The 133,155-nt window shown below is 59.5% G+C and overlaps 4 protein-coding genes and 1 long non-coding RNA gene across 7 annotated transcripts; 2 read left to right on the plus strand and 3 right to left on the minus strand.

Moving 5' to 3' along the window:
• Positions 1 to 2,519: 2,519 nt before the first annotated feature.
• On the minus strand, positions 2,520 to 19,694 carry FASN (fatty acid synthase). 2 transcript variants are annotated; one of them, XM_055314274.1, is made up of 42 exons: positions 19,542 to 19,694; positions 18,137 to 18,270; positions 17,374 to 17,526; positions 16,060 to 16,233; positions 15,720 to 15,920; positions 15,517 to 15,639; positions 15,327 to 15,442; positions 15,119 to 15,253; positions 14,226 to 14,697; positions 13,949 to 14,136; positions 13,662 to 13,851; positions 12,911 to 13,005; positions 12,654 to 12,788; positions 12,366 to 12,569; positions 12,136 to 12,251; positions 11,688 to 11,863; positions 11,399 to 11,590; positions 11,235 to 11,315; positions 10,921 to 11,118; positions 10,521 to 10,700; positions 10,240 to 10,443; positions 9,337 to 9,641; positions 8,720 to 9,136; positions 8,467 to 8,631; positions 8,242 to 8,360; positions 7,966 to 8,120; positions 7,630 to 7,833; positions 7,319 to 7,469; positions 7,054 to 7,232; positions 6,849 to 6,968; positions 6,569 to 6,691; positions 6,256 to 6,479; positions 5,977 to 6,178; positions 5,721 to 5,872; positions 5,532 to 5,623; positions 5,158 to 5,309; positions 4,817 to 5,062; positions 4,375 to 4,563; positions 3,909 to 4,139; positions 3,576 to 3,799; positions 3,392 to 3,490; positions 2,520 to 3,256 (listed from the first exon to the last, which is right to left on the minus strand). In XM_055314274.1, the coding sequence occupies exons 2-42, from the start codon at positions 18,261 to 18,263 to the stop codon at positions 2,867 to 2,869; spliced, it is 7,599 nt and encodes a 2,532-aa protein (XP_055170249.1). In that variant the 5' UTR covers positions 18,264 to 18,270; positions 19,542 to 19,694; the 3' UTR covers positions 2,520 to 2,866. The 2 variants fall into 2 exon arrangements, with proteins under 2 accessions (XP_055170249.1, XP_055170325.1); XM_055314350.1 differs by having other exon boundaries at positions 18,137 to 18,265; positions 19,542 to 19,637.
• A 2,770-nt stretch (positions 19,695 to 22,464) lies between these two features.
• CCDC57 (coiled-coil domain containing 57) lies at positions 22,465 to 118,291 on the minus strand. 2 transcript variants are annotated; one of them, XM_055314453.1, is made up of 20 exons: positions 116,519 to 118,291; positions 116,130 to 116,365; positions 115,445 to 115,859; positions 113,212 to 113,320; positions 105,642 to 105,743; positions 104,105 to 104,262; positions 103,915 to 103,989; positions 99,374 to 99,574; positions 95,740 to 95,898; positions 92,229 to 92,391; positions 91,752 to 91,886; positions 86,038 to 86,260; positions 85,256 to 85,408; positions 80,191 to 80,294; positions 74,962 to 75,132; positions 70,726 to 70,888; positions 57,247 to 57,320; positions 51,612 to 51,740; positions 50,957 to 51,152; positions 22,465 to 23,055 (listed from the first exon to the last, which is right to left on the minus strand). In XM_055314453.1, the coding sequence occupies exons 1-20, from the start codon at positions 116,668 to 116,670 to the stop codon at positions 22,856 to 22,858; spliced, it is 3,318 nt and encodes a 1,105-aa protein (XP_055170428.1). In that variant the 5' UTR covers positions 116,671 to 118,291; the 3' UTR covers positions 22,465 to 22,855. The 2 variants fall into 2 exon arrangements, with proteins under 2 accessions (XP_055170428.1, XP_055170485.1); XM_055314510.1 differs by lacking the exons at positions 22,465 to 23,055; positions 50,957 to 51,152; positions 51,612 to 51,740; positions 57,247 to 57,320 and adding an exon at positions 67,582 to 68,566.
• LOC129503133 (uncharacterized) lies at positions 39,066 to 48,969 on the plus strand. Its single transcript, XR_008663122.1, has 2 exons — positions 39,066 to 39,223; positions 46,829 to 48,969. It is a non-coding gene; the product is annotated as an uncharacterized LOC129503133 (long non-coding RNA).
• LOC129509484 (uncharacterized) lies at positions 57,553 to 66,352 on the plus strand. Its single transcript, XM_055325046.1, is given in 5 exon segments — positions 57,553 to 57,579; positions 59,003 to 59,327; positions 59,330 to 59,449; positions 59,679 to 59,766; positions 66,157 to 66,352. Coding segments are annotated over 5 exon segments (756 nt in total).
• Positions 94,164 to 94,595, minus strand: LOC129503127 (peptidyl-prolyl cis-trans isomerase NIMA-interacting 4-like). Its single transcript, XM_055315094.1, has one exon. The coding sequence runs from the start codon at positions 94,557 to 94,559 to the stop codon at positions 94,164 to 94,166; it is 396 nt and encodes a 131-aa protein (XP_055171069.1). The 5' UTR covers positions 94,560 to 94,595.
• Positions 118,292 to 133,155: the final 14,864 nt, after the last annotated feature.

A 133,155-nucleotide genomic window follows, 5' to 3' on the forward strand; every position in this document is an offset into this window, starting at 1 on the left:
TCGGGTTTTGGTATCACAGGAACGCTGGCCGCTAGGAGAGCTGTGCATCACCCCCTTGCTGGGAGTGCACGTGTCCCCCCGGCCCCCCACTCACGTGGAAGCTCTAGTCCCCAAAGTGACCGTATTTGCAGACGGAGCCCGTAGGAGGTGATAAAGTTTAAATGAGGCCAGAAGGGTGGTACCCTCATCTGGTAGGACTGGTGGCCCTACAAGAGGAGGAGACAGCACGCGAGGCCACAGCCAAGGCAGCTGGCTGGGAGCCAGGAGGGGCCTCTCCCCGGGGCCGGATCGGCAGGAGCCCCGCCGCGGGTTTCCTGGCCGCGAGAAAACAGATCGCCGTCCAGTGTGGGTGATGGCAGCACGAGCAGACGCACGCACCCCCAAGATATTTCACGCCAATCCGAACCTTTTTGGATTTGTTGAGACTGGTTTCCCTTCCAGAATTCTGGAAGAGTTTGGATAATAGAATGGGTAACCTTTTTCTCCCAGATACCCCGTGGAATTTGCCTCTCGGGTCTGGACTTCTCCTCGTGGAAAGGTCTGAACTACGGACTTGTTTTCTTCCATAGATGTGGGGTCGCTCGGGTTGCGATTTCTTGATCACTTTGTGTCTCATGTGGACTTTTGTCGTTTTATCTAGATTGTCCAATTGTTTGGCCTGAAATCGTCCATAATATTCCCTAAGCCTCTGGACACGTGTAGAATCCCCGGTGTCTCCTCTGTGGTTCCCGCTGTGGGTACTTTGTGTCTTTATTTCCCTTCCAGCTCCATCTGCTTACGGTTTATGCAGTACGGATTTTCTCAAAGAACTCACTTCTGGCTCCGTTAATTCTGTGTTTTATTTCGTCGGTTTCCACTGCGGTGTGTTATTTCCATCATCCTGCCCAGCTGGGTCTCAGTCGCTGGGGTTTGTCGTTTCTGACTGTTCATTTGAGGGGTTTCTTCCCTCCGGCCGCAGCCCCAGGTCCAGGCCTGCCAGGGCGGCCGGGAGCGGAGCCCGCGGGTGCTGCTGGGCGAGTCAGCTCGAAAGGCCGAGGCCTTTTGGTAGTTTTCTTCAGCCTGAGGATGCTTTACCCTTGTTATCTGGTGTCTACTCATTTGAGAATATTCTAGGGATCTTTTTGTTACTGATTCTAATTTTATTCAATTGTGGTCAGAGGAAACATTTATAGAAGTCGATGCATTTTCTTTGACCTACGGACATTGGTTTCATGCCCCAGACCTCGAGCCACCTGGGTGAACGTCCCGTGCAGATTTGAAAAGAACGTGCTACGCTGCTGCTGGGCGGCGTGCTGTCAACGGGGCAAACTGGCCGAGGCCGCGTCCGCCCCCGCACGCCCTGCCGAGTTCCCATCTCTGCCCCGCCACTTCCCCAGAGCGGGCTTCTGAAATCTTGAATTTTAGGCTTGTCTGTTTCTCTCTTCGGACCTATAACCTTTGCTTCCGGGGACTGTTCTGGGGCCGAACCATTCAGGACGGCTACGTCCTTTCCGCTAGTTGGCTCTTATCACTATGCTGTGACCCTGCATCCTGCGTGTACTCTGCCGAGCCCGTCGCTGTTGACACGCTTGCCTCTCTACGTGGCAGCACGGCTGGGGGATCCTCCAGGCACGAGCAGCCCACACGTGGACATCCGTTCGCATTGGAGGACGTGCGGCCTGCCCGCCCTCGGCCACCGTGAGCAGTGCTGCTACGACCGCTGCACACGGACACGCGAGCCCCGGTTTAGGGCTCTTCAGTGCGTGCATCTCGGAGGGGACTTGGCTCAGGGGAATTCTATGCTCGACTTTCTGAGGAACATGGAAGGCCCACTGGGCTGTTTCTGGGTTCAACACACCCTTTCAGAAGCCTCGAGGTGGGCCTGGCCCCTGCCGCCCCCTGGATCCATCGGTGCCCACCTCACCCCTTGGCTCTCAGGGTGCACATGTGCAGGGGACCGCCCTGCCCTCTGACCTCCTCTGGTCCAGCCTCCGCACCTTTGCCTAAACCACTGCGATGGTCAGTCTCCCGGTCAACTTGGCCAGTTATGCCAGCAGCTGTCCAGGTGCTGCTGTGAAGCTATTTTGTTGAGGAGGGTCCTGCCTCTGGCCGCCTGACTTCAGGAAAGGTCACTCTCCATAACGGGGGGCCTCCTCCCACGAGGCAGAGCCCTGGAGACTAGGACCTCCCGCAAGTAGCGCAGGGGACCCAAGACTTGCCCTGCTGACCTCTCCAAAGGCCCTGGGGTGGACTCTGCCTGCCCTCCTGGTTCCTTTCTCTGGTCAAGCCCCCTGCCCCCCAGCCCCCCCAGGGAGTCCCGGCCCCCTGGGGCTGTGGGGAGCAGATGGGCATCCACTCTGGGCCCCCACAGCAGCTGTTGGGAGGGAAGAAGGGGAACCGCAGGCCAGAGCTCAGATGGGGTTTAATTGTGGGGGGCTCTGCAGGGGCGCGGCCCTCACCAGGTTGGTGTAGAAATGGAACAGGGTCTCCGGACAGGGTTCCTGACACGGACGGTTACAGTAAATCGCGGAATTCAAGCAGCAATTTGAATCGTATTTCTTGAAAAACGAATACAGACAAACAGAGTGGGTGCCCGGCGCCCGGGGCTGCTCCTTTCCACAGGCCCCTGCATCATGGGGTCCCTGGGCCGGGCCTCCTGCGCCGCCGGCCTTCACCGGGTGGACGAGGCCCCGGCGTCTCCCCAGCGACGCAATAAATAGGAGAACTGAATGGAGAACCGAGGAACGGACCCACGCGGCACACCAGGCTCCGCCCGGCCGACTCTTCACAGACCAGAGCAGGTCTCCGAGGCGGCGGCGGTGGCGCGCAGGGCGCGGGCAGAGGTCCCACCGGCAGGACCCCCGGGCACCCCTGGGCCGCGGCGTGGCTAGCCCTCCCGCACGCTGACGCGCGGCTCGGCCAGGGAGCTGTGGATGATGCTGAGGATGGACTCCAGGCCGCTGCCCTCCAGCAGCGTGCGGTGGTCGCCCTCGATCACATGCACGGACACCTTGCCGTCGCACACCTGGGACAGGTTGTAGTCGGCGCCCAGGCCCTCGCCGTACATGCTGCCCGTCTTGGCGCGCAGCAGCGTCACGTTGCCGTGGTAGGTGGCCTGCGGCGTGTACTGCTCGGCGGCGCGCAGCTTGTGGTAGAAGGAGCGCGCGGCGAAGCTCAGCTCGCGGGTGTCCAGGCCCGCGTGACTGTGCTGGATCAGGTCCACGGAGGCCACCACGCGCTCCTCCAGGCTCCCAAGGGGCAGCAGTGCCTCCAGCACCTACGGGACCGGGCTGTGAGCGGCTCCGAGCGGCCCTGACTGTGGGCCCCTGGGGTCCCTGCCCGTGGGCTCTGGGGAGCGGCCCCCCTCCACGCTGCAGGGTGGCCCCTCCCCCCACCCGCTCCCAGGACCCACCTTGTCGTGCTCGATGTCGGTGAACTGCTGCACAAAGAAGCACATGGCCTCCGCCTCGGCCTCCGCCTCGCAGCCGGGGGTCATCTTGGCTCGGTAGCTCTGTGGAGGGAGGAGGGGCTGCTGCAGCGGCGCTGGGGCCCTGGGGGTGGGGATGGGGGCGCACCCAGGCCACCCGCGCCCTCACCTGCGTGTAGGCCAGCACGTAGCTGTGCGAGCCGTCGAACAGGAAGAGGCTGTTGTGTGTGGGGGCCGGGCTCTGCTGTGCCGCCTGCAGTTGCGAGCACATCTCGAAGGCCACACAGGCCCCGTAGGAGTAGCCCGCAATGCGGTAGGGCCCCTCGGGCTGCACCTGCCGGATGCACTCGATGTAGTAGGCGGCCAGACTCTGGATGCTGTCCAGGGGCGCAGCTGTGGGGCAGAAGGAGGCTCAGCGGCAGGCAGGAGGCGGCCCCGGGGGCACAGGCCCCCACCCTGCTTTACTAGGGGCGTGGGGACAGCCTTGCGGGACGGGTCACACCTCCAGTGCACTGCAAGCCATAGGTGGGGATGCTGAGCTTGGCGGCCAGGCTGTGGAACACGGTGATGGAGCCTTCGATGGGGTGCACCAGGAACAGAGGCCGCTCTGAGCTCTGCACGGAGTTCAGCCGCGTCAGGGTGGGGCCCTCCGGGTTCACCAGCAGGGTGCTGAGGTTCAGCTGCGCCTGCTGATAGGTGGGGCTGTCCTGCTTGGGTGTGGGCGCCCCCCGCTCTGCAGGGAGGAGCAGAAGCCGGGGGTCACACAGGCGGCCCCCCGCAGACCCCAGCACGGGCCCACTCACCCCCACCTGCCCCGCGCCGCTGGCAGCCGGGGTGTGCGGGAGGGGCACTCAGGCCGCCGGCTGGCCACTGCCAGGAGTAGCCCCGGAGAGCAGCCGCCGGGTCCAGCGGGGCTCCCCCAGACCACGTAAATTCCGTTCTCCGAGTGCTCCCTCGCAGCCACGCACCGTCAGCCGTGCCAGCCTTCGACGAAAGCTCCTGCAGCTTCTGGAGCGTAAGCTGGCGGATGTCCCGCATGGACAGCACCAGGTCGTGCTCGCGCTCCAGCATCTGGCGCACCTCCACGCCCATGAGCGAGTCCAGGCCCAGGTCCGCCAGTGTGCTGTCCAGGTTGACGGTGGCCAGGTCCCGGATGCCTGTGAACAGGTACTCAGTTGACAACTTGGGAGGGGGAGGGACCCCGGGTGAGTGTGGGCAGCTCGGTGGCTAGTCCCCACGAGTGAGGGCCGCCCACCTTCCCAGCCCACGGCACACGGTCCCCACCCAGCTGTGCCCGGACCACTGGCCTGTCCCCTCCCGGAGCCAAAAAGCACGGCCTACTTCCGAGCCAGGGCAACGGCCCCCCGGGGGGTGAGTGTCTGCCGGCGTGGGGACGGCGTACTCCCTCACCCAGGATGTGGGCCACAGCCTTCATGAGGTCGTGCTGGGTGCTGCCATCACCCTGGGTGGCGGCCTTCTTCTCAGCCAGCACGAAGCTGCTCAGGACGGGGTGGGGCTGGTTCAGGAAGAGGTCCAGCACCTCCAAGCAGGAGGTCATCCGCTGAGGCAGCGTCCCACCGACGATCGTGTCGTTGGAACCCATCGTCTCCAGGACGATGCCCACATCGCCGACGGCGCCCCACTGCACGGCGAGGCCTATGGGAGCGCAGGGCCGGGGGCGGGGGTGAGTGGGGGCACAGGCAGGGGCGGCAGCAGGCAGGGGTCGCTGGGCGAGGGGGGACCTGGCCCACCTGGGAGGCCGTCGTGCTGGCGCTTCTCACACACGCGCTCCATGGTGGAGTTGGCGAAGCCGTAGTTGGTCTGGCCAGCGTTGCCGCGCCCGCAGCTCACAGACGAGAAGGCCACAAAGTAGTCCAGCTCGGGGCATGCCGCCCGTGTCACCCTGTGGGTGTTGGGAGTCACACCCCGCTGGCTGGCCCCGCCCCACCCCCACCAACACGCCAGGGAGCCCCCAGCTCAGGCCCCAGCAGAGGCCCAGGGCCGGGTCCCTGGGTGGCAGTGGAAACTCTGTGTTGGGGTGCACAGCAGTAGGGGGAGGCATTGCTCCTAGTGCGTGCCAGGGCAGAGCCAGGCTGGGTTGGGGGCTGGGGGTCCTGCGCCTCACCTGTCCAAGTTCACGGTCCCACTGTACTTGGGCTTGTTGACGTCCTGGAAGAACTCAGGAGTCTGGTTCTCCAGCATGGCGTCTCTCAGGACCTGGGGGTGAAGGGTGCTCAGCACCTGCCCTGACCTCACATCCCAGGGGTGCTCAGCCTGGGAGGGCCTTCCCTGGACCCCGCAGAGTCGCACTCACCACGGCCAGGTTGAAGACTCCTCCCACAGGCCCCAGCTGCGCGGCCTCAGCGATGAGGCTCTGGGCCCCATCTAGCGAGCCGATGTTGCTGGTGGAGATGAGGACCTGCACGCCCTGGCGCCTCCACTCACGGATGAGCTTGGCCTGGTAGCCTGTGGGACGCAGGGCAGTGGCGTCGGGCCCACTGGGGTTCTCCCTGAGGGCACACGAGGGCTGACCCATCGGCGTCCCCGCCCCGCCCCTCAGGCCTGCTCACCTGTGCGGATCCCAGAGCGGGAGGTCAGCACGAGTTTCTGGGCTCCTCGCAACACGAGCCACTGGGCCAGCTGCAGGCCGAAACCGCCCAGGCCCCCGGTGATGACGTAGCTCTTGTGGGCCGGGCAGAAGGTCTTGGACACGGCTGTCGTCATGGTGGGCCTGGTCACCTGTAGCGCCGCCTCCTGCTCCTCCTCGAGCACCTGGAGCCCAAGCAGCACCCCGCTCAGGCACGGCCCTCCGGGGCTGAAGCGGGGCACCCCGGGGGCCCTGCCCTCACCTGCACGACCACTTTGCCGATGTGCTTCCCTTGGGCCATGAAGCGGAAGGCGTCCTCCACCCGGTTCTTGGTGAACACGGTGCGCTTGAGGGGCCGCACTACACCGTCCCGGATGCCCGCCTGCAGCAGCGCGGCCACCTCCCACCAGCTGTGGCCTGCTTCCTCAAAGAGCGCGTCCAGCAGGATCCCGTGGAAGGTCACGTTCTTCAGGAAGACGGCCATGCCTGGGCGGGCGGGGGGCCGGCTCAGCACTCGCAGCCCCCGGCTGAGCCCGCAGCCCCCGCCTGCCCGCGAGCCTTGCTGCCCGCCTCACCCAGTAAGTGGTTGTTGGAAAGGTCGAATTTGCCGATTTCCAGGAAGCGGCCGTGCTGGGCCAGGCACCGCACACTGGCCTGCAGCTTCTCTTCGGCCAGAGAGTTCAGAACCAGGTCGACACCTTGGCGGGTGGGGAAGGAGAGGTCCTCGGCGTCACGCCCCTGGCCCGGGTCCACACGGCCAGCCCTCGAACCCGCCCGGGCTGGTGAGGAAGCGGAGAGGAGGAGGGTGGGAGGACAGGTGGAGAGCGACGGCTGTGCGCGGGGGAGGCCACTCACCCTTCCCGGCCGTGTGCCGCAGCACGTGCTGTTCAAAGGACGTGTCCCGGGAGTTGGCAAAGCTGGCGTCACTGAGCTGGGGGAACCTGGCCTGGAGGTACGCCTTCTTCTCGGCCGAGCCTGGCAGGGAGAGGCACGTGCTGGGGAGCCGGGCCGTGGGGCTGGGGTGACGGCCCCGGGCTCCGGGGAGGGCCAGCGGGCTTACCCACAGTGGTGAAGATGCGGCAGCCCAGGCTCAGGGCGATGGCGATGGCGGCCTGGCCCACGCCGCCCGAGCCCGAGTGGATGAGCACTGTCTCCCCACGCTGCACGCGCCCCCGCACCACCAGCGAGTAGTAGGCGGTGGTGTACACCACGGGCACGGTCGCTGCCTCCTCCAGGGTCCTGCGGGCACAGTGCAAGGACTCAGGTTGGGCCTGCGCCTCGGCCATGGCCGTGTGGGGCACCGGGCCACGGTCCCGCCGACTCACCAGCTGGACGGCACGTCCCACAGGAAGTTCGGAGACAGCAAGACGGAGGTGGCCAGGCCTTCAGCGGGCACCAGTCCCATCACGCGCTTGCCACTGGCGTCTCGGCCGGAGAACTCCATGCCCAGCATGCAGTCCCGCGTGGCCCATTTTCCTGCGGGAGGTGGCGGTGGTGAGCCCCGTATCTCCCGTGGTGTGGAGGGGAGGCCCAGCATGCATGCTCAGGCCCGAGGAGCCTCCAGGGTCCTGAGGGTGGCAGGTCAAGGCACCTCTTCTTCCCAGCCTCTGGCCGTGCCCACGGGATGCAGCCGTACCTGGGATGGCATCGGGGGAGAGCTTGCCCGTGGCCAACATGATGTCTCGGAAGTTAAGGGAGGCGTAGTAGACGGTGCAGAGCTGGACCCCAGGCTCGGTGAGCTGGGCGTGACGCAGAGGAGAGCAGACCCAGCGGATGGAGGAGAGGTCTCCCCGGGTGAGGACATTCACGAAGGCGTGCTCAGTCTGCTCCTCTGGTAGGCCTGAGGGCGACAGGAAGTGGGGCTGCCACAGGGGCTTCCTGGCCAGGGCCCTCCAGCCCCACTGTCGTGCTCAGCCCCCCAGATACACGGCAAGGAGCCGGTGGCATCACGGAGGCATCCTGGAGGGCTCACCGTGCTCCAGTGGGAAATGGCGGAAGGCTCCCCAGGACCCGTCCCGGTAGACGTTCATCACGAGGTCCCCCTGTAACACCTTCTGCAACTCTGAGGAGCTGGGGTCCATCTTGGGGATGGGGGATGTGCTGCTCAGGTTGGACACCAGGATGCATCTGTAGGCAGGAAAACAGATGAGGAGAGGGGGAGAGAGGGGAGGGGCAGAGAGAGGGGAGGGGAGAGAGGGGAGTGAGAAAGGGCGGGGGGGGGGGGCAGGCAGCTCTCCAGGCGCCTCACCGAACCCGGTGCCCACTGGGCTCTTTGCGGAGACAGTTCACCATGCCCACGACGCCCGACGTGACGCAGTTAGTGGCCGTCAGCCACACGGGTCGGGAGGAGCTGTCGGCCAGAATGTTCTGCAGGAGGAGAGAAGGGTTGGCCTCTGGGATGGTTCCCCAGGTCCATGGTCACGGTCACGGTCACGGTCACGGTCACGGTGCTGGGGGCCCAGCCAGGCCTGACCTTCAGCGAGTCCACCCATCGGAAGCTGGTGTCCTCCACAGGCAGGAAGACGGGGCTGTCCTGGGGGTCCGGCCGGCGGCACAGGAAGAGCGCGGAACCGTAGAAGGACCTCTTCAGGGCCACCAGGTGCAGCGACGCGCCTGCAAACACTCGTTCCCACTCGTCCTGCGTGTGTGTGGGGTGTCTCAGTGCTGGCCCCGCCCCGCCCCGCCCAGGCCCGCCCCGGCCCGCCCTCGCGGCCCCGCCCCCACACCTGGCTCAGGAGGCTCTGGCTGCCCCTGTGCTGCTGCTGCTGCTGCTGCTGCTGCTGCTCAGGGCTGGTGAGGAAGGCGACGGTCTCTCCCAGGGGGTGTCCCCTGAGCAGGGCGTGCAGCAGCAAGAAGCCGCCCTCCCTGACAGCGGCCACCATGTGGCTGAGGGCCGAGGCTGGGTCGGGGAGGGTGGCCACTGCACAGTTGCACACCAGCAGGTCGGCCGTGCCCAGGTTGCTGGGGGCGGGCTGGGCGGGGTCCCACTGGCCCTGGGCCATCCCGAGCTCCTGCAGTTTGGTCTGGGTGGCCTCCAGGGCCTGAGGGTGGCGGTCGGTGGCTGTGTAGTCCAGCTGCAGCAAGGGCTGGGTGCTGAGCAGCGTGGGGATGCGGGTGTACAGGCGACCATCACCGGCCAGCACCTGGAGGGAGGACAGCCTCCTGGATCAGCCGCCCGCTGCACAGGCCTCCTGATCCCAGCTGGGAACACCGGCCAGAAAGGCCCACCCACTGGTCAGCGCCCTCCCTGCCCGAGGTCAGGGCAGCCCGGGAACGGACGTGAAGGCAGCCTGGGCACAGCTTCTAACCCCGTGACCTCACGCCGGGCGGTCCGCACACCCACCTCCACTATGTGCATCCTGAGACTGGTCATATTCTCCAGGGCGGTGTCCACGCACGCCTTCAGCGCCGAGGAGTCCAGAAGGCCGCAGAGCAGGGGGTCATCGTGCAGCAGGGACCTCTGCTGGGCCAGGAGCTGGGCCAGCTCCAGCTGCAGGTTGCCATTGAGCTGCAGCTGGCAGGCAGCTGCCAGCAACTGAGGCAGGCCTCCCTGTGGGGACTCGCGGGGGACCTGGGCCCCGTCCAGCCCGGGTACCACCATCTTCAGGCCCTGCTGGGCCACCTTGGTCTGCAGTGTTTGTGCCAGCCCTGGGGGGTGAGGGGGCAGAAAGGGGCGCTAGGGAGGGTCTCAGCTGGGCCAGCGCTCCCCCCAGCACGTCTGCCTGGAGCAGGGATCCATCCAGAACCAGGATCCATGTGACTGTCCTCCCAGGGCCCACATCCTGGCCCCGTCCCTCCATAAGCAGGTGCATGAGAGAGACGGGGTGGGCAGCCTGGTCCCCTAAGACTAAGAACTACCCTTCCAGGGTGTCACGGGTTGTGCCCCTGACTAAGCTATGAGCTCCACAGAGGAGGGCTACCTACGTAGTGCGGGCTCCGTGCCCGACATCCCACGTGGCACCCCAGTCTGTTCTACCCACCCATCTGCATGGGGACGGGACGAGCCCTTGCAGGGGACAGTCTGCAGGGCCAGGCCCCTGTGGCACCACACGCAGATGGCTGGCTGGGGACGTAGCGAGGAAGGACCAAATCCAACATTGTGCCTAGAGCCCCTCCCCAAAGATGGGGAGCCTCTCGCAGAAGCAGCAGGAGGCTGCAAAGCGCGGGGGGTGTGGTGAGAAGCTGAGAAACCCCCCCATTGCCAGAGGCGTCAGGGGCCAGAGCGCAGGTGGGGAGCTGGCCTCACCCCTACACAGCTGCAGCTCCTCCTGCAGGGCTGCGTTTCCAGCCAGGACGCCTCCCTCCATGTAGGGGGTGAAGGAGAACTTCTCTAGGATGGGTGCACGCTGCTCCTGCTGCCGTCTTGGGGCCACAGAAGCGTGCAGGCCCAAGATGAGGGCACCGCCGGCTACCGTGCTGTTCAGGCAGCTGCTCACCTTCACGTCGACCACTGAGGAAAGAGGTGGGTGAGCGTGGGCAGCACCCGGCGCAGCGACACAGGCCTGCGGGGACTGGGCGTGGGCCTACCTCGGGCATCGCCCTTCAGCGAGTACACTTTCTGCTGGTGAAGGGCGGGGTCGATGTGGATGGAGGTGATGCGGGTGGGCAGGCACAGGGTGCGCTGGGGATTGCCCAGGATGGACGTCTGCAGCATGGCGTCCAGGAAGACCACCCAGTTGTCCTTCCACAGCAGCTGGCCGGCTTTGCCTGTGGCAGAGGGGCTGTCAGCTTGGCTGGCCCGGGTCTCTCTTGCTCACGGCACCCTCTCCTCCATGCCCTGGCCTGGGTGCCCCCAGCGGCCCCTCACAGCTTGGGTGACGCCGGAGTCACATGGCACCTGGATTCTGGGCAGCAGGTCAGGCCCTGCCTGAGGGGAGGCAGCCCCGAGGCTCGTTCCCAGAGCATCAACGGACATTTGGTGTCCTACCTTCAAGGTTGGTCTCCAGGATGCCCTGGAAGTGGGGGCCGTAGTCATAGCCACGCAGCCGCAGCTCCTTGTACACGTCCCCCTGGGTGAGGCGGAACGCGGCCATGGGGTCCGCGGGGTCCGTGGGGTCCACGGGGTCCGCGTCACCATGGAGGTCGAACAGCTTGGGGTCAGGGTCCTCCCACTGGTACACTTTCCCTATGGGTCGGGGGCAGAAGGGTCTGAGGGTGGGCAGAGAGGAGCTGGCGGCCGAGGTCCACTCAGAGGCCAGCCCCTACCAGACCCTGCAGCCCGGCCAGACGCCCTCTGCTCACCGCTCACTATCAGGTTGCCATTCTCAGACACCTCGAAGCTCTGGGAAGCCTCTAGAAGCCGCACTTCTAGGGCCATGGTCCCTGTGGACAGCAAGGTAGTAGATGAGCATCAGGGCTCAGCAGTCGGCTCCCCACCCTGACCCCGGCGGCCCGCCCCATCTCACCGGTCTTGGGCAAGATGGTGGCCTGGTGCAGCGTCACGTCCTCAAACACCACGGGCATCTCCTCCATGTTTTGGTTCAAGGCACGTGCCAGCATCTTCCAGGCCAGGCACAGGTAGCCGGTGGCAGGGAAGAGGACGCGGCCATCGATGCAGTGGTCCACCAGGTAGCGGTCAGGGGACTCGGGGCTGGTGTCTGTGTGGGCCGAGCCTTAGTGCCGGCGGCCAGGAGGGAGAAGCCAAGCCCCCCGGCACCCTCGCCCGATCCCTCTACTGCCCTCGGCCCCACTCACCAATCTTGCAGATGGTGGCAGCGGACGAGCCGATGGAGCCGTTGGGGAAGTCCTCGGCGGCAGGCACGTCCCAGATCTGACTGTGGTCCCACTTGATGTGGGGGGAGATGAGAGGGGTCCCCCGGGGAACCGGGAAGTCCATGGGTGGGAACAGGCCGTTGGGGTTGGCGTCCATGCTGGGGGGGGGGGGCGGGGAGGTGTGAGGCGCACACCGGGCCCCGGTGGCCTCGCCTGGGACCATCCTGTCCTTCCCACGGCCCACCACCTCCCATGGGACCCCGGAGATCGCCGTTGCGGTGGGGGCCGTAGCACGGGGCTCGGGCGGCCCAGCACCCCCAGCCCACTTCCTGGGGATGACCCCACGGCCACGGAGCAGCCCCCATAACAGGCTTCACCATCGGGAGAAGCCGGGCTAGGCCCCCGCCCCCGGCAGCGGCAGCTGACCCACCCCAGCAGGTGCAGCTTGCCCGTGTTCCTGAGGAAGAACTCCAGGTTGTCCTTCTGCTCCTTCTTCATCAGGGGGATGATGGCGCAGCTGGGCTTGAGGCCTCTCTTCAGGACGGCCTGCGGGGGCAGACGGCTTGGCCTTCCCACGGGTTCCCACCCTCCCGAGGCCCATTCCCGAGGCCCCCCGGCCCCCGCCGCCCCTTCCCGCCCCCGGGCCCCGCGGGGACGCACCTGCAGCAGGGCGTGAGGCGCGATCTCCACCACCACGGCGTGCTCAGGCACGTGGCACAGCGCCTCCTGGAACAGCACGGGGCTCACCAGGTTGTTGACGCTGTACTCCGCCGAGCACGTGCGGGCCAGGCTGCCCTGCCACTGGGCCTCGGGGATGGACGTGCTGAGCCAGCGCGCGGAGCGGGGCTTTGGCTCCCGGATCACCTGCACACACGGCACGGTCAGCTGTGTGGGCACTCGGCCCCCACCCCCGCCTCCAGGAAGCCCCCCGTGGGGCGGCCAGCCCACCTTCTTGAGGGCCTTCAGCAGCGTGGGGGCGATGGACTCCATGAAGTAGGAGTGGAAGGCCATGCCGCCCGTGCGCACCTCCTTGGCAAACACGCCCTCCTGCCTCAGCTCCTCCAGAAACGCGGCCACCTCAGCCTAGGGACAGGGGTGCCAGGAGTGGACGAGTGGAGCCGGACCGTCTGCCTGGGTCCCCACGCAGAGCTCTCCGTGAGGGTCGGGAAGGGACTCGGGGACAACCCTGGCCTCCCGGGGGCTACCTGAGGTCCCGAGATGGTCACTGTGTCTTCAGAGTTGTGGCAGGCGGGCACAACGCCAGGGGGACAGCGCCGTTTACACTCCTCCCAGGTTAGGCCTGTGGGCAGGGATGGCCTCAGGGGGCGGGCAGCGGGCAGCGGGGAGCGGGGAGCCAGGGCCCCACCGAGAGGAAGGCGCTGCCCAGGGCAGGCCTTAATGACAGGGGTGCGGTAATGACAGCCGCCGAGCGGGGCCTTTATGGGGCACTTTCACCCCTGCCGTGTTTGATCTCGGGGGAAGGTGTCTCCCCTGTCGTCCCACAGGCGGGGAGCCGGGTCCTCCGCAGTGAGGACAGCCCGCCCCCACCAGTCCCTGGGGTGGTGGCTCCGGGAGGTGTCCCTCCTGTCCCTGGCCTAGCCTACTGCTTCTCCTGCAGCCCCTGGGGGGCAGGTGCCAATGGAAGGGGGCCAGGGCCAGTGCACCCGACACCCTACATCTTCTCGTGCGGGGGGGGGGGGCTGTTCATGCCCCACATGGCTTTAGCCCAGTTGGTAGGAAGAGCAGCAGTGTGGACTGATGCTGACCGCTGAGTGGGCAGGGGCCGGGGGGGGCCACTGGGCACCCTGCAGTGAGGACGGTGGCCGGTGGAGCTCCTTGAGACCCCCGGCCACTCTCCAGGGTGAACACGAGGAACGCCAGGGATGACACCCCCACCCCAAGGGCTCCTGGGTTGGTGGGAGGTGTGGAAAGGGAGGGCCCAGAGGGGACACCCACCCACGGCCGCCATGGCCCCTGGTGGGATGCTGGCCTCCTTGATGCACTGGCCCCTCCAGTAGGCAGTGAGGACGGCCTCCTCCTGAGAAAGGCAGCCGTCTGCGTAGCCGCAGGCCACCTCCCCCAGGGAGTGCCCGATGATGCCGTCGGGTCGCAGGCCCATGGAGGTCAGCAGGTCTATGAGGGCGATCTGCGAGGAATGGGGACGTGATGGGTCACACCTGTCCTAGGGATGCCAGGTTGGCCCCCAGCACTGTCACAACAGCCCCTAGACCCCATGGGCGCACCTGGATGGCGGTGAGGCTCACGAAGGCATGGACGATGTCGTCAAAGGTGGTCTCGTCCGTGCTCAGCAGCAGCTCAGGCAGCTGCAGGCCCAGGGGCTTCAGGGCCTCGCTGGAGCGCAGGATGGAATCGTGGAAGCTGCTCAGGCGCAAGAGGCTCGACCCCATGCAGCGCCACTGTGCGCCCATCCCTGTTCCAGAGAGAGGTGTCAGGGTGGTGGCCGGCCAGCCACAGCCACTGCTCCCCCTCCGGGGAGGGCCTGGGGAGCAGGGTTCGCACCAGAGCAGATGAACCAGAGGGGACGCCGGCCGGCAGGCAGCTGCTGCACCTCCTGCACCTCATGGCTGCTGTCCTCGCCGCCCAGCACGGTGTAGCCCCGGAAGGGCATGGCGGAGGGGGAGCTGGCCGCGATGTCATTGAGCATGGTCATGAAGGCCACGTCCCGGCTGTGCTGCTGGCCCTTTTCCAGCAGGCACCGCACGGCCTCCGGGGTCCGCCCGCTGGCCCGCAGCAGACGGGGCAAAGTGATGTGTGGGGTGGTCAGCCTGGGTGGCCGCGTGTTGGGCTGGAGGACGACGTGCACGTTGGAGCCGCCAAAGCCGAAGGAGTTGATGCCCACGTTGCCTCCGCGGACAGGCCGGGGCCGGTCCACCACCTGTAGCCGCCCATCCTGGAGTGCCAGGATCTCAGGGTTCGGGCTGTGGAAGTGCAGGTTGGGAGCCCAGAGCCCATATTCCAGAGACAGCAGCACCTGCGGGGGGCTCACAGTTGGCGGGGCAGCCGGCCCTGTGCTCCCTACCCTGCTGCCTGCCACCACGCGCTCCGTCCCCCGGCCTCACCCTGCCACAGCCCCAGGACCCAGTGGCCAAACCACACCCCCCCACCGCCCCGTCTCCCCGCAGCCCACTCCAGGTCTTGGTTCTCACAGGAACTGCAAGCAGGTTACAGCAGCCCCAGGAAGCCAGAAGCTGCCAGTGCACGGTCCCCCCAGGGCCCGGCCACGGCACGGGGGGCCTGAAGGGTGGGCCACCTGCTGCGGCTGTTGTGGCCACTGCCACCCACTCTGGCCGAGTGTGGGCCCCGCAGGGCACCAGAGGCCGGCATGCCTCAGCACAGCCCGTGGGAACCCTCCCCGCCTGCCAGGAAGGACGGCTGCACAGCAGCCCGCTGACCTTGGCCAGAGCCGCGAGCCCCGAGGCGGGCTCCGGGTGCCCCATGTTGGACTTCGTGGACCCGATCAGCAAGGGCTCCCGGCGGGTGCCGCAAAGGGCTCGGTCGATGCTGTTCAGCTCCTGGGGGTCGCCCACCTATGGAGGGCGAGGGGAGGATCAAGGCCCACCCGGGTGGCTCTTGGGCGTGGGGGCGTGGGCGGGCTCTCACCTTGGTGCCCGTGCCATGGGCTTCGATGTACTCGAGGGACTCTGGGGCCAGCCCCGCCGGCTCGTACAGGGAGCGGATGAGCTGCTCTTGCACCTCCCCGGAGGGGAAGGTCACACCTGCGGGAGGAGCCAGACCTCAGCCCCCAAGCCACGACCCCGGCGTGGCCCGGCCGGGGGAGGGGGGCACCCACCTTGTTCCTTGAAGCCATCCGTGTTGGTGCCGGCATTCAGGATGGTAGCGTACACTCGCCGGGCCAGGGACTTCTTGGTCAGCAGCATGGCCACCACGGCCTCCGCCCGGCAGTAGCCGGCTCCTGGGAGCAGACGGCACATCAGACCCAGGGGCTCTGGGGCGGCAGGGCAGGTGCCGTGGCCCCCCCGGTCCGCCACTCACCAGCCTCGTCGAAGGACTTGCAGATGCCCTCTGGACTCAGCATACCCAGCTTCATGAACTGTACAGAAGTGTTGGGCTTGAGCAAGATGTTGATGCCACCCACGATGGCGCACGGGCACTCCCCGCTGCGGATGGCCTGGTAGGCGCTGTGCAGAGCCATCAGGCTGGAGGAGCAGGCCGTGTCTAGAGTGATGCTGGGCCCTGCGAGCAGGAGTACAATGTGGGGCCCTGGCGGCTCTAGTGGGGGGGCCCTCCACTGCGAGTCCGGGACGCTGACCCCTTGGCCTTGACCAGCCTTCCTGGGGGAACCAGAGGCCCAGAGGGGCTGGGGGGTACCCACCTTTAAAATCAAAGAAGAAGGAAAGGCGGTTGGCCATCATGGCACGCTGGCAGCCCACCATGCTGTAGCCCAAGAGGGTCTCGGGGTCTCTGCTGAGGGCCTCTGAGGCCTCAGAGCCACTCACGCCCACCCAGACACCGGTGCGTGTCCCTCGGAGTGACGCCGGGTTGATGCCTGCAGGAAGCGACGGTAAGACCTCGCGGCCTCTCCAGCCTGGGTCTGGGCGACCCCTTCCCCGCTTCACTCTGGAGGGGCCCCGGCAGGGCAGCCAGCCCAGGTAGGGCTGAGGACAGATAACTGGGTCACATGGAACCCGGGGCCCAGGGGACGGTAGGGCGCCAGGCTGAGAGACCAGAGAAAGCCGGAGGTGAGGACAGAAGGCAGCATTGTCCCCAGAATACTCCCCTGGCCCCTGGTGTCACCAGTAGGGTCTGGCAAGCCCCGATAACCAATGAGCACCCAAGCACCAAGGGCAGCCTACCCTAGGACGGGCCAAGATAAGGAAACAGAGGGAGACAAAGGCTGAGTGTCCAGGCTGGGAAAGGAGGGGGGGACCCTGGCCAGGACCCGGGAAGTGGCATCCAAGGTCTCCGGGTGGGGACTGGGCAGTGGGAAGGCCTCTGCTCGCCCTTCACCCCGGGGTGCTGTGTGCCTGCAACACTGTCCCTTTCAGTGAGGGCCGGGGGCTGGCCGTGTGGAGCCACTGCTGGAGGACGAGCTGCAGGGCCAGGACTGCTAGCCGAGGTGGGAGCGGGTGGCCCCAGGGTCCCCTTCAAAGCCAGGCTCCTGCCACCTACCTGCTGAGGCACCACACCCACACGGTTGGCCTCCTCTCCCTGCCAGCTACGCCTTCCATGCCCCTGCGGCAGTAGGGACAGGTCTGTGCCCCGGGACGAGGGACAGCCGTCTCGAGGCACTTGTCCAAGGCCACACACAACCCAGACGGGGGAGAGTGGACAGCACGAGTCCCGGGGGCTGGACCCCACCTCCTGCCCTGCCTGGCACGCCACCCTCGCCCCAAGAGCAGCTGTCCAGTGGGGAGGGCGGGACCTGGGCGTCCGGGCACACCAGGGCCACCTGCATGTGTGTTGTGAAACCTCGACCTGCTCGCAGGCCCACGCCTCCCCAAGCCCCTGGGCCTGGACCAGCGCCCCAGGGAGCCGCAGCGCCTCGCGCTTCCTGTGGCTCCAGGCTCTGACTCGGGACGCGGGCTGCTTTTAGCAGTGAGAAGAGTTGGCGCTCTCCCGACTTCCAGGGAGGGGGACCCTCAGGGACGGGCCCCCCCCGCCGGCCAGCAGCTTCACAAAGACTCACCTCCGTCCAAGATGGCCTCGTACGCGACCTCTAGCAGCAGGCGCAGCTGCGGGTCCATCGTGTGGGCCTGCTTGGGGTGGACCCCGAAGAAGGAGGCGTCAAACCGGGACAGGTCCTTCAGCTTGCCGGACCTCCTGGGCAGGCCGTAGAGCCCTGCAGACACAGGCAGGGCCGGGCCGGGGGCCCCGAGTGACCCACGGCCAAGTCCCTGCGGCGGCGGGCGAGTGCTGTGGGGCCCAGGGTGCCTCTGCGACAGCAGCCCCCCTTCCCCCGCCGGGCGGCCGCGTGGGAGGCGGCCTTGGAGCACAGCGCGCTGGGGACAGTGCCTCCTCCACCGCCCACCTCTGTCCTGGCCCCGGACCCCGGGCTGACGCTGCCTGGCTGCCGAGGCCGGGCCAGGCCCCACCGGCTGACTCACACCCCGCAGATCAGGTAAGGCCGCTCTGCACGGGAGCCTACTGGGCGGGAGGGCGTCTAACCAGCTCCCTGCGGAGCCCGGCGTTGTGGCCGCCAGTGGCTGGGCCGGAGGGCTGCCTGGCCTCACCTGGATCTGCTCCCCCAGCAGCTCACCTGTGCCCAGCCCTGGCCCCCCGCCTCCCCTGGGCTCCCAGGCCCCGGCGTCGCGCCGGTGCCTGGTGGCTCTGCAGTCGGGGCAGGCTCAGGCTAGAGCGGCGGTGCCTGGGCAGCCGGGAGGCCGCCTCCACAGCCAGAACGGGCCGGGGCCTCCCTGGGTGGGGGGAGAGGCCGAGGGCCACCCGCTCACCTGCCTTCCACCTCCTGTCGTCGTCTGTCACCATGTCCACGGAGCCGATGAGATTGGCCCAGAACTCCTCCATGTTGTCCGACTCGGGCAACTTCCCGGACATGCCAGCAATCACCACCTCCTCCATGGCTGCTCTGCGCAGGGAGGGGAGTGCGGGGGGCCAGACGCTGGTCAGCGCTGGTCAGCCCTGGCTGCCGGCTGGCCGCGTGCAGCCTCCTGCGGGGCCGCCGCTCCCACCCTGTCCCCTGGCTTCCTGGCCCCACAGCACCACCTATGGGTTTGGGAGCAGTGACACCAAGATCCAGGTGGCCAGCTTCTGCATCCCGTGCTGGCCTGGACGGAAGCTCGGGTGCACGGCGCGGGGGTCCGTGCTGCTCCGCCCAGCGCTTGCTTCTCCTTGGGTGGGCTGGGCCTTCTGGTCTTTGGCACTGGCCAGGGACACGTGGGGCCCTGGCCTAGGTGACTGACTACAGCAGGGCCCTGCCGCCCTGTGTCTGCCCCCGCAACAGTCAGTGGCCTCTGCAACGTGCTGCTGGGCTGCTCCGAGAAGGGACCCCACAGAGGGCGGCAGGCAGGGCCACCCCAGAAGGGCCGGACCCTTCCCGGGATGGGGCCGCTCGGCTTCCGTCTGCGAAGAGCCGACCCAGGGAACCCAGCAGGCAGGGGAGAAGGGTGCCGAGGCTGAGCGGAGGTCCTGCGCCCCACCTCCCAGCTCGGTCTCCGCGGGGACAGGGCCCGACCACCGCCAGGGCTTGGGGGGACGTAGGGGTCGCAGGCGCCAGGTCCCTGCAGGGCTCTGGGGACAACGGCCCCGCAGGCCCGAGCCCCGCCGCCTGCCCGCCCCGGAGCGCGCGGCCTGGGGAAGCCCCCGCCCCGCCGGCCGCCGGGCCCGGCAGGGGCAGGGGCAGGGGCCGGGGCAGGGGCCGGGGCAGGGGCAGGGGCAGGGGCCCGGCTGCTCGTGGGGGCCCGGGCGTCGGGTGCGGGGCGCGGGGCGCGGGGCGCGGGGCGGCGCGGCGTCTCCCTCGTGGCCCGGCGGCCCGACCCCGGCCCGACCCAGCCCGACCCCGCCCGAGCCCGACCCGGGGCGCCGAGTGAAGGCCCTCGGGGGCGCGGGGCCGGCGGCCTCCCCAGTCGTGCGCGCGCCGGGCCGGGCCGGGCCGCCCAGGCCGAGGGGCCCGCGTGGCCCGGGCGCCACCAAGATGGCTGTTCGCCGCCGCCGCCGCCGCCCCCGCCCCCGCCCCCGCCCGCCGGCCCCTCCGCGCCCCGCCGCGCCCCGCCGGCCCCTCCGCCCGCCGCGCCGGCCCCGCCGTTGGAGCGCCCCGGGAGCGCGGTGCGGCCGGCGGCGCCCCCGGCCCCGGCCCCGGCCCCGGCCCCGGCCCCGGCCCCGGCCCGGCCCGGCTCGTACCTGCGGTGGCGCGGGCGGCGGGGCGGGCGGCGGAGCGAGGATGCAGCGCGGTGCGGAGGGCCCGGGCCGCTGCCGTCTCTCTGGCTCCCTCTAGGCCGGCGCCGACTCTATTTAACCGCGGCCGTCCCCGCGCGGACACGCCACATGGGCTGACAGCTTGGCTGCGCCGCCCAGGCCAATGAGCGTCGGGGCTGCGCCCCGGGACCCGGCGCGCCGCCGCCGGTGGGGTGATGCCGCGCGCCCCCGGGCCTCCGGGACCCCGCGCGGGGGCGCGCACGATGGGGGGCCCGGCACGCGGGGGGGCCGGGGGGCGCCGCGCCGCCCCCGCCCCCCGTGCCCCGCCCCCCGTGCCCCGCCCCCCCGTGCCCCGCCCCCGCGCGCCCGAGCCGCGGCACCGCCGGGGACGCACGCGCACGCGCCGGGGCCGCAGCCCGGGGCCGCCCCCTCCCGCCCCCTCCCGCCCCCTCCCGCCCCCTGCCCCCCCCCCCCCCCCGGGCCGCAGGGCCGCGTGCGCGCCGCGCGGTGCAGCTGGACGGGGCTGTGCTTGGGCGCCACTCGGGGACCGTGCGGGCGCGGGCCGGGGCGCGGACCCCCAGGACCCGCCGACCGGCCCGCGCTCGGGCCCCGCGGAGCCGGGCCGCGGGGGGGGCGGGGCTCGCTGGCCGCCGCGGCCAATCGGGGCCCGGGGGCGTGCGCTGCGGCCCAATGGCGGCGCGCGAGTGGGCGTTGCTAGGCGATAGGGTGATGGGCCGGGCGGCGCGGCGGTCGTTGACCCCTGCCGAGGGCGCCCCGGGCGGGGTCACTGCCGGTCAGCGCGGCGCGGCCCGGCCTCCCCGAGCTCGCGGGCCCGGCGCGCGCCCCTCGGCCCCGGAGCCCGCGCCTGGGGCGGGGCGCGGACCCCGCTCGGCGCCGCTCGAACAAAGGCGCCCCCGTGGGCAGAGGCGCTGGCGCGCGCACGTGGCCGCCCGCACCCTCCGACGCTCCCCTGCGGGCTCAGGGCTCCCGGGCGGCCGAGCTTCCAGAAAGGCCCGGGCTTCCGGCCCCGAAGGCGACAGACCCACCGTGTAGCGAGGGCTCGGCACCCAGGCCGCCGCGGGGCCCCCACGCAGGCCCTTGGCGAGGCCAGCGGAGCCGCCGGCGGCCCCCAGGGCGGCCGTGCCCCGCTTCCCCGCTTCCTCTCCACCGCCTCGTTGCCTCGAAGGCCAGCGCGGCCCCCCTGGCTGCGCTCCACGGCAGCGCCTCCGGCTCTGCTCTGCCTTGCGGACTCAGGGGCCTGTGGAGCCGGAGCCTGGCCTGGCCGCGACTGGCCGCCGCGCCGCTGGGGGACGGCACAAAACGAGGCTGGCACGGTGCAGCCCGGCCACTCGTGCCCCCGCATGCCCCGCGGTGCTCAGCGGCCCGTAGCTCCGGTGGCGACCCCATGCCCGCCGCTGGCCCTTCCCTTGGCCTCCCCTCACTGGGGGCTCTAACCCGGGTGTTGGGAGGGCGGGCCGGGAAGGGCAGGAGAGCGCCCTACGGTCCAACCGCTGAGCTAAGGTCCTGAACAACCTCCTCGCGGGTTTGTCTTTCTCTTCCAATTTAGGGGTTTTTCAGATGCCTTGCACCCTGGGTCAGGAGTCACAGGACCGTGGCGTGTAACACTCCCGACCTCAGGTGGCCTAAATGATCCCAGGCTCCGTTCTCGCCAGGCAGTGGGGGCTCTGTGCTCTGCTGGCTGCAGCCTGCAGGGGCCCCGGGGAGGGGGCCCCCCCCCCGGGCTGGGGTGCTGGGGTGCTGGGGTGCGGAATGTGGCTCTGCGCCACAGACGGAGGCTCGGGGACTGGGTCACGGGCGCTGAAGTGCCTCCTTGGAAAGTGACGGGGCATCCCCGCTCCGGTTTTCAGCTTCAGGAAGTCACTGCCAAGGGCACACGCCAGAGCAGGGACAGCAGAGCAGGGACCCCTGCCACCCGGGGCTGCTGCTCCCCAGCGCAGTGGGCGCGAGCCAGCGGTGCCTCCACAGCTCCGGGAGCACCGCGGGCCCAGGATGAGCAGGGAGCCTGTGGGGAGGATGTGCCCGAGGAGCGCAGTGAGGCGCTCACAGGGAGGCGCAGGGCGCACAGGAGCCCCTGCGCAGGGGCGGGGGGGATGTGCACGCCTGGCACCGCCACCACTGCAGCGTGTGGTCTCTGTGCTGTGCGTGTGCACACACCCCTACACCTGGGAGCCCAGCAGGGAGAGGACAGCGCTCCCATTGCACTTGAGGGCAAAGTGGAGCCACAAAGGCTGCATGGGGTGTGCAGGTCGCACAGCAGGGAGGCCCGGGTCCCTCCTCTGGGAGAAGCCGCCCGCCTGGTTCAGCGAACGCCCGCTGCCCAGAAAGGGAAAGCCTCGGCGCCCAGGCTGCCTGAGGGCACAGCCGCGCTCTGCCTGGGGTGGGGACAGGCCATCTCCCTTTCTGGGCACTGGTGCGGGCCAGGAGCCCGGCTGTGCACACGGGCGTGGACGCCAGGGGAGTGACGGGCTGCAAGCGGTACGGCCCGGCCCCCACGCCGTCCCCCTGGCCGCTTGCAGGACGCAGGACGCTGCCGTCTCCAGCGTGCCGTTGGTGGCGGGGCGAACCCACAGCGTCGTGGGCCTGTAGCTGGGACCTGTGGGACTCCGGGTGTGGCCTTGTGCGTGGGGTTCTGTGGCCCTCGGAGTGAAGGAGTCCGGTTCCCAGCCCCAGGCATGGCGGTGTCGTCGTGCCTCAGTACTGTCTTACTGTCCTGCGTCCTGCTGCCCCCCGGGGAGGGGGAGTATGTAGAGGGCACGGACTGACCCACTGGGCTGGTCTCCCAGGGCCAATGAGGACGGGAAGCGCCCTCCAGCTCCCCGACGGGAGCACCCCAGCAGGCCTGGCCGCCCGGCCCACCTGGACCCCGGGCTCCCTTCTTCCAGGTGCTCTCGCGTGGGCCGTGCTCTCTGGGGAAACGCCTACTTTGTGAGGGGCCTTGTGCTCCCCCCCAGGCCCCCCTGGCTCCTTGTCACATGGCCGCAGTGCTCAGATGCCATTTCTGAGGAGGACAGGTCAACAACGCGATGGCCAAACGAGAGCACGGGGGCATGGGCTTTAATGGCTCTGGTCGGACCTGGGGCGCCGCGGGGCGCCTCTGCAGCACTTGGGGTGCCTGCCTGCAGCCTGCATCGCGTGCGCACACGTGCACCCGCACTGTCCTCGTGTGCACATGGGGCCTGCACACAAACACACACACACACACACACACACAGCGCCGGTGCGTGAGTCCAGCACGGGCCCCAGGCGCCCACAGGGGACAGAGGGGCGGGCCCGGGAACTCAGTCCTTCAGATTGTAGTTCCGGATCTTGGGGGGCCTGGGGGGCCGCGGGCAGCCTTTCGTCCTTGCAGGGTGAGCCCTGGAGGGTCCAGTGGGCTTGGCTTTGGCCTGTGTTTCCATCTTCACCCCTGTGATGGCAAAGGCTGCCTGTGTGCCCACAGGGCTTGGGTCAGGGTGTCCGAGGCTGCTGGCGGCTGGACCTGCGCAAAGAACACAGAGAACAGCCTGTCACACCCCAGGGAGCAGGAAGGGGGGGCGCTCCCCGAGTGTAAGCGGCTGTGCGCCTTGCTGGCAGGACCTGGGGCCCCACGGCCTGGCTCTTTCCAGAGCCTATCAGCCAGAGTCCTCCCCGGGGCCCTGGCACAGGAGGTCTCTGGGCCACATGGTCTCCAGATGCGCTGCGGGGCCCGGGCCTGCCCTCCGCTGGGCACTCTGGACATTTGGCCCCGAAAACACCATCTCCTGCCGTCACCATTTCGTAACGGGGGCCCCCAGGGGCGCGGAGGTTAATGGTTGACCCATGGGATGCCTCAGGCGCCTCCCGGCTGTCCACCACCCTCTGCTTGCGGGCCACGCTGGCCGGGCACCTCCGGCCTGACATGCGTGTCCAGGCGCAGGCCAAGGACCTGGGAGCCTGACCACGCTGTTGCGCACCTGGGCCGACGCTCAGGCCCAGCCCTTCCAAGGCGCCTGGCACGGCGTCTCTGCACTAGGGCAGCAGGAGACTTTCGTTCTCTAGCTTTCCTCTATTTGCCGAGTGTTTATTTTTTTTTTTTTTAAGATGGTTTTTTTTTTTTTTAATTTTTTTTTATTTATTTATGATAGTCACACAGAGAGAGAGAGAGAGAGAGAGGCAGAGACACAGGCAGAGGGAGAAGCAGGCTCCATGCACCGGGAGCCCGACGTGGGATTCGATCCGGGGTCTCCAGGATCGCGCCCTGGGCCAAAGACAGGCGCCAAACCGCTGCGCCACCCAGGGATCCCTTGCCGAGGGATTTAGAACTAGAAATGTACTTCTGTTGAAAAAAAAAAAAAAAAAAAGCAAAAAACAGAAAAGACGTTATTAAGCAGTTATAAGATGTACGCTCAGGGTGGCCCTCCCTCGGGGCTGGCCTCACGGGTGCAGCCGGGGCCTCTGGAGCCCCGGGGGGTCCACCCGGGATGGAAATGCTGCCCCAGGGCACAGAGCACCGACGGGAAGGTGGGGCCTGGCACCAGCTTCTCCCACACGTGAGCACGCGGTCACACGCCCACCCTGCCCCGCGTCTCTGAGCCGCCCACCCTGGGCCTGGCCAGCGCAGGGCTGTGTGCAGCGCAAGTGGGGGGCACCGCAGGGCAGGGACCACCCGGGCGAGGTCTGAGGACGGGCCAAAGGGGCAGGAGGCTGTTGCGGAGCCGGGTGCCAGGAGGAGGCCTGGACTTCAGAAGCACGCCCAGGAGATGCACACACGGCCCCACCGCGGGCAGCGGGACCTCTGCCACACGGACTGCACCCTGGCCCTCGCCTCGGGCCTCCTCCGTCCTCTCGAGCACCTGCAACGGCGCCCTTCCCCGCAGCCTCCTCAGGCTCACCCTCGGCCTCCCTCCTGTCCCTTTGACCCGCTCCTGGGCTGGTCCCCGTCCCACTGCCGGGCCTCCCGGCACCCACTTCTGCCGCGGGCCAGGCTGGTCCCGGATGCGCTCGCGCTGCCCCTGCTTCGCCCTCGTGAGGGAAAGGCCGGCGCCTTGGCTTCTCAGAGCAGTTCCTCCCCCGCATGCGCCCTCCCGTCCTGGTCTCTGCAAGGACACCCTCGGGCCCTGACTTCCAGCCAGCCCCGTCCTGATGTAGGCCCAGGCCCACCCTCTGCTTGGCTGCTTTCCTTCTGGAAAGCCGCGGCTGGTGGGGACGGGCAGGGCTGGGACCCTGACCCTGGTGATGCTGGTGGGGGCCCTCCCCACAAGGGGACGGATTCAGGCCTGGCCTGAGTTCACCCTCACAAGCTGCTGCCAGGGTGACAAAGTGAGGCTCAGGAGGAAGGAAGAGCCCAGGGCCCGAGGCCCCGTGCTGGGGGGCCGTGCCCCCCGAGATGCTGGTGGTGGCAGCAGGGCCTCTGAAGTGGGGGGAGGCTGGGGAGGCAGCAGAGCCCCCGGTGCCCCCCCCCCCAGCCCTCCCTGAGGAGGGAGCTGGTAGCTCCAGGGCAGGGGCAGTCGTGGCTCAGGCATGAAGCTGGACGGGTCGGGCCTGTTTGCCCCCAGCTCGGCCCTGTGACTGTGATGCGTCCCTTCCCTGTCAACGCGAGATTTGCCGTTGCTCAGACCAGGGGCTGGTGTGTGGCAGGGTGACGGCCACCACTCTGCCCTGCCCGTGCCCCGGGTGACCCGTGCCCCAGGCCCTGATTAGGCTTCGGGAGAAGCACGTGGGCACAGGTCTTGCCCCCTGTGTGCTGCGGGTCCAGCCCCACTGCCAGGAAGGCTCGGGGAGCTGCCGGAGGCCTCGCGGCTCGAACCTGGGAGCAGGAACCTGATTCTGTCTCGGGCGCGCCTGGCTGCTCGGAGCCCCTGTTCAGCCCTCATCTGACTTGGGGAGGTGGCCGGGCTCTGGGGAGCAGGCTGGGCTGCTCCCGGCTGGCAGGGGGTCCTGAGCACACAGGGCCCCGCCTCTGAGAGCTGCAGGAAGGGCTGGGGACACGGAGCCCACGCCGGCCCTGAGCCTCGGGAGCCTCCCCTGGAGCCGGGGGGCAGCTCAGCTCTCACGTGTCTGTTGAGGCCTCGGGCACGAGGGACGAGGCCTCCCCAGGCTCCCTTCTGTCTCCCTCCTTCTGTCTTGTCTGCGCTAAGGGCCCCGTGCACCGATGGGCGCTGCTCCACTGCAGCCTCCCTCCTGCTCCCGCGGGAGCCCCTCCTGCCCTGCGTGTGGCTCTTCCTAAATGAGATGAGCCCGCACGTCCCCCCCACCTTGCCCCTCATCCCAACCCACCCTTCGCTCTCCTTAAGCAGGCTGCGCACCCAGCGTGGAGCCCGACACGGGGCTTGAGCTCACACCCTGAGATCGAGAGTCAGAGGCTTCGCCGACTGAGCCACCCAGGTCCTCCTGCCCCTCTGTGGATTAAAGGTTATGAATTAGATGATGTCATACTGCCCGGAACCTTCCAAGGCTTCCCACTGTGTTGGGACTTGGAGCAGCCTCACTCCCCAGAGCCCAGAGCCCGGCCCCGAGCTTCCAGAAGCTGCCAGCTGCTTCCCAGGGCGCCAAGCCTGCCCCCAGTGAGCCTGCCGGGATCTGCCGTGTGCCCTCGGTGCAGAGGCGCTGGGGGACATCCCGGGCCTGCCGGTCCTCAGTAGGGGGGGGGCAGGGGGCAGGGCCCCCGGGCTGCTCCCGGGGGGGGGGGTGGCCGCCTTGGTCCTCCCAGAGGTTAATACCCACCCAATCACTCCTTCCTGATGCCATTTTCAGGGGTACCCTCCCTGGACCCCAAGGCCCGGCTCTTCGGCCAGAGTTGGGGCGGAGGGGTGGCGAGGCTGGAACAGTGAGAACCGCAGGTCGGGGATCAAGGGGCGCAGGGCACGTGGGGTGTGGCAAGTGTGGACAGGCGTCCGGCCCCGGGGGCCACACGGCTCTCACGTCGCCCGGCCCCTGGGCGCTCCGCACCGTCCGGTGCAGCGTGGAGAGGAGGGGGCCGCGGGCGGGGGTCGGCCGGGCCAGGGTGGGCCCTGAGCTGCCTCCTCACCCAGGCCCCAGCCCAGAGAAATGGAAGATTCACGAAAGCCGCTGCCAGGAGCTGCTCTCTGCCCCGCTCGGCGGGGGAGCCGCTGGAGCCAGCGAGGCGACACTCCCTTTGCCACCAAAACGCGGCCCCTGGGGAGGGCGGCCCGGCCACGGCCCCACGCAGGCTGCCCGTCCTGCGCGAGGCGGGGCGCTCCGGGGCCAGCTGCCGGCCTGGGGGCCGCGGGGGCCTCTCCCTGACGACGCGCCCAGGGCTGCAGCCCTGCCAGCACCCCGATACCCTCGAAGGGAAGGTGAGGAGCGGTCCACGCCCCGGAGGCGGCCCGGGGAAGCCGACCAGAACAGACTAACCGGACCCGTGTCACGAGCTCAGCCGCAGAGGCGCCAGTGCCACGTTCCTGACTTTTCCTGGAGGAGCGGCCCTGGTCCCGGCTGTCACGGTGCCGGGGCTCGAGGGACACTGCACAGATCAGGAGACAAATGTGAAGAACCTCAGCGTCCTCCCCACAGCCGCCCCGGGGCCCCCTGCCTGAAACGCGGCCTGCGGACGAGGTCCTCCGCCCCGAGTGGGCCCCGGCTGCCCTCAGCTCCCAGCCACGCGGCCCATGGCTGGCCTGGGGAGCGGGAGAGGCCCCGTGGAGACACCAGCAGGGGGCGGGGGGCGGGGACCGGCAGGGGGGGCAGGCCCCGCCATGGGGGGGCCAGGCCAGGGTCTTGGTGGCAGGGAGGCCTCAGGCAACTCCTGCCCTCCGGGGCCTGCAGGACAGTCCACGCCCGCCCTGGCGCAGTGACCACTCTCTAGACCATAAGGCAGAGGGGCGGCTGTGGCCCAGAGATGGGACTGCCTGGGGGGGAGCAGAAGGGCCCTCCTGCCTCGGCCGCCTGCAGTGCCATTGGGTGCTCTCTGGGTGGACGCTTCTACAACAGGCTCTTCTACACGAAGTGGGGCTGGCTCTGGGGCCCGTGGTCACCACGTGGATGCCTTGGCAGGGTCGCTCTGCATGGTGGAGATGACAGTTCACATCAGAAAATGCAAGAGGAGGGGCTCCTGGGTGGTGCCATCGGGTGAGTGGGTCTGACTCTTGGCTTTGGCTCAGGGTGTGAACTCAGGGTTGTGAGATGGAGCCCCACGGCAGGCTCTGTGCCTGCTGAGCTCCAGATCCCTCTCCCTCTCCCTCAGGCCCTCCCTGGCTCATGCATGCTCTGTCTCTTACAAATAAATAAATAAATCTTAAAAAAAAAAAAAAGGAAGGACACCTGGGTGGCTCAGTGGTTGAGTGTCTGCCTTTGGCATGATCCTGGGGTCCCGGGATCGAGTCCCCCATCGGGCTCCCCACAGGGAGCCTGCTTCTCCCTCTGCCTGTGTCTCTGCTTCTCTCTCTCTCTCTCTCAGGAATAAATAAAAAATAAAATAAAATAAAATAAAATAAAATAAAATAATGAAATGAAATGAAATGAAATGAAATGAAATAAGAAAGGAGGAAAAGAAATGTTGAGAACTGAATCCCAGCGTTTGCAGGACACCCCGAGATGCTCTTCTCAGTGAACAGAGACAGGTGATGCCCCGAGGAGATGAGCTAACCCTCCAGCATAAGGAGATGGAAAGAAACAACACGACAAGCTCAGGGAAACAAGGGGTAAAGAAACGCTACAGTTCAACGAGAACCCCAAGGAACACAGTGCTATAGAACATCAACCGAGTCCAAGCTGGTGTCTACAGAGATTAATAACATAAATTCCTGCCAAGGTTGATGCAAACAAGGGAGAACAAATATGCACAACAGGGTAATAACTGGGCAAAAGTGAATGTTATAAAGAGCTATTTGCCAGTGAATTAATAGAGCCTAGAGGCAATGGAAGATTCCAAAACCAGAACAGAAAAATAGCCTTTGAAATACCCAACAAGTGTTAAAACATGGAGCTGGTATTCAACGGTTCTCTTCCCAAAGGCTCCTGGCTCGGGTGGATTTACAGGTGGTTCTGCTGGATGTTCACAGAGATCAAATTTTCATGGAAGAGTTCGTTTCTATCTCGTTCAAACGATTCAGACAAGTAACGCGGAATGAAGCGTGCCCAGCGAACTGTATTCCCAAACCACTTGAGGACGACGCAGGAAAAAGCTTACAGGCCTATTTAGCTTGCACACGGAGCTGCAAAGCCTTTAGGTGAACGTTATCGAATCAATCAGGCAAACATTAAGGATACGTCATTATCAAGTAAAGTTTATCTCAGCAATTCAAGGCGGGCCCGTTTTCGGAAAGTCTCCCACCATAGCGACCCCGTCAATAAATGAAAACATAACTGGGTTTCTCCTCCTCAACGCGGAAAAAAATCTTACAAGGTTTAACGCCTATTTGTCAAGAGAGCTCTGTGGATCAGGAACGTAAAGGGAAATTTTAATTTGATAAAGGCCATATTTTTACACACAGCAATCATATGTAACGGGAAGAACCAGCCTCGTGGCCTTCCGCCTGTGAGTGGATGAGGTGCCACGGTGCTGTGGCCGGCGGGGCCCAGGCAGGTGTGCAGGAGGGAGCAGTGGGGAGGGGAGCACTGCGGGGGGGGGGGAACTGCACCGGAGGGCAGCCTACCTGGGGGGGGGGAAGCGCCAAAGTCCAACTGGTAGTAGTGTGGAAGCTCAGCACCGGGGAGGAGGCCACCGCGAGCCAGGGACCCTCCCGGTGCAGCTGCAGCCACCTGTCGGTGTACTGAAGGCCTCAGGGCGAGGCCACCGCGCTGTGGCCTGCTGTGGCGGGCGGCTGCCAGGTCCCTTTGGCAGGGGCGGGGGGGGGGGGCTGCAGGTCTCCACGAGGCTCCTGCCCACCCCCAGAGGTGAAGGAGTGTGACGGAGATTCGCAGCCTTCTCCAGGGAGGCGATAACCCCCACGAGACAAGGGAGCAGCTGTCACACCTGCAACTAATAGGAAGCTGCACATGCCAACCGTGCTGCTTCAGCGCGCGCGCGCGCGCGAGAGAGAGAGAGAGAGAGAGAGAGAGAGAGAGAGAGAGAGAAAGAGAGAGAGAGAGAGAGCCGGAAGCGGGTGTACACGGGTTCGGGTATTTTAGGGCTGCAGGACTGCGTGTTCAAGCAGAGCCTTGTGCCCGGGCCCCAGCGGGCGGCAGTTTGGTCCGGGATGAGGCTTGGAGGCCCGACCCGAGAGGCCCCGGGGCCCGCGGGGAGGACGCCGTCTACACTAATGACCTCCCCCAGGAGCTCCAAGGTCCCACACTGCAGAATAACTCAGGGAACCCTGCAAATTGATAAGAATTACCAGTTTCCCCTGAGGATGTGCAGCGACACGCGCGGAGGGCGGCTGGCGGTGGTGTCCTGCCCACGGTGGCTCAGCTCCCCGCGCTGGGGACGGACGGGGGTGCGGCACCGTGCAGCAGGGACGCACCGGGCAGGGGGCGGGCGCCCCATGGAACCTCCACGGCCCGCAGCTTCTCCTTCTTTAAAACATCGTTTCGACTGCGTTATAACTTGCACGCAATAAAATGCACCATTTTTATTTTTGTATTTATGTTTTTAAGATTGTATTTATTTATTCATGAGAGAGAGAGAGAGGCAGAGACCCAGGCAGAGAGAGAAGCAGGCTCCCTGCAGGGAGCCCGACACAGGACTGGATCCCAGGGCCCCGGGGTCACGCGCTGGGCCAAAGGCAGGCGCTCAACTGCTGAGCCACCACATGTCCCCAAAATGCGCCTATTTTAAAAATCTACGTTTCAAAGCCTTTTAGAGCATGTATGCAACTATGCGTCTGGAACATTCCACCACGCAGGGGCCCCAGGCAAGCACTGGTCCCTCCTGGAGCCTCACTAGGCACGTTTTGAGGACTGGTTCTTCCAGAGACCCGAGAAATGTTTCTTGAGGTTCATTCGTGTCGTCATCGTGGAGACCCTAACTCCTCTGATTGCGGGCTAGTGCTTTATCCTGCGGCTGCCCAGCACTCTGGCCTCGCCTTCATCGGTGGTGGGTGCTTGTGTTGTCCCCCATTTGGGCATGAAGTCACTATAAACGTTCATGCTAACGACTCTGGGTGCACGAATGTTTCTCTCTTTCAAGATTTTATTTATTTGGAGGGAGCGCGCGCGCACAAGCAGGGGGCAGGGGGAGGAGCAGAGGGAGAGGGACAAGCAGACTCTGCCCTGAGCACGCAGCCCGGTGTGGTGCTTCATCCCACGACCCTGAGATCATGACCCGAGCTGACATCAAGAGTCGGCCCTTGAACCGACCGCGCCAGCCTAGGCGCCCTGGTCTGGATGTTTCCATTGCTCCCATGGTGACCTGAAACCGAAGGGCTGGGCTGTGCAGTAAGTATATGTTCAACTTTTTAAAGACACAGTCAGGCCCCGTTCCCCAGAGGAGCGGCCGATCGCATCGCCTCGCAGCCAGCGTGCGGGCTCCCGCCGCTCCACACTCCACGCCCACTCAGTACTGTCAGCTCTTGGCATTTTTTTGATCAGATGAATGAATACGTAGGGGTCGTGTCCCTAGACTTGCATTTCCCTGGTGACTGGTGATTGCGGAGCATCTTTCGTGGGCTTATTCGCCACGTAATCGTCTCCTTTTGTAAGGAGTCTTTTCAGGTGTTGTGGCTATTTTCTGTTGTGTGTACTTGTTTCTTATCGATTTGTGAAGCTCCTTACATGTTCTGGATGCAAGTCCTTGGTGCACATTCCCAGCCTGTGGCTTACTCCCTTACGTCCTCATGGCGTCACTGTGACATGCAGCGTCTGCATTGTCGATGGAATCCAATCTATCGGTTTTCACTTACGGTTTGGACTTTTTGTACCCTGAGGAGTCTCTGCCCATCCAAGGGCACATTTTCTCCTGTGCTTTCTTCTAGAAGTTGTATGGCGTGAGCTATGGTGTTTAGGCTTATGATAGATCTTCAATTAGTTTTTGTGTTTGGTACAAGGGTACAGCTGCAGTTCATTTTTTCCCCATATGGATATGTCGTCGTCCCAGCACAATTTGTTGGATATTCTTTCTCCTTAAATTACTGTAGAGCCTTCGCATTAACTAATTTGTTAGTGTGCGCGTGTCCACTGCGCTCTTTGTCGTACACATGCACACTTGTGCCAACAGCCCACTGTCACAATTACTGTACCTTTATGGTAAGTCTTACAATTAGGTAAAATCCTTCAACTTTGTTCTTTTTTGAGACTGTTTTGAATTTTCTATATCCTTCCCATATCCATGTAAATTTTAATTTTTTATTTCAATTTCAAAAATTTCATGGGATTTTTTTTTTAATTTTTATTTATGATAGTCACAGAGAGAGAGAGAGAGAGAGAGGCAGAGACACAGGCAGAGGGAGAAGCAGGCTCCATGCACCAGGAGCCCAACGTGGGACTCGATCCCGGGTCTCCAGGATCGCGCCCTGGGCCAAAGGCAGGCGCCAAACCACTGCGCCACCCAGGGATCCCAATTTCATGGGATTTTGATTGGGACTTTGCTTAATCTGCAGGTACATTTTGGGAGAAATGACATCTTAACGTTGAGGCTTCTAGTCCATGAGGATGGTATACCTTTCCATTATAGGTCTGACTTTTCTGTGCAGCGGTCCTTTTCAGTGCACACACATTCCTTTAGTATATCCCTAAGTATTTCACGGTTTTGGATACTATTGTAAATGATATATATATTTTTAAAATTTTTATTTATTTATGATAGTCACAGAGAGAGAGAGAGAGAGAGAGAGAAGCAGAGACATAGGCAGAGGGAGAAGCAGGCTCCATGCACCGGGAGTCCGACATGGGATTCGATCCCGGGTCTCCAGGATCGCGCCCTGGGCCAAAGGCAGGCGCCAAACCACTGCGCCACCCAGGGATCCCTGTAAATGATATTTTTTATCGCAGTTTCTGATTCTCATTGTTATGTATAGAAATATATCTGATTTGACATATTGATCTTGTATTGACCTAGTCCTGGTACTTTGCCAAAGCCACTTTTTTGTTCTAATAGTTGTATTTTTTAAAGTTCCTAAAGGTTTTTTTTTAAGATTTTATTTATTTATTCATGAGAGACACACAGAGAGAGAGGCAGAGACACAGGCAGAGGGAGAAGCAGGCTCCATGCAGGGAGCCCAACGCGGGACTCGATCCCAGGACTCCAGGATCACACCCTGGGCCAAAGGCAGGCACTAAACCGCTGAGCCACCCAGGCGTTCTGATCACTGACTTTAGAACACTGTTCTTGTCTCTTTTAAGTATCTAAAGGCTCAAGTTTGTAAGTAAGACTTTGTGATTTCTTCTTTGACCCATGAGCCTTCTATTTTTAAATTATTTTGGATATTTTCTAGATATCTCTGTGTTCTTGACTTCCAGTGTAGCAGGTTTGTGGCCAGCAAATACAGTCTGTATGACTTCAACCTTTTAAAATTTACTAAGACCAGTTTTATAGCCCGGCATGTGGCCTATCTTGTCAAACGTACCGTGTGCACCTCAAAAGTGTGTGTGTTCTGATGATGGTTGGGGCAGTGGACACGTGCCAGTGAGGCCAAGCTGGCTGACAGTGCTGCTCAAACCCTCTATTCTCTGCCTCCACTGACTTTTCTGTCTCCTTGTTCTGTTGATCGCTGAGAGAGAAGTACTAGAGTCTCTGAGTATAATTATGGACTCCTCTACATTTCCTTCCATTTCTGAGAGTTTTTTTAAAAAACATTTACGGGATCCCTGCGTGGCGCAGCGGTTTGGCGCCTGCCTTTGGCCCGGGGCGCGATCCTGGAGACCCGGGATCGAATCCCACGTCGGGCTCCCGGTGCATGGAGCCTGCTTCTCCCTCTGCCTGTGTCTCTGCCTCTCTTTCTCTCTCTCTCTGCGTGTGACTATCATAAATAAGTAAAATTAAAAAAAAAAATAAAATAAAAATGTTTAAAAAAATAAAATAAAAAAACATTTTACCTATTTATTTGAGAGAGAGAGAGCACACAAATGGGGTGAAGGGGTGGAGGGAGAAGCAGAGGGAGAATTTCAAGCAGACTCCCCACTGCACGCAGGGCCCCATGTGGGGCTCGATCTCATGACCCCAAGATCATGACCTGAGCTGACATTAAGAGCTGGGCACTTAACGGATTGAGCCACCCAGGCGCCCCTCTTCTGAGGGTTATTTTTATTTATTTATTTTTAAAGATTTTATTTATTTATTAATGAGAGACACACGGAGAGGCAGAGACACAGGCAGAGGGAGAAGCAGGCTCCATGCAGGGAGCCCAACGTGGGACTCGATCCCGGGTCTCCAGGATCGCGCCCCGGGCCAAAGGCAGGCGCCAAACCGCTGCGCCACCCAGGGATCCCTAATATGTGCATTTTAAACAATCGGTTGACATGTAAAAAAAAGAAAAGCAGACCTACCCTCTTCCCTTACATGCAGACCTGCCACGTCTGACTTCTGCACTATTCTCCGTTGACCCATGTCTCTATCTGGCATCATTTTCCTTCAGCCTGAAGAGTGTCCTCTTTTTTTTTTTTTTTTTTTTAACAATTTTTAGTTATTTATTCATGAGAGACACAGAGGGAATAGCAGAGACCCAGGCAGAGGGAGAAGCAGGCTCCCCTCAGGGAGCCTAATGTGGGACTTGATCCCGGGACTCCAGGACCACGCCCCAGGCCAAAGGCAGGCACTAAACTGCTGAGCCACCCAGGTGTCCCAAATATTATAGTTTTCATCTCTAGAAGCTTTGTTTGGTTCTTTTCATTTTCTCAATTCTTCTCATTATGTACATGTTTTTCTTCAAACGCTTGAATATAGTCATTCCAGTTCTTTTAATGTCTTTGTCTGCTTGTTCCCTCATTTCTGCTATTTCTGGGCCTCTTTCTACTGACTGATTTTCCTCTTGATTCTGGATCACATTTTTCTGCTTCTTCACATGTCTTGTAATTTTTGATTGGGTGTTAGGCATTGTAATATTTTCTCAAAAAAATTTTTTAGAGTGTTCGGTTTTATTTTGGTAGGCAGTTAGGTTCCTTGCTTGGTCATTTCTTTTTCTTTTTTTTTTTAAGGTTTTATTTATTTATTCATGAGACACATAGAGAAATAGGCAGAGGGAGAAGCAGGCTCCATGCAGGGAGCCCGACACAGGACTCGATCCTGGGTCTCCAGGATCATTCCCTGGGCTGAAGGCAGGCGCCAAACCGCTGAGCCACTGGGATGCCCTTGTTTGTTCATTTCAAAGACTGTTTTTAAACTTTTCTAGTGTAAGTCTACGTGGGCCTTCACTTCAGAGAAACCTAGCCCTACTACTGAGGTGTGACTTGTCTGGGTCTCTCCACTGAAGGAAGGTGATGATGGGGACTCCTCACTCTGAATATCTTCCTGCTTTTTGAGAGCTCTGGAAATGGCTCAGCTTACAAGTTGTTTGTCTTTCCTTTGCCTGGAACTGTGGAGCTTTAGTCCATACATCTATGGGCTAGTATGTGGTGAGGACTCAAAAAAAAAGTGCCGGTGCAGTTCTTTATATATAACCTTTTCCCCAAGTTTCTGGAGCTCTCTTCTGTGTAGTACCCTCCCTTCTGGACTCTTTCCTGCAACTGCCAGCCCCTTGTGCCTTCCCAAACTCCAATTCCCATTTCTCCAACTTAGAAGCCTGCTGAGTTTTTAAAAATTTAACTTATTCATGAGAGAGACAGAGAGAGGCAGAGACACAGGCAGAGGGAGAAAAAGGCTCCATGCAGGGAGCCCGATGTGGGACTCGATCCCAGGACCCCAGAATCATGCCCTAAGCCAAAGGTAGACACTCAACCACTGAGCCACCCAGGGGCCCCAAGGCTGCTGAATTCTGTCTGGCATCTCCTCCCTATGCCTGTGGCCCAGAAAGTGCCTTCAGGCAGAAAGCTAGGGGTTTCTTGGAGTTCATCTCATTTGTTTTCCTTTTTTCAAGGACCATGGTCCTGTGCTGACTATTATCTGATGTCTGAAAACAGTAGTTTCGTGTATTTTGTCCAACTTTCTAATTGTTTATGGAGAGACATTAAAGTCTAGTCAGTAACAGCCCAGCCAGAAGCAGAAGTGAGCACTAGCCATGCTGTGGCTCTAGAATACACACCACCGAGGAGTACACCGATTTGGCTATTTCTTAAAGTATTTACTTTGGTGTAGAAGTTTTTTCTATATAAACTTTCCCCGAAGTGGCGTAACTGTTTCATCACAGTGCCTTCAAGAGAGTTAACAAAGATCTACTTGACCCTCGCTTCTCAAAGGTTTACAGGACACTCTGCACTTCTTAAATAGTCTCATGTTGTAATCATTAGCACAAGCAGGAAGCTGGTGTTGGTCACTCAGTTCAGGACACAGCACTGCTCCTTCCTCTGACCAAAACACTGGTTCTGGGATTTCTTTAGTTATTATTGTAACAGTGCTGAGAGGCGGCACACATCGTGTACAATTTCAGCGGTGTGTTGGCACTCACATCTGATCCCTTCTGAGAGTGGGGCAGGCAGAGCCAAGAGGATCAAGGGTGCTGAGCAGTAAGAGGGCAGGGCCCCTTGCCCCCTGGGGTCCTGTACCCTAATAGTCACAGTGCTGAATAAGCTCCCTAGTTCCCATGGACAACTCCTGCTCCTGTCTGCCTCGTGCAGTCTACCTGTGACAGTGGCCAATGAGAAGATGTGTTGAGCCCTCCAGTGGGAGGCACTCCACCCTGTTCGCAGCTCGTGTTGCCAGAGCCCAGCCAATGGGCCCTGCCTGGGGATTGCATCACGACACGTTTCTGGTGCAGAGGACAGCCCTCCCGGGCTCCAGCTGGCCTCCTTCCCTGTGGCTTAGGCTGCTGGTCTCTCAGCCGGGTCTCACAAGGCTCTCCTAGGTCTGTCTGTCTCTCACTGACGCTCACATTCTGATAAGGTTCTCAGGCCTTAGGGGAGTTCCCTGGTTAGTGCACAGGTATGAGGACCACGCAGGAAGAACAGAATGTACTGTTCCAGGTGCATTTACAATGGAGTCACTAGCAGTTCTTTGAGGTCACCTATCCTGTGTGATTTTAACCTTTTCTTACTTATCATAGATCCTTATCATGAATGACTATCACTCGGAAACAGTGCTGGGTCATCAGCCTGCCTCCCATGCTCAACCCCTGGGTTTCACGAGAAACAGTAAAGCATCTGTGGGGCAGCCAGATGGCAATATTTTTGGTCTTGAGGGCGTGTGGACAAAGTAAGTCTAAGGTCCCACGTTCACAGTGTGTTTTTATGACCTCAGACCATGGCTGGGCTGGCAGAGCCAGAGCAGAGGCAATCTGAGTCCAGGGAAGGCACAGGGGGCAGTCTCCACGCAAGAGCACAAGACACCAAGAAGGGGACAGGTGAGATGGCGTCCTGGGGGCCCACTCGGCCCTCGTCACGGGCAGGTGAGGCCCTGCAGGACGGACACGAGGACAAACCCAGGAGGGCCTGGTGTGTCTGCCCTGCAGGAACATGCAGAGAAACACACGGTTGAGTCGCTGGTAAAGAGAAGCGCAGGTTTATCAGCAGTCACCTGATTCCCAGGCTGGGAAGGGGCCTTGCCAGAGGCTGGGCCTCTCTCTGGAGCCCACTGGGCTGATCCAGGTCATTGTAGCACTTTCTTTGTCCTTTTCTCAACCATGTAAAATCCTAAACATAGCTCCTGGCTGGAGCCTCGTCACTAGGCATGGCTGGGTCTGGCTCACAGAAGTGTGTAGCTAACAAACTGAGCTGTAATTTGGCCCACACTTTGTTTTGATTTTTTAATTAGCTGCCGATATTCAAAAATGAAAACATTCTATATAAAAAAACCCCAGGATTTCCAGCTTCTCTTGAAAAATGGGAAGCTCTGGCTCGTTGGACCATCTGCCATCGAGGGGCACCTGTAGGATGGCGTCATCCGCTAGACGGAGCCAGCCTGCCAGACGTCACCAACCCCACGCACAGTGCCGCCTGGCAGTTAGCACAGCCCCTGCGCGCCTTCACCCAGCCACCTGCTGCCTGGTGCCCAGGGGCACTGGCGTCTGGGGCTGATCTCAGCCAGTGAGCTCAGGGTCTGCTTGGACTCCGGTCCTGCTCCACTGTCTGGGAGCTGTGAGACCTCATGGGAGCGCTCTGGGCCCGCGTCTCTCCAGGGGAACGCAGAGCCCCGACCTCCCGGCTCTGGGAACTGCTGAGAAAGGGACCCGCTGTGGCGGGCGCACACCAGGCCTCTGTGGTGCTGGTGGGGGCTCCGCAAGCATTTGGGCTGTGAGCAAGAGGCGGCTGGTTTTGTTTTTATCTGGATCGTTGGATAAGAAAGGCCTGGCAACGTGGTTATCTGATTTAGGTGTCAGCTCTGTAGAGAGGTCTGTATGGAAATATTCTGACTACACGGGATTTAAAACTAATTTTGGGTTAGTAGCCAGTTAATAGCATTGTGCGTACCCTTTTTTCAACATTTTATGCAACCCCTTTTAAAGAGAAAAATGTTTAATTTCAAGAACATTGAATTTAATTCAATGTAATTCAATGTAATGTAATGTAATTTTCAAAAAACCCCAAAAATTTAAAGAAAAAAATTAACACCCACATCGCACCCTTTAAAAGTTGCCATCACCCCTCTGTCCCTCATCATTTTGATCCCCCGAGGGCTCCCCTTGGGGGCACCAGGGCAGGGAGGGTGAGGGTCTCCGCCAGGGGAGCACCCGGGATGCCCCTGAGCCGCCGCCACCACTCACAACAGGATGGGCCTCGGGTGGGCGAGGTCTCCGGGACAGACTGACCTCCTGTTCCAGAGGAGCGTGACCCCGCGGTTCCACGTGCCGGGAGCTCCCAGCCAATGTCTGTGTGAGCTCCAGGACCGTCGTGGCTCCCCCTGACTGTGTGCCCCGTCTGGAACCCTGTGGTACACGGAGGGCTGGGACCTGGGACGGACCTCAGGCGGGCACTCCGTGCCCCCAGCCTCAGTTTCCTTACTCGAAAATGGGACTCCAGTATCTGTGCAGATGGGTTAGTGCTCTCGGGGTACAGCAGTGATGGCAGGGCACAGGCGGCAGCGCTCACGGCAGCCCCCCGCCCCAGGGGCACAGCCCCCCAGCCCCGCTGTGTTCTGACTCCTGCAAATCACGACGTGCCCGTCCTTACTCCGCGACCTTTCCTAGTCGCCCCTATACAGGCTGTGAGGCCTGACGATGATCAGAGCACACGGAAGGTGGCCAGCCTCACTTGGAGTTTAGAAACTGCAAATTAAAACCAATCATGAAATATGTTTTTCGTCTATCAAGATTGGCATAAAGGAAAACGCTCGATAAAAATCCACCAGTACTGGGGGCACCTGGGTGGCACCGTCAGTCAGGCGGCCGACTCTTCGTTTCGGCTCAGGCTCATGCATGGGATCAAGCCCCACGTGGGGCTTCCTCCTCAGAGTCTGCTTGAGATTCTCTCTCTCTCAAATAAATGAAATCTTAAGGAAAGAAACTCCACCAGTACCGGTATGGGAGTTAGGAAAGACACTGTCACAGCCCGCGGCCACGAGCACAAGTTGGGCCAACTTCTCCAGGGCGATTTGGAAACACCGTGCAGAAGTCAAACCACTCATACCTTTGACCCAGCGATTTCACTTCTGGATTATTCTGACAACAGACTCCCACAGCCCCGCATGAACACGGGATGGCTCGCTGCAGCACAGTCTGGGAGCTAAGACCACAGGCCATTTAAACATCAATGAACACGAAGTGTTTCAGGTAAAGACCGTCGTCACGAGTCGGATCACCGACCTCCCGGGGGTACCGAGCGGGAGGCCCAGGTGGGAATGAAAAAGCAAGCGGCCTACTGGCGTGATGCACACCCTACGTATTCGCCTCTATGGCCACAGAGCGCAGGGCACGTGGAAGAGGAGCAGGGACAGGCGGTGGTGGCCTGGGGGACGGAGGCGGGACAGGGGGGTGGGGACGGCGGGGGGCGGGAGGAGTGGACTGACTTTTCACCAAAACCTTGGGCACCATTCGTGGTGCAGGGCACAGGTCACTGAGGTCTGCGCCCCCTTAGCCCCAGTGGGCATCCCGCACCCTGAGCGCGCGTGCGGGGACCCCTGGGGGGCCGACGGCTCTAACCGGCCCTGCCCGGTCACCCCGGCAAACCGCACTCCCAGAAGCGCCGGCGCCCCGGCCTCGCCTGCTGGGTCCGGCTTCCCAGGGCAGCTGCTGCTTGCCGGAGGGGCCGACGCTGTGATCTTCGGGTGCTGTCCTGGCTGAGCGCGTGTCCCCGCCAGCCTGGTGACTTATTCATGTGTCATCCTGAGAAAATCCTTCCAATTGGATTAATGTTGTAGTTAAAAAAGAATCATTGTAGATAGTTGTGACTTTTTAAAAATTTAGATTTATTTATTCCTGAGAGACACAGAGAGAGGCAGAGACGCAGGCAGAGGGAGAAGCAGGCTCCATGCCGGGAGCCTGATGTGGGACTCGATCCCGGGACCCCGGGGTCACGCCCTGAGCTGAAGGCAGACGCTCAACCACTGAGCCCCCCAGGGATCCCCTGTAGTTGTGATTTTTTATTTTATTTTATTTTTTATTTTTTTAAACATTTTTTTTTTAATTTTTATTTATTCATGATAGTCACAGAGAGAGAGAGAGGCAGAGACACAGGCAGAGGGAGAAGCAGGCTCCATGCACCGGGAGCCCGACGTGGGATTCGATCCCGGGTCTCCAGGATCGCGCCCTGGGCCAAAGGCAGGCGCCAAACCGCTGCGCCACCCAGGGATCCATGATTCTGTGTATTTTTAGGTTGGATTTTAAGCCATGTGACTGCCTGGGGGCACCTCAGCGGGCAGCTGCCCCCACTGGGGGGGTCCGTGCCGCCCCCACTCGCCCCCACCCGCGACACCCCGCACCCCTCCGAGGGTCGGGTCTCGCGGTGAACTACCTCTCCGCAGGCCTGCTGCTCGAGCCCCGAAACCCCCTCACGTAGCTTCCAGGAAACTGCCCATGTCCCCACGGCCCACGCGGCCCACGCGGGGCAACAGCTTGAGAGCACGCGACACCTCCCCGGCAGTGCCGCTCCAATCCCACCTCCTCCCGGGAATCTCGATCCCCAACCCCCACAGCTGCAGACTCAGGGCCTCCCTGGCTTCATCCTTCCAGTATCTCCCGGCTTGATGAGATTGAGCACCTATTGTATACCTGCTTGTGCTGACCAGGGGCGGGGCAGGGTCAAGGACGGTGCCCCACCCCAGCCCCCAGGAATGCGAGAGCTTAGCGGGAAGGAAGGGGCCTGAGGTGGAGGCAGGTGCTGGGAAAGGGGTGGGGCGGAGGTGTCTGCAGTGGCAGGCTGCAGGGGGCTGGGGGGCAGCAGGTCACAGCCCCAGGGCACTGCGGGGGAGAGGGGACAGAGGGCTGGGGTCAGGGGACGGGCCTGGACAGAAGGCGGCTGGGAGTGGAGGGGCCCAAGGCCTCGGACAGGATGGAGCAGGGGCCACTGGGACCCTAAAGCCCCTTCGTGCACCAGGTCACCCGGCAGCGGAGCAGGCCCGGGGGTGGGGGTGCGACCGGGCCTGCTGGGGGCAGGATGAGGTGGCTCCGGTCCCACCTCGAAACCAGGGAGCACGAGCACCGCGTGCCATCATGAGAAACACCGTCTAAGAAAAGTGGTTCTCCGTGTTTGATCACAGACGTCCACGTTCAACGATTTCCTTACCATTTTTGAGCGTCCACGATCCCTACTGACAACGCACCGAAGATGGGCAAACGCAGGAGACCCTTCATCCCAGTTTCTAGAAGGGAGCTTCCAGACTGCTTGTCTGGGGACCAATGCCCCACATTGTGCTTTGCCGTAAATGCTTAGGATCCCACACTCGCGTCTCGAGCTCCTGCTTCCTGACAGTAGCTCTGAAGATACTAGTGAGGCTTAAAAAGGTTCCTTCACAGGGCGCCGCCGGGGCTCAGCAGCGGGGCGTGTGCCTTCGGCCCAGGGCGTGACCCCAGGTCCCGGGATCGAGTCCCACTCGGGCTCCTGCAGGAGCCTGCTCCTCCCTCTGCCCGTGCCTCTGCCTGTGTGTCTCTCAGGAATAAAGAAGATCTTGAACTAAAAGATATTCGTACACAAAGTGAGTGTCATACAGGTATTCAGTCCTGAGCGCCCGGCTACGAGGGGAGCAGAGGTGTGTGGACACGAGAACGCCTGAGTCGCGTTCGCCCCCACCTCCTCCTCTCGCCCCCATGAATCACAGGGTGAACCAAAAGCCACACGGGATGTTCCGTCCTCCTGCGTCAGCACAGGGCGCCGTCCGCCCCGACCTCCCGGCCTCCCCGCGCGGCGCCTGAGCGCATGGGTGACGCCCTGCCCGCCGCTGGCAGAACCCAGACACGCACGCCCTTCCCGGGTGCGAGGCTTGGGCCGGAGGAGGCGCAGGGTTCAGGCCCCTCCGCCCGGGCCCTGACAGGGAGCTCATGGACGCCGACGTCGGGCCAGCGTGTCGCCCCGCAGCCGTGCCGGGTGCACCGGGTGGCAGGACGGTCACCAAAGGCCCCCGGCACGGGGAGGGGGTCAGGCACGCTCGGTCACTTCCCCGGGCTGGCCTGTGACCTGTGCTGCGTGGGGCCCGCCGCCATGGCCCCCCACGCAGGGCGGGCTCGGCCGCGCCCACGGTAGGCACCTGGCCGCCCACTCGCTGCGGGCCTGGCGCGGCGTGACCGTCCCATCCCACGGGCTTCCCGACCCGTCTGACGACTGTTTCCCAACTGGCTGCTGCGGGCCTCCCCGGCCTCCTCCGTGCTGCCGAGGCCCAGGTTGCACCAGGGAGCGGGCAGCAACGGAGACTGATGGCAGCCCGCTGCCCCGGCCGTCCCCCGGACACCTGGCGGCGGTCACCCACACCCCTGCCGTCGCAGCCCACTGCCCGCATGCACTCGCCCGTCCGTGCCCGGCCTCGCACCTTGCCAAGGGGGGCGGCGCTGGGGACACAGGAGCAGGTTGCCTCACCCCCCTCCTCCCACACAGGCGCCCCCCCGCCCGTGGCCCCTGGAGCACCCCCCCCCCCACAGCACGGCACCTGCGGCTGTCCGCCCCTTCTGCCCTCCAGCTGCTCCGGTGGCCACGGGCCACCTGCGCACCCGGACCACCGCGCCACGGGCACCGTCCCTCCCTCCCTGCCACACGCCCCGGGGACCACTCTTTGCTAGGACGTTCATCACAGGGGATTCCCAGGCTTCACCGACACACCTACACGCACAGTTTAAAGGATAGAAGTAAGGTGACTTACAGAATAGACACGGGGGCACCTGGCTGGCCCTCTGCTGGAGCGCGCGACGCTTCATCTGGGGCTTGTGAGTGTGGGTTACTTGAAAAATAAATAAATAAATAAGAATAAAACAAACACCTGTGCATTCAGCTTAAGCAGCAACGTTGCTGGGACGCCTGGGTGGCTCAGGGGCTGAGCGACTGCCTCCGGCTCAGGGCGTGACCCCGGGGTGCTGGGATCGAGTCCCACGTCGGGCTCCCTGCATGGAGCCTGCTTCTCCCTCTGCCCGTGTCTCTGCCTCTCTGTGTCTCTCATGAATAAATAAATGAAATCTTAAGAAAAAAAAAAAAAGAAAGAAACAGCATTGCTACCACCTGTTTTTCTAAATAAAGTTTTATTGGCAGGGGGCCCCACCCCTCGTGAACGGCTGGTCTGCGGCTGTTTCAGGCCGAGAACTGCGCAGTGGTGAGAGACGCCGTGGGGCCGCAAGGCCGAGGACACTTACTGTTTGGCCCTTTACAGAAACGTGCGCCAACCCTGACTGGATTTATGTCTTAAAAGGAGGGACAGGCGGTGGCAAAGTTGCTCAGTTCTTGGTGCCCGCAGAGACTCTGTGGGGCCCTGGGCCTCCGCCCCTGCTGTGGCTGACAGGAGGCCGCCGTCGGACCAGGCCTCAGCTCTCGGCAGGTGGCAGCGTCCGGCCAAGGGCGACCTGAGTGCTGTACACATGCCAGCGCGTCGCCGACGTCTGCACACGGGGGTGCGCGAGGCTTCCCGGGCCGAGGGGCGCCTTTGGGGGACCCTGTCCTGCCGCGGCTCTGGCCCTGCCCCCGCCCTCCACGGCCCCTGCGTCCCCGGCCACGTCTCTGCTTCTGGTGACCCTCCTGTCAGGGCCGCGTCGCTGAGGCAGCACAGAATCTGCTGTCAAGCCCAAGCTTTGACTTTGGACGATCACATCTTTCGTTCCGTAGACTCCTTTGCTCTTAAGTCTGTCTGGTCTTCCCTCGTGGCTCTTGGCGTCCCAAACGTCCTCTCTCGTTTCCCCGAACCCAGGGAGCTCAGCTACCCCATCCCGCTCTCCTGCGTCCTCCGCCCCATGCCCCGCGCCACGCTCAGCGGGAATCGGGTTTCTGGGCATCTTTATGGCCCGTCTTGGCCACCGCCTGTCCTTGGGGCCCGAGCAGGTCAGAGTCGTGGAGAACTAAGGTCCTCCGGCCACGCAGAACTCGCTCCTGGCGCTAAAGGTCCTGCGGGCTGCGTGAGGGCGAGGGCCCTGTCCCCGGGGGCAGAGGCAGGCGGAGCCCCGGCCGCTCGCCTTCCCACCAACGGACCCTCCCCGTCCCTGCTGTCTGGGCAGCATCACCTGTCACATCCCCACCCTGGGTGGGTCTTGACTTTTTGTCACTTGCTTTCTAAACACCGTGAGGCTGTGACACCCAGTGTCAAGTTCACGCAGTTTGACAGAGGCCTTCGGGCCAGAGCTGACGGTGGTGATCAGTCAGCAGCCAGGGCTCTTCCTTTGCAGGATTTTTGTAGGGCGCCCAAGTGGCTCAGTGGTGGAGCGTCTGCCTCCGGCTCAGGGCATGACCCCGGGGTCCTGGGACCGCATGGGGCTCCCTGCATGGAGCCTGCTTCTCCCTCTGCCTGCGTCTCTGCCTCTCTCTGTGTCTCTCATGAATAAATAAATACAATTTTTTAAAAGAGGAATTCTTTACCTTCTTGACATGTGCTTCCAGGATGTGCCTTCAAGCATGACGGTGGCATTTGTTTTTTTTTTTTCTTTTCAAAGATTTTGTTCGTTTATTCATGAGAGACACAGAGACAGAGACACAGGCCGAGGGGCCGGCAGGCTCTTCTCAGCGTGGGGCCCTGAGTCTTCTCGCCTGGACCGTGGGCCGCGGTGCACACTGGGTGAGGACTTCCTCCTCCTTCACGCTCCTTCCCGGGGCCCTTCAAGGGGCGCAGTCTTCCTGGGACACGTCCCTGCCGACAGCTCAGGCCGCGATCCTCTGCCCGTGGCTACGCAGTCCCCTGGGCGGGATGGTAGTAAGACCCAGGAACCCGGTGCGCTCTCTGTATCCTGTCCTTCCTCGAGGTTGTCTGTCTTGGGCACGGGACAGCCACCCGAGTCACCAGGACGGCTGCCGATCTCAGGCTTCTGCGTGAGGTTCCCTCCTCATTGGTCCACCGTGACCCCCCCACGCTGGTCCGGCCGAGGGACCTCCACTGGGAGCCGGCCAAAACCAGTACCCGATGGAATCAGATCCAACTGGGGACCGTGTCCGAGGGAAGTTGGCGGTAAGGACGCACGTGTTGGGCTGTCGCCCACACCACGGCGGATTTGTCTTCACTGGCTTCTGTCAACGTCCTCTGCTGCCTACGGTACAAAGTTGGGCACTTTGCTGTAAGACTTGTCTGGTATTCTCCAGGGGCTAAAAACGGAGGGTCCCAAGGGGCCCTGAAGGCAGGCACACTGGGGCCCATACGCCGCAGCGTCACCTAGAATGTGGTGGGCAGCGCGGGGCGGGCAGGCCGCCCTCCTACAGGGGCCGTTACGGGCCCTGATCGTGGCGGTTGCGTCCGGGGGACGCCACCGGGAGTTGGGGAGATTTTTTTGGTAACGGCCCTTGTCTCTTCAGTCCCCAAAGACTCCCTTGCGGTGCTTTTTTGACCCAAGGGAAACCATTCAGATTACAGAACGTAAGAAAGGTCCTGCCCGGGCTCAGTAGGATCTATCAGCTAGATCTCTCCTGCAGGAAACAGGGCAAACAGACGGCCCTACCAGGTCCATCCCAGGCCTTCAGGGCTCTGAATTGGGACCTGGACCTAAGGGCCTCTAGTAGAACATGTTTGGTCCTAACTAGACCAGTAAACTCCCTCGTGCTGATGATTATCTAGATAGGCCTCCTCGGAAAAACCCAGGTTACCGGGGGAACGCGGGCCTCCCTACCCAAGGGGGCTCCACAGGGTCCCTCTGGCTGTGCCGGGGGCAGCTCCCTCACTCCTGTCCCAGGTTAACAGCTGTAACTGGAACCATGGCCTTGGGTTAGGCTACCTCAGGGCAGGGACCTTAACTAATCTTCCCAAGCAGCTGCCGAAAGTCCCTTTGGGGGAAATTCTTCTCTTCTCTGGCCACGGACTGTCTACTCCCCCTTGTTGGCGGGAAAACATGGTGTGTGCTCCTCCGTCGGGTCTGCTGAGCTCTAGAACCGGGGCCCTCTCTCCTGCCTTCCCGCCCCCTCCTCCTGCCCTGCGCTGCGCCATCCTGGGGCGGCCTGCACACTGGCTTCTAGACCACCCTCGGTTCTCCCACCCTCCTCTCGAGGAGCCAAGAGCACATCCTGGACTTAACACCGCCCGCTCCAGGTTTCTCCACCAGTGCCCCAGGTAAAAGCTGACAATGGGGAACAAACGGACTTTTAAACAGATCCAGAGGCGCCTAGGGGCCTCAGTGATTGGGCGCCTGCCTCGAGCTCAGGTCCTGCTCCAGGTCCCGGGACTCCGCACCGCGTCGGGCTCCCTGCTCAGCGAGCGTCTGCTTGTCCCTCTGCCTCTCCGTGTTTTCTCTTTCTCTCGCTGTTTAAAACTTCCTAAGGTCTTAACAAATTTTCCAAGACTCTTTTGACTCATTGAGTCTTTTTATTTGGCATGTTAAGTTCCTCTGGAAGAACTGTTAAATAATAAGCCTTAGGTTCTATTGCTTGGGTAAATGCTGTAATACTGCAGAGAGGATATGCAGTTCCTAAAGTCTTCGGCCATCACTTGGTATAAGGCCATCACTTGACATTCTGATTACTGAAGTGCTGTGTGGCAGAAATAACCAGATTTCCCTGCCAGCTACGTTGTGACCTCTCAACAGATCTTTAGCCACAGCCATTTTTGAGTTTTTCATTTATAGTTACTGTTCTTATTCTCTTGAAAAATGGGTCTGGTCTTCGAGAGGATTCATACAAAGGACTGTTAGGACAAATTCAGGTATTCAGTATCTTTAGGATCACAAAACTGAAATTAGTAAGAATTTCCAGAACTAACTAAACTGAGAACGATTACAGTTTATGACTCTTGTTTGAAACATTGCCAGTTCTCTAATATTTGCTCTTTGCTCTTCCAGCCTGAGGAAACTTTGTCTTAGGACATCAGCGACATATGGGAATAATAAAGTATTCCTCTGCCAGCAAACTGAAGCCTTTAACTTTTCTACCTGAACCCTCTGAAATCCAAAAGGTCCTGGTCAGTGTCCTTTCCTCCGTGGCGACCATGGTCATTTGCATACGCTCAATAAGAACCTGTTCTTGTAAGAGGACACCACTGGAAACATCGGTTATTTTACCAAGGCTTTGGCCGAGCGTCATCTTTGAGAGACAGGCATAGACTCAGATGTGACTAAGCAGCTTGAAGGAACGAAGGCTGATTTTCTGAAACCCGGAGCCGTAAAGCCCCTTGGAGATGTTGGCCGGATACCTGGGCCGGAGCTCCCAACGGCCTCACCAGGGAGTAAAGAATGTCAGTTCCTGGCAGGTGCAGGAGCCTCAGGATACCCTGGGGACCTTGAGAAGAGGAATACGCCCAAATCTACAGGCATTACAGGCATGTCTGGCAAGTGCTCGACTTGGCTTCTGGCCTGGAGAGGCTACCTGAAGTTCAACCTAGAGATTCCTTATAAAAATTTCCAGCTAAGTGGATTCTGAAAGATCTAAATGATCAATCTCTGTTCCTCCTGAGCTTATATAAATCATTAGGCCACGTTTTGTTAAAACTCGACTCGTTTTACAAATGACTAGGTCCCGATTTGGCTACCTCTGTATACAGGTGAGGGCTACGGTAGAGAGAAAACGTTTCAGTAACACGTCTTTGTAGATACTAGATTCTAAGCATTGAGACTCAAGAAAACTGGATTATTCTTTTACCGATAAGGGGTTCTTTGGGTGAGAGTTGCCCCAACGCATTCAACAGAGTTATTGGTTATTGTCCCTTTGGAGTTACTATGTGGCAAACCTTTTCTCCTGTAGACCTATCAATCGACGGAGACTATAATGCTCTATTAAGTTATTTACTCGAGGCCAGGTTGATTCATAAATCTCTAAATGAATATGCAAACCATATCCTCCCGAAACCTGATTTGACAGACACTAGCAACCCACCCCATATAAACCCCGCAGACATGATTTAAAGGATTGGGAGTTGGGTGCCTGGTGGCTCTGTGGGTGAAGTGTCTGCCTTCGGCTCAGGTCATGATCCCGGGGTCGTCCTGGGACCGAGTCCCACATCGGGCTCCTTGCTCGGGGGGGGGGGTCCGCTTCTCCCTCTGCCCCCCGCACCCCCCCACCCCCCGCTCATGCTCTCTTTCTCACTCACTCTCTTTCTCAAATAAATAAAATCTTAAAAAAAACATAAAGGAAGGGGGGCTCCTATAGCAGGGGGTTTAACTCCAAATTGTCGTCTTTATGGTGTCTCCCTGCCCGGTGCCCAGACTCCTTCAGGTGCTACCGCACCTCTAGTTGAGAGACGACCCTTCCTACTCAGGGAGGCTCCACACGTCTCCTACCTTGGGGTAGCTGCCTCTGCCTTCAGTGACTCGATACATAAATTCCCCGACCGACGGGTGCCAACCCGCGGGCAGGGACACCTCCAGGCCCCTACTCAGCAGGAGGAGGTTACAGACCTCGAGGCCTTCCACCCTCAGCAACCTTAGAGATCGAGGGGTCCAAATCGTTCCGGGAGGGACTGACGCGGGAAACAAAGGCAGAGGGAGATGTAGGTAAAATTAAATGTCCGCGGGCAGCCCGGGGGGCTCAGTGGTTTAGCTCCGCCTTCAGCCCAGGGCCTGATCCTGGAGACCCGGGATCGAGTCCCACATCGGGCTCCCCGCGTGGAGCCTGCTTCTCCCTCTGCCTGTGTCTCTGCCTCTCTCTGTGTGTGTCTCTCACGAATGAATAAATAAAATCTTAAAAAAAATTTAAATGTCCGTATAGCCTGCAGCCTATTGAGAAACACTGGGGGAGGCAGAATGAAACGTTCCTCCAGGAGGCTCCGACTGTCCTCCCGTCACCGCCTCGCTGGAGGGACGCACAGTCTTGGTTCGGCCGCAGCCGGGCCTCCAGGGTCCCGCGAGTCTTCAGCGCACGAAGGTCCCTTTGGAACGTCCCGTATGGCCAGTCTCCCCGACCCTACTGTGTAATCAGTTGCTCCTCACACTCCAGGGCCGCAGCTCACCTGTCGTCCTGCTTTAATAAACCCACCATTTTGCCCCGAGGACGTCTCGAGAATTCCTTCCTGGCCGTCGGGTCCAACCCCGCCGGCCTCACACTTGAAGACGACGACGACGTTACAAGGTGGGGACTAGCCGCGAGAAGCCTAAGGGCAGCGGAGGAAGCGGCAGGAGATGGCAAATGCGACCTTCCCAGCGAAGGGCAGGGGGAAAGGAAAACTGTTTAGGGCACGCGGAGCAGAAAATACAAACTAAGACGGGGCGGGCGGGGGCCCGGCAGGCTCCGGGGGCGCGAGTGGGGCGCAGGGCACGGCGCCGGCCTTCCCACGGAGGCCGCCCCCCAACAGGAGCGCGCGGGAAGGCGGAAACGGCCTCAGCCGGGAAAGCAGAGGCGCCGCGGGGGGAGGGCTGCGGAGCTGCCACGGCCGCGGGAAGCCGGGACAACCGGGTGGCGCCAGGCCCACTGCCCCAGGCACCGCCCCCGGAGGAGCCCGGGGACCAGCTCTGCGGGCAGAGCAAAGCGGGGCCGCGGTCACTCAGTCGCGGCGGCTGGGACGGCTGTGTGGCCACCCGGGCCACCAGAAAAAAAAGGTTTGGCCCCTATTTTATAACATATACCGTGATGAATTCCCAGTGATCGTGGCTTTAAACACAAAAACATGAAGCCATGACGTTAGAAGAAACCGTGAAAGAAACCTGTCTCACCTTGGGGTGGAACAGGCCTACATATGGCACAAAATCCAGGGAGGATTAACAACACGCTCAGTGACTCAGGAGCATAAAGATGAAAAATACGTGTGTGACAAAGACCAGTGTAAGCAAAGTCAAAACCAGATGAGACACTGAGGGGGGCTGAGATCTGTAATTCTGTCTCAGAAAAAGCCAGATTTCCACCATAAAGATGAGCTCCCACACATCAGTGAGACAAAGGGAGCAAACCCCGCGTGCAAAGGGGTGAGAACTGGAGACAGGAAGACCGAGGCCACCACTGCCAGTGCGACGGGTCCTGCACACCCGCACCTCCAACCCATGCACCTCTCCAACCCCCCCACCTCCCCTGTGCACACCCCCACCCCCCTCCTGCACATACCCCCGCACGCACCCCCCACTCCCCTCACATCCCTGCACACCCCCCACTCCCCCCACGCACATCCCTGAACACACACCCCCAACTCCCCCCATGCACACCCCTGCGCTCCCCCCCGCATACCACCCCACACCCCCACCTCCCCTGCGCACACCCCCCACCCCCGTCCTGCGCACCCCCCCACATTCCCCCCATGCACCCTGCACCCCTGCACCCTCGTGTGCCCAGGAACTGCTGGTGTCCACACAGAGCAGCTGGACATCTCCCCGATGAGAAATGCATCTGCTTTCTGACAAAGCAACGCTCCGCCCCTCGAATTTACACACACCCTGGAGAGAGTGTGTACAAGGCCGTTCACTGTAACATGACGTGTGGGACAAAGGTTGGAAATGACCTATAATGTCCGCCGCAGGACACGGTCACGTCGGTTCACGTGCACGTGACGGAGCGCGACCGCACGGCACCGGGCCTCAGCGCGGGAGCCCACCCAGGTGGGAAGGGCGCAGCATGTGCGCCTGCATGTCAGCCTGGCCGTGGCCACCGTGGCCGCCTTGCCGTCCCCCAGCCCTGCCAGCAGAGGCCAGAGACACACTGTCTCCCCTCCATTCTGACCCCTGGCTCTAGTTTGTCACTAAGTTCTTCCTGCCGGCTTCCCTGTTGCCTCTGGCCGAGCAGGGTCGCGGACGGGAACCCAAACTCCCCTCCAGCTTGAAGGACTGCCCTGAGCCAGGACCCCCGACCTGACCTTCAGTGCCCACCCGCATGCACCTAATGACCTTTGTCCCACACGGTCGTCCCATAAACCCGGAAGTGCTTTCTGCACTTTGGAGACAATCTTCCGGACGCATGTCGGGGTCCTCCCGGGGCCGGGCCTCCCTGAAGTAAGGCAGTCGCCAGCACCGTCTCTGCCCTGTTGGGGGCCGGGAGCCCGGGCCTCAGCCTACCTGGCACAGAGTCGTCCTGGGAGGTGAGGCCGGAGGGGCTGGACCCCAGGTCCAGCAGCTTCCACGTGTCCTGGAGGGGACTGCTAGCTGGTGATGAGGAGCTTCGGGTGTGGTGGCCACTCTCCTTGTGGGGTCCGGGAGCCAGGCATGGCCTTGGGGACCGGTTTTCTTTCTGTCGAGTTGACCTGTGTTGTCGCTACGAATGTAAAGAAAGGACACAGTCAGCCCTGAGAACCGCGCTCTCCTAGCCCCCAGTAGGCGACCAGAGGGCGGGCCTGGCCAAAGGCAGGCTGTAGGGTGGGGCTCTGGGGACAGGCTGGCCAGCGCACCGCCAGCCGGCGCTCCTACGGACGCTGGAAGGACAGAGCTGCCTTGTCGGGCAAGGGCAGCGTGGTCTCCATGGGAGGTGGGACCTGGAAGGACCGACGCCTGTCCGGCTGAGCCAAGGCCCCGCCGAGCCCTCTGCGGGTGCACCTCTGTGGTCAGGAGCCGGCCCCGTGCTCAGCGCCCCAGGGGACCCACTCGCCAAAGGGACCAGCAGGTCCTGCCACCCTGAGCGGCGTCTGGTCCGTCACTCACGGTGATGGCCACCTGCCAGGACACCGGCGCACCGCTCCCCGGGGCGGGTCCCTGCGCCGAGACCGGCCTGCCGTACCTGCCCGGGCCCCGCGGCCCCCGCTGCGCAGCCTGGCGGAGGAGGGCTGCTGCCGACGGTCTGGGCCGCGCCGGGCTGGACGTCTCCAGGGCGGGCAGGGACACGTTCTTCCCTGCGGTGCTCCGGGTCCTGCGTGGGAATGCGAGCAAGAGGATTTCAGCGTCGGGGTCGCTGCTGGGGCGTGTTGCCGAGGTCTCCCTCAACATCGGGGAAACGCTGTCCCCGTGTTTCTGGGATCGGGGACTCCTGCGCGTCGGTGACAAGCCAGGGGGAGGGGTGTGGCCGCGTCCACCTGAGCGCCCGGCCTTCAGCGTCGCGGACCCCTCGTCAGCGTCAGGGGAGGAGGCCCCGGGCCTGAACCGGGCCTGGCAGCTTGCCGGCGGCCTGAACCCCCCGCGCCCGCCTGTGGGGGCACCTGCAGGACGGGGGCACAGGGAAGGGAAGGAGCCGAGCCAGGCGGGTAACCGATAACGCGCAGGTTTGTGGGCGATTTGGGAGATTTCCTTCTAATAACACGTTTAAAAGTTTGATCAATGCAGGCGGTTTCACGGTTACCAAGAGCTGGCGTGTCAGTGCATCTCCCGCCAGGGGTGAAGGGGTCCTCCAGAGGTGGGGGTGCAGGTGAGCAGGTCTCTCGCAGGGGACAGCGTCATGCAGGGGAGGGGTCCCCCGCGGCAGGGGTCCTCTGCTGGAGAACGCCCAGGTCTCCACCCCTCCCTGTGGCTGGCCCTGCCCAGTACCTCAGGCTGGTGTCCCCCCGTCGGGCAGACCATTGTGGGGGCAGTGGCGCTGTCCCCGCTGTCCAGTGACTCAGCCCCTGGCCTCGCGGAGGGCTTGTGGAGCCCGAGCACAGCCCCCCTCCCACCGGGTCGTGCGTGGCAGGAGAGCTCAGGCATTGCCAGGCCCTGGCCACCGCTCGCCTCCTCCCACTCAGCGGCCAGGCTCCGAACCTGGATTCCTTCCCTCTCACATCCCAAATCCATCCCATAGTGAGTCCCGGCTTCAGCGGCCTCCAGATCGGGTGCCTCTCCTCAAAGGCCGCCTGCCCCTCTGGACCCAGGCCCCGGGTCGGCGAGGAGCCTCGGCACGGCCGCCACTCTAGGGGCTCACGTCACCCCGGGCGGCGCAGGCGTCCACCTCCCAGCCGGCTTTCTTTTGTTTTAAATAAATCGAAAAGGCAAGCCACACATGGGAGACGATCTGCGGAACATGGGCGGATAAAGATTAGCCGTAAGCCTTTTTAAGCCCCCGTATCCTTCTAGGAAACGGAATGTCACTGAGTGAAACCCTAGACACAGGTGCACAGAGGCAGCGCTGACACGCGCCTGCTCCCTTGCACCAGCTCGGTACAGGCGAAGCGTCTAGTCTTGGGGAAAGGCTTGGGAAAAACGGGACTCTGAAGGCAGCCACACGCAGCCCGCGCGGGGCTCAGGCGCCAGGCCCCACACGCCTGCAGCTGGCACACCCGCGGGCCTGAGCTCCTGCAGACAGAATTCAGCGCCGAACCACATGGAACTGCTGATATTCAACCACGTCTGACTTACAGCAAACCATCTACCTGGACATAAATGCATAAAGCATTTAGGGCACCCGGCTGCCTCAGTCAGTGGAACGTGTGACTCTTGATCTCGGGGCTGTGAGCTTGAGCCCCACGTTGGGTGTAGACATTGCTTAAAAAAATAAAATCTTTACCAAAAAAAAATTTTTTTTCAATAAAGCATTCTATAAATCAGGATGAAGGCATGGGAGCCAGTGACCCTGCTCTCTGCGCTGCATGGGAGTCCTGGCCAGGGGAGGAGTGCCAGACAGGACTGTGCAGGGGGAGCCTGGCCCTCGCCTCAGACGCGCTCTGTCAGCCCAGAGATACAGGAAAACCGCTGCCACACGTATTAGCACCAATCAGTTCTGCGGAGTCGCTACATAGAAAACTCGGTAAGGGGATCCCCGGGTGGCTCAGCGGTTTGGCGCCTGCCTTTGGCCCAGGGTGTGATCCTGGAGTCCCGGGATCGAGTCCCGCGTCGGGCTCCCTGCATGGAGCCTGCTTCTCCCTCTGCCTGTGTCTCTGCCTCTCTCTTTCTCTATCATAAATAAATAAATAAAATCTTTTAAAAAAAAAAGAAAGAAAAGAAAACTTGATAAAAGCCAACTATGCTCCTGATCGCCTGCAACAGCGATTCTTGAGATTAACAAACCGGTACAGTCACTGAACGCAACACCGTCCAGCAATAAGAAGAGAGCCCGCAAACCATGGGAGGCCGTGGAGGAAACGTAACTGCACGTTACCAAGAGCAAGAGGCCGATCTGGAAAAGGCTGCAGAGTGTACGATTCCAGCTCCGGGACATTCGGGGGGCGGGAGGCAGACATGAGACAGTGAGACAATCAGGGATGGAGCTGGGAGGGGGCGGTACACAGGGCAGGGAGGAGTTTTAGGACAGGGAAACTATCCAGCCCAAAAGGGTGGACGTACGTCATCACACACGTGTGCAAACCCGTAGAGCGCACAGGAGCAGGGCGAGCCGTGATGTGCGCCACGGGCTCCGGGTGACCGTCGTGTGTCCGAGCAGGTCCATCTGTGCTGATTTATTTCTACAGCAGAGAACGCACACAAGTGGTGTCCAGACCTGGGCTTGGAAAGCCACACCTGCCAGGCCAAATCCTGCCGACCACCTTTTTTTTGTCCAGCCCACGAGCTAAAAATAGTTTTCACATTTTTAACTAGTTGAAGAAAATCAAAAGAAGAAAGTTGCATGGCATGAAGTTCTATGAAATGAAACTTCCAGGACTTCCCATAACTTATGGGAAAACCCATAAGTTTTCCTGGAGCACATCCAGGCCCGTCTGCTCACCCGTCACCTGTGGCGCCTCCAGGCCACTTGCGGAGCTACGTTGCCGTAGAGAACATGAAGTCCTCAGAGGTGTGGTCCTACGCAGTGACCCCCCAGCCCTCTATGGAAGAGCTGCATCCGCATCGACACAGCTCAGAAATATAACGTGGAATAAAAGTGCTGTGCAGAAAGATACATACACAACCGATGTGATTTATACAGACTTTAAAATATCTGCTAAGAGAAACACCAGAGTCAGGAGAGCCTGAAGGGAGGTATCGGGGTAGAACACGCAATGGGGTCTTGACTTTATACTATTTTGTTTATTAAGTTGGATGGTTTACTTCATATCAGTCTTTGTATCTTCCTAGAAGTCCAAAAATATTTATAATAAAAATACACAAATTAAAATATCCACCCAGTAAAGATCAAATGGGACAAATGGCTAAGAAAGCTTTGTGAGGATTTTCTAACAATAGAAACCTTGTTGTATGCATTTGTAATAAATTAAAGATATTACAAAGGTATGGGTTTTAGAAAAAAGATTTTATTTATTTGAGAGAGAGAGATAGAGCGTGTGTGTGAGCAGGGGGAGGAACAGAGAACGAGAGGGAGTCCCATGCAGACTCCCTGCTCAATCCCATGACTCGCAGATGAGTCAGCTGCCTAACTGCCTGCCACCCAGGTGCCCCGCAAAGGTATGATATTTAAAGCAGGTCGGCACCAGCTGGGGAGAGGACCCTTCACTGGAGCTGTGTAGAAAATAAATACAGGTCCGAGTCTAGCAATGCCGAGATGCCACCCCGCGGTCTCTCAAACACTGGCCTGGCTCTTCCCAAAGGTCAGCATCATGAAGGACAAACAGGGTCAGAAGACCCATCACACATGCATCTACCTCCTCGTACACGCGCACATGTGTGCACACTGCACATGTGCACAAACACACCTACACATGCAAACCCCCACGTGCATGTACATGCATGACTACACAACCAGACACACAGGCACAGGTGTGCAAGTGAAAGGCAACGTGGGTCCTAGACTTGTGACTCACAAAATCTGAGTATAGGATATGTATTAAATTCTAGGACCGTATTAATGTTGCTTCCTGATTTTCATTATGTGGGGAGGTGTCCTTGTTTTCAGACATAAAGCGGTTCACTGCCTGCAACTTATTCTCAGCTGGTCCAGGAGCAAAGCCGTCTCACTGTGTGTGTGTCTCTCTCCCTATCACTCATCAATTTATCCATCCATCTATTCATCATCCATCTGTCCATCCATCCAACCATCCATCATGAACCCATGTAACCATCCATCCATCCATCCATCTAAAATGTAGGGAAGGCCGAGGGAGGAAGAGAAAGAATGGTAAAGTAAATGTAGTGATCAGTTAACAACTGGTGAATCTAGGTGAAAGGTGTAATGCTATATTTGCAACTTTATCTAAATCTGAAAATGTTTCAAAATAAAAAAAATTCATTGGAAAAGACACAAGCAAGAATTTAGATGTTTAGCACATGATAAAAACATCAATTCGGGCAGCCCAGGTGGCTCAGCGGTTTAGCGCCGCCTTCAGCCCAGGGCCTGATCCTGGAGACCCAGGATCAAGTCCCGCGTCGGGCTCCCTGCATGGAGCCTGCTTCTCCCTCTGCCTGTCTCTGCCTCTCTCTCTCTCTGTGACTATCATAAATAAATAAAAATTTAAAAAAAAATTTAAAAAATGAAGAAAGGTTAAAGGCAAATGGCAAGTCTGAGAAGGTCATAATGGACAAACAGCAGTTCCTTCGTATATGAGGAACTCTTAAAAACTAGCAAGTACACACACACGTAGAATAATTAGCAAAGCACATGTATAAATAACCCACAAAAGAAGAAATATAAATAGCCGATTACAGACTTTAATACCAATAAGGATACGAGAAAACTTCTAAAAGATAAAATTTTTTAACCCATCATATTGGTAAAGATTCAAAAATAACACCCAGGGGAGTAAAGCTACGGTAAAACACACATGATGTAATTTGTATTTATCTATGGATGTAATTTTAAGCTTCATTTATTCATTCATTCATTCATTCATTCATCCACTGGAGACACAGAGAGAGTCAGAGACACAGGCAGAGGGAGAAGCAGGTTTCCCAGGGGGACCCTGATGTAGGACTCGATCCCAGGACCCTGAGGTCGTGACCTGAGCCAAAGGCAGATGCTCAACCACCGAGCCACCCAGGGGCCCCATGTATGTATGTAATTTAAAAAAACAGCAGGAGGGGAGCCCACGTGGCTCAGTTTGTTAAGCGTCTGACTCTTGGTTTTGGCTCAGGTTGTGATCTCAGGGTTAGGAGGCTGAGCCCTGTGTCGGGCCCCGTGCTCAGCGAGGAGTTTGCCTGAGGTTTTCTCTCCCTCAACCCCTCAAATAAATAAAAAAAATCTTTAAAAAAAGTGGTAGGGAACACATGGAGATTACTGGTAACTATGGGTGCTGGCAATAGGAGGGAGGCCTTTGTGTTTACTGGATTTTACGTTTTCGTAATGAAATGCAATATTCACGTGACTAATAAAAGTCATTAAAACTACATTTCTGGGATCCCTGGGTGGCACAGCAGTTTGGCGCCTGCCTTTGACCCAGGGCGCGATCCTGGAGACCCGGGATCGAATCCCACGTCGGGCTCCCGGTGCATGGAGCCTGCTTCTCCCTCTGCCTGTGTCTCTGCCTCTCTTCTCTCTCTCTGTGTGTGTGACTATCACAAATTAAAAAAAAAACAAAACAAACAAACAAAAAAACTACATTTCTTAGATAAAGGAGTGTTACCTGGGCTGCAAAGTGGGGCTGCAACTGTCCCAAAGGGGCCTCAAGGGTGGGCAGGGGGTGACGAGGCAGTTTCCCTAGAAACAAAAGGAAAAGGATTTGCTTGCTTTCTGTTTTCACTTTTTTTTTTTTTTAAAGTAAGCTCTCTGCCCCGTGTGGGGCTCGAACTCACAACCCCGAGATTAAGAGTCATGTGCTCCACCGACCGAGCCAGCCCAGGCGCCTCTAGGGTCTGCCCTCCGTGTGCGCCTGGCGTCTGGACCTCCCCCGTGCCAACCACAGCACTCCAGAACACACGGTCCCCGCGACATGCGTCACTCCTCTCTCGTGGTGTGCGTGCGGGCCACACCATCAACTGCGTGACGCAGCAGCGGGCTCGGGGTGCACACAGCTTTCTACAGCCACACGAGGCCTCACGCAGCTTGTGTCTTCGGGTCAGTGAATGTGTTTCACAGAAAAATAAGCAGCAGGTTGGGTGAATGAACTGAAAGATCGTGCGTGTAAGAGGCTTCAGCACGCACCGTCTTAGGGAGAAACGGTCACGCAGCCCACGAACACCTGTCCGTTAACTCCGTTTAGGTTCAATTACCTACAAACCATGGAAATTCATCTTCAAGCTGACATACTACAAGATACAATTACTGTTCTCAGAATAAGAATCTACTTGGTTAGACACAAGCTTACTGAGGACTCTAACGAGGCTCCTGTGCGTAGGAGTTGTAAATATTGAGGTGGACTGTGCTAGAAACTGAAACGGAAATTTTTAAAATGCTTATTATCTATTCATTTGAAGATGGTGCTGGTGAACACACTGCATATTAACATCTGGGTGGTTATGAAGTTACCTGTGCCACCCTGGGCCTCCTGGGCCGGGTCCTAGGTACTAGATCAGTTTTTCTTTTTTTTTTTTTTTTAAGGTTTTATTTATTTATTCATGAGAGACACACAGAGAGGCAGAGACACAGGCAGAGGGAGAAGCAGGCTCCATGCTGGGAGCCCGATGCGGGACTCGATCCCAGGACTCCAGGATCACACCCTGGGCCAAAGGCAGGCACTAAACCGCTGAGCCACCCAGGGATTCCCTAGATCAGTTTTTCCAGGAGATGAAAGGACATGGGAAAGACAAAGTTGGAAATGCATTTATTTTCCTTAGTTTCTAATACCTGAGCTTAAGAGCTGTGGACTCCGAAGCCTCACAAATGGCCAACAGGCCCATGGAAATGTGGTCAACGTCCTTAGTCATCAGGGAAACGCAAAATGAAAATCCCAGTGAGAGACCACTTTGCACTCATGAGGACGGACAGAAGAAAAAGGGAAGTGTTGCCAGGATGCGGAGACGTGAGAACCATGCACACTGGCGGGGCATTGTGCATTGTGCACGGGGGGAGGCGGAGGGGAGAGCGAGGGCCGTGTACACCGCAGGGTGGGGGGTGGGGAGAGCGAGGGTGTGCACCGCTGGGGCGACTGGGGTCGGGAGGTGGGGAACCATGCACACCGCTGGGGCAGGGCGTTTGGCGGGGGCGGGGGGGGGGACCATGCACACCGCCGCGGGGAGAGCGAGACGAGGCAGTTGCTGTGGGAAAAGTTCTACTTTGATGAAAAGAGCCAAGGGGGAGGGAAGAGACAGGAGAGCAAGCTGTGTGGCCGGTGTGCATCCAGGTCGGGGTCCAGGTCCGTGAGCCGAGGCGACGGGCTTGGGTCAGGTCAGCAGGCCTCCAGCCCCGCGACACCACCTCATGCTCACACTCAGTGTCCCTAGGTCCTCCAGGACTCGGGGACCCCTGCGGGCAGTGCTCTGTTGACAAGCAAACCGCCGGGGGGGCAGCCCGGGAATGGAAGTGGGGTGGCTGGTGGTGCGGCCCGAAGGCTGTCCCCGTGTCCCCGAGTGAGCCGAAGGCAGTGCCAGACGCTGAGCACTGGGCTAAGGGACAGTATTCCAGCGAGTGAACCTTCAGCAAGCACAGCCGCTGAAAGTCATCTTCTTCGAAAAGGCCTTCCTTGTGTGAAAAATGAACTTGTGCCCACTCATCCTCTTGAATTATCAGAACAAAAGTTCCAGCTCAACTAAGATAAAATAAATTTTTTCTGCTAAAATTACAAATGGAATTCAAGGCAGAGCAACAGGCTCAGAGTCTTCCATTTCTTCTGAGCTCAAACTTTTCTCCGAGTATCCTCAGGGGTAAGGAGACTATTGGATGTGAAGATACTCTTTTCTTCTTCTTCTTCTCTCTTTTTTTTAAAAAAAGATTTTCTTTATTTATGAGAAAGAGAGAGCATGAGAGCATAGGTGGGGGAAGGGCAGAGGGAGAAGGAGCCGCCCTTCTGAGCCGGGTGCCCGATGTGGGGCTGGATCCCAGGATCCCGGGGTCATGACCCGAGCTGAAGGCAGACACTTAACCTACTGAGCCACCAGGCGTCCCACGGATGTAAAGATGTTCTTAATGACCTGTCACAAAGTGAATCAATGGGGGAGCCACACTTGATGGCAGAATGTGACCTTGGTTTCCTATCATCTCTTATGCTGTTCACGAAAATAGGGCCTGCATCTCGTTTATAGTTACCTTTCTATTATAATTTGATGCAGGCAATGTTAAAAGTACTGACACAGGATCATTTTTGCCTAAATAGTATCTGTGATCATTTGAAATTATTTGTCTCTTTGGTTTATGACCATGTGGCAATTGAAAACAAAGAACTGTTACTAGTGAGTATTTGAAAACTGTCTACAAGTTCTAATTCAACCTATTTTCTGGATATTCCATACATTTAATTTTGGAAGACCACTAACCACAGTTGAGTCTGCAGCCTTCACAGCAGCACATTTCAGAATAAACATCTGTAACTGATTTCAGTGGCAACACTTCGAATTAAATACACAGTAAGAGGGCAGCCCGGGTGGCGCAGCGGTTTAGCGCCTGCCTTCAGCCCAGGGTGTGATCCTAGAGTCCCGGGATCGAGTCCCACGTCGGGCTCCCTGCATGGAGCCTGCTTCTCTCTCTGCCTCTTTCTCTCTCTGTGTGTCTAACATGAATAAATAAATTATTTTAAAAAGTACACAGTAAGATACTTATATTTTACCTGGTTTCAGGATGGCCCATTGACACTCATAAGAATAATATTGGCTTTATGGATGCTATTGTATTTTTTTGGGGGGGGATTTCTTTTTTTTATAAATTTAAATTCAGTTAATTAACGCATAATGTATTATTAGCTCCAGAGGTAGAAGTCAGTGATTCGTCATCAGTCTTATATAACACCCAGGGCTCAGGGCATCATGCGCCCTCCTCGTGTCCATCATCCAGTTACCCCACCCGCCTCACCTCCAGCGACCTTCACTGTCTCCTATGATTAAGAGCCTCTATGGTCTGTTTCTCTCTCTGATTTTGTCTTGTTTTATTTTTCCTGGGTTTGTTTCTTTTAGTACTTAGAGTCACGCTGTATGTATTGCTCTTTGATGTGCTTATTGGAGATGTTCTCAGCCTAGTACGCTCCTTTTATCCTTTATATCTTCCACAGAATTTGGAAGTTTGGAATTTGGGTTGCTTCATTCTGTTGTTATAATTATGCCCGTTTTTGTGCATAAAATTAAGCACAGGGGCTGGAATTTGAGGGGAAGAATGTCAGTTTGAGTCCCTGTCGATCTGAGGTGAAGGCGTGTTGACTTGGCATTGAGCAGGCTGCCGGCAGCGCACCTCGGGCAGGAGGGAGGTGGGACTGCGGATTTGGGGCCCACATCGTGTGTGAGGGGCATGTGGCTGGTTTTGCTCCTGGTCATGAACTCCTTTAATTTTTGTTTTTCTGGGAAACTCTCTCTCTCCTGTTCTAAACAAAAGCCTTGCTGGATGGAGTATTCTTGGCTACGGGTTTCTTCCTTTTAGTGCTTTGAATATATCATGCCGCTCTCTTCTGGCCTGCAAGCTTCCACTGAACAATCCACCGATAGCCTCATGGGGTTTCCCTTGTGTGTAACTGCTTTCCTTTCTCTCGCTGCTTTTAAAATTCCCCCTGGATCACTACTTTTGGCCGTCTTATTTACTTTGTGTCTTGGTGCAGACTTCTTTGGCTTGGTTTTTTGAGGTCTCTCTGTGCCTCCTGGATCTGGATTTCTCTTTCCTTTCCCAGATTCAGGAAATTTTCAGCTATTAGCTCTTCAAATAAATCTTCTGCCTCCTTTTCTCTCTCTTCTCCTTTGGGATCCCCATCATGGCATTGTTATCATGCTTGGCCGTGTTGCTGAGCCCCCTGGGTCTCTGCTCATTTTGTGTATTTTTTCCTTCTTATCTGCTCAGCTTGATTACTTTCCATTAGGAAAGTAAAGGGGATGGATCCACTGGGCCATGGCCTCTTGCCTACATCCAGCTGCAGAGTCTCTTCCGCCAGTCTTCGAGTGGCTTTCTGGCTTATTTATGCCAATGTGGCTGTTCTCTAGGTGGCCACACCGCAGGAGGTGAGCTCAGGATCCTCCTACTCTGCCATCTTCCCAGCAGCCTCTGCCAATATCATTTTAGGATTGGAGCTACTCTTTGATACTTTCAGAAAAGTATAGTAAGTTCAGAGGTTCTGATTTTAGTGTTATCTTTAAAACGAAAAATAAAGCAACCAGCATGTTGATTTAAAAAAATAGATAAATAAAAGCAAATCACAGGCCCGAAGTGGCGTCACTTAGGCCTGGTCCCAAACCGGGGCTTTATGCCTGACCTAGGTGCATTTCAACCTTCCCCAGCAGTGTAGTTTTCACTGGTTGTCAGGACTTCTCCAATCAGTACAGGGTCTGCCACTGGGTCCTCTCCACCCCCACAGGAAGAGGAGGTCCTGGGCAGGACAAGACTCCCACCCTAACCTATAAGGAAGGTGACCTTGCCTTAAACAATCCTTTTCTTTTGCTAATAACTTTTTGCCCCTACTCCCCTTCCCATAAAAACCTTCCATTTTGGACAGCTCTGAGGAGCTCCCTCCTTGTTAGATGGGATGCCGCCTGATTCACGAATTGCTTAATAAGGAGCCAATTAGATCTACACATTTACTGGGTTGAATTTTGTTTCTCAGCTCCTTCCTGGCAATATGGTCATTTATTTGCACAGATTCTCAGGGATCCTGAGATTTGACTGGACACTTGGATGGTGCAGCCATGGCCCTGCCTGCCTGGCCAGATTCAAGGACGACACTCACTTGGTTGTGAGGACAGGTCACCAGCAGGAACCGTGCTTGACCTTATGGAGCTGAGGTTCACAGCTTATGGAAAGCTGGGAGCCTCAGGATATTTCCAAACACTTGAGAAGAAAGGAATTTTCTCAGAAGCATTCAGCAGATGAAACCTGGTGAGTTCTTGGCTTCATGGCCTCAGGACAACTTTTTAAAGTCCAATCTGGATTCCTGATGAAACTTCCAGTAGAGCACATGCAGGAAGGCCCGCCTGTTTGGTTAATTCACGTTTTTGCTACACCTCTGGAAACAATCCGGCCAACGAACCAGCCTTGTTAGTGATCATGGATGGTCCTTCTTTGAGATTATGTTTTACCAACAAGCAGAAAAATGGTAAGAAGAAATGTGTGCTTCAGTGGAAACTGCACCATATGCAGCACGCTTTGCACACGCAAGGCCTGCTGCCCGGGTTCGAGCTACTCTGCACACTGACAGCCGTGCTCTTTGTGACTTGTCCCTCTAAGGTTCCACTGGCAACCCCCTCCCTCTTAGAAAAACCAGTTTGATCTCCCCATTTGTAATTCAGTTTCTTTAATCCAGATAAACTCATGTTTGACCTTTTCCTTGTAACATCTGACTGGTCCCCTCACTGTTTAACGGAGAGAAGAAAATCCTAAACCTGTGCTCATTTTCATAGCTGTTTAAGTCATATTTTACTTTTGGAAACAACCCTTTTAAACACCTGATTAAAAATAGCATTAAGGGGATCCCTGGGTGGCGCAGCGGTTTAGCGCCTGCCTTCTGCCCAGGGCGTGATCCTGGAGACCCAGATCGGGTCCCACATCGGGTTCCCAGCATGGGGCCTGCTTCTCCCTCTGCCTGTGTCTCTGCCTCTCTCTCTCTCTGTGTCTCTCATAAATGAATAAATAAATAAAATCTTTTAAAAAAATAAATAAAAATAGCATTAAACGTTATTGAACATCAGAAAGGACACTGTACAACCTGAACCAAGATGAGCTGCAGCCATTGAGGGCACTTCACGCTAACGGACACTGCAGGAAGACGGACGCGGCACGACGGTGCAGAAGGGAAGGAGAACAGGGCAGAAATATAAGAGCTGTGCATGATTTTAACACAAAAATCATGGTTCGTGGGCAGCCCAGTGGCTCAGCGGTTTAGCACCGCCTTCAGCCCAGGGTGTGATCCTGGAGACCTGGGATGGAGTCCCACGTCGGGCTCCCTGCATGGGGCCTGCTTCTCCCTCTGCCTGTGTCTCTGCCTCTCTCATGAATAAATAAATAAAATCTTTTTTTTAAAAAAATCATGGTTCCTGGCAGTTCAAGTCGACAAATACACATAAATTCTTTTTTTTTTTTACTTTTTTCTTTCTTTTTTTTTTAAGATTTTATTAATTTATTCATGAGAGACACACACAGAGAGAGAGAGAGGCAGAGGGAGGCGCAGGCTCCATGCAGGGAGCCAGACGCGGGACTCGATCCCAGGTCTCCAGGATCACACCCTGAGCTGAAGGCAGACGCTCAACCACTGAGCCACCCAGGGATGCCAATACATATAAATTCAGAAAGAATGTTCCTAAGTATGTATAATAAGACTGCTTAACAGAACAAATTCCAAAGTACAATTCAACACGTGTTTGAAAATAAATTAAACAATTCTAGAACTCTCCTGAACAACTAGAATGAAATAGAAAACCTGACTGCATAAAGGCAGGGTATCTAGAAGCTCATCACGCTGATAACACTGTCCCTCAAAACCTCTGAGACATGGCCATGCAAAACTCAGATGGAGAATTCACACCTTAAAAAAATGCAATTACAGGGGACACCCGGGGGGCCCAGGGGTTGAGCGCCTCCCTTGGCGCCGGGGTCCTGCATGGGGCTCCCTGTAGGGAGCCTGCTTCTCCCTCTGCCTGTGTCTCTCATGAATAAATAAATAAAATCTTGGAAGAAAGCAATTACTAAACAAGAAAGAATAAAGTAAATGTTAAACAAATCAGGAAAAGAACAAACAAAGAAAAGGAATGAACAAACACGAGCTGTAAACTCCATGTAAAGATACAGGAGTCCCTCCGCCCGGCTACCTTTGAGGGATCCCCAGGAGACAGGAGGGAAGCCGGGGAGACGGAGGGAGGGAGGGAGGCGGAGGGAGAGAGGGGGAGGGGGAAGGTGGCGGGGGTGGGGGTGGGGGGAGAGCAAGATGGGAGAGATTTCCAGCAGGTCTCATGAGATCTCCTGAGAGATTAGAAACAAATAGAAGAGTATTTAAAGAAACAATGGCTGAGAATTTCAAATGGGAAAAACACACAAACAACCCTGAATCTTAAGATTTCAGAAAACAAACCAATTCCTAAGCAGGTTAAAGTAAGGCAAACTGAGCTCGTCCAGGCACAGGCTGGTGACCGAGGAGAAAGGCAGCCCGAGGAAAAGGGGACCGAGGACGAGGACGAGGACGAGGACGGGAAACCGGCTTCAGAAAACCCAACTGTTCGGAAGACACTGGGGCATTTGTTTTTAAAAAGGATCCTAAGAAGATGCCAGTGTCGGGGTCTCGTTCCAGCCAGGCCACTGGAAATGGCCACCGTGAAATCATTTCAAGACACCGAGAGTGGCACTGCCTCGGGCGAGACTGGGCAAGCCCGGGGCGCAGCTCTCGCCTCGGCCGGCTGTGGCAGGGCGCCGGTGTCGGGGCCAGGCCGCACGAGTGCCAGTCAAGCAGGACACACAATGACACACGACGTGCCTGGAGATCCCGGCTTCTACCTTAGTTATAGTCTTACATCGAGATTTTAGATGCATGTGCAGTTAGGAACAATAAATGTAGTAAACGTAAATAATAATCTCACTCTTTATGGACACGTGCCTAATAAGTAGTGTCGGGTTAGCAGGCTAACTAAAGCTAGGCCCCTAACTTATTCTTTTGTTACCAAATCATTTTTTTAAAAAGATTTAATTATTTGGGAGCAGAGCGCATGAGTGGGGGCGGACCGCGGGAGCCTGACCCGGGGGGGGGCAGGGGGTGTGCGATGAAGACTGAGCAGCCAGAGCCAAGGCCACGAAGGCCCGACCGCCAGCTCCCCGTGGGGAGGGCCTGGGAGCCGCCCGCCAGAGGAGCTGGAGAAGCACCTGGAAACCACTGCCGATGGACGGAGGGCTGGCGCGCCACCTTGGCCGGATGGTCTTACATTATTAATGTTGTTAAATGACGAGATGTGTTGGTCACAGTTGGTTTATAAACCAGATCTATGTATTTACAAACCAAATTGTCTTTGTGAAAAAAATGCAGACAGACCAGCCTTGCCAAGGGCCTTTGCCAAGGGGCCCGGGTGCTTCCCGGGGCAGCAGGAGTCCACCGGCCTCGGCCTCGGGGGAAGACGCTTCCCAAAACGAAACGAATGTAGAGTGTTTGGGTAGATTTGCCAACTGCAAATAATACACAGAGAAAACCCCCCGGGTCTGGTCCCGATCTTCCTCCCCAAACCACCAACTGAAATCGATACACTTCCGTGCGGTCCTCCCTCTGCATGTGCGCAGCCCCGCTCGTGCGCACACACACCCTCTTCGTGCGCTCGCTGGGGCAAACGTACTCTCCTGCGGTTGCTTCTTTCACGGGCCGGCACGACAGGCAGCAGGTGCACGAGGGGCCAGCAGGCCCGCGGTCCCCGCCTGCTCCGGGCTCGTGACAAAATGATACAATGACCGCAAGCCCCAGGGCTTTTGGGAGTCCTGTGGGACCGCCACCTTTCGACTGTAGTCGCCCAAGTGTCATCCGCAATGCACTGGAAGGCAACGGGGAAGAACTCTCCACCCCAAGTGGTTTGAGGCCGGGCGGAGGCAGCTCCCCGCGGGGATGCTCTGGACGCCAGGGCCCCACGCCGGACGTTTACGCCAGTCCTGATCGCTGCCTCACGGCGAAACGCTGCCGAGAACATCCTCGCACGTGCATCTAGTTCACGTTGGTGAAAAATCTTTTACATAGATTTCTAAGAGAAGAATTGCTGATTCAAAGGGTATGGACGTTATAAAACCTCGCAGAAGAGCCAAATCGCCCTCCAAAAAGGCTTCACCAATGAGGATCCACACCAGGGCGCGCTGGGGCCCCGAGTGTGAGATTTCCCACCTGAGATCCAAACTCAATACTGACTTGATCTGCTCCTCAGGCTCCTGGGGAGGCCGCGTGTCACCTGCACCGTCAGCTAGGCGGATCTCCTGGGACGCGCCATCCCGGCCCTTGTGTGTGACCTGCACACGCCACCTGGGGTACTGATCCTCCTCACCTGTCGGACATGTCGTCACCCCTTGCCCCAGTCTGTCACCAGCCTTTATCTGTGTTTACGATGTTGTTTCCTGAGAGACTTTTTTTTTAGATTTAATTAATTGTTTGTTTGTTTGTTTGTTTATTTATTTATTGAGACACACAGAGAGAGAGGCAGAGACACAGGCAGAGGAGGAGCAGGCTCCATGCAGGGAGCCCGACGTGGGACTCGATCCTGGGTCTCCAGGATCACACCCGAGCTGCAGGCGGCGCCAAACCGCTGTGCCACTGGGGCTGCCCTCCTTAGAGACTTTTAAAATGTAATGCCATCATATCTGTTGCTCTCGGACTTCCTCTGCCTATGGGGCTATTTTAATTTTTAATGTCACTCAGGGAAGCCTTTCTCCATGCTTGGGTTGTTGCAAAGATGCACTGAGGTAATGTGTGCACAGCCAATGGGGAAAGGCAGTTTGGACTGACCCCCACACCACAGCTTACATGAAGGTTTTAGAAGGTGGGGAGAGACAGCCACAGGCCCAGAAGAGAGCAGAACACTATGGGCCACTATGGACTACTCTACGGTGGCACTTTACAGGCTGGGGACTATGGGTAGTTTCCTAGCAAAATGGAAATGACCAAAATTAATGCAAGAAAGGGCAAAAAACCCCACATAAACAAATCACCGTAGAAGAAAATGAAGGCAGTTAAAAGTACCATTAACAAAGTCACCAAAGGGGTCCCGGGCTGGCTCAGCGGTTTAGTGCCAGCCTTCAGCCCAGGGCGTGATCCTGGAGACCCGGGATCGAGTCCCACGTCGGGCTCCCTGCATGGAGCCTGCTCCTCCCTCTGCCTGTGTCTCTGCCTCTCTCTGTCTCTTACGAATAAATAAATAAAATCTTAAAAAAAAACAACAAAGTCACCAAATATGGAAAATTCCTTTCCTGAGGTCTCCCTAACCTTCAGAGGAGGCTACAAACTTAGTCAGTAGGGATCTGTAGCTTTCTCTGACACTATGAGGCAGAAAACAGCTAATTTAGCCAGATATGATGCCCAGTGATGCAGAAATTACAGAAGGCGGACCTATCTGGCACATGGCAGTAGCTTCTCTATTGGATGGATGGATAATAGATGAATGGATGGATGGATGGATGGGTGGGTGCATGGACGGATGGGGAGGTAGATGGAGGAGTGGATGGATGGATAAATTGATAGGTAGGTGGATGGGTGGATGTGTGGGTGTATGGATGGGTAGGTAGGTGGACGGATGGACAGGTGGATTGGATGGGTGGACAGGTGGATGGGAGAGTGGATGGGTGAATGGACAGATAGGTGGATGAGTAAATGGACGTATATACATGGATGGATGGATGGATGGATGATGAATGGGGGCATGGGTGGATGAGTGGGTGGGTGTTGAGTGACTCACTGAAGTACTTGGCCATAGGCCAGGCTGGGTATAAGTAACCACAACGAGGAAGAAAGACAAGTTCCTGGAATGTAGATCAGAGGAAGAGGGAGGCATGGCTGCAGTCAGAGGAAAGCTCTGGGGCCTTGGGGGCTGAGAGAGGGCACCTTGGTATTGGCACAGCGTGGCATGGAGGCCAAAGTCAAGAGCAGCAAAGTTCAGCTGTGGGAGGGTGTTGCTGGTTTAGAAGACAGGAGGAGAATGGAATTTAGGAGGAGAATCAGCGATAAATGCTGACGTTGCTGCAGTTGCCAACCTAAAGGACAGGTGTGAGGGAGGAGAGCCAAGGCAGGTGGGCCGGTCCTCCGAAGAAACAAGGTCGTTTTTTGTTTGTTTGTTGTTGTTGTTGTTTTTAGGGACAAGGTTTTTACTGAACTTGGCAGAAGATGGTCTGGAAGTGTGTCTGACGAACAGGCAAAGTCAGCCTTGCTCCTCACTTGCGACCTGGAGGGAGGACGGGGAAGGGCCCTCATGGAGCAGGTCCTGAGGCAGAGGCAGTCCTTGCCGGGGCTGCAGGCACACGACACCCCTGCCCTTGCTGTGCAGGCTGACAGCATCGGGAGACGCATCGGGTCGGGCCCGTCTGCTATCCCTGCTTCCAGAGGTGGACCCTCAGAAGGACGGCGCCTCTGGGACAGCCTCTCCTCCGTCACCCCACGCGGTCGGGTGGACATCCTGTGTGGTTGCAAAGAGCGATTTGGGCTAACTTTACCCATGAGGCTTTGTTTGCTCTGCCGCTCGGGCCCCGACCCATGGCAGCCACTCGGCCAGGCAGCTCTTGGGACGCACCGGCCTCGTCTTCAGAGTTCCTCAGGAGGGGATCCCTGGGTGGCGCAGCGGTTTGGCGCCTGCCTTTGGCCCAGGGCGCGATCCTGGAGACCCAGGATCGAATCCCACGTCGGGCTCCCGGTGCATGGAGCCTGCTTCTCCCTCTGCCTGTGTCTCTGCCCCTCTCTCTCTGTGTGTGTGTAACTATCATAAATAAATAAAAATTAAAAAAAAAAAAAAGAGTTCCTCAGGGGCCTGCACCGTCTCTCCCAGAGGCGCTCACTGCTGCCCCGCTGCCTGGGTTCTCCCACGTTCCACTTCCCGCTGCTCACCGGGTAATTCTCTTGGCCGTGTTCACACCAAAAACAGTAACATATTAACAACTTCTATTATCATCCACACAGTTTGGCCACGGGAAGCCGTGAGGACGAGGCACAAGGCTGGAGCTTCCCCTGTCTGAGCGCTGGGTGGTTGGAACCAGAAGGACCTGCCCAGGGAAGCCAAGTCCGTAGTTGACGGACGAAACGCTTTTTTTGCCAACGAGCCCTCTGCGGTGCTCTGGGCTTTCCTTCTGAAGCAGAGTAGTTGGCGGCCTGCAGCCCTCCACCTCCTCTCCACTTCAGACAACGGGCAGGAGAGGACGGCCTGTCCCCTTCGACCCTGGGTGAGCCCGAACCTCTCGGCTCTGGTCACAGCACCTCAAAGCTCTTGCTGGAAAAGCACAGAGAGGCAGAAGCCATGTGCGGCAAAGGGCGACAGCGTCAGGACTGGGCTGCCCCAGGGAAACAGAGGGGCCGCTCGTGGACGCGGTCTGACGGCCAGTGGCTCGTGCTGGGCGCTGACCGACTGTTCGGTCTGGGCAAGGCTAGTCCTGGCCGGCCGTGGTGACAAGCACGCAGCCGCCCTGTGAAGGACGCCACCTTGCCCGCCAACGCCGGTGCCTTTGGTCCTCCAACAAGGGACCTTGGCTGTGTGCCGGCAGCCGGGCGTCTGCTCTCAGGGATGACGCTACAGCGGCTCTCCCAAGGTCCCCTGGCAGCAAGGGTCACCTCAGCACGATCTGGACCTTATTTCCTCCACCTCCCCTGCGGGGAACAACTGCGATTATTGGCCGTCGCTCTGGAGTACGTTACTCCTTACCAGCTGAGGAAGAGAGTGGCCTGTGCGCTGTTGGTTTGGGAAATATTATTATCATGAATTATACTTCCCGCAGTGAACCTGTGTTGACTAAATTAAAAAAAATTTTTTTTAATTTATTCATGACAGACACACACACACAGAGCCAGAGACACAGGCAGAGGGAGAAGCAGGCTCCACGCAGGGAGCCCGACGTGGGACTCGATCCCGGGACCTCAGGATCAGGCCCTGGGCTGAAGGCAGGCGCCAAACCGCTGAGCCACTCGGGCTGCCCTGTGTTGACTAAATTATCGGCAAAGCCAGCGGCCTCTGAGGCCACAGGGAAACAGGGACCGCTCCCTCCGTTGCCGCTGGGCTCGGCCTGGTTTCGGTGGCGACACAGTGGCCGTTGGCGACAAGACGGCGGAGCGGGCCGAGCACGTGGCAGCCGGGGCCGGTGCCCAGCAAGCAGCACAGGGCACCGCCTGCTTTGCCAACTGCAATATTTTTCTTACCGACGCTGCTGGGGCGGGGGTCACGGAACGCCCATCGCAGGGCCAGCTCTGCTCTGTGCCCTGGACTCCTGACCCCGCTTCCCTCCGAGAGGCCAGGCCTCCCTCCACCCCGTTCGCTCTCCTCCCACCTCCCGGGTCCCTCCTGCCCCTTCGCCCCTTCCCCAGGACCTGCAGCCACAGCCCCCGCCTCACCTGGGAGCTTACCTGGGGGGCGCGCCAGCGCTGCACGGAGCCTGTTCCCCATCTCCAGGAGCTGCTCCTTCTCTTCGCAGAGGCGGAGGATTTTTCGGGTCGCCTCCTTTAGTCTCCGCTGGAGTCGGGGCACAGACAAGTCCTCTGTCCTCGGGGGTCCTTGGTCTGCAGGGACCTGTGAGGGAAGCCACAGACACAGGGTCCCTGAGCCCTGAGACAAGCCGTCTGGGTGGGAGGGGCTACGTGCGGTGGGTGCAGGTGGCCGACAGGGGGGAGGCTCAGCGTGCTTGTGCTTCCGTAGTGAGACGGGGGCCTCACATCATGGACGCCCCTCCTCCGCAGGTGGGCCGGGGGAGAACCACTGGCCAGCCGCCCCCCTCCGCCCCCTGGGCCCGCGCCTTTCTGGCGAGGACAATGAGGAGCCAGAGGGAGCCTCCAATGGGCCCAGGATCCACGGGGGCCGCGTGTGACTGGATCCCCCATGTGGCGGCGGGGCCTGGGCTGGGTGCACAGGTCACAGGTCCTGGGGTCACCTGGTGTGGAGGGGTGGGCAGAGGCCTGACGGAGGGTGTGTGGCAGGCGCCAGCCTTCCTCTACTCTTCCTGCACCGTGTGCTGTGGGGTCACCGTGCTCGGTCACCACAGGGCACAGGCACACGGCCACACTTGGAGGGTGTGCAGAACGACGGGGTCAGAGAATGAGAGAGAGGAAAAGACAAGTGTGCGTGAGGACCGTGTGCCAGACAGCGGCCCGGAGGAAACGGCGTCCAAGCCCCGAGGGAGGCAGGTGGCCTACTTAGGCACGGCGGCTCCTGACACCGTGAAAAGCCACACTGTGCCCTGTGCTGACCGCGTGGGCCAGAGCCAGGACAGAAACCGGCCTGGAGTCCCTGGGACAGACTGGCACGTTCTGTCCTGGCCCCAATTTCCCGGTGTACCCTTCCAGGGCTGGCAGGCACCTGTGCACTCCGGGGCCCCTATTCTTCAGGTGGCCTAGAGCCGTGACCACCACGCACGGCGCCTCCAGCATGTGCCGCAGGCTGGGGGGGCAGGAGGTGGGGCAGGGGGGCAGCAGGGAGGACGGGGAGGGGGCCCTGCGGCACCACAGCCCAACACCCAATCCAGACCCTTCCCCCTGATGGACGTGGGCCCACTACCAACTGCACGGGGACCGGCCTCGCCCGCGGTCTCCAAAGGCCAGGAATGACTGGGGTCCTCAGGCCTGTGGGGTGGGACAGACCTCGAGGGAGGGGGGACGGAGGCCCGGCCTCCACAGGAGCATGACGCTGGAGTCTCCTGCACCATTTTCAGTGAGCAACCCCGAAAGGAGCCTTTGCAAAGTGACGCTCAAGATACTTAAGAGGAAAGTGGCTCCAATGACACGTTCCAGGACTTACAACTGCCGCACGCTTCGGGGCCCACGCGGTCCCCCGTGCTGGCCCCGTCCGCCCGCGCCTGTTTGGGGGCTGCTCCCGTGTCCCGGCCAGGCAGGCGCAGGTCGGCGCAGCGCAGTGAGGGTCTGGCCGGCTGAGGCGCCCTCACCAGGGAGGACTCTGTTCCCAAGGGCGGCGGCGACCGCGCTCCGCAGAGGCTGACTTCGCGGAGGGGCTCCAATCCTCTGCACGCCCGGGCGCAGGCAGGACTGGTGGACACCGCCCCCCAGTGGCCCCAGGGCGTCCCTGCCGCCCAGCTCAGGGCCGCAGGGTTTTCAGGACTGGGAGGAGCGGAGGGCAGGAGGGCGGGGGACCCTGGGCGCCAGGCCAGGTGCCCCGAGTGCCGCACGGGGCGCTGTCGAGGACAGGAAGCCAAGAGCCCCCCTCACCATAGGAATTTCTTCCGGGACCGCGGGCAGAAGTTGGAGACAAGCTGCTCATTTATGCCTCGAGGCTCCCGCTTGTGCTTCTCCTAAACGGACACTCTGCTCGTAACCACAGCTATGAAAACCAGACATTTACCACGGATACGACGCTACGACCTAACACGCCGGCCACACGCAAAGCTCACAGCTGTCCAAGCGCGGCCTACAGCCTGTTTCTCTCACCCGGGGCACGGGACCCCACCGCCAGGTCCCCACAGGCTCCACAGCGCGGGCCCGCTGATGGTGGCGCGTCCCCTGTGGCCGAGCCCGCGGTGAGGCCGGGAGCCCTGGGGGCAGCTGGCCTGGAAGCCCCGGACATCCCTCTGTCCCAGTGTCCACGACAGCAGCGCATCCCCTGCTGAAGGGGCGTCTGCAGGCTGCCTCCCTGGAAACAGCCGTCACGGGGGGAGACACTCCTTGGTGCACGAGGATGGCCTCCAGCGCCCGGCCCCCGTGTCTGCAGGCCTGTTCTGGCCCAGGCCCAGCCTCCTCCCTTGTCAGCACAGACCCGAGTCCCGCTTACTCCGCGGCCAGCGCCGGGGCCGTTGGCAGCTGCGTCCTGTCCCGTCTCCAGGTGCCGTGGTGGATCTCGCCACCCCCACCCCCGGGCCTGGGCCTGCTTCCTCTCAGCAGAGTGAGAAATTCCAAAACCAGGTTCTTGGCACTGGAGGCTCCTGGGCCCCCAAGATGCTGCCGTCCTGGGGGGACCTGGCCTGGGCACAGGGAGCACCCCCTGGGTTTCCTGAGCCTCTATTTCTCCCTAAGGTCACAGTCAGTTCAGCTCCAGCCTGTCAGCCACAGCATTAAACATCCTGATTTTAAATCCTGCTGAGGCGCACGATTCTTCCCGTCTAAGCAGCGGAGTCCGTGAACCAGGCTGTGAACCTTGGGTGCTGCTCTGGTGCTGCTGACCTTGGGCCCGAGTGTGGGCAGCCCCTGGAACCAACACGGGGTTCAGGCGGACGTGCTGCTCTCCTGCCTCTGTGGCCAGGACAGTGTCCTCGAGCTGCAGGACAGCGGGAGGCCCGGCGAGGGGCCGGGGCTTGGGCTCTCCAGGCGGATTGTAATCGGGAGCCTCCCCCTGCAGCCTTGCCTCCCCCGTCCGTCCGTCCCAAGGCCTGGCTGGTCCCCCTGGTGTTCCTGAGCCAGAGAGGAGTGGACCCACCCTCTCCTCTGGTCCTTCGGCGCTGGCAGTTGTCCTGGAGCCGTCTCCCTCCTGCCCTTGGAACAACCTCTGACTTCTACACTGCTTCTGCCAAAGAGCTCAGGGCGGTGAGCTGTGACATCAGGTACAGTCGTGACTGCAGGCCTGCACAGGTTACAGGTCACCTCAGGTCAGCACAGGTAACCCAGGTCACTGTGAGTCACCAGAGGTAACCCTACGTCACTGCAGGTCACCGCGGGTAACTGCAGGTCCCGAGGTCCCCAAAGATGATCACAGGTGACCCAGGTCACCACGGGTAACTGACAGTAAAGACAGCACACTCCTGACAGCTCTTCCATCACAGTGCTGGGTAAGAAAAGTGGCCTGTGTGTCAGATCTGTGGGGACAGCAGTGCCACGCTCTCCCCCCACTCAGAGCCTTGGCCTGAACCAGCCACGGAGCCCGTGGGGCCCCGGGTGCAGAGGGCACGAGACCCCCACTGTCATGAGCACAGGGGTCCTCAGAATCCCCACAGGGTCTCTCGAAGGAAAAACCCAATTTTGCATTCAATTTCAGGGCTTCCCAGAACCCTCCTGGCCAGTCAAGGACTCACTTCTAGAGGAAACAGGATAGCCCTCTTCATACATGTGGGTTTCCTATGCTGGACTGATTTTTATTTTTAAGATTTTTAAATTTATTTTAGAGGGGGGGGAGCAGAGGGGGAGAATCTGAAGTAGACGCCCCACAGAGTGCGGAGTCCAATGTGGAGCCCGATGCTATGACTGTGTGATCACGACCTGGGCCAAAACCAAGAGGCGGACGCTCTACCGACTCAGCTGCCCAGGCGCCCCTCCTATACTGGACTTTTATTTATTTATTATTTTTTTAAAGATTTTATTTCTTCATGAGAGACACAGAGAGAGAGAGGCAGAGACACACAGGCAGAGGGAGAAGCAGGCCCCATGCAAGGAGCCCCATTCGGGACTCGATCCCGGGTCTCTAGGATCACACCCCGGGCTGAAGGCGGCGCTAAACCACTGAGCCACCAGGGCTGCCCTACGGTGGACTTTGAAATGGTGGGAGCCCAATGCCTGGAGGCCGGAGGTGGGGCGGCACCCCTCTGTTGAGGACGAGGCCCCAACATGAAAGCCAGCTGAGGCAGGGCACCAGGGGCCCGGGAGGGTGACTTGTGCAGCAGGGTCCCCCATGGCACAGGGTGGCGGGAGCAAGGGTCCACGGGCACCTACCTCCCCACCGAGGACAGCCTTGTCTGGGGCTCCCAACTGCTGTCTGCTCCCAAGATGCTCCTCAAGCTCAGCCATCTGCTTCTGCAGTTCCAAAACCTCCAGGTGCACCTGGTCCACATCACGGGGAAGCTCGTGCTGGATGATGTCTGGGTCCAGGGGTCTCTGCAGCACCTGGGGGGCCATTTCAGGGCAGGGTTAGGAAGGAGAGTGTGGGCTGGGGCAGGTAGGAGGGCGAGGAAGCGGGGAAGGACGGAGGCGCCCAGCAGAACCGCAGGACGACCGGAAAGGAGACGCGGTGGCCAGTCCCTCGGCTCTGGCTTTATGCACGTGTTCCCCACCGCTGCGCCCTGCCTGTCTCCTGCAGCACGGACGCAGGCGCCAAGGCTGGCGGGAGCCTCCAGGCCTGGAACTGCGGGACAGAAGCAGACAGCCTAAAACCCTCTTCCTGAGCCCAGCTCGGGTAGAAACAAACACGTGCAGAAAATGCAGGTAACCCGTAGGGGGCACCCCGGGGCTTGGGATGGGAAGTGGTGAGGCAGGAGGGGTGAGGCCAAGGCCTTCAGGAGCGGGGGGCGGGGAGCGCAGATGGCAGAGGTGGACGAGGGCCAGGAAGGGAGGTCCCAGGCGCAGGGTGGCCTTGAAGTTACAGGTTGGCCAGGAGATCCCCAGAATGGGACCCTGGCCGGGCTCCAGGGCCAGCCCCTCATGCTGGCAGCTTCTCTGGATGTATGTCCTCCTGCTGATAGAAGGAAAGGAGGAGGCGACAGAAAAAATGACATCTGCTCTACACTCTTTCCTGTTTTATTCTCAGGAAGAGAAAATATGTTTCTATTCCAGGAACTCCTATAACGAATCCCTGGTGAATATTTCATTCTTTGAATTTGTCACATACACACCCAAAGAGGTGACCATTTGGGAAACGCTTAATTGAAAAACAAGCAAAAAACACTTTGAGGCAAACATTTTTCCTTGTGATAATCGTATCACCTATAATTACCAAGGAAAAGTTAAAAACCTTTTTTAAATGTCTATTTCTTGTTTGTAAACGTGTGTGTGCGCACGTGTGTGTGACATTCCAACCGTGAGCAGAGCTGGAAGCAGCAAGTCTGAGCGTCCTGAGGCCCTCACCTCACGCATGTGCACAGATCTGGGACACCGTGAGCAGAAACAGGAGATTGCTGAGTCCCCTCCATCCTGAGAGTGAAAACTGCCCCCAGCAGGGTAAAGCACCAGCCTCCTGGGTGCCACCTGCATCCTGCAGTGGCTGAAGGCTCAGAATACGCTTGTGTTCAGCGGTGTGTTCTGTTCCACAGAAGATGCAAAGCATACAAAGCAGTGTGATTTATGTATTTGTGGACTTAAAAGGACATGTGAAAACTCCTCTTCCTGTCGCCTCATGAAAAAATACCTGTGCAAAAGGAAACAGGATGTATGATACCAAAAGTACAAGCAATAAAAAGATAGATTAAACAGAGGCGCGGGCAGCCCCGGTGGCCCAGCGGTTAGCACCGCCTTCAGCCCAGGGCGTGGTCCTGGGGACCAGGGATCCAGTCCCACGTCGGGCTCCCTGCATGGAGCCTGCTTCTCCCTCTCCCTGCCTGTGTCTCTGCCTCTCTCTCTCTCTCTCCCTCTGTGTCTGTCATGAATAAATAATATCTTTTAAAATAAATAAAATAAACAGAGGCGCCCAGTGCCTCAGTCTGTTGGGCATCTGACTTCAGCTCAGGTCATGATCTCAGGGTCCTGGGATCAAGCCTGGTGTTGGGGTGGGGGGGGTCCCTGCTCCGCAGGGAGTCTTCCCCTACCCCTACTTGTGCTCTTGCACACTCTCTCTCAAATAAATAAAATCTTTTAAAAAACGTTTAGACAAAACTCAAAACCATAAAAACCAAAAATATTTGTGCTTCAAAGGATGTTAGCAAGAAAGTGAAAAGAGAAGTTTTAGAATGGGAGAAAAATTCTACAAATGGTGCATCTGATAAGGGATTAGTGTCGAGAATATATAAAGAACTATTAGAACCCAACAATAAAAAGACAAACAACCCAATTACAAATGGTAAAGGATCTGAATAGATATTTTTCCAAAGAAGACAAACAAAAGGCCAGTAAGTACATGAAAAGATGCTCCACATCATCAGTCCTCGGGAAAAATGCAAATCAGAACCACAGCAAGGTACCACTTCGCACCCACTGGTGCCAGAATAAAAAAACACAGAAAATAGTTCACGTGGGTCAGGACGTGGCCCGTCGGGATCCTCACACACGGGCGGGGGCACATAAAACAGTGCAGTAAACGTGAAAATGATTTCCTGGTCTTTCAAAAGGTGAAATACAGATTTACCATAGGACACAAGTTACACTCCTAAACAGGTACCGGAAAGAATGGGAAGCAGGGACTTGCACTGATGCTCAGACATGGCATTCACGGCCATATAATCCACAATTGCCAAAAGCTGAGAACAAACACGTGTCCACGATGGGGGAAACAGAATAGGATGTTAGTTAAGCCTTGGAAAGCATCACGAAATGCTGAGGCTACCCCCTGATGACGGACCTGGAACATGGTGATGAGAGAAACGATCTGTTAACAAAGGGACAGCAGCCCATGTCGCCAGTGTAACAGGCGGCTCACAAACACGCAGCTGCCCAGCTACCAGCCCTATGGACTGGTCACAAACTCACAGCTGCCACAGGGTCAGTCCCAGGAACTGGTCATAACTCATAGCTGTCGCAGGGCCAGTCACAGGAATTGGTCACTAACAGCCAATACAGTGCAGGTCCCAGGATCTGGTCACAAACTGACAGCTGCCCCAGGGAAAGTCCCAGGAAGTAGTCACAAAAGGATCCCTGCCAAGGCCCAGTTCCAGGACCTTGTCACAATGCACAGCTGTGGCAGGGCCATTCCAGGAACTGGTCACTGACTCAAGCTGTGCAGGGCCACAAACAGGAACTGATCACAAACTCACACCTGTCACATAGTCAGAAGAACTGGTCACTAACTCACAGCTCTCACAGGGCCTGTCCTAGGAACTGGTTAGTAACTCACAGCTGCCGCAGGGCCAGTCCCACGAACTGGTCCTAACAGGCAGCTTCCACAAGGCCAGTCCCACGAACTGGTCACCAACTCACAGCTGCACAGGGTCAGTCCCAGGAACTGGTCAGTAACCCACAGCTGCCGCAGGGCCAGTCCCACAAACTGCTCAGGAACTCACAACTGTCACAGGACCAGTCACATAAATGGTCACTAACTCACAGTTGCCGCTGGTCAGTCACAGAATTGGTCACTAACACACAGCTGTGTCATGGCCAGTCCCAGAAAATGCTCCACTATGACAGCTGCGCAGCACCAGTCCCAGGAACTGGTCACCAACTCACAGGTGTGCAAGGCCAGTGCCAGGAATTGGTCACAGTGGACCGATGTCAAAGGGCCAGTCCCAGGAACTGGTCAAAACTCACAGTGCAGCAGGGCCAACCCAGGACCTGGTCAGTAACTCACACCTGATGAGGGCTAGTCCCCGGAACTGATCACTAAGTCACAGGTGCCACAAGGCCAGTCCTAGGACGTGGTCACTAACTAACAGTGGTCGCAGAACCAGTCCCAGGAACTAGTCACAAATGGACACCTGCAGAGGGCTGGTCACAGGAAATGGTCATCAATACGGCAGTCGTAGGACCTGGTCAAAAACTCACAGCCGCTGCACGGCCAGTCCTGGAAAGTGGTCACTAACACACAGCTGATGCAGGGCTAGTCCCCGGATCTGGTCACTAACAGCAGTTGAAGAACTGGTCCCAGGAACTAGTCAGAAATGGACACGTGCCGCACGGCCAGTCCCAGGAATTGGTCCATAACTCACAGCTGCTGCAGGGCCAGTCGCTGGAATAGGACACTAATGCACAGCTGCGCAGCGCCTGTCCCAGGAACTGGTCGTGAACTCACAGGTGCACAAGGCCAGTCCCAGGAACTGGTCACTAAGTCACAGCTGCACAGGGCTAGTCCCAGGAACTGATCACCAACTGAGCTATCGCAGGGCCCGTCACAGGAACTGGTCACTAACAAAGCTGCTGAAGGCCCAGTCCCAGGAACTGGTCACAAAGTAACAGCAGTCGCAGAACCAGTCCCAGGAACTAGTCACAGATGGACACCTGCGGAGGGCCAGTTGCAGGAGATGATCACAAAATCACAGCTGCCACAAGGCCAGTCCCAGGAATTGGTCATTAGGAAGATGTCGTAGGGCCAGTCCTAGGAACTGGTCAAACACGTGCAGCTGCTGCAGGGCCAGGCCCAAGAACTAGTCACTAACTCAGAGTTGCTGCAGGGCCAGTCGCAGTAACTGGTCACTAACAGCCTCCACATGTCCAGTCCCACGACAGTCGTCCATCCCGCATGTAGGACCGACGTGCCCCGCGGGGAAGGGTGTTAGACTTGACTGGATTTGGACAGTTTCTGTTCAGATGATGCATAATCCAAGAATGATGGACGGTGGTGTCGTTTATACGTACTGGGAGCATAGTTATTATCACTGAACTTATACCTCAAAATTACAAACTTTCTATGTATTTCATTACAATGAAAGGAAACACACAAAAAAATTCCTGGGGCGCCTGGGCTGGTCAGTGGTTGAGCGTCTGCCTTCAGTCCAGGGCGTGACCCCGAGGTCCTGGGATCGAGTCCCACATCGGGCTCCCTGCAGGGAGCCTGCTTCTCCCTCTGCCCGTGTCTCTGCCTCTCTCTGTGTCTCTCATGAATAAATAAATAAAATTAAAAAAAAAAAAACAGAAATTCTGCATTTGCACCCTAAAGCCCGTGTTGGGACTCAGGCACAGGTGACAGGAGGGCTGGCACCCTAGGAAGCAGGGGGCATCAGCCCAGCACACGACTGTGGCCTAACTCCTGATAGGCAGCCTGGCTGACGGTGAGGGTCGGGCTGCTGAGGTGTCTGTGCACAGTGGACACTGGCCCTGACCCCTGGAGCCCATTCTCACTGCAGCGTGTCCTGAATGCGCCTCCAGCCTCACACGTCTTGGCCGGTCGCAGCCCCGCACACGGCAGAGATAGCAGGCCCCGTGCTCTGCCATGGGTGCCTGGACTCAATGGGTCTTACTGCTTGCCGTCTTGGGCCTGCACGTTACCTCACAGTAACCCCTCCCTTGGAGGGAAACTGAGGCACAGAGCAGTCACGTGGTCCAGCCGGGAGATCCCCCAGCCCCAGTGTCAAGGGGAGGCCGTACCTTCTGCTTGAGCCGGGCCACCAGGACGGTGGTGAGATGCGTCCTGTTTCTGAGCCTCCTGAGCGCCTGCCCCACAGGTGCACGACCAGCTGACATGGCTCCTCCTGCAGAAAGAGTGACTCTGTCAGGCTCAGGAGCCCTATTGCCTTGGGGACATGCGGGTCGCCTGCCCTGTTTGGGGTGCAGGGCCTGTGCTGTCCAGGCAGGGGACATGCTCCCTGCCCTCCCCTGTCCCCATGTCAAGGATGCAGGACTCTCTGCAGGGAAACAGCAGTGTCGCCACCTAGTGTCTGGCTGCGGCCCGGCGCATCGGCCTCCCAGGCCTCCGGGAGGTAGGAAAGGTGCTCCTACCAGCATAGGTCAAAGAAGGAATCAGTAGAGGTCAGAAATTATTTTGACCCGAATTATCATTGATACACTGCTTATCAAAAGATCTAGAAGCAGGGCTGCCAGGCTGGCTCAGCTGGTGCAGCGTGCGACTCTCGGTCCCAGGGTTGTGAGTCCGAGCCCCACACTGACAGTACAGATTACTTAAAACGAAAATCTTTTTAAGAAAAATTTCATAAGGGGTGCCTGGGTGGGTCAGTTGGTCGAGCATCTGACTTGATCTCAGCTCAGGTCACGATCTCCGGGTCGCAAGATCGAGCCCAGCGTTGGGCTCTATGCTGAGCAGGGGTCTGCTTCTCCCTCTGCCCCTCCCTGCTCATCCTCTCTCTTTCTGTGTTAAATAAATAAAATATTTTTTAAAAAAAGATTTACTCTTTTGAGAGCAAGAGCAAATGCGAGCGGGGGGAGGGGCAGAGGGAGAAGCAGGCTCCCCCTTGAGCAGGGAGCCCAATGCGGGACTCGATCCCAGGACCCGGGGATCATGACCTGAGCTGGAGGCAGATGCTTCACCTACTGAGCCACCCAGGTGCCCCAAAATAATTTTTAAAAAAACTTTAAAAGCAAACAAATGTCAGGAATGCACTAAAGCTTGTCCTTGCAAGAACACCTGTGTCCCCAGAGCTTCCTGGAGAGAACGCAGATGGAGTCAATGAGCTGAGTGTCTGTCTCAAGAAATGAGAAAAAGACCAACGAAATACAGGAGAAGGAAGGACAGAGAGAGTAAAGCTCACACTAGACCCTGAGGATCCAGAACATGGGCATACAGCGTCACGGGCTCCTCAAAAGGCTTTTTATAAAGATAAATCCATGGTGAGTCTAAGCAACAGAAAGAGTCAACAAAAACCACACAATCACAAGTAAATCTGGAAACACAGGGATCCCTGGGTGGCGCAGCGGTTTGGCGCCAGCCTTTGGCCCAGGGCGTGATCCTGGAGACCCGGGATCGAATCCCACGTGGGGCTCCCGGTGCATGGAGCCTGCTTCTCCCTCTGCCTGTGTCTCTGCCTCTCTCTCTCTGTCTCTGTGTGACTATCATAAATAAATTTAAAAAAATTAAAAAAATATATATTAAAAAAAATAAAAAAAATAAATCTGGAAACACAGTTTTACTTTGGATCCTACAGACTTTTAAAATCCATAGGATGGGGATCCCTGGGTGGCGCAGCAGTTTGGCGCCTGCCTTTGGCCCAGGGCGCGATCCTGGAGACCCGGGATCAAATCCCACGTCGGGCTCCCTGCATGGAGCCTGCTTCTCCCTCTGCCTGTGTCTCTGCCTCTCTCTCTCTCTCCCTATGTGACTATCATAAATAAATAAAATCTTTAAAAATAAAATAAAATAAAATCCATAGAATGATACCATAGGCAACTTTCGAAGAATTAAATGAAATGGACAACTTTCTAGTAAAATACAACACCACAAAGTGACACACACAAAAAATCTGGGTCATCCTTTAACTGTGAAAAAAAAAAAAACTGAATTCACACTTTAAAACGTTTTCACATGGAAAATCCTAAAACCTGGGGGGTGGGGGGCGGTAGGGTTGAAGTCTATTAGTCAGTTCAGGAAATATTAACATAAATCTAATACAAACTTTTTCAGCAAACAGACGAACGAGGGACGTCTTCCGATACATCTGACGCCAGAACCGTGACCGTAAACCCTGACCAGGGGCATCCTGAGGAGCAACGGGCATAGGCCGATGGCACTCAGGAACATGTGCCACCTGCTGAGCTGATTCCAGAGATGGACGGTTGGTCTGACATTCAAGCAGTGAGCTGGCGACCGCACGTAAGACCTTCGCCGCAGCTGAGGGCCTGGAGCGACCGAGGGGCTGCCCCGCGGGGGAGGGCGAGGGGCCCAGGGATGCTTGCAGGGGCTTCACGCCCACGTCCTTCCTGTCCCTCCCAGCTCTGACACCGGCGGCGCAGCCGCAGCCCAGAAACGCAGGGAGCTCAGACCACGGAAGGCCCCAGACAAGCCCCTTCCCCGCAGGGTGGGCCTGATGCAGACAGAGGCTCACCCCACACCACCCGCCTGCACCCTCCTGGGACGAGCGCATGGCAAGGATTACAGAGGGGCCACGGGGAAACTGGGCAGCAGGAATCCAGCCGCAGCCTTGAGAGCTGAGCTCTGCAGGGGCGGGGACGCAGGGATGGCGGCCAGGACGTCAGTGGCCTCGGGCCGGCGACACACAAGGGCATCAAGCAGAAGGTCCTAGAGAGTGCGCGGCCACTCAGACGTGCCCCCGGGAGTGCGCCAGGGTACGGGCACCCATCGTGCCCGAGGAAGGCGGGGCCCTGACAGATCCGGAGTCGACTCGGGGTCAGAGTTCCAGGCCGTGGCACCTGGTACGTGCGTCACAATCCAGCGTCACTCATCACACCTGTAACCGGGATAATCCCGACTCAGATGGAAAGAGCACCAGGACACAGACGTCAGGACAGGATCATGTGGAATATGGGACAGGGGACTTAACGCAAGCTGATGCGCTCTTACAGCAACGGGAAAAGAAAAGTTTCAGCAGAGGAATAAGATAAGGAAAACCAAGATGGAAATGTTAGATCTGAAGTCCCATGGAGGGTCCAGAGCAGCGCCGGGGGGACGAGGCCCAAGAGCCTGCAGACGGACACAGAGGAACCAGACTGAAGAAAGTCCCAGAGCCACGGGGGCCCGTGGGAGACCAACAGGACAGCCAGCATTTCGCCCCTGCGGGCCTGCGTGGGAACAGAGCTTGGAGTACAGAAAACACCTGCAGAAGCAATAGCTGGAAACTCCCTAAATTCGGCAAATTCAACGCCAAACAGGATGATCCGAGGAAGTGCGTGTCCAGACACGTCACCTGAGATTTGTGACCTGAGCGATAGACTCAGCCCCTGGCTCTTCGGGGACGGTGGTGCGGACGGAACCGCAGAGGACCTCTCGGAAGGAAGCGGCACAGCCAGCTCAAGGGCTGAACGCCGGGACGTCGGCTCCTCCCTTCCGGGTGAAGGGAAACCAGAGAACTCTCGGCAGCACAGCTGCCCTGAGAGCGGATGTCGGAGCACCTGGACCTCCAGGGCCGATGTCTGGCCGATCGCCACAGACTCACATCTTTCCTCTTGAGGTTTTTTTTTTTTTTTTTTAAAGATTTTATTTATTCATGAGAGACACAGAGAGAGGCAGAGACACAGGCAGAGGGAGCAGCAGGCCCCATGCAGGGAGCCTGACGCAGGACTCGATCCCAGGACTCCAGGATCACGCCCTGGGCCGAAGGCAGGCATCCAACCACTGAGCCACCCAGGCGCTCCATCCTCTCGAGGTTTTTTTTTTTTTTTTTAAAGATTTATTTATTTATTCAGAGAGAGAGAGAGAGGCAGAGAAAGAAGCAGGCTCCATGCAGGAAGCCCGACGTGGGACTCGATCCCAGGTCTCCAGGATCATACCCCAGGCTGCAGGCAGTGCTAAACCGCTGCACCACCAGGGCTGCCCTCGAGGTTTTAAAACTACATTTCACTGTCCAGAGCAAAAATGGTCATCCTGCCCGAAGTGGTTCTCGACAAGGGAGGTGGCACTGGCGACAGCCACTCGGGGACGAGGCCCGAGTGGCAGGAGGATCGCCGCCTTCCACTGCTGGCCATGCAGCGTGGGGGGAGCTGGCTGTGGTCCCTGCAGCCACCGAGGCCCTGCACACCGGTGACCCACGGGCAGGAAAGAAGTGGCCGAGGGACACACACAGGCAGGAAGTGGCCGTGCACACTCAACGCGACAAGTGCAAGTGTGGGTGGTGTGACCGATGGGCGTATCAGTTATAAAAACACCAGCAAAATGAACTTTGGAAGCTGCCCCATGTGCCGCCTACAGGATATTCACCTCAAGGGCAGGAGAGGCAGGTCAAGAGGGAAAGGACCGCAGAGACACGCGGAGCAGACGCTAGCCACAGGAAGCCAAGTGGCGTGACCAGCAGCACGGAGTGGATGGACCCGGCCCCAGAGGGCGGCCGGGAAGACAGGACCATTCCGTCAGCACAGGAGGGCCCGTCCCCTGTACAGACACCGCGGTCCTAGGGCTGAAAGCATCCAACAACAGAGCCTCACAACGCACCAACCCAAACTGACAGCACCACGATAAAAAACAAAGCTCTGCGTTACGGCAGGAGTAGAAAGGAACCTCCTCACTCTGACTCGCCTCCCTGGAAAACCCCGGGCAGGTATAAGAGTGAAACGCTGCCAAGCTTTCCCCGGGATCAGGGACAGCCCAGCGATGATCAGCGTCCCACGGGAGACCCCGCCAGGAAAAGGAGTAAGAGGGATGGGCTGCGGGAACGCCAGCCCGGGGTGGAGACCAGGTGACCCGGAGGTGGGGGTCCTGCTCCCCCTCCCTCCCCGTACATCATCCCTGCCTGGCCGGCGTCTGCCCCCTAGTCCCCCAGGCAGACCCTCCGCTGGGCCAGCGCCCCAGCCGGGTGAGGGGGCATCTGCGTGCGGCCGAGCAGGTGGGGGGCAGGGAGGCGCCCACACGGAGGGGTGAGCAGCCTGGCCCAGGGACTCCCGGGCGCAGGGAACAGGGACCCGCGGCTGTGATCCTTCCTTGACCTGTGCCTTTGCGTTTCCTGCACTTGCTGCAGCGTTTATATTCCAATGAAAACAAAGGCCGCGTCAGTGGGAAGAGCATGCAACAGGAGGAGACGAGGACTCTTACCGGGGGCCTCGGCCGGGCAGTGGACGCTGGGCTGAACGTCAGCGTAAGATGAGGACCTCTTTGCAGGATCTAAGACATCTTCTATCTGTTCCTCCAGGGTTTTAAGTTTATCCTTTAGATTTTGTATTTCTGTTTCAAGGACCATAACGTGATCTGCCCCCAAAAAACCCAGTAAATGCACAGGCACAAACACGGACGCTCCCGTCGCCGTCACCCAGGTAGAGGCCCACTCGGGCTGGGGTGGCCGGCTTCCCCGCCCGCCCGCCCATGATGCCCCCTCCCCCCCGCCCGCGGCGAGGGCGCTCCCTGAGGAGGCAGACAGGCAGCACCCCCTCACCCCCACGCACCGGCGTCTGTGGGAGTGCACGGCGTCTCACGCGCGGGGCCGTGCTGCCTGGGGCCCTCTGCTCACGGCCACTCCTGGGCCACTGGTGGGGCCCTGCTCCGCCACAGCGCAGGACACCCCGAGGAGAGGCTCAGCATCCCCAGCCCCGCACTGCCCGCCACTCGAACAGCGCCCAGCAGCTCCCTGGCCGGCGGGCTCCCAGCTGGAAGTGCCAAGGATGCAGCCCTTTGCTCTCCTTGTCCCCAACCACTAAAACGCTGTAACCCCTTTTGTGAACACGGACTCCACGAACCCTCTCTCGGGGGAAGGCTGCTGCCACACGTTGATGTGATGTTTTAAAGCAGATGTTCGTTTACAAGACTCCAAGTGAGCCCCTTTGGGACTCGTGGAGACCCGCGTACCCCCAGCCCCTGCCCCCGCCCTCACCCTCGCTCACCAGGAGCCTCCGCAGCTGCCTCTGGACGTGGCCGGGGCTCCTCTGGGCCGCCAGCCTGACCCCCTGACGGGGCAGGGGGAAGAACGTGCTCACTCAGAGTCTCCATTTCTTTCCTCATCTCTGAAACAGCCCTTCGTAAGCTTGTGTTTTGCTCCTGGAGCCTCTGGATCTCATTAGACGGAAAACTTTCCTTGGTTTCTTCTTCACGATGCCTTAGGAGCACCTGGCACATACAACAAAGAAAAGAAAACGCAGACAGCTACGAAGACACCTGTGGCGTGCTGCCCGTCCAGGGCTGGCTGCATCCGCACTCCCTCCCGACGGCCCACCCGGCGGCAGGAAACTTCCACCTAAACTGGTGGGGACAATGAAAACCTTCCAGGCGCCGGGAAGACGAGCCTGCTGTTTGACAGGCGGCTTCCTTCTCCGCTACTGGGGCAGCTGGTGTGGAAAAGACAGGCAGGCAGAGTGCCCACGGGGAGGGCCGCTGCGGGTGTGCGACGGCGCATCGCCGTGGAAGACCGTCTGACGGCTCCTCCAAGGGTCAAACAGAGTGACTCCCGACCCACACTCCGCTCCTGAGCGTAAGCCCAAGAGAACCAAAAACACACGGCCCCGGCAAAACCTGCACACGTGTGTTCACGGCAGCATTTTTCACAGGAGCCAAAACGTGCAAACACAACCGTCCACCAACGGATGAATGAATCAAAAAAACGTGGCAAGATGGAGCAATGTTCAGCCATGAAGAGGAGTGAAGCCCTGACACACGCGATCCCCCAGGTGAACCGTGAAGACACGCTCCGTGGCCGTCAGAACCTGAGCACGGTCGCAACCACAAACACACTCAGGGAAAGGAAGGAAAATGGGCGTAAAAGGAAAAGAACAGAAGAGAATTTTATTTATCTTTTTAAAAGATCTATTTATTTCAGAGAGAGAGCCAGTGCATGGAGGGGGGGGAGAAGCAGACACCCCTGAGCAGGGAGCCCCACGTGGGGACTCGATCCCAGGACCCGGGGTCAGGACCTGGGCCGAACGCAGATGCTCAACCACTGTGTCACCCAGGAGCCCCCAGAAGATAATTTTAGAAGAACCAGAATTTCTGGAGAGACGAGAAAGACATCATTTGAAATAATAAATTCACTGAGGACGGCCTGGGAGCAGACCAGACGGCGCAGGAAGGAGGGAGAGACGGGAGCATCAACAGGCTCCGCGGAAGAAGTCCTTCAGTTACGACACGCTGGCCGCGGTACCTTCGGATTGATGAGAACATAAGACCACAGGTGCAAGAAGTCCACCAAACTCAAAGCAAGATAAACACAAAGAAAATCCCACCAAACAGCACGTCATCATCAAATTCCTAAAACAGATCAGAAATAGAAAATGCCCAAAAGCGACGAGAACACAGCACACTCGGCACACACAGGCACAGATACCAGGTTTCTGCTGACTTCTCGTGACAGCCACTGGAATCCACGGGACAGAGGGAGGGTGGGCGTGCGGCGTGCAGGAAGGGGACGCCCCACGGCCCCGCATCCACGCTCAGCGGTGGCGTCCTGCGGAAATGGCAGCGACACAGGCTACGGCCCTGAGCACAGGGCTTCACCGCGGCGGGCCCGCTGCTGGCTGTCAACACCAGAAAGTCAGATGAGCTCCAAGAACTGAGGGTCTGCTGACCCGCTGGCAGGGAACCACGACGCCTGAACGAGGGGGGCAGGGAGCGCAGCCCCGCAGACTGCCTGGTCCTGGTCTGAGCCCTAGGAGAGCCCCTGGCACAGACACGGGCCTGCAGGGTCCCCCCGACACATGGACACGGGACTGCAGGACCCTACTCCGTCCGGCATGGACACAGGCCTGTGGGGTCCCCTCCCCACATGGACACGGGCCTGCAGGGTCACCCCACACACATGGACACAGGCCTGCAGGGCCACAGCTGTGCTCACCACGTGAGGGGGCCGCCGCCCCAGTGCCGCCCGGCCTGCAACTCCCAGCCCCCTGCAGCCCCAGTCGGCGAGCTCCCGGGGACGCACGAGCACAGCCTGCGCACCAGGGCGGCGGGGGCTAGCCGAGCATCTCAGCGGCCGCCCGGAAGGGATGGGCTGTGCGGTGCGACACACAACCATTTCCGTCGTGTTTTGAAGAATTACAATGATGTAAAAAACAGTCACTGCACAAGTGGTAAAACCTCCAAATCCGATAGCAAGACCTGACCTGTCCAGAGAGCACGTGCCCGGGAACACGGACGAGGTCCACACGGAGAGGCCGCCAGAGCCGCAGCACAGCACCCCGAAGGTCCGCCCCGGGGAAGGCCGCGGCCTCTGGCAACGTGCGCCGATGAGCCCGCGGCGAGCCTCGTGCTGGGTCACGCCCCCCGTTCACGCTTTGTGAAGGGGACGCGTGGCGCAGACGAAGGCTCCGACACTCCAGGTAACGAGGCCCGCCACTCATTCGGGTCCACAGAAGGGACAGAGGCTGCACGCGGCAGCGCTTGGGGCCCCACAGGAGCTGAGCGGCCGGACCCGGGCCCCCCTGGTTCCACAGGCCGCGCCGCTAAGCTGAAATTGCTGGATTTCTGCGGCGGCCACGCGGTGCTTCTCCTTCCAGAAGGAAGCGAGTTTTTTATCTCCCGAACACAGGCCCCAGCTTCCCAACGCCGCCGGCACACCGTCCCCGGCTCGCTCTGCACCCGCGCTGCAGTCCAGCCCCGACCCCCTGCTCAGGGCTCCCCTGGACACTGCAGGCAAAGGGACCACCATCTCCCTGCAAACGTCCACCCCCTTCCTGTGCCCTTCAGGACGTTTCCCACCAAGCCTCCCAGCTGCTCCCGCACAAGGGGCCTGTCGCTGGCCCGGCCCTGCTCAAACGCCTCCTCTGCTGCTTGTGGGACAGGGACCACCCGTCTCGGGGTCTTCCCTCCTAGTGTGCGACGGAGAGACCGCATTAGCCCCAAGCCCCTGGGCAGCCCGGCCAGCTCCGAGAGCCAGGGTCTCATCTGTGACACGGCGTGGCAATGAAGCCTTGAGGGCACAGCCCTGCCCCCCCCCCCCCCACGCCCTGTGCCGGGAGGGCCTGTGCTTTGCGGGACAGACACGGCGGGATGACCAATACCATCCCTGCCGGGGCTGCACGCACACAACTTGGGCCCGGGGGGAAGACGGTGCGGCCACGGGCACAGCGGGTATTGCTGGCTCATCCTCCTCGTACTTGCCAGGGGCCCACCTAGACTGCTTGGGCAGCCTACCCGGTGACCACTGCATCCTTCCCACATGGCCCATCGCTCACCTGCCAGTGGGTCCTTGCCCCACGGCACAGAGGGACCCACAGGGCTTAGGGGCCGTCCTCCCACTGTGTCAACCACTGCACAGCATCCTCCTGCTGTTGATCCTGGCTCTGAGGCCCCACGTCTCTGACCACCTTGCAGTGTGGCCTGCTGCGTCCCCCTCACCCTGGCTCCGGGCCCCAAGGCCAGGCCCCCCACAGGATCCGAGGTGTGCACATGAATGGGCAGGAGCGGGGTGACTTCCCAGCATGGTGGGCGGGGTATGACCTTCATGTGACTCCCAGGACAGCCCTGCCTCGCACACCAACCGCAGGGTGAGCACCAGCACGCAGGGCGCAGCCAGAGGCCCAGGGCCGCTTCCCCTCTGCAGCGGGCACGTGAGCCGTGCGTGCTCTCCTCTCTGCAGCCTGGCTACTGTGCACGCTGGTGCAAGCAGGCCCGTGGACGGGCGCCGGCCTGCAGTTGCCCTTCCCGCCCCCCAGGCTGATGACGGATGGCGGAGGGGACAGGCTGCTGGAAAGGTCCTCAGGCGGATCCCAGTAGCTCTGTTCTCCCGAACAACCGGCTGAGTGACTTTTCGTAGAAGGACAGAGGTCGGGTGGTGGAAGCAGGACGGTGCCGACACACCACCTGGCACTGTCCCAGAAGGCGCCTCTCCCGTGGCTTCCCTCGGGGGCCGTGAGGTGGACGCATGCTGGGCTGCGGCTTCCTGGGATGCTGCCTGTGGGCCACATGCCTCACACTGGATGCCAACGCTCCCTCAGAGACTCTGCGGAGAACCTTCCCGCCCCTGCCAGCCTCCGGTGCTCACCCACTCCCCTTGGTGCCCCCTCTGGGGCCACGTCGCTCCCCACACTGCCTCCGCCGGCACCTGGCCTGCTCCCCGTGTCCCCGTCCCCCCGTGCTGTTCTGTGCATAAGGACGCCAGTCATACCAGACGAGGGCCCACCTGCTCCCAGGTGACCTCGTCTGAGCCGCCCACAGCCACAGCGACCCTGTCTCCCCGGAAGGCGGCACCCGGGGGGCTGGTGGCGAGGACCCCGACCTGTCCCTTCGGGGCCACCGTTCAGCTTGTGGGCACCTCACGGTCAGTGTCAGGCTCTGGGCGGCTCTCCATCAGTGAAGGGATCTTGTGGGGAGGAAACGGCCATGGCTGCATGTCGGTGCCTCAGATGCCACGTGTGAAGACATGTGTTTTTGGGATAAACTCCAGCCCCTTAGTCCTGTCCCTCCTGGAGAGACGCGGGCCTCAGTCCAGGAGGGCCCCGGCTGCTCGTGGATTCCCGCCCGTGCACCCTCCGACATCAGCGCCGAAGCTACCAGGACGGGAAGCATTCCTGACAATTTCTAAAGTGAGGAAGTGATCCGACCCTGTGGCCCGCGGTGCAGCAGGAAAGACACCGGTGCCCCTGCCACCCGCTGACCCCCCGCACCCCAGCCTTCCTGCCGCTGGGGAGCCTCCGCGCTCCACACAGATGCCGGGTCAGCGTCCTGGGCTCTGACAACGCCCACAACGACCCAGACGTCATCATCAAACGTCAACTCTGACTCTGCGAGAACTTAACATTTTTGAGGGAAGAAGCAGAGGTCCTGGGCTCCAGGCAGGTTAGGACAAGGCAGGAGCATACACCTCGGGTCAGGGCCCACACGCTCTACTGACCGGCTGGGCGCCCAAACGGTAACTCTCCCAACACCGGTTAGGAGCTGAGCCTACGCACAGGCGGCCACCGCAGCGTCTTGGAGGAAACCTTGCCCCCCCAGGTCCCTGTGAGAAGCCAGAAGTCAGAGCAGCTGCGGGCTTTGGGGGAGACGGGGACCGGTGGGGAGGGGCGTGCCCGCAGGCTGGGCGCCCTGGACACACTCATGGCAAACCTGAGCCACGCACTAAAGATCTGTGTGTCTCACTGTATGTAAGCAGGAGGCCTGGAAAGATCCTCCCGCACTGCCTCCCGGTCGGCTCCCCGGCCTCGCGCCGGCCCTGCCCCCCGACCGAGGACCTCGGGGCTGTGGGCTCGGAGCCTGGCCCTGCCCCTCCCAAGCTGCCCCACAGGGTCCCTGCATCTGCACCACAGCACCGGCCTCAGCACCAGATCGGAGGGCCAGCAGACAAGGTTCTCGGGCGGCCTGGCACTGGGAGGCACTCGGGTGGCACGCGGTAGTCCCGCCGGGCAGGATCACGGCACACGGCAACCCACGCCACAGCAGTGTTACAGTGACTGTCTGGATGGCATGATGTTTGAACGTGGGGTTTTCTGAGGTTTTGAGAGACAAACAAGAGTCTGCGTCCAGAGTTGCTGTGGCCCTCTCGGTGTCAGACTGGCAGAGACACTGGGAGGGGCCGGGGCGGGGAAGGTCAGGGCTGAGGGGAGGCTCGAGGAGCGGGCTGCTGGGGCCCTGGCGTCGCCGGCGGAGGCCCAGTGAGGGCGTTGGCACTGACCTGTACCTCCTTGTCGGGGAGGAGCCCACGTGTCCTCAGCGCCTCCACGGCCCGGTCCCTCTCCAGGCTCAAGGCCTGCAGCACCACCTCCTGGTCACGCAGCGTCCGCTCGGTCTCCTGCAGCTTGGCAGCAGCCTGGAACACACGGAACACACGTGGGGCTCAGTTCCCGCCGGGAGGGCTCCCGGGCCGCAGTGCCAGCCTCGGGGTCCTTCTTGGGGAGATGGCAGGCGCCCGAGCGAGTGGCCCGCGTGGCCCAGGATCCCAGCACAGGCGCCGAGGGGCACTGCTGCCATGATAAACACTAAAATGCTACGGGCGGCTGCGGGCAGGAGAGGGACGCGCTCCATTCCTTAATGTTTGCTGCTCAGGGAGGCTCCGCAGTTTCCAACTGGAACGATGACGTGGCGAGAGCCCAGAGCCCTCCTCCCGGCCCGCCCGGCGCAGGATGAACCCGATGGGGCTGGGGGTGCAGACCTGATCTCGCGCCTCGGTCAGGGCCTGGATCAGGTCCTCGGACTTGCGGTAGTGGTCCCTCTCCACGCTGTCACAGCGCTGCCGCCAGTCCAGCTCCAGCTGTGCCCGCTCACGCTCCAGGCACCGCTCCCTGTCCGCTGCCGCCGACAGCTGCTGTTTGTACCTGCGGGATGGGACAGCCCGGACATTACCGTGTTGGACGTGAAAAGCAGAGCTGTGCTGCAGGCGACGGGGTGGAGGGAGGGCGCCGCCACGTGGCAGTCGGGCCCCTGTGGGCCAGCCCCCACTCCCCGGGGCTCTCGGGAACATGACATGCTCAGGGGTTGCAGCCGGGAGGAGCCTGTGCAGTGTAGACACCCACGCACGGGCAAGCTCGGGTCCAGAGAGGAGTGGGCGGCAGGGAGGGACTCCCAACACCAAAGAAGCCAGCAGCATGGAAGGTCAAACTCAGGAAACACAAGAACTGATTTGTAAGAAGAGAGGGGAGGAAAGCCAACAAACTTGAAGAAAAAAAAAAGAAGTGATTCCAGCAGAGAAATGTGAGATTTCAGAGCTGCGAGGAGCGAGCACTGGAGAGCACGGGAGTGCGGGCAGAGGGGAGCAGAGAGCTTGGAGCCGCCAGGACACACACAGAGCCCTCCAGAGAGGACCCGCGTCCATCTAAGAGCAGGTCCAGGGAGATCAGGATGCAAGAGACGAAGGAGGAAAGCCAGCACGACCGGGGGATGCACATCCTTGGACCAGACGAGCTCGCGAGCACTAGGCGGGGAGCGGCACAGACGCCCTGTGCACTGTGAGTCCCAGCTAGAAAGAGGAGGGTGAGGGACAGCAGTGCCAGAGGGGCGCCGGGCTCCCCGTCGGCCACACGGGGGCAACGCACACTGGGAGGCTCTGGGTGGCCCCTGCCCGGGTGGCCGGGCTGCGAGCACCACAGGACCCACACGCCCCAGCACTGCGCCTGGAGGGAGTCTCCTGCTGGCCCTGAGACGCGGCAGCCGCACGGTGACCGCGGGGTCAGGGCCTGTGGGTGCCTACGGCTCACAGCCGCTGGGAAGGACTCTGCTGCCAGCCTGAAGCAGCCCGGGAAGAAAGGCAGCCTGGCCGACACCGCGGTCCCCACCTAGTGAGACCCTCTGTCGGGGACCCAGCTGAGCGAGCCGGACTCCTGACCACAGAAACCCAGGTAATAAAAGGGACGTTTGGGGATCCCTGAGTGGCCCAGAGGTTTAGCGCCGCCTTCAGCCCAGGGCCTGATCCTAGAGTCCCGGGATTGAGTCCCATGTCGGACTCCCCGTGTGGAGCCTGGTTTTCTCTCTGCCCATGTCTCTGCCTCTTTCTCTCTGTCTCTCATGAATAAATAAATTAAAAATATTAAAAAAAAAATCCAGGGGAGCAAAATGATTTGGAATTGAGCATCCTACACCCAGCAACTCAGCACTCCTCCTCAAGAAGGCACACCTGGGGACAACTTCAGACACAAAGGCTCAGAGCAGGGAGATGGGGCCTCACAAGCTGGGGAGAGCCCACTTGTTCGTTTTTTAAAAAGATTATTTATTTATTTATTTATTTATTTATTTATTGATTGATTGATTGATTGATTGAGAAGGAGCAAGTGAGAGAGCTGGGGGAGTGGCAGAGGGAGAAAAAAATCCCAAGCAGACTCTGGACTGAACCCAGAGCCCGATGTGGGGCTCAACCTCACAACCCTGAGGTCATGGCCTGTGCTGAAACCGAGAATCAGCCGCTCAACCAACTGAGCCACCCAGGTGCCCCCGAGTTGTTTATTTTTAAAATGTCCATGGAGGGCCAATACTTTGTTCAACGCCAGGAAATGCCAGCCTGTCCCCTGACCATCACGTGTCCACATGCCCACGCTCCCTGCACTCAGGTCCCAGAGTAGGTTCTGTGTCCACAGAATTAGTCTTTCATACCATTTTATTTTCTCCCTTCAACCATAATAATATGATATCCAAATTCTGTCCTAATTGGAGGGTCGGTAAGCACAGGCTTATCTGGCCCACTTACAGGCAAGGCAAATGCTGCTTCTTGAAATGGTCCCACCATGGAACCTCTGGTCATCCAACCCAAGTCGCCCCCTTGCCTGGCTTTATCTTCACTATACTGTGTGGCCACTTCATTGAATCTCATTCCAGACTTTAACTTTCCCATGGCTTCCATGATTTTCCCATGTTTTTCACACAGAATGTGTCTAACCTTTATTGTATTACCACCACCTTTGGGACCCTGGGCCTTCTTGTCAGAACTGTCGCTCTCGGAGGCGGCTCCCCCTTTCCCCCCTTTCCTGGAACCGCTCTTTCCCTTGGGCGGCATCTCCGAAAACTGCGACCGAACCCTCAATGGCTTCCTTCGCCGCACTGTCCACAGAATTAAAGTAGAAACCAGTAACAAAAAGATTTCTGGAAATCTCAAAATGACGGGAAACTCAGCAACACATTTCTAAACAGCCCATGGACCACAGAAGAAATCACAAGGAAAATTAGAAAGTATTTTTAATGAAATAATATCAAAATATGTGGGACGTAGCAAAGTAGTGCTCAAAAGGGAAATTCACAGCATGACACGCTTACGTTTGTTAGAAAAGAAGAAAGGTCCAAAAATTATAATCGAGGACCCCACCATTAGAAGCTGTCAAAAGAACATCAAATTAAGGCCAAAGGACGAGAAGAAAGAAAATAACGAAGATGAGAGTAGGTATCAGTGAAAGTAAAATTCCAGAAAACAACTGAGAAAAGTCAATGAAACCAAAGGCAATTTCTTTAAAAAGATTGGTAAAATCAAGAGATCTCCAGCCAGACTGACGGAGAACAGGTCCACACACCTGGGGAGACACGACCACCACCGCCAGCTTCGTACCAGTAACGTCAATGACGGCGGGAAATGGGCAAACTCCCCCAAAGACAAAACTGACACAGAAACACAGGAAACCTGCAACACGCACGCAGAGGAGCCAGACGCAAAGCGCACCCGGGTGCCTTGGGGCTCGGGGGGACTGCGGGGCGCCGGCAGGCCCGGGACAGGATTCAGTCTCGGCTGTAGGGGTGGCTGAGAGGGGTACACGCGGGTCAAGATTCACCAACCATACAGGTGAAGTGAGTGCATCTTCTTATATTTAAATTATTCCTGGAGAGGACACGCTCTTTACCCAAGCACTCACTCCGTCTGATGAGGTGTCAGCAGTCGGGCAGGCAACACGAGGGGTGACTGCACATGGGACCAAGCAGCAAGACCGCGGCCTGGTGCCCAGGAAAGGCCTTCTCCGGCCGCCCGTCCATCACCCCACCCTGCGAGCTCCTCCTCACCCTTGCTCTCCCTTCTCACGACCAGATGTTTGTTTTCTGTTTCCTGTTTCTCATCTTTTTCCCTCGACAGGATGTGAGGCCGGGGCCTTGATTCTGTTCCCGTTTGTACCCTGAGCGCCCAGCATGGCACCGGGGCCCCTGGGAGGCGTGCGGGGAGAAGACCCCCGTGGGGAGGAGGTGGGGGCAGTCACCTTCCGACGTCCTGCTGGCACCGGGCCAGATGTGCCTTGAGCTCCCCTGCTTCCTCCTGCAGCGACTGAATCTGAAGGTCCCTGGAGATTATGTCCTTGGACAGCTGAGCAACCTGGGCATCCCAGCCCGACCTCAGAGTCAATGCATCTTCCCGAAGTCTGCACAAAGAAGGGGAGCTGCGTGAATATGGGCGTGCGGCCCCCTCAAGCTTTCTTTTACGTGGCGCCCCCAACACACACGCGCAGCCCTCAAAGGAAGTCGACACCGGGGGGTCTCCTCCACACCCACGTCTCCACATCAGGCGGAGACCTCCTCGCCCAGATTGCGAAACAGTCGTACCCAAGAAGAAATATCCACCCAACCATCCCACCCACCCCGGTGTCCACTAAAGACCTACAACAGGCCAAGCCGACGCCGGCTGTTCAGGGGATGGGTGAGCCATGGAGGCCTTGGGGTGGCCACGCCTCGTGCAGCCCCCCACGTGGACGTTCAACAGCTTTTTCAAATTCAACAGTAAAATGAGGCCGTACAGAACCCTTTCCACCTCCCAGTAGAATCTCACCAACACTTGGGTAAATTTACCCCCGGAGAGAAACTAGAGAAGACACCTAGAGACACAGGCTGGGGAAGCCATAGCACCGGCTGTGCGACGGGCCGCCGGGTCCCCCGCCCGCAGCCCGGGCCGCTGGCTTCCCTGTCATTCCAGGGAGCGGTGCGGATCGCCACCTCCGGGGGGGGAGCAAGCCCCGCCTGGAGGCATCGAGACCTTCGGGCCCAGCTGCCGACCTGTCTGGAAGCAGCACGTCGTAAATGTGGGGTCACAGACGTTCTCAGAGGAGAGAGTCTGTCAAAACAGAGTTCCCAGCGTTATTTTTAGCCACAGGAAAAAGACCATTTTTCTTCATATGCTTTCAACAAATCCTTTTTAGTACAATTCGTGCAAACTCACCCTGACCCTTACCTAAAATAACATGGCCTGTTCTGAATCACAGAGGGCTGCACAGGGTAGGGAACCTCAGAGCACACCCAGGTACGACACTGTGCAGGTGACAGGAGTGTGGGCCCGCTCCGGGACCGCAGGGCGGCCGGGTGACAAAGTGCAGGCAGGGACCGTTGCCAGGGTGGCACATGTGACCGACATGGCACATGTGACCGATACATGTGACCCTGGAGCCGCGTCCCCACAGGTCTGGGCCTCCGCTGGTTGCGCTGCAGCACCACCAAGTGTCTGACACGGTGGGGGGTGAGGGCTCTCCTCCGGCTACGCTCCCAACCACACGTCACCAAGAGGCTGGCTGGACACAAACACCCGGACCCCGTTCTGGATTCGTCACCCATTTGTTAGCAATTCTAAGGGGCAGAGGACCTCGGCCAGCAGGTAACCCGTCACTGAGGCTTTTCCCGACTTTCCAGATAGGAAAGAGCGGCTGCAGCCCTAGAGGTCACCTGCCCAGGCCTCAGATAGCATCAGGGAACTTCTGCTCGGACTTCCTGCTGCACTCCCCGACTCTGCTCCTATGCACCCCAAGTGTGGCAGCTCCCTCCCCCACGAGAGGACGGGAGAAGCTGCTGGAACTCAGGAGCTGCATTTGTAGGTCTTCTCAGTTTTGAAAGACACCGACCAAGCCATCTGCCTCCCACAGGGTCTGCTTGTGCTCCCAAGTACACTCTGGCTCCTGCTCGAATTTGCTCGGACCAACCCAGCCCAGTACGGTCGGAGCTCTGGAGAGCGGGGTGCTCCCCCTGAGAATCGGGTGTGCTGCTGACCACGGGGCCGCGGGCCACACATGGCTCCTGAGCACGTGGCTGGTCTGAATTGAGAGGTAGCTTCAAAAGTTAGCACCCCGAAAATGTAAAATACCTCCCATAGTAAAATACCTCCTGTAGTAATTCTTTTAGGCAAAATATCATTTGGTTTTTATATGGATTACCTGTTAATGACATGCAACATGATTAAATTCCCTTCTGTCTTTTTGTGCCTTAACTGTGGGCACTGGAAGTGGCCTGTGTGGCCGGTCGTGATCTGTGGTATGTGACACGGTCGGGTTCCCGCAACGCCTCGTGGGGCCACGGCCTCTCTACTGTGGCGTTCACGACCCGATGGTCTCAGGTAAATCATCACAAATATGCCCAAAGAAATAAATACCTCAAAATCTGGGCTGTTTTTGTTGCTGGTTTTCTTCTTTTTTTTTTTTTAAGATTTTATTTATTTATTTTTATTTATTCATGAGAGACACAGAGAGAGACAGAGAGAGGCAGAGACACAGGCAGAGGGAGAAGCAGGCTCCATGCAGGGAGCCCGACGTGGGACTCGATCCCGGGTCTCCAGGATCACACCCTGGGGTGCAGGGGGCGCTAAACCGCTGCGCCACCCGGGCTGCCCTGTTGCTGGCTTTCACACAGCGCGTGTCTTAGTATGAGAAGACACAGGCTATGATGGTGAGCGCAGGTGGAAGGAGGCCAGCCTGGGGCTGCTACACAAGGAACTTCGAAGATTCCCAAGAGCAGCCCAGAGAAGGGCCCACGCGAAGCCCCGAGCCCAGGGTACGACGGGAACACACACACCCGTTAGACCGTCACTCCTGCTTCTCTAACTACTGCGGCTTGCATCGAACAGATCAAACAAGGCTGTTTGCTCAATCTAAGGAAATCTTCCTGAAAAAGCTTTAACTTCCTGGTGCTGCACGGTAAGAGCCACCGTCCCCCTGATGGCAGTATAATTTGGCAGAGCACCCTCTCAGAGCCGGGCACATGTCCCAAACATACAGTAAGTGCTAAGTAAGGTGAACACGAGCCAATGACCGTGTTGACCATCTTAATCATTTTTAGTAAACACAGCTTCTCCAAGGATCACCTCCCCACTGGCAGCCAGTGGAGTCCAACTCCAAGTCCATTTCCAATGGTCCTACATGCATGTGTGTCGGCCTGGACGCTACACACGGCAGCCTGGTCGACACGTTGGAAAGAAAACTGGGTTTAGTAAGAAAGCAGTTAATGGAGAAATTGTAATCCCTGTGCAAACAGTGCATCTGCTGCTTGCAAACCAGTCTGGCAGCTCCTCAAATGATCAAACCATCGGATCCACCAATTCCCCTTCTGGATAGATCCCCCCTGAAATTTTAGAGACACCTGAATAGGTATTTGCACACTTATGTCCACAGCAGCCAAAAGGTGGACACGATCCAAGTGTCCATGGACAGATGAGTGGGGAAAGAAAACGTGGTCCATCCACACCTCAGAGCCCTACTCAGCTGCAGAAAGGAAGGACATCCTGTCACCGGCGACATGGGTGGGCCTGCAAGGCATTATGGTGACAGACACGGGAGGATTCCACTCACAAGAGCGACCTGGGGTCAGCCGTGTCACAGACACCGAGCCCAGACAGGCTTCCGGGAGGTTGGGGGGGATGGGAAGTCAGTCTGGTGGCTGCACAACAACACGAATGTACTTAACGCCAGCAAACTGTGCGCTTTACATGGTTAACATGGAAGTTATACACTTCGTATATTTTCCCACAAATGATCGCATACGTTCACACATACGCAGACACGCACACACTCCTGTGGACAACAGAGGAGACAAAGCGCTAGGGAAGACGACCAGAGGGCTGCCGAGACGCCCGCCCGCACTCACCGGTCCACGGCGGCATCCTTCTCCTTCAGGGCGTCGGCCTGCCTCCACTCTGCCCTGCGGAGCTGCAGCTCCAGGGTCTCGCAGCGGGCCTGCAGCTCCAGGGCCCGGGCCTCCAGCGCCTTCAGCTGCTCCGCGTGGGCCTCCTTCACGGCCGCCAGCGCCACGTCCCTCTCCCGGGCCAGGTGGTCGAGCTCCTGGTGCCTGCAACAGGTGGGGCACGGCAGTGTACACACCCCCGCCCCGGGTCCCGCACCTCTGACCTCAGCTGCAGCACACCCACCTGCTCACACTCCTCAGGGAGACACTGGCTCAACAGCTCAGATGTCAGGTCCTTGCACGACTCTGGAGCTCAACACCCCCCAGAAGAGAACATCCACAACAGGAGCTCTAGTAGAGCCGTCCTGCCACCACCCTGCCGGCTTTCCGACCAGCCCCCGAGAGCAGGGCACAGGCAATGCGCTGCCTCTGCAGCCCAGCAGCATCCCCCGGAACCTGGGGCTCCCCTGTGACTTGGGGCCATGGGACGCCAGCCGTGCTTCTGTCTTTGCAGGAAATGCCAAGCCTATGAGATGTCCACGGCCAGGACAGACGCTCATCTTGACAGAGCACCAATCTGGCAGGTGTTGTGCGGACAGCTGACGGGCAATGCTCAGGACTTTTTATGCTTTTACTCTAGTTGGTTTCAATAAAAAGTTAAATACACTAAAAAATAAAATTTGGGACACCTGGGTGGCTCAGCGGTGGAGCGTCTGACTTTGGCTCAGGGCGTGACCCTGGGGTCCCGGGATCGAGTACCACGTCAGGCTCCCTGCATGGAGCCTGCTTCTCCCTCTGCCTGTATCTCTGCCTCTCTCTGTGTGTCTCATGAATAAGTAAATAAAATCTTTAAAATATATATATACATAATTGTACACAATTTCTTTTATTTATATTTTTTTAGAGAGACTGGGGGGGGGGTAGAGGGAGGGAGAGAAAGTATGTTATTTAGGCTTCACACTAACACAGAGCCTGATGTGGGGCTTGAACTCACAACCCTGAGATCATGAACTCAACAGAAATCACGTGGGACGCTGAACCGACAGAGTCCTCCAGAAGGTTTTGTGTGGTTTCTTTTAGATCCATCAGCATTTTCAGTGAGATGGTGAAGCCTTATCCAAGCAAGACACATTAGAGTACTTTCCATTCTACTTGCAATTAAGCCTCATCTTATCTATCTTACAACCTGTTCAATATTTACTACCTTCCATTAGCAAAAAAAAAAAAAAAGTGCTACTTGCTGTGCTTTCCAGTGTCTGGCAGCATAGGCCTTTCTCCTCCATCAAACCAGGAAAAGTCTGATCGTGACAACGAGGGACGTGAGTTATTTCTGAGCTGCATTGCATGACTGTCGTTTAGTTACTCTCAAAAGGCAAACACCAGACTGCAGGGTGGGAGGCCCGCCTGTTGTCACCTTGGCTCCATTTCTGCCACTGGTGACACCACAGCGTCACCCAGTGTGACCTGAGCGAAGCATCTGCACATGCTCTAAGACTTGCTCTAATGTGTTTTAAAATGTGTCAAGCGTATTAGCACTAAATTGTCCTAACCGAGTGGTGGAGGGGGAGGAGGGCGGGGGGTGGGGGTGAATGGGTGACGGGCACTGAGGGGGACACTTGACGGGATGAGCACTGGGTGTTATTCTGTATGTTGGTAAACTGAACACCAATAAAAATTAATTTATTAAAAAAATAAATAAATAAATTGTCCTAACCGAGACTGCTTTAGTGCATTGTACGAGGCGAGTTCTGTAATTCTCAGCGTCTTGAGGATACTCCTCCAAATATACACAAATTCACCAGGAGTGAAAAACAAAGTGAGGGCAGCCCAGGTGGCTCAGCAGGTGAGCATCTGCCTTCAGCCCAGGGCGTGATCCCGGGGTCCCGAGATTGAGTCCCACATCGGGCTCCCCGCAGGGAGCCTGTTTCTCCCTCTACCAGTGTCTCTCATGGATAAATAAAATCTTTAAAAAAACAAAAACAAAACAAAGTGAGACTTTCTCGCAGAGCAACCTGACCAAGCTAGTGGTTTCAGGAAGGATGCGGCTTTGGTGGTCTTGTGAACACGTTCCCTAAATGGAAACTAAATCTGCAAGCCTGAGGTTTTAGGGAGAAATGGTAAAGCATCTTGCTGTATACACATCATGCTGACGAACATGCTCTCCGCGTCACAATTCCCCAGTTTTCCCAGCGTCTCAGGATGAGGGGCTTCCCAAGCTGTCACTAAGTACAAGGGCACCTGGCGTGTAACAGTCACGGATTAGGTCTTAGAAAAGCATCTTATCCCCACTTCCGGAACCTGAGAACATGAACCACCCTGCCGACCGTGTGCAGACCCTGTGATGAGCCAGGCACTGCAGCCCTCCGACCCCCAGAGCTGGAGGAGCTGCTGCGTCACCAGCAGACACGGGACACAAAGACATCCTGGAGGTGAGGCCAGCAGGTGGCCCTGGTCATAACTGGAAGGCGTTCAAAGTCTGGAGATGCTGCCAGAGAAGCCAGTGGCCACCCCCACGCAGCCGCTCACCTCAGTCAGGGGGCATTCCTAAAGGGACTGAGTTTATTTAGTTATTGAATTTTACAGTATATTATGTCGTTTTGTAAAGTATACGAATAATTATCAGAATTCCCTCGTTTAGAAACGTTTTAGAACATGAACAGCTTTGTGACCCCAGCAAATTTCATTGTTTTTAGTTCATATAAATATATGTATCGTTGTTAGAGGAGACTGATTCCCAATTTATGAAGCAAAAAAAAAAAAAAAAAAAAACATTATAGGAGCACCTGAGTGGCTCAGTCGGGGAAGTAACTGCCTTCAGCTCAGGTCATGATCCCGGGGTCCTGGGGTCGAGCCCCACGCCCCACATCGGGCTCCCTGCTCAGCGCGGGGTCTGTTTCTCCCTCTTCCTCTGGCCCTCATCCCTACTTGTGCTCTCTCTCTCTCTCTCTCCCTCTCAAATGGATAAGTAAAATCTTTAAAAATATGTTATATTCAAATATAAGTCCTTGAGAAAGTCAGATAGAAATCGGAGGGTAGGCAGGAGAAAAAGGGAAGATGTGATATTTCTGGCAGCTCAGGAAGGGCTGGTTCCTATGCTTCTAAGTCAACGGCAAGGGATGTTTAGAGTGACTGCAGGGCACCAGGTGGCAATGCAAGTCAGAAATAACTACTCATTTCATTAGCCATCACGGTCAGACTCTCGATTTTTGGCTCAGGTCATGATCTCAGGGTCCTGGGATCGAGCCCACATTCATCAAGCTCCCTACTCAGGGTAGTCTGCTTCTCCCTCTCCCTCTACCTCTCGCTCCTACTTGTGCTCTCTTTCTTTCTCTGTCTCAAATAAATAAATAATTCTTTTTTTATTTATGACCACAGCTAAAGGCAGACATTTAACCATCTGAATCACCCAAGCACCCAATAAATAAATCTTGGGATCCCTGGGTGGCGCAGTGGTTTGGCGCCTGCCTTTGGCCCGGGGCGCGATCCTGGAGACACTGGATCGAATCCCACGTCGGGCTCCCGGTGCATGGAGCCTGCTTCTCCCTCTGCCTGTGTCTCTGCCTCTCTCTCTCTCTCACTGTGTGCCTATCATAAATAAATAAAGATTAAAAAAAAAAAAAACTTTAAAAATAAATAAATAAATAAATCTTATATTTAAAAAAAGGGGGGCGCTGAATGGTTTTACTTTCTTTTTTTTCTTTTTTTCTTAAAAAAATTTAAGTAATCTCTACACTCAGTGTGGGGCTTGAACTCATAACCCCAAGACCAAGAGTCATGTGTTCTACTGACTGAGCCAGCCAGGTGCCCCTGACAGTTTCACTTCTTTTTTTTTTTTTTCAGTTTTACTTCTTAATGCCAATATTTATAATATGCTAAAAAATCATATTCATTTTCAACGATTTCAGTTTACAAATAAAAACACTTTGAGGGCACCTGGATGGCTCTCAGGGGAGTGTGTGGCTCTTGACTTTGGGGTTGTGAGTTTGAGCCCCACAGGACGGAACCATCACTTAAATAAACTAAAAAAAAAAAAGAAAAAGGCTCTAGAAGAGGACATGAAGAGGAACATTGTTTTTCCAGGGCCAGCCAGATACGGGGTCAACCCCATGACCCCAGATCATGACCTGAGTGGAAATCAAGAGTCAGACACTTCACCAACTGAGCCACCCAGGAGCCCCTGGTTAACCAGACTTTTAAGTTCAAAAGCTTTAAGACACTGGGGTACCTGGCTGGCTTAGTCGGTGGGGCACATGACTCTTGATCTTGGGGTTGTGAGTTCAAGCCCCACACTGGGTGTACAGGTGACTTAAAACCTTAAGAATGTATATGTATTTTTTGAGAAAGTTTTAACACACTAAAAAGCCTCACTACCACTGAGAATCCTGAACAGATCATGGAAGGAGACCCAAAGCCGTGAGTTGAAAGGCCGGACGGCCGCAGATCGGGGGGCGTTTCTGCCTGGACCTCACCCCGGGGCCGGGAGGCCACGAGCCGGGAACACTCACTTCCTCCTGAAGACCTCCTCTTCCTTCTTCCTGGAGAGCTGCACAGAGTTAAGTTTGCCCTCCAAGTCCTTTATCCTGAAAAGGAGGAAACATTAGCGGGAAAAGCAGCCGGGCCCACAGCCAGCCAGCCTGGAGCAAGCCGGGCCGGGCGGAAGCCCCCAGCCCCGAGGCGGCAGGTGTGGCTGCGCACCGGGCGTCCTTGGCGGCGGCCAGGTCCCTGAGCTCCTGGCGGCTGTGCTGCAGCTGCTCCTCCAGCCCCGCGTTGGCGGCCTCAGCGCCCCGCAGCGACTCCGCGGCCTGGGCGGCAGCTTCCTTCAGGGCCCCGAGCTCCTTGTTCAACAGTTTCACCTTCCAGAGATAAAGAGCTCAAAATGAGGCCAGCACTGGGGCTGAACGGAGAGAAGAAAACAACTCGAGAGCAGCACACCGTGAGGGCGTCCTCACGTCCCCACCTGACCGCCACGGCTCCCTGGCTGCACCCACGACGGGGCCGCGTGCATGAGCCTATCGCCGCAACACACGGTCCCGGCTGCTCTGTGACTACTGCTCAGGTACTGGAATCGCACAAGCAGGTGGGGCGTGTAAGACCACGGCCTCAGTCTCCTCGAATGTGAACTGCGGCCCTGACGTCTGCGTGGAGCCCTCCAGGGAGAAGGCTCTTGGGGGTTTGTAGCCGCCTGGCACGCAGAGGGGGGTGGACCAGCGCCCGTGCCCTGCGTGTCCCCAGCCCCACCCTCACAGCAGTGCCCACCCGGCTGTGAGCTCAGGGCACGGCCCTGCACGACCCAGCTGCCCTCTCCCCTCGGCTCTCAGAAGTCCTCGAGTGGCCTCCTGAGGGTCGCCGTGGGGCAGCCTGGGCCTGGCCCCTGGCTGGCAGGGGGAGTGTGGTCAGGGGCGCCCGTGCAGAGGGGCTAGGCGGGGGCCTGGCAGGACACAGGCTGGCGCTCCACGACAAGCGGTGCCCTGCAGAGGTGAGGTTGGGCCGCGAGCTGCCCACCCGGCACGCTGACCACGACAATGGCCCGGGATCCTGGGGCCTCGGGCTGGCCGCGTGCTGCCCCTTGGACTGTGGCGCTGCGGGAAGGCTGGCGGCCTGCGGGAGGGCCCCCCACCCCGACTGTGAGCGCGGCGCTCCCTACTGACACCTGCTGGACGCCCGCGCAGGTGCAAGCCACCGGGGCAGCAGGGCCCGGCCAGGTGTCCGCCCTGCTTCCTCCTCCCCTGCTCAACCTCGCGCTCCCTCAAGGCCACCCCCACCCTCCCCACCCGTCTCCAGGCTAAAGGTCAGGCGTGCACGCCCTTCGCATGTGCCCTGGCAGCATGGGGCTCGTGCGCTAGAGAAGCCATGAGGGGTGGCGAGCACCGTGGCTGGCGCACAGCCGCACATGGCCCTGACCACCTGGCCTGGCCTCCTCTGCTGGAAATGGCGGACGAGCAGCGCCTCCCCAGAGGCCGTTCCGAGTGCTCCCAGAGGACACAGGCCTTGGCCAGGGCTGGGTGGAGGTTATCCCGGGTGGGGGCCCTTCCCCAAGGCGGGGGCAAGCACAGCGGGGACACCAGCCCTCCTCCGTCACTCGTGCGAGGAGCCACGTAGTGGTCACGGTGGCAGGCGCTCCTCAGGCATGTCACCCCTGACCCCGGTGCCACAAGGGAGGCCTCTGCGTGAACCCCGCCCTCCCCCAGGACGATGTCCGATGTCCGCAGGGAAGGGAGCAGCCCCCGCCCACCTTGAGCTCCTGAGTCAGCACCGCGTTGCTCATGCCGTCAGCCTGCAGGCGGAACCCGTGCTCCCTCTTCTGCATTTCAGACTCGAATTCCAGCTGCAGCTCCTGAAACAAGAGGGCTCTCGGTGAGAGGAGGCGGACGCTGCCACCGCCGGGCACACAGGACCTTGGTGGCGGAGGCGCCACACTCGCCCTGGGGACATGGTCTGTGCCGTCTGCATAAACCTGGGGGGCTCTCGCGGCGTCCGGGTGCCCCCACAGACGCGATCTGTGTCCTTGCCGGGTGGTGCCACGGGGTCCTGCGGGCGCCCACGGGGCCTGTGCACTACTGGGGGCTTGGGACAGAAGCCGCGGTGCAGGGGTCAGCACCGCAACAGCTTTCAACAGTTTGGGCTGGGTCTCCGCACGCCATGCACGTGCCACGGCGCCCTGCCTGTGTCCTCGCGGGGACGGGCCCTGGAGGCCAGCCCCCTCCCACGGCTCTGGGCCCCGGCTCTGCAAGCAGGCAGTCTTCTGAGCTTCACCCCCAGGCTGACTCCAGAAATTCCATAGGTTATTGTGACGATAAAAGCTCACCAACCAACAGCCCGCTGTTTCTCCTGGAGCGGCTCACCCCCAGCCCCTCCACCTCGGTCCCCCAAGCTCCTCCGCGGCGTCCACAAGGGCAGCGGGACCCCTGTCCTGGGCCGTGGCCCCCGGAGGCCTCAGCCTCCACACTCTGGCCTGGCTTCTCCGGGGCTACTGCTCAGCTGTCTCCCCGGCTGCTCCTCACGCTCCCCACGTGTCCCAGGGCTCCTGCGCCCCCTCCTCTGGGGAGAGCCTCTGCTGCCTGCCACACCCCCCACAGCCTCCCCCTGGGGTTGGAAGCTCCGGCTGGCCCGGGCCCGCTGGCTCCTGCGGAGCACTCTGGGATGTGAGGCCACCAGCTCGGCCCTGTGCTGGGGCCACCGATCTTGGGGACGTCGGGACGCCTGCTCAGCTCGGAACCTCATTCTCCTGGCAGCCTGTCCAGCTCCCATCTCCTGGCTCCCCCCATCCTGAACTCAGAAGGGAATGGAGGCGGCTAAGGCCGAGCCCCTGGCCCTGGCCAGGCTAGAGCGCGCTCCAGTAACTTCCGGGAGACCCCGCTGAGCCCAGATGGGCAGGCCCCTCCACCTGCGTGTGCGGACGCGAGGGCCCTGCGCCCACACCGCTGAGCAGCGGCGCCGCCATGTCTGTTCTCCACTCCCTAGGTTTTCCAGGTTCTCCACTCCCTAGGTTTTCCAGGTGCCTCTGAAACACCTCAGCTCCTTGCTCGGGCCTTGCAGGCCGTTTGTTCGAAATCCCCACCCCAGGAAGTGACAGCGCTCGTTCCCCGCCAGTCTGCCCCTTCTTGTTTTCCACCCTGTCCCTGGAAGTGATGGCTGCATTGAACATCTCAGCTGATCCTACGTGTCTCTTAAACTTCTCCCCAGATTTTCTTTTTTCTCTACATTCTGAATTTATCTCTTTAAATATATTGTTAACAGTCCCAATTCTTTCTTGTTTTGTGAATGGTCCTTCCTCCTAGCACTCGGTTCCTGGGTTATCTCTGGTGGCGCTAATCACAGGGAGACCCCAAGAGCCCGGAAACTAAGACACAACATGAGGCGAGGCTGGCCCTGCCCCCACCCAACTCCAGGCAGGCTCAAGTTCTCACCTGTGGAGAGGGCAGGGGGTCACAGCATCGCCGGCTCGTCTGCAGCTAGACTGGCAGGGCCAACCAGGTGCTGGCGTGGGCACGTCTGCCAACCGCCCAGCAGCCTCACCCCGCAGTGGGGCCTTCAGGGTCACTGACCCAGGAACCATTTCTTCTCTCGGGGCCACTTTCCCTGCTACTCTTGGCTTCCTTCCCATGCTGCTGGCAAGTCTCAACTTGCCACCATCTCAACGTCCCACCATCCTGCCTCAGTTGGATGCGCCTATTCAGGAATGAGGCAACAAAAAGCTCACCGGGACGTCACCGAAGTTCAATCACCTGCTGCTATTGAGGAAGGAAAAGGCCGAGCCCAAGATGGAGAGGATGCTTGTAGCTCACGTACCCGAGGCCTTGTTTCTGGGATACATAAGGAACTCTCACGTATCAACGGCAAGAAGACAAATAATCCACGTTCTAAGAGGAGCAGCAAAGGTAAACAGACACTTCACAAAAAAGGTGTATCGCTGGCCGAGGAACACCTGAAAGGACGCTCCCACGCCGACCGTCGGGCTAGGAAAGTAAAAGCACAAGGAGACAGCACGACGCACCCCGGAGAACAGCTGAAATGGGAGAGACAGTGACGCTCGGCCTGACAAGGACATGGAGCGGCGAGAACCTGCGGCGCGGCCGGGAACGTAACAGTACAAGTGTCTTGGAAAACAGTCTGCCGGCGTCCCACAAAGTTAAATGTGCCCTAGCGCACAAGCCAGAAACTCTGCTCCCAAGTGATTTACCCAAATGCACGGAGGCCTGCGGAGAAGGCTCTCGGCAACGTCACCTGTAATGGCCTGGAACCAAAACGACCCAGAAGCCTGAAATGGCCCTGCCCAGGTGACCAGCAAGGTGACTGCCACAGCCACCGGGGCACGCAGCAGCCAGGGAAGGAACAGGCACCGCCACAGGGTGCCGTGGGATTCTCGCAATGACAGGCGTCGCCCGTCACGGCTGCTGGGACTTCACGTGACACAGGCCTCTGTCCTGGCGGTTACACGTGTGCGAGTGTCCGAAGGGGTCGTGGTGCAGACTGCGGGCACCTGGGAGCTGACGGCGCATGTGGCAGGCGGGCCCCCACGTCGCTCTGTGCGGCAGGCCCCACAGCCCGCGCCGGCCCCCCCTTCTGCCCGGGGGCGAGTAGTGCTGCTCAGGGAGCCCCTGCCTGCTGGGCACTGTGCACACGCAAGCCCTCCACCTGACGCCAGGCCAGGCCCAGTGCGCCCCCGAGCCCCTGCCCCGCCCGCCACGCCCGGTCCTCACCGCGGTCGGGCCCTAGTGTCCCGCTCCCCGTGAGAAGCGACAGGCCCGCACGGCCCACCTGCTGCGTGGACTGAGGCGCGGGCGTGCTGGCTCCTCAGATGGGCTCACGTGTGAGGAACTGACAGGGGTGGGGGCAGAGCGGCCCTGAGGCCGGGAAACAGGAGTCAGGCTCTGACTTGGTGTGTCCCACCCCACGGTGTCACGGTGACCCGCCCCAGCCCCGGCGCCTAGAGCAGGGGACAGGTGACCCGCGGCGCGTGAAGGCCGTCCCCACAAAGGAGCCGGCGGGCAGGCCCCTCAGCACAGCGTGCGGACAGCACGGCAGAGCCGGCGCGTGGCTGATGAGGCGACGGGGCTCCGCAGACTCCGCTACCCGGGAGCTCAGAGGGGAGGCCGAACGCAGCCCGACTGCTGGCGACGATGTGGCCACATCCGGCCTCTCCCAGGGAGGCAGGTGGGAGCCGCGCACCTCCCGGGATACACGCAGCTGGATCCCCGCGTCTCTGAAGGTCGAGCGGGGCCTCAGACACTCACAGAAGTACGGCCGAAAGCATATGTTTTGGGCACCCGGGTGGCTCAGCAGGTGAGCGCCTGCCTTCAGCCCGGGGTGTGATCCTGGGGACCCGGGATCGAGTCCCACGTCGGGCTCCCTGCATGGAGCCTGCTTCTCGCTCTGCCTGGGTCTCTGCCTCTCTCTCTCTCTCTCTCTGTGTCTCTCATGAATAAATAAATAAATCTTCAAAAAAAAAAAAGAAAAAAAGAGCTTACGTTTTACTTTTTTCATCCTTTGAAAAGCAAAACGAAGCATAAGGGGTCACAGGAATACCCCTTATTGGGTCCAGAATAGGAGAATCAGTGGGATTCTTTTCTATCACAAAACTGCGAAGCATTTGGCTTCTGCTCAAAGCTCTGCGGGCCCCGGGTGCGAGGTGTCTTGCGGATGCACAGGGCCAGCAGGGCGGCGCTGGCCTGAGAGGGGAGCCCAGGAACCAGGAGCGCTTCAGCCCGACTCATACTCACGCCCACCTCCACCCTCCTGCTCTCCGGCTCCAGGGCGCCCACCCTCCTCTGGTCCTCTGACCGGCCCTCGCCTCCCACCCTCCCGTTGAAGGCTCTGCCCAAGGCTCCTCTGGCTACACTCCCTTGGGGCTTCCAGCTCTGTACCCTGCGACCCCCACCTGACCTCCAATGTGCAAAGTCCCCTCTCACCCAACACGTGTGCCTGGAAGCCCAGGAGCCCCCTCCCACGAGGCCTGACAGCACTGCTGCTGTACCCGGGGCTGCTGCCCGTGAGCCCGACGTGGCCACCTGCACCTCCGCACCACTGACCTGGGATGCCTGCCCCGGGCCCCCTACACATGCAGGTAGCACCCCTCCCTCCACATCCCTCACCGCCCGCAGGCTTCAGCTCACGGGTCCTCTTCCTGACGACTGTGCCTTACTGGTCGTGCAGGTGACACCCTTGGGATATCCCACTAGAGGCTGCACTGTTAGGGGGTCCACTCCGACCCACGAGGGCCAGCTCACTCCCAGAGCAGGCAGGTCCAGGTGCTCACGTCCTAACTCCAGGACCTGGGGGGACGCCGAGCACGTGACTCACCTCACGTGCCAACAGTATTTGTTAAACAAATGACTACATCAATCAATCGTTCCTCTTCTACTCCTGCCACGCGCTCGGCAACACAGGAGGCGGCTTCCCTTGCCCCAGAGCCAACTACTTGCAGGTACAGTAGGAGTCAAACAGACCAACTCCGTTCCCATCATCTCAGACCTCATTTTTCAAGAGAAAAATCATTGCCACTGTTGAATCCATCCTACCTCTGACAGGTCAATAACGGACACAAAGACCTTCAGAACAAGAGGCAGGAAACCCGCCCGAAGGGGATCACCTAAGAGCCAGTCCAACCACCGAAACAGCAAGCTGTGGGCAGCAGAGCGGGGCTGAGCCCACGTACGCCACATCCCGAGAACCACGCTGGACAGATGCCGCCCACGGCCCCAGCAGCCGCCTCGGGGGGACGGCGACGCTGGGGAGTTTCAACATCAAGCTTCCTTCCTTCCAGAGCGAGGGCTGCTCTGGAAACCGGCGTCCCCTGTGGCCGGCTGACGCAGGAGCTCAAAGCTGGAACCAGCCTGAGTCACAGCAGCGGCTCAGTGGGGACAGGCCGGAAAGCCCCGCAGGTCCCCGGGTCAGCGCTGCCCCCGAGCGTCAGGACAGCCTGCCTGGGGAGCGACCTGCCGCTGAGGAACCCTCATGACTCCCAGGTGAGTCACGACGACGGTCGCCTCCGCCCTGCCGCTCAGGCCTGGAGCTGTTTCCAGAAGCCAAACCCGCTCCGAGGTCCCTGCAGGAGGTCTGAGGAGCTGCACGGGCGCCCCGAGCCCGAGCCCCGCCGGCAGGCATCGGAGGAGGAGTGTGGAGCCGCCGGAGGGGAGGGAAAGGGCGCCACGCGCTGCGGCAGTAAGCCAGGCTGCGAGCAGGGCCTCGGCCGCCGCCTCCGCGGCCACAGGTGCCTTCCTGGCCCGACGGGCACGGCCCCTCTCAGGACACCCTGCCCTGTCTCGGGGGCCGACACGGCGCCTCGGGACCACGGGCCAGCGGTCGGGCCAGCCCGCCAGCAGCACGGGTCCACCCCCCGCTGCCCCAGCGCCTGGACGGAGCCGGCACGGCCAGCGCCGCACGCACCAAGACGACGCAGGGAACGAGCCCGAGCCAACGGCTGAGGACGGGCAGCGAGAAGACACGGCTCAAGCGGCCCTCGGACCCGGCTCCTCCTCGGCTAGCGTGAGCAGCCGTCTAGAACGACGATGAGGACAGTGTGGAGGGGCTCAGACGTCCCCGAACGCACACTTCGGCATGTGGAGTGTTTGAGCTGGAGGCACTTGAGACCCTGCAGCCTCAAGAGAAACTTCTGTTCCTCTCTCAACCACACAGAAGCAGCTAAATTGGGCGTCTTTCCCAGAATAAGGGTCATTAGCAGAGATCAAGTTTATCTGAGCGACCGATCTGTGTGGAAGGGCAAACATCTTTTTTCCCAGACATCTTCAATACACACACACGCATGTTTCTTTAAATAACGTCTGCGTCCAACGTGGGGCTCCAGCTCACGACCCTGAGATCAGGAGTCACACGGGCGCCCCTGGCAGGGCAAACATCGGCTCTTCTCACCGCGGGAGGAGCGCGCTCTCCCCTGAAGTCCCAGACGCCCACCCCCTTCTCCACGGCTCAGACCTCACCGTGCCTGACTCTGCAACTTCCGTGTCGGTGTGGCCCCCCCCAAGCATACACCTGTTGAATGTGGTTTTTGCCTGTGCCTCTGTCTCATGCTGATCTGACTTAGTCAAGCTGGAAGGACCTTGAGGAGGACGGGAGTTCTTGCTGCCAACCACTGCAATCCCAGGGCAGGGTGACAGTGGCTAAGAGTTTACAATGGACTCAAATTCTGTCTCTGCCATTTATTAAGGGGATCGGGGGCAGGTGACTTTAAGTCCCATCTGTGAAATTCATGTGGACACTGCGTCTCTGCTGCGAGATGAGGTCACACGTGTGCAAGGAGCTTCACAGAGGCAGACCCCACAAAGGCTGCTACGGCTCCGATGACCCAGCTCAGCCCACGGTCGAAGGACCCCCCAGCACCCGCGCTCACAGGGCTCCAGGGACATGGACTCGGCCACAAGTGTGAACGGCGTCCTCACCCAAACCCCAGCACACCTCATTCATTCTGTCAGGAGCGCAGCTGAGTGTCAGCATCATGAGGGGAAATTTGGTGACAGGTTTAAGTGCCACCTGTCGGCTGATACATCTATCCTGAAACAGGATGATCCCAGGGCTCCTGGGGGCTCAGTGGGTGAAGCGTCTGCCTCCAGCTCAGGTCATGATCCCAGGGTACTGGGGTCGAGCCCGCATCAGGCTCCTTGCTCAGCGGGGTGTCAGCTTCGCCCCCGGCCCTCCCCCTGCTCGTGCTCTTTCGCTCGCTCGCTCGCTCTCTCTCTCAAATAAATAAAATCTTAAAAAAAAAAAAAATAGGATGACCTATGGGGTTTTTTTTTTTTTAACAAATTTCTTTTTTTTTTAATTTATTTTTATTTATTTATGATAGTCACAGAGAGAGAGAGAGAGAGAGGCAGAGACACAGGCAGAGGGAGAAGCAGGCTCCATGCCGGGAGCCCGATGTGGGATTCGATCCCGGGTCTCCAGGATCGCGCCCTGGGCCAAAGGCAGGCGTGAAACCGCTGCACCACCCAGGGATCCCCGACCTATGGTTTTCTTGACAGAAATACAGTTTTCACAATTTGAGTTCCCAGCTCTTTCCTACAGTAAGCAACACAAATTTTGACTTTGTGATACTTTTTTCTAAAAGAAATGAAGAAGAAAACATTGACTGTTTTCTGAGGGGCGAGAGCACGGAGGGAGGCACGGGAGACGAGGTGCGGACGCCCTCCGCCCTGTCCAGGCCACCCCAGGATGGAACCTGCTCCACTCATTCAACTTTGACCCCACGGTACACACAGTCCACAGAAGGCCGTCTTCTCCTCACCGGCACGGCGTGAGCGCGGGCGAGCGGCGCAGGCACCAAGCAGGGGCCAGACCCGCGCGCCTACCTGCCTCTGCAGAGCAAGTTCGCCCTCGAGCTCCTCCAGCTTCCTCTGCAGCTGCCACTTCAGGTTTTCATACTGTTCCCGCTGCTGATCCATCTCGCTGTTCTTGTCACTGTGTGAACATCACAGTATTAAGAAAACTCACACTGAATGCTCCCCGAGGGGACCCATTTGCAGGGCCCTCCCGGCGGTGGCTTCAGCGGGAGCCTCAAGTGGCACCACAGTCACACCACGTGACTCCCAAAGTGTCTAGGACACAAGCGAAGCCCCGGGTCGGGAAGGTCCACCCCGAACAGGAAAAGGCAATCAGCACACACCTATAGCGACAGGACACAGACGCGGAGATTCCCTACGAGGGTTTTTAAGGCAGCCGTTATCTAAAACACTTCAGCAAGCCATTCAGAGCTTTCCTAAATAAAAAATTAGAAATTCTCGGCAAAGAAAAACAAAGAATCAAACAGAAATTGAGGACTAGGAAATATGACAACCAAACAAGACTCCGTGGGGTGGGCTCAACAGCCGGACGACCCTGACAACAGGACAAAGAATCCATGAGCTTGACCACTAGAGCCACGGAGACGGCTCCATCACACGACGGAGGAAATACAAGAGCGTGAGCGGAGCCCCCGGGAGCTGTGGGACAGTCACCAGAGCCGAATGCCCAGCCATGGAACCCCAGCCCGGGAGCAGAGGAGGGCTGACACGTACTTGAAGAAACAGCTGAAAATATCTCAAATTTAGCAAAAAAAAAAAAAGGAGGGGGGAATGAGGTAAGAGACACTTTACAGGATGATGTGGAGCACTTCACCGATGCTTTAAAATCTCTCAAAAACAGCTGTGGGAAAGAAAATCAGTATTTCCACGGAGGGCGCACTGGCCCCATGTGTCCCAGTGTGAAGAGCAGCTGCTGCTGATCCTCCAGGAGCATCACGGAGTCCGGGGAGAGTCAGGATGTCACCCCGTGGGGAGGCCATGCAGCCTTCCTTGCTCCAGGGGACACTGACCATGGTGGAGCTTTCAGGTGTCCCTGAGGAGGGTGGCACCAGGCCCCTGGGAGCTACACCACCGCCTTATTACTGGAGATGCCAGCCAGTGGGCGGGCAGGAGGCCGGGGGGGGCCCGATGGTCCCACACCCACTGACGTAGGCCTCCCCACCTGACACCTGGCCTGCCACTGAGTCTCCTGCTGCAGAGGAGCATAGCACTGACGCACCCGGCAAGCACAGAACAAGGCCAGGTAGCCTCGTAAAGGGATGTGGCTGCGGGGCACGCGGGTGGCTCAGTGGTGGAGCATCTGCCTTCAGCTCAGGGCGTGACCCCAGGGTCCTAGGATCGAGTCCCGCGTTTCTCCCTCTGCCTGTGCCTCTGCCTCCCTCTGTGTCTCATGAATAAATAAAATCTTTTAAGAAAAAAAAAAAAAGGCATGGTGTACTTGATGGGAGGCCCAGGGAAAAGCTGCCGCGTTGCTGGGAAGCCGCCACAAGCCTCCGCAGCCACGAACACAGCAGAGCCCTCGGGCAGCTTTCCCTCCTCGCCTCCCCACCTTCCGTACAGAACCACTGTCCACAACACTGTTACTATTGGGTTGTCCCATGAGCACTTCTCAGTACAAACTGACAACATGACACACTCTTCAGGGCCCCACTTGAAGTGCAAACAGAACCTGCAGGATGCTGCCTGCCGCTGACGTCTGTGTGCACACACAGGCACCAGAGGGATGCACCCTGACAGTAAAGGTGACATCACGAACATACACCCTGACATCAGGGGAAGGAAAGCAAAGATTTTTTTTTTTAGATTTTATTTATTTATTCCTGAGAGACACAGAGAGAGGCAGAGACACAGGCAGAGGGAAAAGCAGGCTCCCTGTGGGGAGCCCAACATGGGACTTGATCCCAGGACCCCAGAATCAGGCCCTGAGCCAAAGGCAGGCGCTCCACCGCTGAGCCACCCAGGTGTCCCAGGACAGCAAAGTTTTTAAAATGAAGCCCGTGTTCTCTCTCTCAAGGGGGAGAGGGGTGCGTGTGCCATGAGAGTGGCTTCCGGGGCTCGGGTTCACGGTCAACCTGCTTCACATGAGCTCCCCACGCTTGGGAAGTACTAGCTATTTTGCATCATTTAAACAATCACGGCTCACATGTCTTGGTGAAATGACGCGGACTCACAATTCGCAGAGTGCCTGGCATGGAAAGCAACATCCCGCCGTGCTGACTGTGCTGCGGGCGTGGCACCTCACCTGTGGACGCGCTCCAGCTCCAGCCGGTGCTCCTGCTGCTTCAGCTGGAGCTGCTGCTGCAGGTCCTCCCGCCGCTGGGCCTCGCCGGCGAGCGCCTGCCTCAGCCGGGCCACCTGCACCCTCAGCTCGCTCAGCTCCGCCTGCCGTGCCTCCTCCCGCCCACGGGCCTCAGCGAACGCGGTGTCGTAGCGCTCCAGCTCGAGGTCCCGCTCCTCCAGCACCTGCAGGTTGTACGCGAAGTCCTCCTGCAGGCACCGCAGCGCCCCCTGCGCCTCATGCAGCTGGCTGTGCGCGGCCTGCAGCGCGGCCTCCTGCAGCTGGCAGCGGTGGGCTTGCAGCGCCCTCCACTCCTCCTCCTTGCGGGCCAGCAGCTGGCTCAGGGCCGCCTCCGAGGGCGGCGGCAGCATCCAGAAAGCTGCAGCGGGGAGAAGGCGGGAAGCAGGGCCCGGTGAGGCGCTTGAGCTGTCCTTCTGCAACACCCGCCTCAGATCCCCATCTCCGGCATCGCTGTCACCACCACGGAGCACGCCCTGGGCCAGTGAGCAGCCGTCTGGCCACGCGTATGTTCTGAAGCACCCCAGGTGACCCCCCCAGGGCCCAGCCTACTCTCACCCTGCAGCAGAGCCACAGGGTGGTAAGCCTAGGGTCGCAGAGGAAGGAGACATAGGAAACATCGTTTGCTCACCTACAAGGGCTGGGTCCTTTAAAACAGGCTCACGAAGCGCTCTCCCACTTTGCAGATGAGAAAACGAGGCAGCCAAGGAGCTGAGCAAGCGCTGGAGTCCCCCAGCCTCCGAGGGCCAACACCCCTCCTGCCCCACACTCCGCTCCTGCCGCGGGCCCCCCGCTCCTGGAGATTCAGCACTCAGGAGCAGGTTCCTTGGCTCTTCTATTTCTAATCCATCACTGATTGATCCTTTCCTAAAACACAGTAACAACAAAGCACTAGAGGAAAATAAAATTTAAAAAGATATATAGTACATAAGCTCTACATTTTAATTATTAGATTCAACAGCATAAAACTACTTTGTCAAACTGTAACAAGTGCTAAATACCCCTTGCTCCTGCGCGTACCAAGGATGGGCTGCGTGCATGTGCGTGGTGGGGGCAGCTAGCAAGGGCTGCCAGGCGTGCTGAGACCACGGGGACTGCTGACATTCCATCGCCTGGCAGGCAAGGGGTGCTCTGGGCCTCGACCCCAGGCCACACGGCAAGCCCACTGTCATCCTGGGGGCAGAGGCTCCAGGGCAAACAGCAGCCCGTCCCCGACAGCACCTTCCCAAAGGGCCAGGGACATCTGAGTATCACTCTCATCCCAAAGATTCTAAAATGTCTTGAGTCGTGTGAAGTGGGTCTTTTTATTTTGCCCGGCTCGGGACTCAATCCTAGGATCATGAGGCCATGACCTGAGGCCGAAGGCAGACGCTTCACTGAAGGAGCCACCCAGACGCTTCTTTTTTAAGAAGAAAAAAATCCCGGGGCGCCTGGGGGACTCCATGGGCTGAGCTGAGCGACCGACTCTTGGTGTGAGCTCAGGTCATCGTCTCAGGGTCGTGGGATCGGGGAAGCCAGGAGTCGGCTTCCCCTCTCCTGCTGCCTCTCCTCCTGCTCACATGCTAGATCGCTCACTCTCAAATAATAAATAAATCTAAAAAAAAAAAAGGAAGAAAGAAAGGAAAGGTCCCACTGTGCCGTGTCATCTTGACTCACTGGTTTGGTAGTGGTTGATGGTGAGTTTTCTGGGACTAGGGGAGATGGACAGTGGGTGGGACCTCGGAGGCCTGCAGGGACGCCGTGAAAGGGGGTCGCAGAGGTCCAGGCAGCGTCCGCCTCGGTCCGCGTACAGCAAGTACAGGAACAAGAGGACCCACGGGGCCACGGAGCTCCGTTTCCTTTATGTTAGCTCCAGGACTCCTACGCAGGTGACCACTGTGAATCGCCAAGGCTACTTTTTAGGGATGTGAAGTCTCATTTTACTCCTGAAGTTACTAATAATGAAAACCACCAACAAAAACTATCCATATAATGAAATGTGTCACTATAACATTTTGGTAGTAAAAGGAAAAAAACGAAACAATGAATTTGCAAATGCAGGTAGCCAGTGTGGTCCGGGAGGGGCAAGCCTCCCCCTGACACCGCACAGGACTTGGGACTCGGGCTCAACGAGGGTAGTTTGGTAGTAATTCTTGCTACAAAGAAAAAAAAAAAGGTGAAAGGAGAAAAAAGTAAGGGAGACATTGCCAAAATGGTCCCGGCTGGTATTTGGAGAATCCCAAAATATCGTCAGGACCCCAGAAACAATAATGAGCATTTCATGGATGTGTGGTGCCGTGCTCCAAGCTGCCCAAGCTAAACGTGGGATTAGCCTTGACTTGACTGCCTGCTGCCGCCCATCCCCACGCACCTCATCCCCCCCATTGTCGCTGGCCTGCGCGGGGCCTCACTGCAAGGCTGCGCACTCACTCTGAGCAGCGCCAAAGGATCTTACAAAACAGAAGGAAACAAAGCCTAACTCCCTAGGGCTTCCCATTCCAAAACAGCTGGGTCACCGCTCTCAGGGCTGGAACATGCCGAGCTGGAGCCTACCACCTGCTGCCATGTGCTGGGTGGTGTCAGACCCCCAGGCGGCTCCACACGGGGCACGGCACGGGCCATGGTTTCTCTCAACCCCAAATACCCAAGCACCCTCCCCTCCAATCGCCAGCCCTCCTGCTCCAGATCCACAATAACTTACCTTTAGACGTGTTGATGGACGTAGAAACGAATCACAGAAAAGCTAGAGACATTTACTTTTAAGTTTTTTTTTTTTAATTTTACTCTAACTATTGTTGGTATTTTTTTCAATTATTTTTGTATTTTTTATTTTTTTTTTAATTTTTAATTTATTTATGATAGTCACAGAGAGAGAGAGAGAGAGAGAGTGGCAGAGACACAGGCAGAGGGATCCCTGGGTGGCGCAGCGGTTTGGCGCCTGCCTTTGGCCCAGGGCGCGATCCTGGAGACTCGGGATCGAATCCCACGTCGGGCTCCCGGTGCATGGAGCCTGCTTCTCCCTCTGCCTGTGCCTCTGCCTCTCTCTCTCTCTCTCTCTCTCTCTCTCTCTGTGACTATCATAAATAAATAAAATTTTTTTAAAAAGTTTTTAATTCAATAAAAAAGGAAGTTACTGGCTTCAAATCAGCCCGTGGCCAAATATTCCCCCAAGTAGACAGCGAGATGTGCGGAGGTCACCTGAGACTCTGCTCTGAGCCCCAGGTCCCAGACACGAAGGGGATGACAAATGTTTGTCTCACTCAGGAGCAAACCTCTGCTGCTGTATCTCAAGTGCTACCTCACTGTAACCAGGAAACTGATGCTGGTGATACAAAACTCCAACAGGCACAGTGAGCTTTCTTAAAGTCGTTCATTTAATTCCTTTAACAAGTATTTAGGATGAGCACTGGGTTTGTTATTTATTTTTTTTTTTTATGATAGTCACACACAGAGAGAGAGAGAGAGAGAGAGGCAGAGACACAGGCAGAGGGAGAAGCAGGCTCCATGCACCGGGAGCCCGACGTGGGATTCGATCCCGGGTCTCCAGGATCGCGCCCTGGGCCAAAGGCAGGCGCCAAACCGCTGCGCCACCCAGGGATCCCGAGCACTGGGAGTTATGCTATATGTTGGCAAATTGAACTCCAATAAAAAAACATACAGGGATCCCTGGGTGGCGCAGCAGTTTGGCGCCTGCCTTTGGCCCAGGGCGCGATCCTGGAGACCCGGGATCGAATCCCACATCAGGCTCCCGGTGCATGGAGCCTGCTTCTCCCTCTGCCTGTGTCTCTGCCTCCCTCTCTCTCTCTCTCTGTGTGACTATCATGAATAAATAAATAAAAAAATTAAAAAATATATATATACAAAAAAAAAGAAAACCAACCCAAGTATTTATTTAGCACTTCACAGGTGCCAGGGACCGTCTGACCTACTGGAGACGGACTGTAGGGTCCCCGCACCAATGGGCTGTCATCCTGGGGCAGGACAGAAGCACAAAAGAATACAGGCAGAGGAGGTAACTGCACATCACAGGAGCAGCTGCTCTGGACAGAGGTCAGGGAAGGCCCCGCCCGTGAGGACGGCCAGGAAGGGGCTCTGCTTTGCCCTCAGGAGGCTCACAGGTCCTGCGGGGGCTGTGGTCCCCGGGCTGGCTGCAGGGCTCCCGGGACCCCTGGGAACCCAGGGTTATGGTGGCCACGCTAGCCACGTCGGCCACGCAGCCCACCGAAAGCGCTGGCGTGGCATTGCCGATCTCCGCGTTGGGGGTTCCCCACACCAACTGTACATCTACTGGGGAGCACCCCCACACCCACTAGCAGGGGAGAGCATGGGCCGGGCGCTGGCTGTGGTCTAGGAGCTCTGGGGTCAGCCACAGTCTCGCCAACAGAAACCAACAGGCACCCTGGCCACCCACATGCCTGCACCCACTCCCAGGGAAAGAACCAGGATTTAAGCAAACACACGCCACTGAACAACGCCTGACAACGCCTGTGCCACGGCCACCGCTGGTGACTCACGGGCTCCTGAAGCGCCCATGAGTCATCACCACAGTCCTTCACAAGGGCTGGAGGTCAGCGGGCCTCCCCTCCTCTGGGGACTGCTCGTTAGCACCCTGTCCTGTGCCAGGCCCTGCCACCAGGTCACACAGCTACCCCCAGGGCTCACTCCTGTGACACACACAGCTGATCACGTGATACCATGCCCGTGGCTCTGGGCTTCTCAAGGTAAAGTTCAACCTGCTTGGCACGGCACCCGAGGAGTCCTAGGACACCCCCGCCCCCCAGAGAGCAAGCAGCTTGGACCGTGCACAGCAGATCCTACTGCCCTCCGCACCCCCAGGCTCCGGCCCTACGAAGGCGCCGGCCCGGCGCTCTGCACCCCTCCCTCATCACACAACAGCTGCGCCCTGCTGCGTGTAAATCTCACCAAAGATGACCCTAAAAGCCCTGAGGCTGACATTAATCGGCTTTAAACGTCACAGGTTCAGAGTCTGGACCCAACCTGTCCGTCAGCCAGCAGATGTCCCCGGCCAGCACCCAGGTTTCAGGAGGCACCACATGAAACTTCTGGGGAAACTACAGAGAGCCCCATAGAGGGGGGAGCCGCGCAGTTACCACGGCTTTGCTCACTGCTCACGGTGTTCTAGAGAGCCCGTGGGGCCAGCAGGGCATGGGGCAGGGCCGGGCTGCGTCATGCAGCCCTCTGACTTTCTCATTTGTGAAACACTGAGCTTTCTAACCCTTATTTCAGACCTGCGAGGCCTGAAAAGCACCTAGAAATCCCCAGGTGTTAGGAAGATGGAAATAACTGCTCACGAAGGCCATGGCCTCCCAGCCCCGGACAGAGGAGGCCGCAGGGCCCCATCTGGAAGGCGACCTCCATCAGTAAGACATACGACTGCGCCCCCGAGCTAAGGCAGCTGGGGACTCACTCGCCGACCCGGCCAGGGGCCTGTGTGGGTGACCCCAACCACGGGGGCGGCCTTGTGGGAGGCAGGGGGGCAACGCTCGGGGCTTGGCACTCCTCAGGCAGGGCACAAGGGACGGAGGCTCTGAAGTCGGCACCTCCGGTTAGTGACACACTCAGACACGTCCTCACAAATTAGGACGGAGCCAAAGACTGCCAGAGCCCCAAGTGGGGTCCACGCCAAGTGTTTCTGACAGCTGGCACCACGGTTAAGAGGAAAGGGCTGGAGGGGATCCCCGGGTGGCTCAGCGGTTTAGCACCTGCCTTTGGCCCCGGGGCGCAATCCTGGAGTCCAGGGATCAACTCCCGTGTCCGGCTCCCTGCATGGAGCCTGCTTCTCCCTCTGCTTGTGTCTCTGCCTCTCTCTCTCCCTCTATCATGAATAAATAAATAAAATTAAAAAAAAAAAAGAGGAAAGGGCTGGAGACAAAGGTAAGTCCCAGTGAAGGGAGGTGCAGAGCTCTGCTAGCAGGGGGCTCTGCAGGGGGCTGGCCTCGCCCTGGGGGTGCCTCACCCCTCCTGCAGGCCTCCAGGGACGAGATGCTGGAGGGACAGGGAAGGACTATGGCAGGATGCTTCGTCCCACCGACAAATCCTACCACTCCCCAGACGACCCGAACATCAGAGTAAAACACGTCAGAGACGAACCCGGGTTACCCAATCCGCAGATAGGACACGAGAGTTCATCGAACTCCAGGCGCCTGACCAAAAATTTGGAACAATTTGTTTTACAATAAATATCTCGTAAGTAGTTAATTGGAAAAGCATTGCATGACCTCATTAAAACATAAGCAGTTACCGAGTGCACAATGTACACAAGGGAATGTTTGTAAAGGGCTAAAAGCCGGTCACCAGACGCTGACGAACAAGCCACTTGGACACACTGGCTGAGCAGAGGTTTCTTTTTACCTCCTTCCCCTCAAGGCTGCGGTTCCAGATGCTCTGGGCTTTGGACTCAGCGGCTAATAAGCCCCGTTCCTAACGCACGAGAACCCAAATCTACTTCATTAAGGAAAGCTATCTCGCTGCTCTGTAAACATGTGAGCTTAATTACTACAAATTAGTGACCTTAATTTACAAAACGCTTTTGTGGAACTTGAAGGGAAGTCTGGAGGGGGCTCATCTGTTACTACACTCAGGACGGGACTCGACGCTGGCGCCCTCTGGAATCCCAACAAGGGCCGTCCAGCTAACCCCGGTACGCGTACTCTTCCAGCGTAGTGTCTAGGGGATGAAAATCAGGGGCCTGTGACCACAAGCCGTCTTCCTCACACTTCACTGAGTGCCAAACAGTACCCACAACCATGTGTAAAATCTCAAGTAAGAGAGATGAGCCTCAGATAGGTCTTAATTCCACCACTGGTACTGGCTGGGGTTAAGGGACACCGCTAAAGTGAGGGATATGCAGTGCTTTTTCATTACAATTTACACCTGCCGAATTCCTTTGCCAAAAATAACAAAAACCAAACAAATAAAAATTGAGTAAATGAGAACAAAAGCAGAAGGAAAGTTGAATCACCTTACAGTTGAGAGCTGCTGACTTTTTATTTACTTATTTAAGTAATCGCTACACCCAACGTGGGCCTCGAACCCATGACCCTGGGATCAAGGGCCACACTCTTCCAACTGAGCCAGCTGGGTGCCCCATGAGCTGCTGACCTTTAGAACATGGTTCACACACTGAAACTTAAAATCAATAAGGACTCATAACGAAATACAAAGAGGAACAAGTGGGCAGCCCGTGTGGCTCAGCGGTTTGGCGCTGCCTTTGGCCCAGGACGTGAACCTGGAGACCTGGGATCGAGTCCCACGTCGGGCTCCCTGCATGGAGCCTGCTTCTCCCTCTGCCTGTCTCTGCCTCTCTCTGTGTGTCTCTCATGAATAAATAAATAAAATATTAAAATAAAATAATAAAAAAAAAACAAACGGGAACAAGTGATTGACATAAATGCAAAAAAACCTACATAAATGCACTAAAATAATCTTATAAAAAATCTTGACTGTAGGGATCCCTGGGTGGCGCAGCGATTTAGCGCCTGCCTTTGGCCCAGGGCGCGATCCTGGAGACCCGGGATCGAATCCCACGTCGGGCTCCCGGTTCATGGAGCCTGCTTCTCCCTCTGCCTGTGTCTCTGCCTCTCTCTCTCTCTCTCTCTCTCTCTCTCTGTGTGTGACTATCATAAATAAATAAAAATTTAAAAAAAAAAATCTTGACTGTAAATTCCAAGAATAAAAGCAAAACAACTGCATGCAAATATTACACTCTAGCTAGCAAGTCTATTTTTCACAGAAATACGGATTGGCAATTCTGAAATTGCTCCAGAAAGCACAGGACGGGTGGGGAACATCTGGCGGTGCCGAGAGATGTTGGGGGACACGCTGACTTGAAGGGGCTCCTAATGCCCAAACCTGGAGAATTAGCAACAACATACATACATTATAGCAACGGATTATACAGGTGTGGAATAAAAACAAAATAAAAACATGTATACCAACACGAGATGAGGGGGGAAGGAAGGGAAGGTGCTGGGGGCACCAGGCTCAGTCGGTAGATCTCTGGGTCCTGAGTTCGAGTCCCATGTTGGGTGTGAAGCCTACTTTAAAAAAACGGGGGGGGGGGGGATCCCTGGGTGGCGCAGCGGTTTGGCGCCTGCCTTTGGCCCGGGGCGCGATCCTGGAGACCTGGGATCGAATCCCACGTCGGGCTCCCGGTGCGTGGAGCCTGCTTCTCCCTCTGCCTGGGTCTCTGCCTCTCTCTCTCTCTGTGACTATCATAAATAAATAAAAATTAAAAAAAGAAAAAGAAACGGGGGTGGGGGGAGGCGGGAGTTTCTTTCTTACAGAATTCCAACTAATACGTGGAAAGAATAATGGAAACAGAAAAATCCTTAATTGGTAAAAAAAATATTAATAATCGTTTCAGAAAACACTTGTGATAGAAAGTGTAGTTAGTTAGAAACAAGATATTTAGGGCGCCCGGGGGCTCAGCGGCTGGGCGTCCGCCCTCGGCCCAGGATATGACCCCGGGGACCCGGGATCGAGTCCCGCGTGGGGCTCCCCGCAGGGAGCCTGCTTCTCCCTCTGCCTGGGTGTGTGTCTCTCTCTCTCTCTCTCTCTGGGTCTCTAACGAATAAATAAATAAAATCTCTTTTCTTAAAAAAAATAAACAATTTCCGTGGCCTGGAAGTATCATCAACGAAAAATGGCAACTTTTGAATGGGGACACGCGTGCGTGAGCAGCGGCGGGGCAGGCGGCGCCCTGGGCCCGGGAGCGCGGGGTCCCAGCCCGAGTCGCCCCGCCCCCGCCTGACCCCGCCTGACCCCGCCTGACCCGGCCTGACCCGGCCTGCCGCTGCCCCCCCGCCCCCGCCTGACCCCGCCGCGCCGCGGGGGATCTCTCCACGACTGGGCGGGCCGCCGGACCGGCCTCCCGGCTTCGGACCCTCCGCGCGGGGCGGGGCAGGTCGCCGTGGCCGCGGGCGCCAGCACCCGCGGCCCCGCCCCGCCCCGGGAAGGCGACGACCCCGTCACTGGGCCCGGGAGCGGCCCCGCCCCGCCCCGCGCCCCAGGCTCACCGCGCACGCCGGTGGGGACCGGCCTCCGTCCCGCCGCGTCGCCATGGTGACCAAGCCCGCCCACGCGGCCCCGGCGCGCTCGGTGCGGCGCTCGGGTCCCACCGCCCGGAAACGCGAGCTCCGGCGCCGGGTTCCGGCCTCCTCTCACCCGCCCCGCGCAGGCGCCGGGAGGGGGTCCCCGGGACTGGAGGGACGGCGGGGGCCCCGGGGGCCGGGGCTGCACGGGGGGCGGGGCCGTGGGGGGCGGGGCAGGGGCAGGGCTGCACGGGGGCGGCTGGGGCTGCACGGGGTGGGGGCAGGGCTGCACGGGGGTGGCTGGGGCTGCACGGGGTGGGGGCAGGGCTGCACGGGGGCGGCTGGGGCTGCACGGGGGCGGGGCTGCACGGGGGCGGCTGGGGCTGCACGGGGGCAGGGCTGCACGGGGGCGGCTGGGGTTGCACGGGGGGCGGGGCTGCACGGGGGCGGCTGGGGCTGCACGGGGGCAGGGCTGCACGGGGGCGGCTGGGGCTGCACGGGGGCGGGGCTGCACGGGGGCGGCTGGGGCTGCACGGGGGCAGGGCTGCACGGGGGCGGCTGGGGTTGCACGGGGGGCGGGGCCGTGGCAGGGCTGCACGGGGGCGGGGCCGTGGGGGGCGGGGTCGGGGCATGGCTGCACGGGGGCGGGGCTGCACGGGGGCGGCTGGGGCTGCATGGGGTGGGGGCAGGGCTGCACGGGGGCGGGGCCGTGGGGGCGGGGCCGTGGGGGGCGGGGCAGGGGCATGGCTGCACGGGGGCGGGGCTGCACGGGGGCGGCTGGGGCTGCACGGGGTGGGGGCAGGGCTGCACGGGGGCGGCTGGGGCTGCACGGGGGCAGGGCTGCACGGGGGCGGCTGGGGCTGCACGGGGTGGGGGCAGGGCTGCACGGGGGCGGCTGGGGCTGCACGGGGGCAGGGCTGCACGGGGGCGGCTGGGGCTGCACGGGGGCAGGGCTGCACGGGGGCGGCTGGGGTTGCACGGGGGGCGGGGCCGTGGCAGGGCTGCACGGGGGCGGGGCCGTGGGGGGCGGGGCCGGGGCATGGCTGCACGGGGGCGGGGCTGCACGGGGGTGGCTGGGGCTGCATGGGGTGGGGGCAGGGCTGCACGGGGGCGGGGCCGTGGGGGGCGGGGCCGTGGGGGGCGGGGCAGGGGCATGGCTGCACGGGGGCGGGGCTGCACGGGGGCGGCTGGGGCTGCATGGGGTGGGGGCAGGGCTGCACGGGGGCGGCTGGGGCTGCACGGGAGCGGGGCTGCACGGGGGCGGCTGGGGCTGCACGGGGCGGGGGCGGAGCTGCACGGGGGCGGGTCCGTGGGGGGCGGGGCAGCACGGGGGGGGGCTGGGTACGCGGGGGTGGGGCCGGGCTGCACCGGGTAAGGGGAGCGGGGTACCCGGGGCTGCACGGTGGGGGAGGGGTCCATAGGGGGTCCGGGGCTTGGGGGCCCGGGGGGGGGCGAGGGTCGATAGGGGGCGGCAGTGGGGCGGGGTCCGTGCCCCCCCAGCACCGTGCATGGGCCTTGGGGGGAGGCGGGTGGCTCCAGCAGCCTCTCGTCCTGCGGAGGTCGCACCGTGTGTTGCGTGCGGAGCGGAGAATCCAGCAGTTCGCTCTCCTAACTTGTGCGCTGTTGCCTTTGTGCTCAAACATAAGCTGAAAACGAAGCCAAATCGCCCTTGTAGGCTACCTGCCTCCCAGAGGCGGGCCAGGCCCTGCTGCTCCTTCGGGGACAGCTTGGGGAGCCCCTGAGGGCCTCCTCGCTGGCCTGGCGCAGTAAGCGGGGACAGAACGCATGCCCAGCCCCCACCTGGCAGAGCCTGGTGGGACACTCACATGTGGCCTGCGTCACCCCTCCTGTGTTTCCTCCACCCCAGGGGCTCGCTGGCTCCCCGGGTCCCCAGGCGGATCTTGCCAGGGCTGGACCCACGCCCTAATCCAGGCTCTGCTCCTGGAGGGAGGTCCAGGAGTTATTAAATATGAAGCAGATCAATAATTCAAGCCTCATGAAAAATGGAAGATCCCACACCCTGCACAGAAACCAAGTGATCGTAGCAGGCTGGCCTGGAGGTGCAGCCCGGGGTGCCCATAGCCTTTAACCTGCATCCCGGAGTGGCCTCCGGACCAGGGCAACCTGCTGTCACAGAGCCAGGCTTCGATCCCGGCCCCCTCCTGTCCGACATCTCTCCAGCACTTGGTTTGCTTCTGCATATGGTGGGAGGACATGCTCCCTTCCCTGGTGCTTGGAGGCTCAGGTCCTGGCTCAGCCCCCCGGAGGGGCCTAGGGGACCCGCCTGTTTCAACGGGAACAGATCCTAACAGCCGGAGCTCCATTCCTCACCATCCCCAGCACTGCTGATGGCGCCAATGCTAACCACAGGGACAGCATGGCCTTGCTTCTCGGGGCAGGGCCAGCTCCTACTGCCCTGGGGTGGGACATGCACCTTCCTCGCCCCACCCACCCCACAGCTTGTGACCTGCTCACCAGGATCCCAGGGAAGGCTTCGAGGCTGCCAGGCCCAGAGAGGTGCAGCACTCGCCTCCCCTTGCATGGCACACGACCAACAAAATGGCAGGGGCCGGAGTGGGCCCTGCCAAGAGCCTGGGCCTTCGCCACCCTGCCAGGGCCCTCGCCACACATGGCCAGTCCCCACGGCCCCTCTGAGGTCTGCGCTCCTGTGTCCCTGTGGCTCCTTATCCGTGCCCCATGCCCAGTGGCCCAGGACATGCCTGTGGGCAGAGGAAGGGACATCCTGGCCACCAGAGTCAGGCGTGCAGAGCCCTTCCATGGCCTCTGCCCCTGGCTGGCCGGGGCACCTCTCGGCAGTGGCCACCCCTGCCCGCCTCAGGCCCCTCACTGCTCATCCCTCACTCATCTAAGTAGCATAGTGACCTCCAACCTGGAGCCTGCCCTCCCCCGTCCTCCAGGGGCTCCTCAGCCCACCAAGGCCAGCGCCAACCCCTAGAACCCCCACCCAGTGACCCCACCGGTGGCAGTGCTGACGCCCAGTGACCCTCACCCAGTGACCCCACCAGCGGCAGCGCCGACGCCCAGTGACCCCCACCCAGTGACCCCACCGAGGCCAGCGCCGAGGCTCAGGCCAGACCTCGTGCGCTCCCGGAAGAGCAGATCACAGCGGCCCCTCCCGCGCTCAGAGTGTCACCTGCCCGCCCTGGGCCCGGAGGGTCTGCGAGCCCTGCAGCGTCCCGGCTGCTGACGACAGGGTGGGTGCCCGTGTCCTGGCGCTGCCGTAACAGATCACAAGTGGGTGCTTCAGAAAACAGTTCTGGAGGGATCCCTGGGTGGCGCAGCGGTTTGGCGCCTGCCTTTGGCCCAGGGCGCGGTACTGGAGACCCGGGATCGAATCCCACGTCGGGCTCCCGGTGCATGGAGCCTGCTTCTCCCTCTGCGCCTCTCTCTCTCTCTCTCTCTCTCTCTCTATCTCTTTGTGACAATCATAAAATAAATAAAAATTAAAAAAAAAAAAAAAAGAAAGGAAAACAGTTCTGGAGGCCCCAGTCCGAAGGGACGTGGGGCCGGGCTGTGCTCCTCTGGAGGCCCAGAGAGAAGGCCCGCCAGCCCCGGTGCTCACCTGCTCCCCACGCTGCCTCCGCGGGCACCTGGCCTGCTCCCCATGTCGCCGTACCCCCATGCTGTTCTGTTCGTAAGGTCGCCAGTCATACCGGACGAGGGCCCACCTGCTCCCGGGTGACCTCGTCTGAACTGCCCACAGCCACAGCGACTGTTTCCCGGAAGGCGGCACCCGGGGAGCTGGCGGTGAGGACCCCAACCTGTCCCTTCGGGGCCACCGTTCAACCCGCTCTGGACTGTTCACTGGGGCCTCACGGGCTCCCGGCCCCGGGTGCCAGCCCTGCCCAGGCCAGCCCGTGGTCCCCTCATCACAGATGCGGACCCTGCCCCCCACTGGCGCGGCACAGCTGGGTGTGGCTCAGTGATGGTTTGAGGGGGTGCACACTGGAGGGTCACTGGAGGGCCAGGGAAGGAGCCCCGCTTCCCGGGCCCCCCGTACTGCCCAGGGCCTTCGGGGCACCCCTGTGCGGTTCCGGAACCCCCCGTGTTATAGATGAGGAGGCCGAGGCTGGAGGGGCGTCCTGCTGCCGCAGCCCCCCGCGCCTAGGCCCAGGGTGGGTCTCAACACTGGGTGGCAGGTGATCCCGCTGCCGGGCATCGGACGCCAGGAGGGCAGTGGCTCTGGGACCTGGTGGCCAGAGTGGCCCCTGTGTGGACAGCCCAGCCTGGAAGCGACAGCGCGCCCAGGAACATGCCGGGAGCAGCAGGGGCGGCCCCCGTGCTGACCTCCACGTGGGGCCCCTGACACGGGGCCGGGGGCGGTGCCCGGTTGGGCGCACACCTGTGTGGCCTCGAGCAAGTGGCCTCCCTGTGGGATCAGGAAGTGCCCCGCCCCGTGCCCCTGCCTCAGGTTGGGCCCAAGGCAACTTCCCCATTTGCTAGCGGCCCTGGGGGCAGGAAAGGCGGGGCCGACCTGGGGGGTGGGGGGGTGACGTCCTTCAACCCCAGGGTGCACCCTGGACAGCCAGCTACGAGGCCCCTGCCCCCCAGCATCACGGGGCGCCCTGTGAACCTGAACTGGGCAGCAGGCTGCGACAGCGGAGGGGCCCTCACAGCCCGGAGCAGGAAGGGACCCCGTTGGGCAGGACAGGGCTCCTGAGGGACGAAGGGACCACAGGGCCCAGGGTAGTTGTCTCACCAACATCCAAGCGCAGGGGCAGACGTGGAGCTGGCAGGTGACCCCCTCGGGGGCTGGTGTGAAAGGGGCACGCTGCCCAACAGGCGGGCACCAAGAGGAGCGTGCCCCCAGCCCAGCCCCCAAGGCCGCCCTGACCGGGGGCTGGCATCCAGCTCCCTCCGCCGTCCTGACCACTGCGCAGACAGCGGCTCGTGGGGGCTGGGGGCCCGTGGGAGGGGCAGCTTCCACCTGAGGTTCCCCCTCTGGGCCTGGGGGTGACGAAGGCGCTCCCAGGGCCCCCGCACGCCCCTGCTCTCCGAGGTCCCCCACCACATCCCCCCCAGCCCCCGGGCGGGTCCGCTGCGTCCCAGTCCCAGTGCTGAGTCACCCGGGAGGGGGGGCTGCGGTCGGAACAGGAAGGTGGGGCAAGGCCTTCCCTTCCCCGCAGGCTAGAGGAACACTCGCGCCTGGCACGCAGCCCGGCCCCACTGGCCCGGCCCCGGCCGCCCCTCCCCCACCATGCCCTGCAGGGCGACACACCCACCCCTCACCTGGCATCTCCCCGTGCCAGGCAGGACCTGGGGGCTCTGCCCCTGCACCCTGGGCCCCGAATGCTCCACACTGAGATTAGGGGGCCGTGGGGGAGCGTGGGGGGCTGGCTATAACGGCAGGTACCACCACGGAGGGGCAGCCCAAGGGGGCCGAGCCTGACCCCCGGAGAGCAGAATCGAGGAACAGGGTGGGCCCCGCAGAGCCCGCTGGGTGTAGGGTCGGGCGCAGTGTGCGGGCGCAGCTGGCTGTGGGGCCGTGATGCCCCGCCCCGCGGCCGAGGAGGAAAGGACAGGGGTCCCGCCAGCGCCCTGGCCCTCGGGGGCTTTGGAAGGCTTCCTGTGTCACCGCGTAGGCACACGGGAGCCTGGACCAGGGGGGCAGGACCGGGAGCTCCGCTGGCGTGAGAGGGCGCCATCCCCCGGTGTCCCTCCCTCACCTGCGTTCACGGAGCCCCTGCTCTGTCCAGGCAGGTTCCAGGCATAGGCAGGGCCGTCCCCCCTGGGGGGCTATGGCCCTGGGGAACAGGAGCCCAGGATTGAACAGGGCGTGGATGTGCGAGCCCAGGAAAGAGCGGAACCCGGAGGGCAGCCTGTTGTGCGGAGGGCTTCAGGGGGTCGAGCCGGGTCACGCAGGGAGGTCTGCTGGGGCTAAGAGGCGTGGGGTCCCGGGGAGCCTGAGCGCTGGTGCATCTCGGGGTCGCCAGCACAAGAATGGTCTTGAGAGGCCTGGGAGTGGGCACGGCCACGCTCCAGCTGGCACGCACGGGGGAGGAGCGGGGTCAGGGGGTGTGGGGGCGCCCTCGGAGCTGCAGGGGCAGAGCCAGGCAGGGGAGCCCTGGGGCTGGCGCCAACAGGATGCAGGGGGCAGCGCGCACCTGCCAGGTGCCCCCCGGGCAAGGTGCCCTAACAAAGGGAGGTCCTGTGCAGGTTGGGCTCAGCGACTTCTGAGCTGTCTCTGCCCAGTGATGGGTGCCACGCGTCACCTGAAGAGCAAGTACGTTGTGGGCATGGCTTGGCCGCTGTCAGGCCCGGCACAGGCCAGCAGAGGTCCTGGAGCCACCAGTTGTGTTGGGACCCCCAGGCTCTCGGGCAGCTGAGGCCACGCGGGGCGAGCCCCCAGGGGAGGGGCCCGCACCCCAGCCTGCTGCCAGTCCTTCACAGGTGCTGTCTGGGGTCCCTGCTCCTCAGCAGCATCTCACTCAGCCAGGGCTGGGGACAGGCAAGGGGCACAAGGCCTGGGAAACAGCCACCGCCTCTGAGTCCAGGGACACGGAGCAGGGACAGGGGGAGCTGTCTGTTGCTGCCTGGGCTTCGGGGGGTGGGGGGCCTCCAGGAGCGGAGCGGGGAGGAATGGGCAGCGGGGCCACAGGGACAAGGCAGGTGGAACCTGGAGGGCCCAGGTCCAGGAGGACCCTGTGGGGAGGAGGGGGCGTGGATGCTTCCACCCACCTCCCCCAGGCCCACCCCAGGGCTCCACTGCTGGGGAAGGACGGAGCAGCCGAGCCTCTGTGGCACCTGTGGGGTCGAGGGCAGGGGCAGTGGAGCAAGGGGGAGGAAAAGCATAGGGGGGGCCAGACCAGGGCCTGGAGGGCAGCAGGCTGGGGCATGGGGAGCCCAGACACTCGGGGCTGCTCTGTGTCCAGCCTCCAGGCACCCCAACCCCCGATGCCCTCAATCTCCAGACACCCCAGCCTCCCCACAGACACCACCCAACCCCTCACCCCCACCCCCAGGCCCAACCCCCGCCCTGGGCAGGGACTGCAGGTGAGTCATGCCAGGCTGGGCTGGGGTCTGGCCTCTGCAGCCGATTTCCGCCTCCGTCCACAGCCCGGGCCAGCCAAGCGGTTGCTATGTTTATTTTTCTGGGAGCCTGAACAGATCCCAGGTAAAGGCCCAGGGAGAGGGAGCGGGTGGGAGGGGGCGGTTAGAAAGCCCTGGCCTTGGGCAGGCTGCCTGGCTGGGGAAGGGTCCTCTACCCCTGGCTCCACCTGAAAGTGGCCTCTCCCCTGCAGGGGAGGTGTGGCCGCAGGTGCCAAGCTGCAGGAGTGAGCGCCACCTGGGACAGGTGTGCCACCGGGTCCCTGAGCAGGGCAGGGGACCGTGGGTCCGCCCAGATGTCTGTCATGTGACTTGGCTCCCTTTACTTGGCCTGGCCTGGCCCTGGTCCTGTCCATCGGGTGGGTGGCCGCTCCTCCACCCTCTCTGTGGCCGCTGCCCTCAACAGTCCCTCCAGGTGTTCAAGGTCATTTCTGGAGATGGCAGCAGAGCCCGGGTGGCCTGGGCACATCCCATCCTCCGCCTGGACGCACAGGGAGGATGGGGCTGCGACGAGCTGCGGACGGTGCCTGAGCAGACACCCCCCTCCGCTCCATCTCCAGACGGAGCAGCTCTTGAGAAAGGTGGAGTGTGTCCCCTGAGAGCTGCAGCTGGCCGGGCAGTGTGCTGGGGACAGCCCTGGAGCCCTCAGAGCATGCTGCAGGGCCCAAAGCTGTGACTTGCAACCATTCAAGGGTTTGGAGTCCAGGCAGGGCCAGGGACAGATAAGGCCACCGGGGAGTGCCCCTCGCCCAGGACAGGGCCGTCCTGCAAAGCCACCCCCTCGGCAGGGTGGCTGCACCTCCTCGGCCCTCCACTCCCTTCCGTCAGAAAAGGGCAGCCTGGGCTGTAGGGCCACCGTCCCAGAACAGGTGGTGGGGCCAGGCCTGGGGTGGGTGCCCCTGCCCCGGGGAGCTGCAGGGCACAAGGCACCACCCTAGCGGAATGAAGTGTCCAGGGGATCGCAGGGGAGGGGGCTCAGCCCAAAGCTGACGGGGACCCGTGGGGCTGTGTGCAGCATGGAGCCTGGCCACCAAGGCTCTCCCGCGCTGGGCACCCCTGGTTATGGTCCTCTGGTTATGGGCCACTTGGTCCCCCACACACCAGCTGTCATCACCCTGCCCCCTCCACTCCAGTCTTCCACTCCAGCCCCCGTCGAAGCCCCTGCCCTGAATGCTCTGCAGGCGGCAGAGCGGGGGCTGGCCAGTGGGTGCCTGATGGGCCTGCCCTCTGTGCCCGACAGTGGGGCAGCCCCCACCTCAGCTCTGGGTGGCCAGGCAGGTTGGCCCCAGGGCACACACGCACAGAAGACCACGACTGAGGGGCTCTGGGTCTGGGGGACCGTCCTCTCCCTCCTCAGGGCTCCTGCAGGACCACGGTGGCCCTGGCTGACCACCCCCAGCTCTCCTAGCTGGACGTGCGACGCCCCTTCCCTTCTAGAGGCACAGGGCTGAATCCCGGGCACCCCCTCCGATCACTGGTGGGGAGTGTGGGGTCCTCCCATGGTGGTCGGGCCCCAAGCAGGGGGGCATGTGGGGTGTGGTCTCTCAGCATCCCAGA

This window comes from Nyctereutes procyonoides, unplaced genomic scaffold, assembly GCF_905146905.1.
Source record: "Nyctereutes procyonoides isolate TBG_1078 unplaced genomic scaffold, NYPRO_anot_genome, whole genome shotgun sequence".
Taxonomy (NCBI): domain Eukaryota; kingdom Metazoa; phylum Chordata; class Mammalia; order Carnivora; family Canidae; genus Nyctereutes; species Nyctereutes procyonoides.

Bases quoted from the DNA above. Each gene is read 5' to 3' on its own strand.
- FASN (XM_055314274.1), bottom strand. From the start codon at position 18,263: ATGGAGGAGGTGGTGATTGCTGGCATGTCCGGGAAGTTGCCCGAGTCG. The intron at 12,789-12,910 runs GTAGCCCCCGGG...CCCTGTCCCTAG, and splicing joins TGACCATCTCGGGACCTCAG to GCTGAGGTGGCCGCGTTTCT. The intron at 5,063-5,157 runs GTGGGCCAGGTC...GCGCTCCCATAG, and splicing joins CCAGCACGACGGCCTCCCAG to GCCTCGCCGTGCAGTGGGGC.
- LOC129503127 (XM_055315094.1), bottom strand. From the start codon at position 94,559: ATGCCGCCCAAGGGAAAGAGCGGTTCCAGGAAAGGGGGGAAAGGGGGA.
- CCDC57 (XM_055314453.1), bottom strand. From the start codon at position 116,670: ATGACAGTGGGCTTGCCGTGTGGCCTGGGGTCGAGGCCCAGAGCACCC. The intron at 103,990-104,104 runs GTGCGCAGCCAC...CCTCCTTTTCAG, and splicing joins GCCGCCGCCAAGGACGCCCG to GATAAAGGACTTGGAGGGCA. The intron at 51,741-57,246 runs GTAACACTCCTT...ATTCCCACGCAG, and splicing joins AGCCCCACTTTGCAGCCCAG to GACCCGGAGCACCGCAGGGA.